The 144,179-nt window shown below is 42.6% G+C and overlaps 5 protein-coding genes across 16 annotated transcripts in view; 1 reads left to right on the plus strand and 4 right to left on the minus strand.

The window, feature by feature from the left end:
* Positions 1–10,804, minus strand: part of LOC118389684 (transcription factor E2-alpha-like) — a 39,754-nt gene extending 28,950 nt beyond the window's left edge. For 3 of the 9 annotated variants that reach the window (XM_035779540.2, XM_035779551.2, XM_035779534.2), the window contains exons 1-5: positions 10,261–10,801; positions 6,912–7,013; positions 5,259–5,331; positions 636–709; positions 82–154 (exon numbers count right to left, since the gene is read on the minus strand). In XM_035779540.2, coding sequence (XP_035635433.1) covers positions 82–154; positions 636–709; positions 5,259–5,331; positions 6,912–6,992 — 301 coding nt within the window. In that variant the 5' untranslated portion in view covers positions 6,993–7,013; positions 10,261–10,801. Of the gene's footprint in view, positions 1–81; positions 155–635; positions 710–5,258; positions 5,332–6,911; positions 7,014–10,260 lie in introns of all 9 variants that reach the window. The other 6 variants (XM_035779560.2, XM_035779545.2, XM_035779538.2 and 3 more) reach the window with 5 other exon arrangements.
* A 19,788-nt stretch (positions 10,805–30,592) lies between these two features.
* LOC118389744 (zinc finger and BTB domain-containing protein 7A) lies at positions 30,593–58,796 on the minus strand. Of its 2 annotated transcripts, none has more exons than XM_035779580.2 (4): positions 58,668–58,791; positions 45,301–45,840; positions 43,695–44,614; positions 30,593–37,752 (listed from the first exon to the last, which is right to left on the minus strand). In XM_035779580.2, exons 1-4 carry the CDS (start codon positions 58,782–58,784, stop codon positions 37,344–37,346), a joined length of 1,986 nt encoding a protein of 661 aa, XP_035635473.1. In that variant the 5' UTR covers positions 58,785–58,791; the 3' UTR covers positions 30,593–37,343. The 2 variants fall into 2 exon arrangements, with proteins under 2 accessions (XP_035635473.1, XP_052385747.1); XM_052529787.1 differs by lacking the exon at positions 30,593–37,752 and adding an exon at positions 37,772–41,831 and having other exon boundaries at positions 58,668–58,796.
* An 822-nt stretch (positions 58,797–59,618) lies between these two features.
* Positions 59,619–69,758, minus strand: LOC118389751 (dual specificity mitogen-activated protein kinase kinase 2). Its single transcript, XM_035779591.2, has 11 exons — positions 69,085–69,758; positions 68,607–68,817; positions 64,983–65,129; positions 64,559–64,636; positions 63,867–63,918; positions 62,558–62,682; positions 62,133–62,352; positions 61,891–61,955; positions 61,713–61,774; positions 61,330–61,375; positions 59,619–60,940 (listed from the first exon to the last, which is right to left on the minus strand). The coding sequence occupies exons 1-11, from the start codon at positions 69,171–69,173 to the stop codon at positions 60,830–60,832; spliced, it is 1,206 nt and encodes a 401-aa protein (XP_035635484.1). The 5' UTR covers positions 69,174–69,758; the 3' UTR covers positions 59,619–60,829.
* A 264-nt stretch (positions 69,759–70,022) lies between these two features.
* Positions 70,023–98,541, minus strand: pias4a (protein inhibitor of activated STAT, 4a). Of its 3 annotated transcripts, none has more exons than XM_035779602.2 (11): positions 98,374–98,541; positions 91,295–91,673; positions 88,079–88,163; positions 87,930–87,971; positions 85,934–86,024; positions 85,692–85,820; positions 85,365–85,470; positions 85,202–85,275; positions 84,844–85,004; positions 75,888–76,033; positions 70,023–73,907 (listed from the first exon to the last, which is right to left on the minus strand). In XM_035779602.2, exons 1-11 carry the CDS (start codon positions 98,398–98,400, stop codon positions 73,654–73,656), a joined length of 1,494 nt encoding a protein of 497 aa, XP_035635495.1. In that variant the 5' UTR covers positions 98,401–98,541; the 3' UTR covers positions 70,023–73,653. The 3 variants fall into 3 exon arrangements, with proteins under 3 accessions (XP_035635495.1, XP_035635500.1, XP_035635502.1); XM_035779607.1 differs by having other exon boundaries at positions 98,316–98,411; XM_035779609.2 differs by lacking the exon at positions 98,374–98,541 and adding an exon at positions 97,480–97,592.
* A 15,615-nt stretch (positions 98,542–114,156) lies between these two features.
* LOC118360103 (forkhead box protein D1) lies at positions 114,157–115,991 on the plus strand. The gene is made up of 2 exons (XM_035739616.2): positions 114,157–114,588; positions 115,557–115,991. The coding sequence occupies exons 1-2, from the start codon at positions 114,157–114,159 to the stop codon at positions 115,929–115,931; spliced, it is 807 nt and encodes a 268-aa protein (XP_035595509.1). The 3' UTR covers positions 115,932–115,991.
* Positions 115,992–144,179: the final 28,188 nt, after the last annotated feature.

Consider the following 144,179-nt stretch of genomic DNA (forward strand, 5'->3'; position numbering starts at 1 on the left):
TCCACTACTTATTTACAACCTATCCCAATTACAACACTGAAAGACACAGAGACAAGTCATCAGAGACTGAGCGTAGCCTACCTCCGATTCCTGAGCTGAGGAAGGGGGATGACAGGCCCTCGTGCTCATTGTAGTGGGAGCCATCTCCGTAGCCCTGTGGGAAAAACACAGAGGGGAAGAGAACATGGTAAAGAGTCAGTCAGCAGAGTTCACCGATCAGTAATGAGTCCTTCCATGCCATGGCCAGTGCACTGGTTCATCCCTGTCTGTAAACTACCATGTGAGCTCAGGAAATGTGTACGGGATCCAGTCTCTCTAGCAATTTCTTAATCATCAAGTTGTGGTAATAACAGTTTTCTGCAGCCAATCTTCACCCCCTGTACACCGTTCCTTTATATTTACAATGAGACGAGCCAAGACAGTTACCGTGGATGTGAAGCCGCAAATTACCATTGGGCTTCCACAGAGGTAAAGACTAGCGCAGAGCCTGCCAATGCCCGACTCTGAGCCAGGCTATTAGGTACAAAGTAACACTACCAGTCTGAATCATATGCATAGTTTGCCAATGCACTGAGCTGTTGTGAAGTGAGTGTGTAGTGTATGTGAGCCTGTGATGAGCCCCTGGTAGTGCTTACCCTTCCCTGGTTGAAGGGGGGGCTGTTTTGTTCTCCTGGGCCCCAGGATCCAGAGCCATTGCGCTCATCCAGAGCTGGAAGAGAGAGACATGAAAGGGTCAGACTCACACTGACTGGAGAAAGTACACAACGTCACCATTTATGAGGCCAGGCCATTTTATACTTAGCACTTTTACCTTTTAGAAAGCAAAGCACTTTCTGCATTTAGTCCCCCTATTTGAAGAAGACATAAGTCATATCATGCTAGGAATATAAGACCAAATACTACAAAGTTGACTACTTTAATATACAAGTGAATTTGTCCAAATACCTATAGACACCTTTAAATGAGGGAACTAGATACATCAAGTGCTTTCATTTCTAAAATGGTAAAACATACATGTATGAAGATACAGTCAAATAAAAAAGGTAACATTCTATACTGTTGCTTAATATGAAACATGTGATCTCAAATCCCAAATGGTGGAGTATAGAGCACAATTCTGTTTTAGTTTCACTGTCCAAATAAATATGTAGGGGTATATGTGTAGGAATGTAGCCATAATGCACCCATCACTCAGGTGAACTTGTCAGCACTGCAGAGTCCCTGAGCCTGTCATTCACAGGTCTTAAAAGGAAACACCATTGGGACAACAGATCCCCTTTAAGAGAATCTGTCATTGTCGCATTAAGGACATTCATTCCATGTCCACGTGAAAACCTCAAATTGAAGAAGCAGTGATGGGAACTGCTGTTTTAAATCACCAGTCTAAAAAGAGGGGGCATTTCACTGATTCTATAGTGGGCAATGATCCTGTCGTAGTTGACTGAGAAACCAAATGATAACAGAATGTGTCATTGTCTAGCTTCTCACTGCCATTTGTTTCACAGCAGTTGTGCAGATGCCATAATATGGTAAGCCATAAAAAACCAAATAAACATACATATTCAATACATAAATCATATATGAATATGTTAAATCATTTCACGAGTGGCGGCTGTGTGGCTGAGGAAAAACAAGCATTCTAAAGATTGGTAGAGCAGAAATTCCAAAATACCCCCATCACCCCTTTCTCCTTGTCTTATCCGTTAATGCTACCAAGCCTCTCTGGAGACACAGGGCTTAATTGCATACTGATTTGCATAATTGTGCATATTAATGCGGTTTCCTTATGAATATTCATATTTCTCCTTTGATTTCTGCCTAATTAAAAAAATGTGTGAGAGAGAGTGAGGGGAGGGAGAGAAGGTCTGGGCGAGATGAGCGGCTGACGACTCAGAATGAGTGATGAGGCTAACAGAGCGGTGCAAGCACCTACACACGCCATGACAGCCATGATCTATGGAGCTGATGCCACTGGCATGGAGAAGCAGGGGAGCAGAGAGAGAGAGGCACCTCCAAATATCAGCCTTACTCAGTCACTGTCAGTGAGCTGAAAGGTCACACTGCTAAGACAGTCACATTTAGTCACAAGGACTGATGGACACAACTAAATATGAGCGACAGGCTTTGCATGGACACCGCTTCAACAGCCCTGCTGGCAGAGTTCGTCCACTTAATACGGAGACCCAATCAAATCCACATAAGTGGCACCCCAGGGCCATAAAATAAGGCTTCTTAAAAATCTTCTCCATTATCCAGTGTCTACAATGGCTTCGTTCCAACAGCCAGTCAATAGTAGTATTTGGTGCCCACATAAACCTACGGCACTTAATAAAAGGCCTCCATTTGGCGAGCGGGTACTACATGAGATAGAGAGAGCATCGCCTTGCAGAGAAACTCTGACAACATTGTTTCACACTTGGTGGAGTAATTAACTTGGAGGCAATTAAACAAGGTGGGGAGCTGCTGAGGTGACACCGACGCACAGCCAGCTATATTGAGAAGTGAGAGCCAAACACTGAGGAGCCTACTGTCACTATGGAAGAGGGGAGGAGAGACGGAGGATGGGAGGACAGGGGTGAAGGAAAGAGGAAAAGGCATGGGAGATAAGAGGGGAGAAGGAAAGGGCTGGGGGGGGACTAAAGACAGACTTCATGCTGCAATAATTGTTTCATGTTCATTCTTAACGCTTTTACAGAATATCTTCAATTTCATTGTTTACGTGTAAATTATGTTATAAGTAATAATAATAATAATAATAATAATATAAGTGTGGTTCCATTCTCTGCTCCCACGTTCTACCTGTTGAAACGTTGAACTCCAACATCTAACCTGATTCAGTAGATGAGAATCTAGTGAAGGCCATGAGGGAAATATTAACATTGTACAGGCCAGCCAGCCGCTGAACAAATAATCTGATTTTGAGGCACAAAATCTTCTCACTGGGCAAAATCGAATATGCCTCTGAAAAGGCAGCCTGGATCGTTTCTTGCATACGTCTTAAAACCACAAGCAAAAGGCTAGGTCTAGACAGTTAATGCCACCAGTATAGGACATATTTGATAGAAGTTGGTAGAAGTTGATAGAAGTTGGCTGTTCAGATCATAAGGTGACAAACATATATACAAGGTCACACTGCTAAGACAGTCACATTTAGTCACAAGGACTGATGGACACTGATGGACACAACAAACATCCTATGACAATCATCTGAAATAATATTTGTGTGGGAGTGTATGCGCACAAGCACGTGTCTCTGCCTGTGAGAGAGGGTTGTTTGTTGTTGTTGGGGGGGGTGGTGGCCTGTCCTGGGTGGGTGGATGACGGGGCCAGCAGCTGCAGAGGTGAGTGAGGGGATGCCTGGTGGAGCCCTGTGAGTGTTACTGCTCCCACAGCCCCAGCCCCAGCTCCCCTCTCCACACGCTCTGGGCTATGGGCCCTGACGAGGAGGGGAGGACGCCTAATGCAATTAGCACCCCTCCGAGTACTTTTGTGTTGGTGAATAGAGGCGGACTGGTAGGCCACAACTCCACCGGTGCCTTTCCCGCGCTGAGTCAGTCACCTACTAGTAGAACAGAAGCGGTGATGTCACAGGCTACAGTTGGGCCAGTTAAACAGGAAGTTGACCTGTTTGCAGGAGAACAATACAAAACAAACAGGCTGCTCTTTGTTATGGCAATGTGATCTTATCATAATGGAGGACTGAAGTCAAGTTGTCATTTCAGGAAAAAGTGGAAGAGGTGCGAAACACACATTTTTCACATACATTGCCTACTTCAAAAGAAGTACATTCTCTTCAAGTGAAAAACTGACGTAAAACTGCTGAAGCGTGTAATTTAGACCTGTACCGATGCTACTCCCTGTTGATTGTATATCTACTTATAACAAGGGATTTGGCGCAGCTTCAGCGTGGAAAACAGGAAGAAACGTATCCAACAAGCCTGACTTGTAGCTTACAGATGCCCTAATCTCTCACTGGATTGATAGGCTTGTGTCATAACCTCGAACAGAATCTCTAGAGGTTGGCAGTGTGGCACTCGTGCTATTACGAGCTACCTGGAGTTCTCTGAAAGTTAAATGTGACATCTTGAAGTATCACATTCGAATGGTGTCAATGACCAAGGGGCACACTTAGGACAGGGGCAGGAATGAACTTCTCACTGCTAAGTAATTGCCTGCTGTAATAGAAACAAACTGAGTCCTGCCACTGATCCCCATTCAGAGGGTTCCCACTCTGGCCAACACTCCATGCTGGGCCAGTTAAGTGTTCCAGAGCTCGGGGTGAGGGGCATTGTCTCTGGCTGAAGCCATTTCCTGTGAACCAAGTGGGGGGAAGAGCCCTGTGTCGAGTTGGGGGAGGAGTGTTTTATACTTCAGGGTGGGGGAGTCGTTTCAAGTCCATAAGCCCTTTTCTGCCTTTGTTCCTCTGCGGCCGAGTTCTTACTCTGGGGGCCGCACAGAGTGTGACTCCATTTCACACTGCAGGTTGGCAGGGTGACAGAGGGAAGGAACATGTCTTACTAATAACATTCAGCAAAAGCTACTCGCACATTTCAGGTGTTCTGAAATACAAGCCATGTTGGTGGTAGAAAAAGATGAATTGGAAGTTAAAAAATATATTTTTAAAAAATATTTGAATTCGCTAAATAGAGACATATTGTAAATCTAAACGGCCACCAAGATGGTTTGCTTCATCACCCGACCAAAAAACAAGTTGGGTCTCATTCAACAACCAAAAATAAATGAGACATTCTTCTGAATTACAGAGATTTTGTCATCCAACACACAGCGTTCAAAGGCACCAACAACGTTCTGAAGCTTTAGCACAGATGAATCATCTTGGTTAGATAAAAAGAGCAGGGGTTGAAAAGGGTAAATGTGCACACGGAGTGACAGAGCAGGCTTGAATATTTCCACAGGAGAACTAGGATCAAACTAACCAGATCTGGACAACTTACTACCAGCAATAGAAGGTGATCAAATACAGTCCCCACACAGCGAAAGTAGGAGGTCAATCAAAAATATATACAGTATCTTTAATTCTATTGCCAAGTGAATGGGTGAAGGCATAATGCAATAGAACAAAACCACTACTGCACCACTGCTCTAGTACTTTAAACGTATTACACAAGGACAAATAGCAATGTTGCAGCTACATATAAACAGCCATTATCCATTACTTACTGACCTTACCAAAACTTGATACAATAAGGCTCAGAAAGACAGTTTTACAGTATTCTGCATTCAGAACAGAATCTTACCTGATCCGCCAAACTGACTGCTAGCGAGTGTCGTCGGTCTGTTCTTCCCATTAGCCACAGGTGGTGCAAACATCTAGAATAGAGAAGAGGTGGGAAATAAATACTGATGTGAATATTCACATTGGCCACACCTTCTTTGAACATACAGTAAAGCTAGATCATCGTCTGTGATGTGAAATGTGGGCTGGACACGGATGTTAAGAGTGATCTAGCCTAATCCCTGGTCACAGGTGCTTGCTTAACATGCCATCTCATGAGCCACTGTATGTGCTTCTGCCTCTTGGCATCTGGGCCAGCAACAGCCATACTGTAACATTATCAGCCAATCCTGCCACAGAACACACACACACACACACACACACACACACACACACACACACACACCTTGGTCCAAAGAGTTTAGATTCCATACATAGCTACTGCTTACAGGACCATGGACACATTTCTGATTTGAGTGGGTGGCGACACAAATGGATGTGTGCATAGCAAACCTAAGTCTTGACACACACACACACACACTAGTGGCCCATTAAGAAAGGGAGGGAATAAAACCAATGGAATTTCCCTTACCGCTAAGGCTTCAATAACACAGAGAGGAAATCAAATACCTGGGCAGATCTTATATTAGTATGCTGTGGTTAGTGGAGGAATATCAATGCGTGGGACATCAAGTCCGATGACAAGAGTTTACTCAATTAGGGTTCCAGGTCTTGAATCCACAGATATTTTTCAGCCTATAGTAATTATCCATAATAATCTATTTACACAGGCTCAGCTATTCAATTTATTCAGAGATAATCAAAAAAAATACATGAATGTCAACTTAAAAGCCCAACAGAAATCATACGGTAAAAATGAATGAATACACAAGCTGATGCCAGCAAGTAGATGAAAATCAAACCCAAAATCTCCTATTAGTCTGACCATTCATAAAGACCTGCTTTCAAGAGATATAAACGACAGGGTTACCCAATTCCAAACAGCATGTATTGAATTGAATACGATGTGGGGTGTTTCAGCGCAAGAACCACTCAAAAGTATGGAGAGTCCCTTCAAACGCTTCCCATAAGTAATTATCAGCCATCAAAATATTGCAAGGTTGTGCACAAAATAAGAACATTACGGCAAAATAGGAATCAAATACATCTCGCTTGAATAAATCTTCAGGATTCAGGTCAGCCCAAACCATAAAATCAACCTTACTGATCTTTTTTCATGTTCAAACACTAGTTTAAAACCAATGAATAAACATCAAGGACCTGTGGTACATTCAGGTGACCTTGCTTTGATTTATTGAGGATGGGGTAAAAGAAAACAACTATATTAAAATCAAATAACTTCTGGGAGGGATGAAGCTACTTTTGCCATGCTGGAGTTCAAGGATGGAAAAGAACATGGGGTAAGCAATGTGGAAAAATTATAACCTGCTAATGAATCGGGAACAAGGAGAACTGTTTAACGGTTTTGCTGTCATTATATTGGATATGTAACGGGCCCGTCCCTCCCCATTCAGCCGCTCTCTCTCTCTCCCACCCTCCCGGTCCAGCAGTCTATGTCCTGGTCCCAGACCCCTAGCCCACTCTCTCTCTCTCCCACCCTCCCGGTCCAGCAGTCTATGTCCTGGTCCCAGACCCCTAGCCCACTCTCTCTTACCGCACTGAAATCCAGGAGGTCGTTGAGTTCCTTGTCTTGTGTTCCCACTGCAGTCATTCTCTGCTGCTGCTGCTCGTTCATGCCCCTCAGTCACTAACAACCCTACGAGAGAGATTCGCAAATAAGATAGACTGACTTTTAGTGGAACCAGACTAAAGAGCACAAACACATTGAATGTGACTGAAAGAATAAATAAAAAATTTTAAAAATCAGGCTAGATATTACTGGCTGATATGCCTGAGGAATTTCTGAGTTCTATCACTTGAGAAAATGAATGAACATACTGCTTTTTTCTGGCCATGTAATTCACTCTTGCCTACCACTCACTCTGGACACGGATGCGTAAATAGTTGGCGAAAGTTGAGTACCCAGACTAATAGTCCAAGATCCTTCCCCTCTTATTGTCGTTTAGATGAATTCCCAGAGGCTCCACAACCTTAACACTGCCACCTGTCCGCCTAGGACTTCTTCATGATAGTTGTCAGACAGACATGGGTATTTTGGCATATGGGACACGGATATTCAAACAATATTCAGAGAAAAAAAAAGGGCAACACTATTTTGTTGTAACCTAGTTAAAATGGGTAGCACCATTTCCCTTGTCACATATAGGCCAGTGCAATAAATCATTGTGAACAATCACATATGAACAAATACAACATAAAGAAAGACCAGAGAGGGTAATTAACTCCTTTGGGCATGACCACATAGGTTACGAATAGTGAGGCATCACTATACAGGCTGCAAGAAAGGGAATCGGACACTCCGTGTGAAGAATATAGGCCTGCCTAGTTAATGTATCCCTTATTCAAACTTTACCAAGACTAACCACTTCTCTCATGCCATGTCTTCCACAACAAATCACATGCACGTTGATCATCCATTTCTACATGAAAGTAAAGTATATTAGGTTTACAATTAGACATAATTGGAGCTATTGTTAGACCTAGGCAATAGGGGTGAAAGGCAGAGCTAATGGATGTATGCAAACATGTCATTACCAAATTACCATATGTCAGCACAGAGGAACCTTGTCAAATGGCACAAGAAGCATGAATACTGGATTTACCCTGTGTTTTGCATTCCAACGGGAGCCTGAGGCAAAGAAGCAGAGCTCAGATGCTCAGCAGCACTACATGCCTCAGAATAAACTGCCAGTGCAACAGAGAAGAAGCACTAGGGCGCCAACAGGTGGTGTACTTTTACAATCTCCTTTGTAATCCATTTCTTGTGCAATTTGTTGTAAACAACCATTTGAAGGTTTGAACCACAAAATAAATGCAACTTGTCAGGTGTAAATGTAAACACCAGATTTGTAACAATACATCAATTGCAAAATGAAAGCTATTCTTACTTTCTTCATATTTGTCACACACACAGGGCTAGTAGTTCCTTTGAGCCCAGAGTGGAATCAAGGATTTAAAAAAAAATACAAATTACGCTTTAGTATCTTCAACGTTGAATAAATTCCTTGGAGAAGACGTGTGTAAAAACAATACTTAAAAAATGCCTATAAACCATTCAAAGGAGCCATCAGGATTTGGCCTTGGTATTGAAAGTGAAGGCAGGTTAGGCCTACATGACCTAACCTTGAAACAAGACCCCCCCCCTAATATAACAATAGGCCCAACTGTAAATATGCCTTAATGTTGTCTTGCCACACTTTTGGATAAGGTGGTAGGCCAAGGATACACAAACCTTGCCAAACATAAACCACAAAAACAATTACTGTTCTAAAATGTTGTGGGTACATCTGGATATTTAAAGGGACGCTGGCACTGTGGATACACACATATTATTGTACAGAATAGTATATTTTGCTACCCAGTTAGAACAATATTCAGAAGCAATAGATTAGGGCTATGGTCGCCTTGTACACGTGAGCCAGACAAGGCAAGACGTCCTCCATGTGCAAAACTATAGTCTCTATTCCTAAAAAAGGAACATATTTTGAACACAATTTTAATGTTATTTTAATTATGCAAAACACATTTTGACAAGTGGGCTACTCTACCCAAACCTTGCATATCCAGGCCTCTGTTTCTGAGAGCTGACATCAATACAAAATCCATTGTGATCATCATGCACTTCCCAAAACCGTCGAACATATTCAAGCACCACCAAAAAAACGAATAGCAGAATGTGAGTTTTGGACAATTGTGTTTTTCCTTTGAATAGACATTAACAGAAAATATAAATATATGTTTCGAGTTGAAAAAAAAAACTCAAATACAACTGTTGCTTCTCAGCAAGGGAATATAATGTGCCTGGAATCCAACTAAAACTTTACATTGTTGTCGGGAACAGCATCATGAGCAAATGTATTCAGAGTTCAACGATATTTTCATTCCGATGAAATGTTTCCATATCGTTTCGCGTAGTTTCCCTAACTGAAACAACGTAAATATTTATTCCTGGTTGCAAAATCATTCTACTCCGCTCGCTAGCCGTTTCCAAAGATAATAGGCCACGTCTAGGTCCTATAGCCTGCTGAAAAGGGATGCTTTCCAGCCGGAGGATAGTCAGTTTCCAAGGGCTCTATGTTGTGGAATTAAGAATGGGATCTATCGCTACACAACGTAAAATAATTCCATTAACCTTGAGGAAAAGAAAAAACACCTAAAAGACACTGAAAAACAAATAATGTGGCCTCCTTGAATAACTGAGTAAGTAATTTTAATAAGGTTATAAATACGTTCTTTCTTTTGAAATACGACAACAAACTCAAGGTTGAAGTTTGCATTTCAGTTAGTCCAAAAAGGAGATGGTGGGGGAAATAAGTAATTTCCTGCCAAATGTGGAATAAAATAAATGTAAATCTAGCCTGTGACCATCCGCTTAACCACTTTCATAAACGGGTCGTTGTTTGTGTATTAGTGGTTATTGAAACGTCTGCGTTAGTTGCTTTACATTTCTGATGAACTCTTGAAATGGCAGAGTGAACCAATGAAAGTACAAGTTTATAATGCCCCTCAACATTACTTAGGCTATATAGCCGATTAGATTTAGTCGTCATTCCCACTGATCGAACACAGGCTTCTTTAAGGGAAAATTGTGACTAGTAAACACAAAGTGAGTCAAATTCAGAATAACCTATATCTATATGGGGAACAAAGGACTAATTTCCCCCACTACACGGTTGGTGCGGAGACCACCACACACTTGAGGGCTGAACTCACCACCTTACTAGAAACCAGACAAAAACTTGCATCCCCCCGCTTCAACCACACATTCCCAAAACTTTTGATAATTGTAGAAGTCAGACGTTCTACAATTGGCCACATCCCACCTAATGAATTCGTGCAATTTTCCCGACTTTATGTCAGTCTGAAACAGAAGCATTTTTTACCTTTAATCTTCAAATGTCTGGCATCCAACAGTAAAAAGAAAGGCTGTCTCTCGCAGGGGGAAAAAACATAAAACTTCAAGAGAATTTCAACCTCAGCGCGTGAAACGCATTGGATCGCTGTAGGTCTTCCTTATTCCTCCTGAACCTTGCTTCGTTACACTGTCCACGTCATTAGTACAATGTAACCAGTTTGCATCCAAACAATATCTAGTTATTAATCTCACGTCTTCCTTTTTGTTGTTACAATTGAGATGATTTCATTCTTCTAGAAGACATCTTAACCACCTCCGTCCACATTGTCAGAAGCAACAACGTATCCTTCCGCATAAAAAGAGGGCCTCAAAGCAGCGGTGTCCAATTTCAAACGCCTATATAGAGACAACCTATTTGCTCATCGGAAAAGAACAACTATAAGTTGTAACGACTTAAATTGATGTAACCGCCGCATATGTTAAATCGTTGGCCAACAGTTAATGTGTACTCTTCAAAATAAAGGAGATCTAAAGGACTACGCCTTTTAGCGGAAGGTTATAGTAGGAAAGTTAGCTGCGATTACACAGCAGCTTCACGAGATGGAATGATAAATCCGTAAAAGCATAGCCAATAGAAAAACATATATGAGTGACAAGCAGACACGGAAGCCAATAGCCGACCGCAAATACATATTTGAACCTCCCTCTTCTTGACGCCTGGTTTGCTGTGTGCTCAGGGAGGCTGTGAGGGGGCTACAGTGTAGCCTCTGACATCATTTTAATGCTGTGGTTAACATTTTGCTCGGTCTACATTTTGTAAACGTAGCCTAGGCTACTCCAAGCAGAAGGGTGAAATTGTCAAATAAATAACATTTATTGCCTAACTATATCACACTACTAGTTGTACAAGGCTTGGCTTCAACTATGTGTACTGTAGTGCCAACAGAGTGGGCATCACTAAATTGTTAATTCAGACTAGCCATAATATCTAGCCTAGGATCTAGCCTGTTTTTGCCAGTTAGACTTTTACAATTTCTTGATAATCAAAATGTTCACCTTAAAACTGGTCACACCATTGAGTATATCCCATTTTGGCAAAAATATTTTCTAAGAAATAGATAATAGATCATCAATAACTATTTTATTATTCAGGGCCCAAGTTTTTTAGACCAGGTGATATGACCAGGGAAACCTCAAGGCTAGGTTGATTGGTTATGTTCATGCTATTTTCACTTGGACATAAAACTAAAGCGTCCTCTGTCTTTCTGCGCCTGATACATAGACCTGGGGTGGAGAGAGAAGGGAAAGGAAAGAGTATAGTATGGGATCATAACAGAGCATGAATGTGGGGGGAGGGGAGAGGTCTGGCTGCAGAGAGAGAGAGAGAACATGTGTTGAGAGAGGGAGAGCGCATAGCGAGGTCTAAGTTTGTTTGATGACTATATCCATAGTGATTAATCAATCAATCAAATGTATTTATAAAGCCCTTTTTACATCAGCAGATGACACAAAGTGCTGTACAGAAACCCAGCCTAAAACCCCAAACAGCAAGAAACGCAGATGTAAAAGCACGGTGGCTAGGAAAAACTCCCTACAATGGCAGGAGCCTAGGAAGAAACCTAGAGAGGAACCAGGCTCTGAGGAGTAGCCAGTTATCTTCTGGCTGTGCCGGGTGGAGATGATAAAAGTACATGGCCATTTAAGGTCAGATTATTCTTCAAGATGATCACAGTGGTTGTAGAGGGTGCAACAGGTCAGTACCTCAGGAGTAAATGTCAGTTGGCTTTTCATAGTCAAGCATTCAGAGGTCAAGACAGCAGGTGCGGTAGAGAGAGTGTCGAAAACAGCTGATCCTGGACAAGGTATCACGTCCGGTGAACAGGTCAGGGTTCCCTACCCACAGGCAGAACAGTTGAAACTGGAGCAGCAGCACAACCAGGTGGACAGGCTACAGGCAGGAGTCATCAGGCCAGGTAGTCCTGAGGCATGACCCTAAGGCTCAGGTCCTCCAGGAGAGGAGGGAGAGATAATTAGAGGAAGCATACTTAAATTCACACAGGACACCAGATAAGACAGGAGAATTACACAAGAAATAACAGTCTGACCCTAGCCTGCCGGCACATACTGTAGACTAATGCAGCATAGATACTGGAGACTGAGTCAGGGGTGGGTCGGGGGACATAGTGGTTCCATGCAATTGACTGATTAAGAGAAAGGAGAAAAACTATATGAGTTAATAGCTTGATAGTTTGATAGCGTGATAGTTTGTATTTTCCATAAATTACCACGAAGATACACATCCTTCGAATGATTCAATGGTTCTAATAATCTTCACCTCCCCTGACAAAGGGCAAAATATTTGCAAACTAAGTGGTTAAGCGGGCATTGTGCACATATACATATGTTATAGACAGCTTATATTCTTCATATAGTCTTCAAGTCTTTCTGACAGCTAGCACTATGATGTTATTCCTTTTTTTCTTTTACCCCTTTTTCATGGTATCCAACTGGTAGTTACAGTCTTGTCTCATTTCTGCAATTCCCGCACAGACTCGGGAGAGGTGCAGGTCGAGAGCCGTGCGTCCTCCGAAACACAAACCAGCTTCTTAACACAACGCCCGCTTAACCCGTAAGCCAGCAATGTGTCGGAGGGTGACCGTGTCAGCGTGCATTGCACCCAGCATAGGAGTCGCTAGAGCGCGATGGGACAAGAACATCCTGGCCGGCCAAACCCTCCCCTAACCCACGTGTAATCACGCCTGCCCAGGACCTCCACATCCGGCTTCTTCACCTGCGGGATCGTTTGAAACCAGCCACCCGAACAGCTGATGAAACTGAGGAATATTTCTGTCTGTAATAAAGCCCTTTTGTGTGGAAAAACTCATTCTGATTGGCTGGGCCTGGGTCCCAAGTGTGTGGGCCTGCGCCCTCCCAGGCCCACCCATGGCTGTGCCCCTGTCCAGTCATGTGAAATCCATAGATTAGGACCTAATTAATTTTTTTCAATTGACTGATTTCCTTATATGAACTGTAACTCAGTAAAATCATTGAAATTGTTGCATTTATATATGTGAGAGCCTCTGCCTTAAACCTTGGCATAGCACTTGCTATGCCAAGGAATGCTATGACCCCCATTAATAAATTCAGGCTGGGTATCATATGGATGGCCATAACTGATGACGACTATCTGTGTTTATGGTATAAGTTGTGACCAAACAGGACAGTTAGAAAGCAAAGATTTTGTATGGAAATTATTTAAGGCGTTAACCAAATATCTAACTCTCCATTCAGAGAAAGAGGGATGGGCTGCCAATAGGAGATATAGGTAAATAATCATGTGTGTCCCCTGGGTAGGAGAGCCTCGGCAGCACAGTCTGCATTAATTAGTCCCAGAGACAGTCTGTGGAATGTAGTAGGGTTATTGCACATATGGGTCATAAATACCTTTACTAACACACTGAACACATTGACAGAAGACAGGATTTTTTTTTTAATCCCGCTGTCAAAGAACATCTGACTCACTTATCTGACAACCACTTGAACAATCCTGTCTTAAGGTATCTATTAATCAAAAAGAAAAATTCTAACAGATGGAAACATCTGTTTGAAAATGAATTGCCAGAAAAACATTTTTTTCCAGTATTGGGCCCTGGGTAAGAATAGTGCTGTTGTCAGTGTTAACAATGAGATTTGTAAGCCCTCCAAGTAGTTTGTAGTAACAGCTGGGCCTGACACGGAGAGCATGTACAAGGGCAGCCAGAGTGAAGACGGAGGGGGTGGAATTTAAAAAATCATATCTGAGAACCGCCAACTAACGGATAATAAACGTGAATTCATGCAATATTGGGAGTGGATAGTGAACTCCAAGAATTATAGGTGGAATGGAAGGGGTATTGCATAAAATTGTAAATGGAGTATACATTTTTGTCAAGAGTACCTATAAATGTTTTATCAATACTGTGTGTTGCAGAGAAATAGAGCAGCATGATGTTAAATCACATAATTTAACCATCACTCATATTGCAGTGAGTTGTTTATTAGTAATAGGTTATATAATGGTATCACGGCAGTCCCAGATGATTATCATCATATCATTGTCAGTGTAAGAAAAAATGGATACCAAAATATCCAGTATATAATATACCATTTTAAAATACATTAATAGTACAATAGATAGACCACATAGAATGTATTTGGAGAGGGAGACTGCCTTATTTGCCCCCATAACTTCCTTCAAGCCATTCCCCGCCTCCTCTCTGTAATTAACGACAGATGCACATGGAACATTTGCATATGTCTTGCACATTGGTGCTAATCGGTCATATATTTGTGCACATGTATCAAATATTAATACGTGTATGAATCTTTGAATATTGATCAATTCATGTAAGTAATAAGTGTGTACTAAGTGTACTAATTATGCAATTTTAGATGTAATACAGCACAGAAACAAATAAAGAAAGGGGAATTATCCACTCCTGGGACAACATGGAATGAAGCACTGTATCAAATCAAATTTTATTGGTCGCATATACATATTTAGCAGATGTTTTTGCGGGTGTAGCGAAATGCTTGTGTTCCTAGCACAAACAGTGCAGTAATATCTAACCATTCACAACAATACACACATATCTAAAAGTAAAATAATGGAATTAAGAAATATATAAATATTAAGATGCCACTGTTCTTTGTTCCATTTGACACTGAACCTATGGTAGCATTTACCTTTCCTTTTTATGTTCTGTGGTTTGGTGCTACCTGTCTCTTACATCTTTTGTCACATCCAGCCCTCTTCCCCAGCATCCTCTCTGTTCAGTCTATAGGAAGCCACTCATGCAAACCACATCACCTGGTTATATCACACAGCAGTGAGACAAGCTGCTCACTACCTTACACACTGAGTGCCTCACAGCCAATGGCTGCATAACGGTAGAGGCTTTGGTTTGGGTGTGGGGGAAGGGCAGAGGTGCATAGGGTTCTGATCACACAAGAATCTAGGCCAAGGGCGACAACCCCTCAAACTCTAGCTCCTCCCATCACTGCAACTTATTACAGTCTCATGACAATCACTTGCAAAAATGTAATTAACCAGACATAAAAAACTATTTGATCCACAACACATGTGTTTAGAGAATAAACCGTACCTATTTTGGGGATGATGCATAATTTGGTACCCCTTGAAAGCCATGCTCCAATGAAAGGGCGGATGGTAGCAGGTTATATGGATTGATAGCGATGGCTGGGTGCCTGTGTTCTGAGTCTATCTCTGCAGAATGAAGGGGAGGAGAGGGGGACCTATCTGTTGTGCTCTCTGTGCTCATGGTAAACAGAACCCCACAGAGCCGAAATTGTCCAAACTCAGGCTCCCACCTGTGTAATACCAGCAAGGTGCACAGAAAAGAGCAAGTGTTTAAAAAGCTACAAGGTCAGCTAGCTATGGGGAAATACACAAGGTTAACATTGAATGTGAAGACACCTCAAAATAAAATAGTTGGTACATAATGTAACCTCATGGTAGACAAAGAACCCTCATGTGAACACAAATGTGTTATATATTATATTTCTTATAAAATACTGGGGCAGAGCTCCATAGAGCAGAACATTTATTTTGTGGATTGACCTTAACATGTATCTCACAGACATCCCAGAGCTAAATTGAACACAATGTTGAATGTCACAGACAAAAACAAATCAACAGTGTATTTACAAAAAACACAAACTCCATTGCCCTCCCGGTTTTCAAATGAGGTGGTTTCCTGACCACTGTGTTTCTCTTGTGATTTCTGTCACCCGTTCTGCCATCTTGGAATCCCATTATTGCGCAGTAGTTCCTAGGGTAGCCCCTGATCTGCCACCCACGCCTTCAGGTACAGTTAACAGAACACTGGCTTCCTGTTTACAAAACCAGGCAGGCACATCAGAACCCCACCACGGAGCAGACTTGCAGTCACATGAGCAAGAGCAAGAAGGAGAGCAAAAATGTGGCAGTGTAATGAAAGAGGGAGAAATATAACTGGGTTGAGAGAGAAAGCGAGGTCCCTGGCAATATCAACACTGCCCAATCTTTGGTCTCTTGACATTTTGTAAATATAATGTAATAAATAGTCAGATACTGAGTAGGAGGTGTAGGAAGGCAAAGTCATATAATTACAATCAAATCAAGGTTTGAATCGACTTAAAAATCAATTGGAGCAGGCATGTCAGGGAGAGGACAGAAGGAGGAAAAGAAGGAGAGAAAGGGAGATGGATGGGAGCGAGTGGGGGAGGGAGACAGAGATTGTTGGTGTCGTGGGAGCACAGGAACAACAATAACAGCAGTGTGTGTGTGTCTGTGTGAGTGCCTGTGTCTGTGTGTGTGTGAGTGCCTGTGTCTGTGTGTGTGTGTGTGTGTGTGTGTGTGTGTGTGTGTGTGTGTGTGTGTGTGTGTGTGTGTGTGTGTGTGTGTGTGTGTGTGTGTGTGTGTGTTAAAGCGAGAGAGTGGAAGTGGGGGTTATTATTGCTCACAAAAGTGATGAAATGACATCTCCTCTACTCCACAACACAGCTGCTGCAGCAGTAGAACACATTCTGACAAGATACCTGACCTTTTTCTGTTTTTTCTCTGACACACGTCAGGCCATAACTCTGTTTGCCAGTGTATTCAGATCCTCTTAACGTCTAATGTTCTCCCATTACAAACACACCATACTTATACTCTATTGTTGAACACAACCTTTTCAGTTCAAAACATGACCTTATATTTTACATCAGCAAAATATAACAAAAATGCTTGGGGCTATATTTAGTCTATCACTGAAGCATTACAGATTGCGCAATATAAATGTAAAGGTAATTTTCGATAGAGCCAACATATTCAGCATTTACTGTGAATCCAGTCTCCGCTAACATAGGAACAATCCCTTTAAATTTCAATCACACTGTAATGCTGAACTTCTGCGATACGGATTGAATAAAGCCCTTAGTCTATCTTTCCTTGATCAAGTACATTTAGCTATCCTAACAAAAATGTTGTAACCTCTATGTACCATTTTGTTATTGGATAAAATATCAGAAATAATACTCAAGTGTATGACCCCAGGTAATAACTGATTTATAAAGTTAAATTAATGTAAGTAATGCAGGTATTGGGCACTCTTTTCGTTTGGTTCTCTATATTAGTTCATACTTTTTGTATCCCCTCCCCCCTTTCTTTGCAGATTAGAATTAATTAGCAATCAAAGAGCCTCCAGAGAGCTCAGGCTCTTAATTACCTCCTCATTTACATTTTTGCATATTAATGACTGCAGAGTTTTGGTGGGGTTTTTGCCGCAGTGGTTTAAAGGCACCTCAGTCCTCTCCTCTAGGGAAGGGAATGGCCAGAGGCGAGGCTCCGAGCCTCTCCCGTCCCCCAGAATGCTTCCTTGTGGGAGTTGGGCAGAGTGGGAGTGGACGTGGAGCTGGGAGGCAGGGTGCAGGGGTTAAGGATCAATGTCCCTGATCAACATAAGAAAGAACATATGTCTTCTGCAGCGCCTAATTATTGTTATATTGAGGACTTAGGCACCTGATCTGAAAAAAGTATACCCTGAGAGGAAAACTGTCTCGGTATGTATATCACAGAAATACATATGTGAAAGGACTGAGAACAGTGCTGAATGTATCATGTTCAACCACATGTAAAGGACAGGGAATTTGTATGCCCACAGAACAAAGTGTCTAAGAGGAAAATGAAGATAGCAGGTTTCCCTGTTTCTCTGTAAATGAACAACATTTCTAAGTGTTCATTGTAAAAACACCAGGGAGCCCAACTACCTCGGGTCATAGCGAAGACGAAACACAAACGCACACCAGCGCACACACACATATGCACGTACACATGCACACACTCAAAGTGGTGTCACCAGAGATGCTAGACAACAGCTCCCAGGCATTTCTTACCCCCCGTGATGCTGTGCCTCTTATCCAATATGTTTAGACTATAACACATGGGCCTGAACATGAAAAATAACACCATATCCTACTGTGTCGGAGATACCTTACTCATTTCTTAGTCGTGTCAAGCCTAAAGACATTCTGCACTTCATTGTAGTCATGAATTTGTTTTAGTATAGTGGACTGTAAGTGTACTCCATTCATGTTTTGTTATTTTAATATAGATTATGTAAAAGCTTCAAGTATTCCTGAAAAATACTAGATTCATTATGGGGCGGCAGGTAGCCTAGTGTTTAGGGCGTTGGACTAGTTACCAGAAGGTTGCAAGATCGAATCCCCGAGCTGACAAGGTAAAAATCTTTAGATCTGCCCCTGGACAGGGCAGTTAACCCACTGTTCCTGGGCCATTGTTGAAAATAAGAATTTGTTCTTAAGTGACTTGCCGAGTTAAATAAAGGTAAAATAAAAAAATGATACCTAAAAAAATCCCACATACTCTCGATGTTAACGAAAAGCTTTTCCAAATCGGAAGAAATTGTCCTTATCCCCTAAGACCATGAACTTCTACAAATGCACCATTGAGTGCATTCTGTCGGGCTGTATCACCGCCTGGTACGGCAATTGCACCGCCCGCAACCGCAAGGCTCTCCACTGATGTGAGGCAGAGCTCAGTTTGTGGTTTTGGAAAGTATTGAAAGTATCTATAGAAAGACTCAATAGAACACTATAAAAGTGTTCCATTGACAAAGTTTAGTTACTAGCTAACTTACTAGCTTTTAAATTTGGATCCCATGACACGGTTAGCATCAGTTGCTGGGATCGCTACGATCTGTCCAGGGATCCTGCAAACCAAAAGTCTGAAGATCTGTTTGGCATAGCAGCTAGCCTAGCTGCTAACTAGCTATCAAGCTAGCAAGGTTTTCTTGAAAGCTTGAACACAGCCCACAACGGGATTAGCCCTTGTGACTGGTACTGCTAATTGTCCCGTGCTTGTGGCTGTTTAAATCCCTGCTGCTTGTTGCTGTTTCCATCTGCACTGCGACCTGCCCTGTCTGGAACTGCATGGAGTAAAATGAAATCAAATTGTATTCGTCACATGCTTCATAAACAACAGGTCTGGACTAACAGTGAAATGCTTACTACCAGTGTTAGCCTACGTTGCTACCATGGAATCCAAAGCCACAGCCGGTGGGAGTAATGTGTTTCTCTATCACAGGTGAAGGATCTTTTAGATGAACAAAAATGGTTCTACAACCAGTTGTTAAAACAACAGCTAAATAGCTTCAAGAGCTTTGTCCAAATACTGATGGACTAAACTAATAAAAGAACGGACAATCTGACCAGATCTAATGTGTTATATTCTCCTACATTCATTTCACATTTACACAAACTTCAGTGTTTCCTTTCAAATGGTACCAAGAATATGTATATCCTTGCTTCAGGTCCTGAGCTACAGGGAGTTCGATTTGGGTATATCATTTTAGGCGGAAATTGAAACGAAGGGGGCAGATCCTTAAGAGGTTGTTAAGAACAGTTTGCAGTTCTCCCAGAGGGAGGTGGATGTCCTGAAAGAGACCTGCAGCAAAATGACAAGAAACTCTAAGTCCACGCGAGATGACAGCACTATCTGTGAATTATTATTACAAATTACTGGGAAAATAGTCTATCTAGAGGGGCAATGCAGGGGGAATAACATCATTGTGGATGGCATACCAGAGTCCTCACATGAGAACTGAGCAAGTCTGAGGATAACATTTTTAAAAGGATCACTGAAACGGTGACAGACTCAGGCTGATAGGGGTCAAGTTCCAAAGGTTTAAGGATAAGAAGTCTGTTCTGGAGAGAGCCAAGAACTTCAGAGGAACCATCTTCCTTATTAAAGAAGACTACTGTGAGCCAGAAGGGGAAATAACTTATCCCAGCCATAAAGGCTGTCGGAGAGAGTGGGGACATTGCTTACATCCACTAAGACAGGCTCATTGTCCACCCTCCCTCACAAAAGACAGGGAGGAGTGAAGGAGCCTAGCTCCCGGGTCAGTAGCTTCAGCCCCACATCACACACACAGACATACACCAACTGACACTCACAAGTGCCTGATTGACTGACTATTACCTGGAAAATGTTCTTGTCATGTTCTTTGCATGTTTTTTTTTACCCAGGAAAGGGCTAAAAATAGCCCATATTAATATATGTAACCTCAGAAATTAGGTTTAAGAAATCAGTAACTTCTTAACATCAGATAACATTAACATATTTGCCATCTCTGAGACTCACTTAGATTGCCAAAGAGAGTGGGGACATGGCCAACATTATGTGGATATTCCTTCAAATAAGTGGATTCGGATATTTCAGCCACACCCGTTGCTGACAAGGTGTATAAAATTGAGAACACAGCCATGCAATCTCCATAAACAAATATTGGCAGTAGAATGACCTGTAATGAAGAGCTCAGTGACTTTCAACATGGTACCGTCATAGGATGCCACCTTTCCAACAAGTCAGTTTGTCTTATTTCTGCCCTGGTAGAGTTGTCTTCTGGCATCCACCAAATCTGGGTTTGGTGGATGCCATAGAAAACGCTACCTGCCCAAATGCATAGTGCCAACTGTAATGTTTGGTGGAGGAGGAATAATGGTCTGGGGCTGTTTTCCATAGTTCGGGCTAGGCCCCTTAGTTCCAGTGAAGGGAAATCTCAAAGCTACAGCATCCAATGACATTCTAAACAATTCTGTGCTTCCAACTTTGTGGCAACAGTTTGGGGAAGGCCCTTTCCTGTTTCAGCATGGCAATGCCCTTGGGCACAAAGCGAGGTCCATACAGAAATGGTTTGTTGAGATTGGTGTGGAAGAACTTGACTGGCCAGCACAGAGCCCTGACCTCAACCTCACCGAACACCTTTGGGATGAATTGGAATGCCTACTGCGAGCCAGGCCTAATCGCCCAACATCAGCGCCCGACCTCACTAATGCTCTTGTGGCTGAATGAAAGCAAGTCCCCGCAGCAATGTTCCAACATCTAGTGGAAAGCCTTCCCAGAGGAGTGGAGGCTGTTATAGCAGCAAAGGGGGTACCAACTCTATATATAACATCTACAGAAGAAACAGGAATGCCCATGGAGTAGGTGTTGCTGTACATGTTCAGAGCCATATTCCTGTACAGCTTAGAGAGAATCTCATGCCTAATGCTGTTGAAGTGTTATGGTTGCAGGTTTACCAACCTCATCTAAAGCCTCTTCTTTGGGGGTGCTGCTATAGGCCACCAAGTGCTAACATTCATTATCTGGATAATATGTATGCAATGCTTGATAATGTGTGTGATGTTAACAGAGAGGTCTATATTCTAGGTGACTGGTTTTCATCAAGCTGTCCGCTCAAGAGGAAGCTGCTCACTGTAACCAGTGCAATTTTACCAATACCAACTCTGCTCTGAAGTTGTATCCATACCCATTGGATGTACTAACCATAATATAGTTCCAAAAGCTGGGCCTAAAATAGAGTTTAAGCGATAATACAAAACTTTTGGTACTAATTGTTATGTTGAAGATACAAAAAATATTTGTTGGTCTAATGTGAATAATATAGAGCAACCAGACCGTGCACTTGATCAAATCAAATGTTATTTGTCACATGCGCCGAATAAAACAGGTGTAGAACTTACTGTGACATGCTTAATTACAAGCCCTTAACCAATAATGTAGTTAAGAGAATAGAGTTAAAGAAAATATTTACTAAATTAACTAAAGTCAAAAAATGTAATAAAAAAAGTATAATATAAAGTAACAATAAAATAACATTAATTAGGCTATATAAAGTGGGTACCGGTACCGAGTCAATGTGCGGGGGTACAGGATAGTCTAGGTCATTTGTACATGTAGGTAGGGGTAAAGTGACTATGCATAGATAATAAACAGTGAGTAGCAGCAGTGTAAATACAAATGAGGAGGGTGTGTCAATGCAAATGGTCCAGGTGGCCATTTGATTAATTGTTAAGCAGTCTTGTGGCTTGGGGGTAGAGGCTGTTATGGAGCCTTTTGGAGCTAGACTTAGCGCTCCAGTAACTCTTGCTGTGCAGTAGCAGAGAGAACAGTCGATGACTTGGATGACTGGAGTCTTTGACCATTTTTTTGGGCCTTCCTCTGACACCACCTAGTATATAGGTCCTGAATGGCAGGAAGCTTGGCTCCAGTAATGTACTGAGCCATACGCACTACCCTCTGTAGCGCCTTACGGTTGGATGCCGAGCAGTTGCCATACCAGTTGCCATTTCCTGGTGTGTTTGGACCATGATAGTTTGTTGGTCATGTGGAACAAAGCCCTCATTTTCCTGTAGTCCATGATCATCACCTTTGTCTTGCTTACGTTGAGGGAGAGATTGTTGTCCTGGCACCACACTGCCAGGTCTCTGACCTCCTCCCTATAGGCTATCTCACTGTTGTCGGTGATCAGGCCTACCACCATTGTGTCATTAGCAAACTTAATGATGGTGTTGGCCATGCAGTCGTGGGTGAACAGGGAGTACAGGAGGGAACTAAGCACACACCCATGAGGGGCCCCCATGTTGAGGATCAGCATGGTAGATGTGTTGTTGTCTACCCTTACCTCCTGGGGGAGGCCCGTCAGGAAGTCCGGGATCCAGTTGCAGAGGGAGGTGTTTAGTCCCAGGGTCTTTAGCTTAGTGATAAGCTTTGTGGGCACCCTGGTGTTGAACACTAAGCTGTAGTCAATGAACAGCATTCTCACATAGGTGTTCCTTTTGTCCAGGTGGGAAAGGGAAGTGTGGAGTGCGATTGAGATGGCGTCATCTGTGGATCTGTTGGGGCGGTATGCGAACTGGAGTGGGTCTAGGGTTTCCGGGATGACGGTGTTGATGTGAGCCATGACCAGCCTTTCAAAGCACTTCATGGCTACTGACGCGAGTGCTACGGATCGGTAGTCATTTAGGCAGGTTACCTTTGCTTTCTTGGGCACAGGGACTATGGCGGTCTGCTTGAAGCATGTAAGTATTACAGACTCTTAGGGAGGGGTTGAAAATGTCAGTGAAGACACTTGCCAGTTGGTCCTCGCATGCTCTGAGTACACGTCATGGTAATCCTTCTGGCCCTGCGGCCTTGTGAATGTTGACCTGTTTAAAGGTCTTGCTTACATCGGCTACGGAGAGCACGGTCACACAGTCGCCCGGAACAGCTAGAGCTCTCATACATGCTTCAGTGTTGCTTCCCTCGAAGTGAGCATAAAAAGCATTTAGCCCGTCTGGTAGGCTTGCCTCACTGGGCAGCTCACGGCTGAGTTTCCCTTTGTACTGCGTAATAGTTTGCAAGCCCTGCTACATCCAACGAGCGTCAGTGCCGGTGTAGTTCTGTATTGACGCTTTGCCTGTTTGATGGTTTGTCTGAGGGCATAGCACGATTTTTTATAAGCGTCCGGATTAGTGTCCCACTAAGCGGCAGCTCTAGCCGTTTGCTCGGTGCGGATGTTGCCTGTATGGCTTCTGTTTGGGATATGTACGTACGGTCACTGAGGGGACGACGTCGTTGATGCACTTATCGACTATTAAACAGCTTCAATCTCCAGGCCATCAGACTGGTAAACAGTCATCATTAGCCGGCCTCCGCCCAGTACCGTGCCCTGAAACTTAGACACTGTCACTAGCCAGCACTTTAGAGACTGCTGCTCTAAGTACATAGTCATTGAACACTGGTCACTTTAATAAATGTTTACATACTGTTTTGACAACTTCATATGTTTATACTGTATTCTAGTCTTGGCTCATCCAATATAACTTCTGCTGCACATACCTTTTCTACTCATATACTGTCCATACACCCCGTATACAGTGCCTTGCGAAAGTATTCGGCCCCCTTGAACTTTGCGACCTTTTGCCACATTTCAGGCTTCAAACATAAAGATATAAAACTGTATTTTTTGTGAAGAATCAACAACAAGTGGGACACAATCATGAAGTGGAACGACATTTATTGGATATTTCAAACTTTTTTAACAAATCAAAAAACTGAAAAATTGGGCGTGCAAAATTATTTTACCCTTTACTTTCAGTGCAGCAAACTCTCTCCAGAAGTTCAGTGAGGATCTCTGAATGATCCAATGTTGACCTAAATGACTAATGATGATAAATACAATCCACCTGTGTGTAATCAAGTCTCTGTATAAATGCACCTGCACTGTGATAGTCTCAGAGGTCCGTTAAAAGCGCAGAGAGCATCATGAAGAACAAGGAACACACCAGGCAGGTCCGAGATACTGTTGTGAAGAAGTTTAAAGCCGGATTTGGATACAAAAAGATTTCCCAAGCTTTAAACATCCCAAGGAGCACTGTGCAAGCGATAATATTGAAATGGAAGGAGTATCAGACCACTGCAAATCTACCAAGACCTGGCCGTCCCTCTAAACTTTCAGCTCATACAAGGAGAAGACTGATCAGAGATGCAGCCAAGAGGCCCATGATCACTCTGGATGAACTGCAGAGATCTACAGCTGAGGTGGGAGACTCTGTCCATAGGACAACAGTATGTTGCACAAATCTGGCCTTTATGGAAGAGTGGCAAGAAGAAAGCCATTTCTTAAAGATATCCATAAAAAGTGTTGTTTAAAGTTTGCCACAAGCCACCTGGGAGACACACCAAACATGTGGAAGAAGGTGCTCTGGTCAGATGAAACCAAAATTGAACTTTTTGGCAACAATGCAAAACGTTATGTTTGGCGTAAAAGCAACACAGCTCATCACCCTGAACACACCATCCCCACTGTCAAACATGGTGGTGGCAGCATCATGGTTTGGGCCTGCTTTTCTTCAGCAGGGACAGGGAAGTTGGTTAAAATTGATGGGAAGATGGATGGAGCCAAATACAGGACCATTCTGGAAGAGAACCTGATGGAGTCTGCAAAAGACCTGAGACTGGGACGGAGATTTGTCTTCCAACAAGACAATGATCCAAAACATAAAGCAAAATCTACAATGGAATGGTTCAAAAATAAACATATCCAGGTGTTAGAATGGCCAAGTCAAAGTCCAGACCTGAATCCAATCGAGAATCTGTGGAAAGAACTGAACTGCTGTTCACAAATGCTCTCCATCCAACCTCACTGAGCTCGAGCTGTTTTGCAAAGAGGAATGGGAAAAAAATTCAGTCTCTCGATGTGCAAAACTGATAGAGACATATCCCAAGTGACTTACAGCTGTAATCGCAGCAAAAGGTGGCGCTACAAAGTATTAACTTAAGGGGGCTGAATAATTATGCACGCCCAATTTTTCAGTTTTTGATTTGTTAAAAAAGTTTGAAATATCCAATAAATGTCGTCCCACTTCATGATTGTGTCCCACTTGTTGTTGATTCTTCACAAAAAAATACAGTTTTATATCTTTATGTTTGAAGCCTGAAATGTGGCAAAAGGTCGCAAAGTTCAAGGGGGCCGAATACTTTCACAAGGCACTGTATACATTTATATAACATACTATGACATTGCTCGTTCTGATATTGCTCTTTCTGATATTTCTTCATTTATTTTTTGTTACTTTTTGGATTATGTGTGTATTGTTTTGTAATGCTAGATATTACTGCATTGTTGGAGCTAGAAAACACAAGCATTTTGCTGCACGTGTGATAGGGAAAAGGGAATCAGAGAGGTGCGGGGACTGCCATAATCAAAATCCACATCTTTGGTGCCCGGTGGGTGGGTTAACTGCCTTGCTCAGGGGCAGAATGACAGATTTCTACCTTGTCAGCTCGGGAATTCGATCCATCAACCTTTCAGTTACTGGCCCAATGCTCTAACCACTAGGCTACCTGCTAACGTCTACAATTCTATGTACATGACCAATACAGTATGTAGGAAATCAAATAAAAATGTATGACATCATGGGCTAAAGCTAGGAAGCATATACTGTATAACCACATGAATAACACAAGAGAATGCAAACACACTCACACACATTCGCACAGTGGGCTCTTAAGCCTTGTTCACATTGGTTTGAATGACTCCAATCCAATTTTGGGGGAGTATGTTCTTTTTCCTGCAGCCTGAACAGCCAAAAAGCACATGGAATCGGATATTTGAAGCCACATTTCAAACCACCTTCGAAGTCTGATTTCTGGCTATGCGACTTGTGTCTGTCTGAACGGTCAAATCTGATTTATTTGCCCTGAAGTGGTTTTTAGACTGTTACTTGGCATATCTTGTTGCTTGCTACTCTGTTGACAGTTTGACAAGAACATGTGGTAGCTAACTAGCTTGATAATTGTTTACAAACAAATGAGTGAATGTGCTAGAAAGCTGAACAGCTACCTACCCAGTTGACTGCTGAGGCTAGCCAAAAATGACTCAATTTGAAATTCACCTTCTCCTTTAAGGCTTTAAAAGGCGTTCTGACACTTTGATTTTGAACATTCAAAGCAACTGGGAAACATCCATGGCAGGTATTGCTGTCACCTTAGCTTGCTGCTTAACTTCTGAGTGATAGGAACCATGAGCATCACCACCAATCAGCCTACACCACCATCCACCCTTCGTAGCTATGACAACTTGTGAAGCCATGCCAGCAAATGACTGCTGTCTGAACACACACAAACCCGATTTGGTCACTTGTAACTTGCCGTTTGGACAGTCAGTATTCCAAAATTGATTTGAGCAGTAAGGCCTGCAGTGTGAACAAGGTTTAAGTCTGCTTAACTGTCATTAATGGAATATTAGATGTGTGTTAGTGTGTGTGTGTGTGGTGGGTGGGGCTGGGTTTAGCTGGGCCTGGGGACTGGATTGGGGCTGTTAGGGTGGGGTTAATGAGCTGTCACGTAACCCGCTCACACCACAGGACAGCCTGAGGGAATCAGACACAGACAGACAGACAGACACACAAAGACAGAGAACAGACAGCAGGCCTGTGTAAGTGGACATGGTGGAGTCCAAGACATTAGCAAACAGGGAGGAATGAATGTTAAACAAGAGTCAAAGTGCACACACTTCAGAATGTAAGAATAAAAAGCATCCAAAAACATAATGGGGGTGTGTTTATGTATTTGCTTAAGTGGGTAAAAATACAGTACAGTACTGTATTTGAATGTTCAGCATGGCTGGACCTCCTTCCGTTGTGGTGGATCCAGCAGAATGAAAAGCAGCACGTTCGTGTATGCAGTAGCAAGTACTGGGATCTAGAGACAGTTTTGGTACTCATGTGTGTCATTATAGAAAGTATACTGCCATCTTGTGGCGGGACTGATTCCCAGAGTACTGCATTTGGAAACTAGTTGAGGTGAGAGCTCTTCACACCAGAATAAAATATAGTAATAATTTCTCTGATACCACATTGATAGATTAGATACATGTGTAATTTATAATAATCTGAATTATTTTAAATTCACAGACATGTTGGATGATTCTGTATTTTTCAGTGGGACGATTTTAAAGTGAAGCAGATTTAGACTAAATTTAGATAATAGAAATATCTTATTTTCTTTAAACCAGGACGCCAGACATTTTGGGATATATATATTAAAAATAGAAAACAGAACAAAAACTGAAACAAATGGAATTATATGGTTTAGACTTTAAATTATATGGATTTGTAGTGGTCTCATGTACAATACAATCTTTTTTTGTTGCCAAAAGTGCAAATCTCCAAAACCACCTATCCCCGTATAGCTTCTTCCAACAGACACTGATGGCCATTGTTAAGGAAAACAAGTTTTCGGAGTAGGACAGAGTTTTTAGCGTCCAAGCTTGACAGACAGATTGAAATACTCTGATGTAAAATGTTGACTGTCCCTCTCCCTCCACCCCCCTACGTCTCCCCACGCCAAGAATCAAAAGTGAGAATTAGAATCGTGTCAAGCCTAGACATTCTGCACTTCATTGTATTCATGCATGGGTTTTAGTGTAATTTACTATGAGTTTTCTCCATTCATCATGTTTTGTTTTAATATAGATTATGTTAGCTTCAAACATTCCTGAATAACACTATCATCATTATACTCAAAAATCCCAAATAGATGTTCTCAATGAAGATGAAGAATAAGTGGACATTTGGACATGTTCCTACAGTATTAAATCACGAGCTGAGGATAGGATGCATATAATGCATTCGCAAAGTATTCAGACCACTTGACCTTTTCCAAATTTTGTTACATTACAGCCTTATTCTAAAATGGATTAAATAAAAACAAGGGAAGGGTCTTGTTCAGGGAGGTGACCAAGAACCCAATGGTCGCTCTGACAGCGCTCTAGAGTTCCTCTTTGGAGATATGAGAATTTTCCAGACAACCATCTCTGCAGCACTCCACCAATCAGGCCTTTATGGTAGTGGCCAGATCCTCAGTAAAAGGCACGACAGCCCGCTTGGAGTTTTCCAAAAGGCACCTAATATATTCTCTGGTCTGATGAAACCAAGATTGAACTCTTTGGCCTGAATGTCAAGCGTCACGTCTGGGGGAATCCTGGGACCATCCCTACAGCATTGGGGCATGTAGCGTTCTCCTGACATCCCCCAATTGTCTGTCGGAATGCCAGATGGTGAAGTGTGATTCATCACTCCAGAGAACGCGTTTCCACTGCTCCAGAGTCCAATGGAGGCGAGCTTTACACCACTTCAGCTGACGCTTGGCATTGAGCATGGTGATCTTAGGCTTGTGTGCAGCTGCTCGGCCGTTGCTTTCAAAGGCATTTTGATACTCAGTAGTGAGTGTTGCAACCAAGGACAGACGTTTTTTACATTCTACACACTTCAGCACTCGGCTGTCCCGTTCTGTGAGCTTGTGTGGCCAACCACTTCTCAGCTGAGCTGTTGTTGCTCCTAGAAGTTTCCACTTCACAATAACAGCACTTACAGTTGACCTGAGCAGCTCTAGCGGGGCAGAAATTTGATTAACTGACTTGCTGGAAAGGTGGCGTCCTATGATGGCGACACATTGAAAGTCACTGAACTCTTCAGTAAGGCCATTCTACTGCAAATGCTTGTCTATGGAGATTGCATGGATGTGTGTTCAATTTTTATACATGTGTCAGCAACGGGTGTGGCTGAAATAGCCAAATCCACTAATTGAAGGGATGTTAACATACTTTTGTATATATGGTGTATATAGCCACATGGGCCTTTTATCAAGTACATTGCTCACCTCCTCCGTCATCTCTCCTCGTCCTCTCAGTCAGCGAGGAGAGTGAACGTGGATGGAAATGGCTTGCTTGAAATGAGAAGGTCCTTCTCCACTCAAGCGTCATTAGGCAAATTACGTTTACATGGGTGGATCCCAAATAGATGTGTAAAGTGCTAAAAAAAAGTTAGTTGTGCAATACATTTTATAGATAAAACAATAAGTTGCATATTGTTTTTAACGTGTGCATGTTTTTCCTCTGGCAAAACAAAAGCTGATTCAAAGGGGGTGTGGCCGATTTCAAAACACTTCCGCGGTAGGATACACAGGAGTATATGCTCGATGAAAGGTGCCTATATCGAGGTGGGGACCCCGCCGTTTTGATACTAACGAATTGACACACTCTTCGACCACTTAGCGGTTTCCGGGTCACAGAGAAGAGAGGACCGTCTTTTTCCTAACGAGAATTTCCCCAAGTGTATCCTCGCAGGGCCGTTTGGGTCGGGATAACGACCTGTCACGTGATCCCGCTCACTCACCACAGGAAAGCCTGAAGGAATCAGGCACCGAAAGACAAGAGGAGTGTTAGTGGACACTGCAGGGTCCAAGACCATAGCAAACAGGGAGGAATTCATATTCCGAGTCAAAGTACACATTTCACTTCAGAATATGTTAGAAAGTATCAAAAAACATAACGGTGTTTCTTTATTTGCTTAAGTAGCTAAATACGGTAAAATATTTGAATGGGTCTGCTTCCGCGGTGGTGGATCCAGCAGAATGAAAAGCAGCAGTTTGTGTGTGTATGTGTGTGTAGTACAGGTGCAGTAGCAAGTTACTAAAGGCATCTAGTTTTAGTACTCGTGTCATTTTAGAAAGTATACTGCCATCTTGTGGGGGGGACTGATGTCCTAAGCACTGCATGTGGAAAAAAGTTGTGGGAGCTCTTCATACCAAAATAAAATATTGTAATAATTTATTTGATACTACATTGATAGATTAAGTACATGTGTAGTTTATAATATTCTTAATTATTTGAAATTCACAAACAAGTTGGATGATTGTGTATTTGTCAGTAGGACCGTTTTAAAGTGAAGCAGATTGACTAAATATTGACATGTAAGACATTGTAAATGTACACATGTATGTAAACTATTAGAGTACTTTGAACTGTTTTTAGATCATATTTGATGAGAAATTAATCATTATGAAGGCTACTTGATGTGGTTTTAGTGTGTGGGGATAACAAAAGAGAAACAATTTCCTGACATTTGATGTGACAATAGCCAGAGACTTGCACCTGAATGCATTCTCTGTCTTTTCTTAGTAATAAATAAACACGAGCATGCACAAAAAGTCGCAACCATTGTTTTTTTTAATAGAAAGATCTTATTTTCTTTAAACCAGGACAACAGACATTTTTGGATATATTAAAAAAGAAAAACAGAACAAAAACCGAAACAAATGAAATTATATGGTTTAGATGGTATGGATTTAGTGGTCTCATATACAACACAATTTATTTTTGTAGCCAAAAGTGCAAATCTCCAAAACCACCTATCCCGCATAACTTCCAACAGACACTAACAGCCGATGTTTAAGGAAAATGACTTTAAAGAAGAGGATAGGGATTTTAGCATCCAAGCCTGACAGGAAATATTCTGCCTCCCCCAAATGTGCAGCAGAGTTCTAAACTAGTATGGATGATTATTGTCATTTTTACAGTCAGAAATCATTCTACAATGATAATAACTCTTCTCCCTCAACTCCAAAGGTGACAAAAAAAATGGCATAATCATTTGGTTGTGTCTATTTTATACCAGATCCAGCAATTTACTTTAGTGTGGCTACTACGTGTAAATGATGTGAGGGATACAAAATAAAACAGCTTTAAATCTGCATGTTTGACATTAAGTAGTACAGCACAGTTCGCCTTCTCAGAAAGCTTATGTTATGGAGGTTTCTGTGCAATGCAACTCTCCCAATGATTTTATATGACTTGTTTTCCAAATATATTCGAGATTGTATGTGGAGATAGGGAGACCTTGCCTTTACCCTTCCACTCGGAGTATCTATCTATCAGCTGAGACGGTGTGTGTGCCAGAAGTGTATGTATGGCCTTGTGGGGCGGCAGCTCGAATGGACCTAAACCCAAATATTCAAGTTTTCATGAAGTTTTTGCATTTAAATAATCATCCATAATGAGAACAAAAATATAAACAAGAATAATAACAATAGTAATAACCAAAAAAACAACAGCACACAATATTCTGGATGGCCTTTTGCAAAGTGCTTTGTTACAATAGCAGAAGCTGAGACAGACAGGCAGTTGGATGGCCAGGTCTGGAGAGGCCCAACTCACTGCCTGTCTGTCAGACTGGGGGTGGTAGAAGGGGGGACGGACAGATTGAAACACTCGGCTGTAAAACGCTGACTGTTCATCTCCTTCCACCCCCTCCGTCTCCCCATGCCAAGACTCAAAAGTGGAAATTACAGTATGAAGTTATGGAATGTATCCTCTATTGGTTGGTGACTTCAAACCACAAGTCTCTCTCTCTCTCCCCCTCTGCCTCCTAGCTTCCCCTGCTGAGGGCCTGTGATCTGTAATCAAAGGCCAGTCAGAAGAGAAGTGGACACCAAGGTCTGGAGAGAGAACCCCCCCCGTGCTTCTTATCCCCAGCTACTTTTATACATTTCAACCTGATTAACACACACTTCTCAGCACTCTCCCTCCCACAGACAAGCTTTTGAATCAACATTAACAATAGTAAGGGGGGTCAGTCACATGGCAATGGGGAACCAACCGTTTCCTCACTCCTTGTTTTGAAAACCATTATCTTTAAACATTGGTACAATTTGCCAATTTTACATGGAAGGCAAAGAAAGAGATGTTAATTCTGAATCAAACCACAAACTGAACAGAAACAGGAACACCATGTATTTCAGTGTTTTTCAACTTAGAAGCACAGAAAAATAGATCAACATTCCCCATCACCAGTTCCGCAATTTTGCTACATCATATCATTCCCAGTGAAACACAACAAGATGGGGCAACCTGAACCATTGCACCGCAACCCTGATCTAGTCTCTCCCATGTCGTCGCTGCTGACCAATTTGGTCCAGTCCCATCCCACCCCAATCCTGACCCTCCCACGTTGTGAAAACCATTGTAGCCCACTGACGTAGAGAAACTCCTAAACTGGCCAACCAACCAGCCAACAGCCTCTCTGGCCCCAGGGATGGCTGTGTAAGTGCCAGTGCCACGCTGTGCATTATGCCATACTACATATGTCATCCTCAACTTGCTGTGCTTCACCAGCCTGGACATTCAGGTGTGCAGCACCACTTACAAAACACTCTCCTCCAACCAGCACCCACTCCTGTCCCATGATTATTACAATCATAATTGTTATCAAATGTTTTGTGTCGTTTTTAATGCTTTCAGACACTTTTTATTTTGTGTCATAGTGAATTAGTAACAAAACATCTGGTGGATTTTGGATTATGCCCAACGATACGTCTTCTCTTTAAGGAGATGTGAGATATCTCTGCGTAACGTGTTGGAGTAACGGTGGTCTAGGGCGGAGGCTGGGAGGTCTCAGCAGGAATGGGAGCATAGGACCACGAAGGAGGAGAGAGCTACACCACTACATCACCCAGTAGTATGTTTCTCTCACAGGGACACTTCTCACAATAACCAATTCATTCAAGTAAGTCATAGTAGTTTGGTCAAACACTACAGTGGGAGTTGGATTGAGAGTGTGGCTCAATAGAGATCAACTTCCAGACAGTATATTGTCTTTTGATTCGGTCCCCCACCTGCCAATCGTCCCAATGTTCAGTATGGAAAGGTTTACAGCCACACTCAACATCCACATTTTAAACTCAAACTATGTGGAAGTCAGTGTAAGGCGCTCTAAAATTAGAATGAGGGAGAGAAAGGTTCTTCCATTCCTTCGGTTTTAAGTCCCGTTCTTGCCCATGACCCATGTCCACCTGGGAGCTAGACGGAGGCCCAGCCTCAGACTTCTACTGGACCCATTAAACAAAGCTTAGTCCTCAGACCAGGCCAGAGAGTCCCAGGGACACTCACTCTAACTGAAGGACACCTGAATACATCTAGACCCTAAACACACTGCTCAGAGGGTTGTCATACTACCTCCCAGAGGCAGCATGCATGCATGCATATATATATGTATATATATAAATATATATATAAATATACATATATAAAAATATAATCGCTGTTACAACAGTTTTGTCTCCTCTGTGTGTACCATCCTAAAACTTTCAGAGCACCTTCAGGTTTTGATGTATTATTCAAATCCCATACATCCACCATGTTGTGACGACTTATCAAAGTCTTTTTCTCTTTTGGTTTGGTTAAGTAATGTTGGTACACTTCTCAGAAGAACCTCTACATGATTAAGTCTGTTGGTTAGGGGAATGGATGGACTGTCTGTGTTGGACCATTGAGTGTATAACACTCTGTGCTCACAGAAACTCAAGGGCCTTGCTGAGGTCTCACGCCCTCCTTCCTTTAGTAGGACAAGGACTTTAGTGCAAACTCTCGCTGTCTCAGCTAAAGCACTATTTCCAGTGCTATCAGGCTTTATATCCCCAACCAAAACACCCCTTTAATCGAACTCAGAAAATACCCTACCCTCCCTAAACCAATTCCTATACCCCGACCCACACACAAAACAGCCATAAAGTTGATTAGAAAAAAGTAAAAAAGCTGTAGGGACACCTTTTTTTAAGAAGAATTCAACATAAAGACATAAAACAGAAGCTATTCCATCTACACCATTGATTTTAGTCCACGGAAATAAAGAGAATGTGAACTGATTCTACACAATTTCCTGCATACATATCAAGGGGGTGGGTTTTGTTGGTGTGTGGCTTGGTCAGAGGTGGTCTCATTCTGGATATGTTTAGAATTACTTTCATACCTTTATATCATATACAAGACATGAATAGCAATTTAGGGAGAACTCTATAAGAGTGTACTATGTACAATCAGGGTAGCTTTGGCTTAACCAAGATTAAAGAAATAAAATAGGAATACAACTTGAAATCCCAATATTAAGGCCCAAGAACATTATACGTTTTGATGGCTACATATACTTGAGTGATAACTTAGAACCCCTAACAGATCACCTGACTACGGCTTCTTTCATCAGACCTATTCATATACATGACTATACCCTGAGCTCCTGGCTGTCAGGCTATGCATATCAACCCCTCTCATCTACCTCCTTGTCTTCTACTTGATCTGTGTATATCAAATACTGACAGACTATTGATTTGCATTCTTCTAAGAGAAGGAGTCAACATCCCAGGGAAATAAGGATTTCAACAGAATACAAAGCAGTGAAAAGTGATGGAAAAGATGGTTGGGGGTGTGTGGAAGTTTCAAGTATACTCACACACACACCGTTAGTTAGCCACTACTTGGAAAAGGGTCTATCTGCCGTGCAGTTGGTCTGAACGTGTCTGACTGCGTTCTCTTCTCTGTGATAATATGTGGAGCTATGAAGGGAGCTGGTGAACAGATGGGTGGAGATAGAGTTTGTTTATCCAGGCTTGCCCTGAGACCCTCCAGCCATGCACACACACTCACACCGCCCACTCTGCATTAAGACATGAACATAGACAACTCACTAGAGCTTGTTTTACCAAACCTAACTTCAAGTGCAATCAGTTACATGGGGTTATTTTGTCTTTAAAAAAAAATGTTTTTAAGGTCACAAAACATTGTTCGTTTTTTGAACCCGCCTGACTTCTCTTAAGAGACCCGAAACACACATACATCTTTCTTTTTTGGCAGCTTGTCGTCAAAAACTGAACAAAACCAGAGAACAAGCTTAACGGAACCACTTGCGATGGGGATATTAAGCTAATTCACCTTAGTTTGTTTCAAAGTACCCGTTTCTTTGACAAAAGTGCCTTTCTCAGTAACAAAGTGCATTCAGAACCTGCTTCTTTCCCATTAAGGTGCAAAAGACTGATACTCAGGACACAGCATTGCAGCAATGGCAGGGGAATTCAATCTACAGTCACCGGCACGGCACACTCTCCTTTGCCCCAAAACCAGTGTACAAGTATGGTTAAAAACAGAGTTGACAAGCCAAGCGACTCAAAACACAAAGACAAACGTGTTCAGATCTATGTGAACCAGTGGCCGTTTCCAGACACACGTCATAAGGCTGTGGAGCAACACCTCACGATCTCTGGTGGCTGCCCTCATGTTTTTTTACCCACTATAATGGCTGCCTGGCTTTTAGTGCACTGGCAGTTTGGGGAGCATGTTTCAACGTGTCCACAACTGGAGGAGCTGCTGACACTCCCAGCCCAAGTCTAGTGAGTGAGTCAGAGAAAAGACCCTGGCTGCCACACACACCAACACCTAGCAGCAGTCCGGTCAGCCACCGACCAGACCTCCTCTACTCAGGGCTCTATAATACCATGTACTCCACAGGCTGGTTTTGGGGCGATGGAGAACTAAAGTGAGAGAGAGAAAACGTCTGATTTGAACCCGTTCTGCCTGGAAAAGTGGCTGTGCCGGGGAGATGATATTTTGGAATGCAACAGACATTGTGAAATCCCCCTCCCCTCAACCTGCCTCACCCTGCAGCTGTGTGCTTATTTGGCCTCCCAACTTGGACAGGTATTTATTGCTCTCTTCATCACACAGGTTGCCTCATGGTTTCGTGGTCCCAAGGGCAAAAAAGATTGGAATAAGCACTAATACACACCTTTTCTCAACAACCTCCTTTAAATATACCTCTCTCTGTGGGATCTCTTTAGTGAAGCTGTGCAAACGTATATATCCCGGTCTATCCCTGCTTTTCCTCTTTCAACCTGCTGTTGGTTAGAGGAGAGATCCTGTCAGAACTGCACAAAGTTAACCACATAGTATCGCTTCTACCTTCAGGCAGGAACTCTATATACATCTCAATCAAGTGTTAAGTTTAGGACCAATGGGTTTCTAAATTCAATATATTCTAACATTCATATAGTTTCCTTTCTCTTTTACCCACAAGCTTCACTCTGTGAGAAATGTGACGTCAAGCCAAAGGAAACCCCGATTGGTAAGCTAATATACCTCAGCATTAAATCATCACCACCTAATGTGTATATCTATATATATACACACACGCATGTATACAAATGTAAAGTGTCAAGTACCCAAAGCAGTCACTCAAAAAGGGACAAACAACAATAACAAAGACAAATCAAAAAGAAAATAGAAATGAAATGTCAGGGTGAGGGCTAAGAGTCAACGACGTGGTCAAGCCGAACGGCACCATGGCCATGGTAGTGCTTCAGAAACACACCCCCTCCTCCCCTCGCGTTCCCTACCCCTGCAATGGAAGAGCCCCCCCAAACGTGGATTCGACTCGACATTTAAAAAAGATGAACCATAGATTTTTAAAATATATTTTATCGAGTAAGTAACACTTAAATCAAACCCTTGTCTGATTCTTTCTGAAGCCTTTAGAAAAAAGGAAGCTGCATCAGAGGTGTGGGTAAGTTAATCTTGCATATATTGCCATATTCTGACAATACTGTTTCTATGGTAACTGTACATTTTAGAACTGCAAAAGAATAGAAAAAGATTGGTTGCTTTCCATCTGAATATGAGAGATTACACTCCGTTCACCCCTGCAGCAGTTAGTAGGTGTGGGACACCTCATCGTTTGGCTCTGAATTCAGAACCTATTTTAACTGCATAGTTTTGCTCAGGGTTTTCTGTTGTTTTGTTATGCATATAAAGCATTTTTGCCAAATGTATAAAAACCTAGATCAGACAGAAATGACCCAGAAAGGAGACATCATGGGTGTGTGATTTTAAGCGTTCCTTGCTATTTAACAGAACACTGACTCATGTGTGTCTGTTGTGTCTACTGTTTCCTAAAGCAAAGAAATAAAAGAAACTGAAAATATTAGATTTGTGACACCCTGATTTGGTTTATAGAGAAATAGTTAGTTGTGTTTTTTGTTTTTTGCCTTAGCGTGTTTTTTTTCTCCTCTTGTTTCGGCAGCGGCCCCTCCACGGGCCAAGTATGACTATGGCGTCCAGCGTCCCTCCCTGTCTCCCTGCCTCAGTGCCCCGGCTCCTCTGGCCTCTCCTGGGGCTGGGGACTGTGTGCATGGACCCTGGAGGCCCCCTCTGCTGAGGCTGCCTCCATGCGCCGTCTCTCCCTGCCACTGCGAGGGCCGGGGCCCACCAGCCCCATGGAGGCCTCCAGGAGCCCGGGGTCCCGTACCCGAGGCTTGCGGCCCCGGCGGGAGGGGATACCGTTGCAGCCGTCCTTCTTGAGGTGGCGGTGCAGGTGGTCTGAACGCACAAAAGTCTTAAAGCAGCTGGAGCACTGGTAGGGCCGCAGGCCTGTGTGCACGCGCATGTGGTTCTTCAGGTCGTAGTTGTGGGCGAACGCAGCACCGCACTGCGTACACAGGTAAGGCTTCTCTCCCGTATGCTTACGCATGTGAACCTTGAGCTTGTCCTGCCTGCGGAGGAAGAACACAGAGGCTCAGTCCAAGACAACAGAGAATTGATTAGTACAGTAGGAACTCTGATAGCAACAAGGGTAGTTAAAGTACTAAGTAAACTACTACTATTAACCAAACAATAAGAATCACAATCTTATACACATTTTCACAGCCATTTCTGTCTATTATATTTCAGAAAATTTGAACCATGTCTTTGTTGACATTGATAAAAAGTATAAAATGTTCCAAAACGTAGCTATTTATCTTTGCAATATGTGACACAGTACACCTGGTTATATTGAGGAACGTGTGATCTTAAAGTAAGGTTTGTTTGGCGTGGGCAGGGTTACGGCCCACAGGTGATTTATTTAGTCCATTTGTTTATTGTTGGACATAAGACTGTAAAAACAACAGCAAATCAGCTCCAAGTGATTTTCATTTTTGGAAATCTTTCCAAAGTATTCCAAAGAGAATCTATGCGATCTCATACAAATGTAAGCAAGGTTTGAAATTATTATGTTTTAGTCAAATTTTATCTCTGTTTGGGCTTCTTGCGGTCAATTTGCAGTCTACAAATGACTTGCCATTATGTTCCGGCCCCCTGACCCTTCACTCAATAACAGCTTTGCCCGCTGATAAATCTAGTTGATGATCTCTGGCCTTGGGAACGTGCCTATGGAGGCAGTTTGTCTCCCTGTGTCTATCTCCTTCACTATAACAGCTGATGGACCACTCCCAGGTATTTATTTTGTACTTTTTACTGCACTAAGGATATTATCGCTTGGATAACCTTGTGGCACAGCGGTCTAAGGCACTCCATTTCAGTGCCAGAGGTGCCACTACAGACCATGTTTCGATCCTGGGCTGTATCACAATCCCATAGGGACTCCCATAGGGGAGGGTTTGGCCGGGGTAGGCCGTTATTGTAAAATAAGAATTTGTTCTTAACGGAATTTCCTAGTTAAATAAAGGTTAAATAAAAATGGTAATTATTGTTTCTTTTTCATTCTTTATGCAGAGTGCACTGCACAGAACACCGGAATAATTATCATTGTGAAATATGACTGGATTAATGTAATGTTTGTCTGTGTCAATTAATCGCCTAAAGGGTGGGTTGCCAAATGGCAAGATTGACACAGATTTTTGTCTTTATTCATTCAGTCATTCCAGGTTGTTTACTCTGCCATGGCAGCCAGGTCATCTGAGGATAGACCATAAACTTCACATCTTTATCTACAACATTTCTCAAAGCACACGTAGAGACCCGGCCCAGAGCTCAACGTTCAGTGTGGCTGGGTTCACGGGAAATCTATTTCTGGGGCAGATACCTTCACACACTAATACCCGGAAGGTGGAAATCCAATAAATAAAAAATGCTGGTGAACGAAGCAGGTATAGGCAGATACACTCACTGACCTTAAACTACACACCACCCACCCCACCTCTATACACACAGTGACACAAAGTAGCACAATGACAGAGGTGAATTATTTAAAGGGCAGGAGGAGTGATTTATTAGTGCGAGAGCAGCACACTCTTAACCCTGATCAAACAGGATTAAGATTACAATACCACCTTCCCTTCTCAGTGCACTGGCGACCGGCTGAATTTAGATGCCACATTTAGATCAGGCACGCCCACCCGCCCGCCTGCGCAAAGGGTCCTGGGTATATCCAGTGTGCATCTATTTTCAATGCAAGTCCCTTGATTAATGAATTAAGGGGATGGTTTCAAGGAAGAGATGGTGCTCTTAAATATGGGAAAACTACCCTCAACCCCTCCCCTCTATCTCTGAAGACTATTTGCCATATATTTTTTAACTGTGCTGTTTCACAAAAGGATGGGAATAAAAACAAAACAAAAAATAACTAATGAAAAAAAAAGATTATACAGTATGTATAAACTGGAAGTAGAAGCCTAAGTGTTGTCAAGTAGTTAACTCAAATTAGGGGAGGGGTGAAAGGGTTAGGGGAAAATAATAGAGGAACATATATTTACAAAAAAAATGATATACAGTTGAGGTCGGAAGTTTACATACACTTAGGTTGGAGTCATTAAAACTCATTTTTCAAACATTCCACAAATGTCTTGTAAACAAACTATAGTTTTGGCAAGTCGGTTAGGACAGCTACTTTGTGCATGACACAAGTAATTTCTCCAACAATTGTTTACAGACAGATTATTTCACTTATAATTCACTGTATCACAATTCCAGTGGGTCAGAAGTTTACATACACCAAGTTGACTGTGCCTCTAAACAGCTTGGAAATTTTCAGAAAATTATGTCATGGCTTTAGAAGCTTCTGATAGGCTAATTGACATAATTTGAGTCAATTAGAGGTGTACCTGTGGATGTATTTCGAGGCCTATCTTCAAACTCAGTGCCTCTTTGCTTGACATCATGGGGAAATAAAAAGAAATCACACCTCTGAAAATAAAATTGAATACCTCCACAAGTGTTGTTCATCCTTGGGAGCAATTTCCAAGCGCCTGAAGGTACCACGTTCATCTGTACAAACAATAGTACGCAAGTATAAACACCATGGGACCACGCAGCCGTCATACCGCTCAGGAAGGAGACACCTTCTGTCTCCTAGAGATGAACGTACTTTGGTGCGAAAAGTGCAAATCAATCCCAGAAAAGCAAAGGACCTTGTGAAGATACTGGAGGAAACAGGTACAAAAGTATCTATATCCACAGTAAAAAGAGTTGTATATCGACATAACCTGAAAGGCCGCTCAGCAAGGAAGAAGCCACTGCTTCAAAACCGCCATAAAAAAAGTCAGACTATGGTTTGCAACTGCACATGAGGACAAAGTCTGTACTTTTTGGAGAAATGTCCTCTGGTCTGATTATTATTTTTTTCGAACTGTTGGACCACGATTACCATTGTTATGTTTGGAGGGAAAAAGGGGGAGGCTTGCAAGCCGAAGAACACCATCCCAACCGTGAAGCATGGGGGTGGCAGCATATTGTGGGGGTGCTTGCTGCAGAAGAGACTGGTGCACTTCACAAAAGATGGCCTCATGAGGAAAGAAGATGATGTGGACATATTGAAGCAACATCTCAAGACATCAGTCAGGAAGTTAAAGCTTGGTCGTAAATGGGTCTTCCAAATGGACAATGACCCCAAGCATACTTCCAAAGTTGTGGCAAAATGGCATAAGGAAAACAAGTCAAGGTATTGGAGCGGCCATCACAAAGCCCTGACCTCAATCCCATAGTAAATGTGTGGGCAGAACTAAAAAAGCGTGTGCAAGCAAGGAGGCCTACAAACCTGACTCAGTTACACCAGCTCTGTCAGGAGGAATGGGTCAAAATTCACCCAACTTATTGTGGGAAGCTTGTGGAAGGCTACCCAAAACGTTTGACCCAAGTTAAGCAATTGAAAGGCAAGGTTACCAAATACTAATTGAGTCTATGTAAACTTCTGACTCACTGGGAATGTGATGAAAGAAATAAAGGCTGAAATAAATCATTCTCTACTATTATTCTGACATTTCACATTCTTAAAATAAAGTGGTAATCCTAACTGACCTAAGACAGGCAATATTTACTAGGGTTGAATGTCAGGAATTGTGAAAAAGTGAGTTAAATGTATTTGGCGAAGGTGTATGTAAACTTTTGACTTCAACTGTACATACAGTACCAGTCAAAAGTTTGGACACACCTACTCATTCCAGGGTTTAATATATTTGTACTATTTTCTATATTGTACAATAATAGAGAAGACATCAAAACTATGAAATAACATATGGAATCATGTAGTAACCAAAAAAGCGTTAAATCAAAATATATTTGAGATTCTTCAATGTAGCCACCCTTTGCCTTGATGACAGCTTTGAACACTCTTGGCATTCTTTCAACCAGCTTCACCTGGAATGCTTTTCCAACAGTCTTGAAGGAGTTCCCACATATGCTGAGCACTTGTTGGCTGCTTTTCCTTCACTCTGCGGTCCAACTCATCCCAAACCATCTCAATTGGGTTGAGGTCGGGTGATTGTTGAGGCAAAGTCATCTGATGCAGCACTCCATCACTCTCCTTCTTGGTCAAATAGCCCTTAGATAGCCTGGAGGTGTGTTTTGGGTCATTGTCCTGTTGAAAAACAAATGATAGTCCCACTAAGCACAAACCAGATGGGATGGTGTATTGCTGCTGAATGATGTAGCCATGCTGGTTAAGTGTGCATTGAATTCTAAATTAATCACAGACGGTGTTAACAGCAAAGCACCCCCACACCATCACACCTCCTCCTCCATGCTTCATGGTGGGAACCACACATGCGATTATTATCCATTCACCTACTCTACGTCTCACAAAGATATGGCGGTTGGAATCAAAAATATCAAATTTGGAAATCTGACCAAAGGATACATTTCCACAGGTCTAAAGTCTATTTCTCATGTTTCTTGGCCCAAGCAAGTCTCTTCTTATTATTGGTGTCCTTTAGTAGTGGTTTCTTTGCAGCAATTCAACCATGAAGGCTTGATTCATGCAGTCTCCTCTGAACAGTTGATGTTGAGATGTGTCTGTTACTTGAACTCTGTGAAGCATTTATTTGGGCTGCAATTTCTGAGGCTGGTAACTCTAATGAACTTATCCTCTGCAGCAGAGGTAACTCTGGGACTTCCTTTCCTGTGGCAGTCCTCATGAGAGGCAGTTTCATTACAGCACTTGAGGGTTTTTGCGACTGCACTAGAAGAAACTTTCCACGTTCTTGAAATGTTCCGTATTGACTGACTGTGTCTTAAAGTAATTATGGACGGTCATCTGTCTGATTATTTGAGCTGTTCTTGCCATAATATTGACTTTGTCTTTTACCAAATAGGGCTATCTTCTGTATACCACCCCTGCCTTGTTACAACACAACTGATTGGCTAAAACGCATTAACAAGGAAAGAAATTCCACAAATTAACAAGGCACACCCTTTAATTGAAATGTATTCCAGGTGACTGCCTCATGAATCTGGTTGAGAGAATGCCAAGCGTGTGCAAAGCTGTCATCAAGGCAAAGGGTGGTTACTTTTAAGAATCTCATAGAAAATCTATTTTGATTTGTTTAACACTTTTTTTGGTTACTACATGATTCCATATGTGTTATTTCATATGTTTGGTGTCTTCACTATTATTCTATAATGCAGAAAACAGTACAAATAAATGAGTAGGTGTGTCAGTTTTTGACTGGTACTGTATATATTTACAAAATAATATAAGGGGGACTGGAAATGATGCAGACAGTTACATTGATGGAAGCTACAATCCATTTGCAATATTAAAGCTGATCTACCCCCTAAAAAAAAAAAATTATCACACAGGGAAACCAGTAATTGTAGTACACACTGGCCTGTAGCGAGCTGGGCTGTCTGAGCAGGGGCAGATTTCATTAACTGGCTAGGGACTGGGAGAGAGAGAAGGCCGGTCGGTTCTGCCGTGGGCAATAATCAACAAACTCAGGGATCAGTAAGTTCAAAACAAATTACGGCATTGGCACAGATAGGGCACCACTCTGCTTTTAACCTCACTGCCTGTATCAGAACAAACATTTTATAGCAGCCTCCTCCTAGCCCCCCCGTTAACATTCCAGGACTTTGCCATGAGCCCCGTCTCTATAAAACACATCTTTATGACACTCTGTCCCTATTCACTAGAAGAAATATGTTCATCTCTGACTAAAGTTTTCCAGAAAGGTCTTGGCAAAATGATCCATATTATTACATGGGGCGGGGGAGGGACATCTAGGAGATCATTTGTTTCCTATGCTATCAACAATGTTTCTCACTTTGTTTTCAGGATAGTGAAGTAATTCATTGACATCTAGCAAACATTTGGCTAAAGTAGCTATTGCTAAGCAGGAGTGTCCTTGGCTGTGGGACAACAGTGGTCTTGTTTTTCCTCCAGCCCTCTTCCTGACCATGAGTAGGTATGACATGGGTGGTCAGTGCATTAATTGGGGTGTACCTGGTGAAGCGCACTTTGCAGATGGCGCACTCGTAGGGCTTCTCTCCCGTGTGCGTGCGGATGTGGCGGGGTAGCTTGCCTGCACCCTGGATGACTTTGGAGCAGATTGGGCACTTCTGGAAGGCCTTGGAGCGCATCTTCCTCTCCCCTCCACCCCCTCCTCTCTCTTCTCCTCCTCCTCCTCCTCTTCCTCCCCTCTCTCCTCCCCCTCTATCTTGGCTGGAGCCTCCCCGTGTCGCCCAGAGGGGCAGCAGTCCCTGTGAGACGGCGGCGTCCTCATGCTGTGTGCTGTTAAAGTAATTCAAGTAAAACTCCACGTCCGGGTCCTCCCCCTCCCCCAGCTCCTCCCCGGCCGCGGCCCGCTCCTTCTGCCTCTCGATGGAGTCCATCATCTGCTGCAGGAGTGCGCTGGCCGAGCCTCTCTCCCCATCCCGCATGCCATCTTCCTCCTCTTCCTCCTCCGGCTCCAGTTTAGGCTTCGTGGGGAGGAAGAAATGGCCGTTCTGGGCAGGGGCGTAGAAAGAGGCCCCTGGCCCCCCTCCATTCCCCCTGGCCCAGGTCAGCATGTCCCTACGGTTCTCAGAGTGCTCCACCTTTACTTCGTCCTCCTCGTCCTCCTCCTCCTCATCTGGGTCCTGGGTGGGGGCCTGGGCAAGGTCCAGGGGAGAGCAGAACTCGCTGGGGCCCCCGGGGACCCCATTGCTGTGGGACCTTTTGCCATGGTTAAAGTGCAGGTGTGTGGGCATGTCCCTGAGCTCTGGCGTGCTGCAGCTGCTGCTCCAGTGGGCCCCTCTCTGGAAGTATTCTAGATACTCCCGGGCCCGCAGTCGATTCCCCTGCTGCCCCCATCCTCCTCCACCCTTCCCACCATCCCCCTCATCATCATCATCATCATCCTCCTCTCCTCGCTCACTGCCCACCTATGAAAAAACAAAACAGGATTTCATAACTTTCACACACTCACAATCATACTCAGACACACACAAAACAGAAAGACACATGACCATGAATATGACCACGCCACTTCTATTCTACATTTTGAAGCGTAGTATGTAACTGCAATATGCTTTGTCTATATAATGCAGCTTGTGAAAGAGCACGCTGTCCTGAGACTCAGACTGGTGTTGGCCCAGCGCGGGTAAGTGTTCAAAGTTTAGTGTTATTGTGACCCCAGGGTGTGGATGTGTGTTTGGCAGTGTGAGAGTGAGAGAGAGAGAGATTAATGAAGAGCATGATGTAAGCGTGCTGACTATGTGATGGCCAAAGACTGATGATGGAGTGTTTGTTTGGTAGAGTGACGCGATGACAGAGGTTGTGTGGTAAGTGGTCTGTGGCGGCGCAGTTGGATGGAAATCAAGCATGGCATTTACAACACAATAGTTATAACTCAAAACAAGAGAGGTTTGACTGATTTCCACATAGGTCGTACTGAATACATGTATTTTAACTGTAAGTCTCTTTAGATAAAATCATTTGTTAAGTGACTATATTTCGATGCAGATCTACCCGCAGGACATACTAGTAAAGACCATGTGATGGGATGTAATGATAGGACAGAGACTGTTGACGGAATGTTAAGATAGTGTTGTCATGATGACCAGCCTACCGGCGGGGAGAGGAGCACTTTGGTGTCCAGCAGGTGAGTGCAGACTTCCTGGACGGGCGGGATCTCCAGCAGGCGGGCGGCAGCCAGGATGTCTCCCACAGAGGTGTGACTGATCGTTAGCGTGGCTGTATAGGCAAAGTCCAGCAGGGCGCCCAGGGCCTCGGCCGCCACAAAGTCTATGGTGTAGACGTTCTGCTGGCTGGCGGTCGGGCCCGAGGTGAACAACTTGTGGAAGTAGGAGCTGCAGGAGGCCAGGACCGAACGGTGGGCAGTGAATTCCCTCTCCTGGGTGATCAGGAGCACGTCGCACAGAAGGCCGCTGAGGCGCTGCTTGTTCAGACTGCCCAGGATGTCTGCGCTGTGCTCGGGGAAGGGGATGCCCACTGGGCCTTCCTCCGCCGCTTCCCCTCCCCCCCCACCCCTGAGCCGCCGCCCACCCCTCCCACCGGCTCCCGACGACATCTTCCACCAGCCTGCCGCCGAGCCGCCAATCACAGCCGCCGCCCGCGTGTCCGTCCTGCCGTCTGTCCGTCTGCCTGTCTGAGGGAGGAAGAGAAGGAGAGGATCAGTTCCCAGTCTTTAAGACACACATATGCCCAGTTCAATTCCTAGGTAATACTCCTTGGGATTGGATAGGCACAGTATTACAGTAGCAATGCACGGTAGGTAAGGGCTGGGGGCTATTTTGAAATTACAGTAATTTCAATGTGCTCCGACAGGCTTCAGCCATCACACCGGAGACAACACATGAACATAACATTGGCAAGAGTTGCATGTGGGCAATTTCACAGTAACGGAATTAGTCTGACTCCAATTTTATACTTTAAAAAGTTAAACAAACCATAAAACTCTATACGCAAGGACTACTTTGAACAATGTACACAGAACATTTCACAAAAACATATTTATTGGCAGAATTTAATTATGGTAAAATCCCCCAAAAACTCTTTAAATATCTGCTCCGAATTAAGATTTTAAAAAATGCCTGCAGAAAGAATGGGGTGTCAGCTATGGCATATTGAGTAAAAAAAAAAAAGTATATTTTGGTTATTGAACTACAGTAAGTGCAGTGGATTTACAACCGTTAATGGAATTACGGTAACAGAATTAGATCATGGTTCCTGATCTGTACTATACAGAAATGCATCATTCTGGATATGAATATAATTCTCTTCATTGTGATGTATCCAGAAGGTAGGGAATATGCAATATCCTTCTTTTGCCTATTTGGTTGTTATTCTAACGAGCTCCTCCCCGAATAAGACCACATTTGGTTGGTCCAGACCACACTAAATCTGAACCAGTCATAGATATCCATGTTTCACAGTAAAAGTACAGTAAATATGTTCAGTACACTACATAATACTGTACTCATGTGTTCTACTCAACTGTATAGTACTGTACAGTGTTGGTTAGTGCCATTCAGGATTAGGTAGGATGATTTTTATTACAGCATATTGGATGACTGTCATTCATATTTCATTCACCAGTTCAATGTAACATTGACAGGTTTAGGCTACTACATGATACTCTAATTTGCCCAATACCCATGAGGTTGCTACAACCTAGGCTATGAATTAAAGTTTACAACGTAAGTGCACAGGTCAAGAGACAGATTAGAGTAATCAAGGTGAAAGACAGTAACCCGTTCAATACTACATTGCACACTCTCACCTGCATCTAGCTGATCTAGGGTGTAATCATTAGCCCAAACCGTTACAAAACGTTCCGTTTCTATTGGATACATTCTTGTAGGTTCCTCCCCGTTTCGTTTGCTTCCATTTAAGAAATATTTTGCAACAGAATGGGTGGAATGACTACACCCACTGATCACCCTCACACACAGTTGACTTTCCTCTGACCATTTCACTTTGCTTGTGTACTCTACTTTTCTGTACTGTTCTCTGTATTGGTTGGTTCAGATTTGGTCCGGCCAGAGCGGACCGACCAAATTTCAACTACTTTTCAACGTCCATGGACGTCCGGGATCAGTCGGTGCTCAGTGGTTGAGGATGCTTGTTACGGTAAATGGAAAGAGGGTAGGTGGTAGCTGTAATGGTACCTGTCAGTAAGAGCTGGGAGAGGTGACATTAACTGGAGAGAGAAGAGGCAGAGGGAGGTTGTCCAGACTGTTTTCAGTCTTGCTTTGACCACCAGACGACAGAAAGAAAACAGTTATGAGCTGAACATAACAGTATGCCAGTGGAAGGGAGGACAGTAACAGGTGAACCAACTGTGGTTTTTGGCAACTATGATTTCCCATTGTAGCCAATTCAATTATAGTAATTCCGTTACTGATTTATTATTAGTGAAAAACAATTGGTAGGTCTACCTTTCCTTGTTACTTCTGTGAACTTTCCTTGTCCTCCCTCATGAGAGAGAGAAATGACAAAATATCTTAAAGATATGTAGGTTTGCGGAAACGGAATTACAAGACTCAAAAGGCAATGATTTTTAAGGTAAATTATTTCTCCAAAACAAAATATACAGTAAGTGTTGCTATTCGTTGGCAGGGGTCTTTTCATCAACATTGTGTTTTAATGTACAGTTGAAGTCGGAAGATTACATACACTTTAGTTTTTCACTCCACAAATTTCTTGTTAACAAAGTATAGTTTTGGAAAGTTGGTTAGGACATCTACTTTGTGCATGACACAAGTAATCTGTTTACAGATTATTTCCCTTATATTTCACTGTATCACAAGTCCAGTGGGTCAGACGTTTAATGTGCCTTTAAACATCTTGGGAAATTCCAGAAAATGATGTCATGGCTTCAGAAGCTTCTGATAGGCTAATTGACATAATTTGAGTCAATTGGAGGTGTACCTGTGGATGTATTTCAAGGCCTACCTCTAAATGCAGTGACTCTTTGCTTGACATCATGGGAAAATCAAAAGAAGTCAGCCAAAAATTGTAGACCTCCACAAGTCTGGTTCATCCTTGGGAGCAATTTCCAAACACCTGAAGGTACCACTTTCATCTGTACAAACAATAGTACGCAAGAATAAACACCATGGGACCACGCAGCTGTCATACCGCTCAGGAAGGAGACGCGTTCTGTCTCCTAGAGATGAACGCACTTTGATGCAAAAAGTGCAAATCAATCCCAGAACAACAGCAAAGGACCATGTCTTCACAAGGAAACAGGTACAAATGTATCTATATCCACAGTAAAATGAGTCCTATATCGACATAACCGGAAAGGCAGCTCAGCAAGGAAGAAGCCACTGCTCCAAAACCACCATAAAGAAGCCCGACTACAGTTTGCAATTGCACATGGGGACAAAGTCTGTACTTTTTGGAGAAATGGCCTCTGGTCTGATGAAACAAAATATAACTGTTTGGCCATATTGACCATTGTTATGTCTGGAGGAAAAGGGGGGAGGCTTGCAAGCCAAAGAACACCATCCCAACTGTGAAGCATGGGGGTGGCAGCCTCATGTTGTGTGGGTGCTTTGCTGCAGGAGGGACTGGTGCACTTCACTAAATAGATGCCATCATGAGGAAAGAAAATGATGTGGATATATTGAAGCAACATCCAAAGACATCAGTCGGGAAGTTAAAGCTTGGTTGCAAATGGCTCTTCCAAATGGACAATGACACCAAGCATACTTCCAAAGTTGTGGCAAAATGGCTTAAGGACAACAAAGTCAAGGTATTGGAGTGGCCATCACAAAGCCCTGAGCCACAAAGCCCTGGGCCAAAATTCACCTAACTTATTGTGGGAAGCTTGTGGAAGGCTACCTGAAACATTTGACCCAAGTTAAACAATTTAAAGGCAATGCTACCAAATACTAATTAAGTGTACTTCTGACCAACTGGGAATGTGATTAAATAAATAATTCTCTCTACTATTATTCTGACATTTCACATTCTTAAAATAAAAGTGGTGATCCTAACTGACCTAAGACAATTTTTACTAGGATTAAATGTCAGGAATTGTGAAAAACTGATTTGAAATGTATTTGGCTAAGGTGTTTGTAAACTTCCAACTTCAACTATGCCTTAATTTCTCAAAAATATAGACTCAGCTTTCATTTGACACCCAATTAGATATGCTCTAATGAACATCCCGTCAGTGCACATTGGACCTTATAGATTGAAACATTGCTCACTAATATCACAATACCGTGGCTTGTCATTGCAAGTAATGGACCGGTTTTGACTCTGCTCACTCTGATACTAAAGATCAAACAACTATTAAATCACGTCAGAGTTATTATGGGCTGGTGACTGTGAAGAACCCAAAGTTCTCCACAGTATGACACACTGTTTTTATGAACTCAGTCCGGCTTTCAACTTACTCTTGTTGTAATAGTAGAATGCCATTTCGAAATTGGGACGTGCATAATCAGTTTACCTCTTGTCATGTCTGCCACTTTATACCCTAAACATCAGGCCCCAAATGATGATGTTGAAACATCATCAACGTACAACACTACAGTTACCATGATTTCACTGACCATCAACTATTGGCAGACATTGTATTTACAGACCAATCTAATAGAAACTATAGCTATGGCATACATCCTTCAGTGTTGAATTAGCTGGAACGCTGGATATATTGGCCCACTGCTGAACCTATTACCATGAGAGAGAGTGAAGGGCAGTTTAAGAGAGAGCAGGGAGGATCAGAGTGCATGCTGGGAGGAGGAGCAGAGGCGAGGCTGTGCAGCAGCGTGTGCATCGCTCTGTCAGTTAGGGTAGGGGGAAGCTGCCGGTTACAGACCCCGTGGAAAAACCCCACTGGAGGATGACACGCACAAGCTGCAAGGGATCGCTATTAAAAAGGGAGGTTGTCAATCCAGTCTGAGCCGGTTACCCCACCCTGTACTGTGTGCCAAGTTTCAGGAAAGGCTGTCCCCTCGCTCACGTGTGCAGGGGGGATTAAAATTATAGACTGCAGCTTGCCTGAGCGGGGGAGGGAGGGGGGGGTGGGCTCAGCAAAGCAAGCCCTCCCTGATTTGTCTATTTACACACACACAAAAAAGCCAGCCCCTCCATTCTCCATCTGCCAGGGAGACCCAGCAGGGGGTGAGGCCAGGGGGTTTATTCTCTAGAAGAGCAATGCATTCAAATGACATTCCTTCAGATCAAGCCTCTTGGTATGTACACTAGACCTGCTCAACCTGGCTGCCTCTCCTCTCCCCTGCTCGGCTCTTTCCCACACCTCCTCACAAAGCTCCACCTCTCTCCACACCTAGAACTCTGGCACTGTGTCAGCACTAACCACAGGTCATACTTAGGTAACGCTCTCTGAGAAGTCAACACTGGGTACTACGAACATAACTGCCCTCACTCTGCTATTAACTCCACTCCAATACTGTTGACAAAGATTCAAATCCTTAAAACAGACCTGTCAGTCAACTCATGTGTGACATACACACATTGGCCAGTTTATTAGGTACACCACCCTGTTTAAGAAAATGGTTCTCTCCTACAGTGAGTCAAGTGGCCATGGTTTGCTATATAAAGCAGGCAGAAATGTATGGAGGAATTCAGTTACTGTTCATTTGAACGTTAGAATGGGCAAAACGTGCGACTGCGCGTGGTATGATCATCAGTGCCAGGCGCGTCGGATCCAGTGTCTCAGAAATGTCCGGCCTCCTGGGACTTTCACACACGACACAGCTAAGGTTTACAGAAAATGATGTGAACATCAGTCAGCAGCAGCCTGTGGGCGAAAACAGCTCCTTTATGAGAGGTCAAAAGAGAACGTCAAGAATAGTGGAAGCTAAAGGGTGGGCCACAAACAGGCAAATAACGGAGCAGTACAACAGTGGTGTGCAGAACAGCATGTTGGAACGCCTTGTTATGGATGGGCTGTTGCAGCAGACGACCACACCGGGTTCCACTCCTTTAAGCTAAAAACAAGAAGAAGCGGCTCTAGTGGGCACACGATCACCAACATTGGACAATTGAGGAGTGGAAAAACATTGCCTGGTCCGACGAATCCCAGTTCCTGTTGCGTCATGCTGATAATAGTCAGGATTTGGCGTAACAGCATAAGTCCATGGCCCCATCCTGCCTGGTGTCAATGGTACAGGCTGGTGCCGGTGGTGTAATGGTGTGGGGAATGTTTTCCTGGCACATGTTCGGTTCCTTGATACCAATTGAGCAAAGGTTCAGTTCCCCGAAGAATTCAGGTTGTTCTGGAGGCAAAGGGGGTCCGACCTGGCACTAGATGGGTGTACCTAATAAACTGTGTATAAACACTTTTCTAAGTATGGAAAACCGGTCCATCTGTCTCGTGGTAATCTTAAAACAACAAGCTTGCAGCCTTGCACATGCAAATAATACTGTCCCACCATTCAGAGTAGTGTGTGTCTTTTATTCATGACACAATGGCCTTTCATTTTGGCTCAAACCCAGTTAGCCTACTCTTTCTCCTTTAACCCTCTACCATTTTGATACGCAACTGACCACACCGCCACTACAACCTCTCCCATTGTCTTCCTGATAAAATTGCCCTGTCTGACATGGGCAAATGTTATTATCCTCCAACTCTCATCTGAATATGCTGTGGGAGGGGAGTGAGGGCAGAGAGAGAGGGATAGGGAGAGTCAGAGAGAGAGGGCAACCACAGGGATAACGGTCACGTCCTTCACAGTGTGGAAATAGATCCTGGGTGAGCCTACAGAGACTCAAGCCGAGTCAACCTGCTCTCACTGATGCTGCTGTTTACTGCACCAGGCTGCTGGGCTGGTCCCTGGTGCAAACCTGCTTACACATTATCCCCAGGACATACATGCCTGACCCTGGGTCACACACAGCTCTGTGGAGGGGAGAAGAGGCTGAAAGGAGTTAAAACAGCCCAGCATACAGTCCACTGAGGCATCCAACTGCTCTGTCATGTCCTTTACACAGGAGCTATAGGGAGAGTAAAGGCCCAGGCCAGGAATAACCCACAAAGATGACCCAAGAAAGAAAGAGGAAAAACTGTACAAACAAACCTGATCCTGACACCTTCTCATGGCTTGAAACATTCCTTATCACTTATTCATGGCTGTGGGTGAGAGGCTGCAGCACCACACCGTCTCAGTTCCCAGGGCCGCCGCCGACCAAGAGCTGCCTGCCTAGTTCACTGGGTCCCACTCCGCACGCAGAGCGCTGCTTTGCAAGTCAAACCACTACTTACTGCTGCAGATCCCACTCCTCCCCCACCATCACTCAACAATAACCCCTGCGCTTGCGCCAAGCAAACGTTGAGAGCCGCTATCAAGATTAGATTTCGGGGATGATCCAACGCAAGACTAGGACAGGGATCATCAACTAGATTCAGCTGCGGGATCATTTCTTCTTGAACGGTTGGTCAGGGGACGGAACATAATTACAAATCATTTGCAGACTGCAAACTGACCGCAAGAAGCCCAAATCGATATATTTGACTAAAACAATCATTTCCAACCTTGCTTACATATGTATATGACCACATCTCTCTATTATGCGTGGGAACACCTCGGAATACCTTTGTTTCAGTTCAATTGGGCTTACAAAAATGTATGTCACTTCAACTAAGTTCTTTACTATGATGCTTTTTAAGAGTAGTCAACACCACAATACTTTGTTGCTCTGCTGTGTGTGGGGGATAAGTAGCATATCTGTGAATAACCAAACCAGAGTGAAACAACGAGAGCAGAAGCCAGGGTCTAACTCCTAGAAGCATAGATTGAGTAATATAGATGGACAACAGAGTTCACGTAGGCTGTCTCTCCCTGGCTGACTGTCACGGGATAAGCAGAGCCCCCTGATGATTAGTGACAGGAGTGCATGCAGCCCAGGGAAAGGGAATCACTGGATCGGGTCACAAGGGTTCAAGGTCAAGTCACAGAGGATATTACAGGATAATCGGAAAAGCTATGTGGAGAGGTGGGGGGGGCTGGACAGTTCCAAGAAGAACTAGATTCTGACTGAGGTTGAGCCTGCCTGGTCTAGTGCTAGTGTGGCTGTGTGAGTCATTACTGCCAGGCTTGCTAGGATAGGAAGCTTGATTGGTCGTATTGGGAGCAAGCAGGAAGAGGGCGAGAAACTGATAAAACTGGAGTTGTGGGGCTGGGCTACTCGACTTGAAACACGTCCGACGTCTGCCAAAAATCAGACAATGCCCCTGACTGAAAGGTACTGGGTGAGGCAGTCTTAAAAACTGACAACCTTGACATCAGCCCACGGGATACTGTAAATTGAATGCGTTTCAAAAGTGTCTCAGACTTGAGAAACCTTAGCCACTGTAAGAAACTAACCCCTCACTGCAGGAAGGGTTTGACATCATTATCTTAAATCTTTATATCATGTTTGTCAATAAAAGTTTAGTGCAAGGGGAAGTGGGAGATTTTTATGATTTAATTTCAAAGGTCTAAGTTCCTTTAAGGGTACCATTACCCCAGAGATCGCGAGATAGCTGGTGGAGAGCCACTGTCGGGAATCACTGGCTACTGTATGGGTTTACTGCACCATCCCCCTCCTCCTTGCAAAGTAAAGTAAACCAAAGTGAAGGCTCTACTTGGCTTTCCTTGCCTCCCTCCTCCAGCCTGACTCCCTGCCTCCCTCCTCTAGCCTGACTCCCTGCCTCCCTCCTCCAGCCTCCTCCTCCAGCCTGACTCCCTGCCTCCCTCCTCCTCCCTGCTCCAGCCTGGCTCCCTGCCTCCAGCCTGACTCCCTGCCTCCAGCCTGACTCCCTGCCTCCAGCCTGACTCCCTGCCTCCCTCCCTGCCTCCCTCCTGACTCCCTGCCTCCCTCCTGACTCCCTGCCTCCCTCCTGACTCCCTGCCTCCCTCCTGACTCCCTGCCTCCCTCCTGCCTCCCTGCCTCCCTCCTGACTCCCTGCCTCCCTCCTGCCTCCCTCCTGACTCCCTGCCTCCCTCCTGACTCCCTGCCTGACTCCCTGCCTCCCTCCTGACTCCCTGCCTCCCTCCCTGCCTCCCTCCTGACTCCCTGCCTCCCTCCTGACTCCCTGCCTCTCTCCTCCAGCCTGACTCCTTGCCTCCCTCCTCCAGCCTGACTCCCTGCCTCCCTCCTCCAGCCTGACTCCCTGCCTCCCTCCTCCAGCCTGACTCCTTGCCTGACTCCTTGCCTCCCTCCTCCAGCCTGACTCCTTGCCTCCCTCCTCCAGCCTGACTTAGCTGGTCCAGAAACAGCCGTGCACATCTGGCAGCAGTGTTACAGAGACACAACTTCTGCTGCTGGAGCTAGACTTTCCTAACGCTGCCATGCTGTCAGTCAGGAAGTAGCGGATCCAAACTCCCACGTGGCACCAGAAACAGAACCCCTAGTAGGCCGTAAGCTACACCCATAGTGCCAAGTCCAGCAACAGCTCCTCCCCTGAGCCCTGTGCCAATCTGTGAGTGCTACCGTGCATTGAGGGCAGAGGACTTCCTGTGTGTCTGTGACAGGCTGGTAACAGAACTTGCTCTGTTATCAGATGACCATCCCTCCTTCTCCCTCTCGCTGGCTCTCTCAGACATCAGCCCACCACATTGCCCACTTCCCCCTTCAGCTTGCTAAGGAAGCTGAAACACTCACCCACCGGCCCACGCCGAGAGATAGGATGGGAACTCACCAACCATGAGATTGTCATATGGTACCCTCCCATGATCACAGGAGTTTGGCTAACTCTTTGATCCCTACGTAGTGCCTTAGGTCAACGTTGAATTACTCACTCAAACATCTGTTTTTTCTGACAACTATTGTCTAAGGTTGTCTAGTGTCTAATGTATGAAAACAACAACATCATCCAGCAGAGCCAGAAAAAGGTGTGACATCTTGGAGACAACCCACCACCATGAAAGTAAACCATGTAAGTGAAGTCAGACTCACAACACAACGGCCTAGTCTAACCCAGGGCTGCATCTCAGCCTCTAATTTGATCAGGTTGTGTGAACTGCTTGCTTCATGAACCAGCAGGCCCAGAACAGCCCCTATGACTCCCCCAAGACAACACAACACACAGAGCCCTGTCTGTCTGTTTGTCAGCTTGGGCCAGGAGCAGTGGGACATTTAACTGCTGACAAGGGGAGTTCACCCTTAATAAGGGGGTAGCTTATAGTTTAGCGCACCACCCAAAAGCAACACAACCCCAAAACTAGTCCTTCCAAGGCATGGCAGTGTAATAGCACGCAACCTGTCTCCTCCTGTCGCTGTGGACCTGCTAGTTTGGGGCATTATGGTGCATAACATACAGGAATATCAAACTGTATTCAACATGCTCACCGCCAAATTGATGGGTGGTGTCTAGGGCCTACCCACAGCCACTGAAGTCCCCTACAATTCCCCTGGAGTCTATTGTGGGTAGCATGGAGTGTCCCAACTTAACCTCTTAGTGGAATTTACTCAGGCTGAAAGTACAGCCTTCTGCAATTGGCACTCAGGAGTGGCACGAGTAACATTATGACATCAACAGTGTGACATTTGACAGAATGAATAATGTTTCAAACTCTGCATCTGAAATCTAACCAAACACTTCCCTGAGTCTGGGCGTCTGACAATAAAATACTCCCCTCCCTCTCTCGCTGTACCCGCACGCTTCAAAACAAGTCCAACAAGTATGTGTTGCCAGGAATAGGCATCTGGAGAATTAGAAAATAAGTTACGCTCCTTTAACGTCTTTTGACATACCACCAACGTACGGACAGCTATCGTAGACTAAATGATGATGTGACGCAAATCACACAGTGCCATAGGGGCTACTTGAGGCAAGAGGGATGTAGAGAACAACAAAAAGGGTGTGGGCAGCCATGGAGAAGAACTGAAAGTTAATAAACGAATAAAGGAGTTCCCGAGGGCAGAGGGTAAAGTTTCCAGTTGCTCAAGATTTCATGTGCTATGATTGTGTTATGGCAGCTCATTTACTACACCTCACTAACTAGATGAAATTGTCCACAAGAGGTGTCACATCTTCTATCCAGTAACAGTCGAACATTGGGGGTAAGGATATATAAAGGATCTGCAGTTGGCTCATTTATTCCTAGTCTCATACATTAACAACAATAACATTACACACAATAACACCAATTCAGATGATTAGATTAACTGTACTAATTTTAATTCAACCAGTAAGTAAAGGGTTAAAACCGTGTGTATAGCCAAAACTTTAAGACAACAGTCTCTCTAAACATGATGTGCTCAACCTGCTCTGAGCAGTGCCCTATTTGCCATCTATTTTTTATATGCAAGTGGGTCAGGAACTCTGAACTCTACCAAGCCCCATCTCCCTCGCTCTCTTACAAACGCAGGTCCTGGTATTTATTTCCAAGCTCTCCCCTCTTTCACTCTCCTCAGTGTCAGGAGAGAGTGCAGTTTGAGCTCTTACCAGCTGGGCAGAAGCAGAAGCGTGTGTCCCTTCTCCAGGCCCTATCCGGCTCTCCTGCCTGCTCTCCTGTCTCCGTGTCTGGGTAGGGCCCTGCCTGGTGCCTCAGTACTGGAGCTTTTGCAGACAGGAAACTTCCGAGTGGCCCTAGTCATACAGGCAAGCCCTTGCCTGATCCCAAACAAGCAGACACCTACCACCCTCCTCTATTTTCAGCCCACTGCTCCGCTCTGGCATCTCTTCCCCTTCTGTGATTGGCTTGACAGCTGCTCACTCACCACACCTCCTTGCTGGGATAGGCTGGTAGGTGTTCCCTTTCCTGTATGGCCAATGGCAAGGCACTCTGGGATGTGGAGTCCTTAAATGTTATTTGACCTGCTTCACAGCCCCTGCTGCGAACTACGAGTCCCAGCTTTCCGTCCCTCACCACCCCCACTTCTCCAAGCCTGTTCCAACGTAAGCACTCAGGGCAGAATTATACACTTCAGTATGTTGCTAGCAGAATGCCAGGTATTAAAAGTACAGACCAGCCATCAAACAGGATTGTGCTGCACATGAAAAAAAGGGTCTCAACCAGAACTGTCTAAGCCACAGCCAAACACTGTGGTAGCATTCTGTGACAACCCCTCCGTCTATGTTTTAAACGCACTTCAAGACTCCTGACCTAAATTAAGACATTCTTATTCTGATAAATTCCAAAACCAGCCGGAAAGAATGAACAATGCAAGTGGGTCAGGAACTTTTCCCTCCAAGCATGATTTCTTAGTGAATGACACCATCCCGAAAAGTAATTCGCTTGTCATCGTACCATGTCCTATAAAATTAGTTTTGGTTCCTCCTTCCTCTTCTTCAGAACCCACCCCCCCGAACGCCACCATCCTCCTCCTCCCCTAAGTTCTCCCACCTGCCCGTAAAGTTAATGCCTCAAACACGGCAAATAAAACTATCATAGAAAGCACAAAAGGTAAAAGCAGGAATGAGAGAAGTAATCAGGAATAAGCAGGAATAAAAACAGAACCATAACTACTGACTGCAACCCATTTCACCCTCCCCCCCAAGTATCTCTCTGTCCCCCTCCCTCATTCTCCTCTCCTCCTGTGCTTGCTCCCTCCTGTCGACAGGCCCTGGGTGGACAGTGGGGGGGTTTGCGGGGGTGCCTTTAGCTCACCTGCGATGGCCGTGATGGTGCTTGTTGTGGGTTAGCTCAGCCCTCCTCCTCTCTGGAGCTCTCTCTAACTGTCGTGCTGCTCAAAGCCCCATATGCGCTAACCAAGCAGCAGCAGATCAACTCAATTCCCTTCCTGGTTTCTGGAGGGCAAAGAGGTCCCTCCCTTTCTCTCCCTCTCTCTCTCTTAAAGAAACAGCATTCCCCTCGATGTTTCTCTTCCTCTCCTCTCTGGGGGAAGCAAAGTAAAAGAGATATTCACCTGTGATCAAGAGTGGACATTCATCATATCGATCACATAAAAAATGACAAATGAGTACTCGACTTCATCCTCTTGCTTTTGAAAGTATATGTTGATAGAGTTGTAAACAGCATCCAGATTAATTGGTTATGATCGGATTATAGTTGTTACTCTCGTCTTTTCTCCTCTCCTACTGTATCTCTCTCTCGCGCCTTGAGATGAGTCGCACCCACCCATCCCATAGCCTGAGGTCCTAGTGTCCCACCCCAAAAACAAGCCTTGGCACATTCCAGGACACAGGGGCTGCCAGCAACCCCCTCGACACCCATACCTTCATCTCTCCCCCTTCTCACGTTGTACAGTAACATCTTAACCACATGCCTCACCTCTTCATTCATACCAAGCCCACTTTTACCAATGTTTCTTCGGTGGCGTGGAAGACACCAGTCAAAATCAAATCACGTTTATATCGCTTAGAAGAACTAATTTTGACTGATTTCTAACGCGCCTATACATTTGACATTTTCTACACTGTACACCTGGACCGTCAGTCACGCTGCAGTGGACTGGGGTGGAGATCTTCCATACTCTAAACTATCTTTAACAGGCCTACACACAGAGTAGGAATGCATTTATCATATATGAAGTGAAACGGCTTACCTTGTGTAATGTGATGAAACAGCTAGCCATGAAAGGTGTCTCTTCGGTCTGACTGGAAGCTGATGCACCCCACTGTGTGGCATGGCTTGGCACTGTGGGGAGAACTAGGCTAGGCATGTTCTGACAGCATGGGGAGAGGCAGTAACACACACCCAGCCTAGAGGGCAGTGTCAGCACTTCAGTAGGTACCAGAGGTAGTTCACAATCAGAGAAAAAAAACATTTGAACTGCACGATCATTTCAGTTGATCAGGATCTATGCTATACATGTTCCACACTTAATAGAAACGATTTTCACGGCTAATTTTGTTTTTGTTTCAATAAACAAATAAATACAATTCTACGTTGCTTAAAAAGACAGCGACAATACATAAGTATTTCAGATTTGTATGAAAACTAACAAACCGTCAAACTGGTTAATTTTCCCTTCTGGTAGCTTTCCAGATGATGTTAGCCATGTTTATTACAATAGTCTCAGTCCAATATAAACTAGTTCTCCCTCCACCACAGACCCACCAAATACTCTGCTTTTGTCATTTGTGGCTGAGCCATGGTTGTGATTTAATTCAGGCCCAAGGCGAGATAAACTTCAAACTATACTGAAGAACAATGCGGAGATAAATATCCTAGAAGAGGTTGGTTTTAGTAGACGTATCCAAAGCAGTTATCCGTGTGATCGCTTTTGTAATAGTACGTAGATCGACTTGGGAAATATGTAGACATGCCACATAGAGCTAGCTGCCTTAGAGGATGTGTAGCATGTTTTAACCTGAGTAAAGAACATCCTCTGGCACTTGTTCGCTCCAGTCTTTCCTCAGTAAGCCTCAGGTAGGGTCCTCGGAGTGCTTGATGCACGTCTCATCTAAAGGAACGGTCCTGCACGAGGGCAACGCCATTCAGTTCTCCCAATAACTAACCACAAAACACTCCCACATAAAAACAAATTGCCATATACATTCAAAGTTTTATTTTTACATTACAACCGTATCCAACACATTTTAAAATAAAATGACATCTCTTCCACTTCCCCCTATACGAGTCAAAAACATGTTTTTTCTTAAGACTGCTAAATAGTACCTGCGTACTGTTTATATAGCTTTATACACATACAGGCGACAATGCATCCACTTTGTTACCAACAAATGCAAGTCTGTTGAGAATGATAAAATCAGACAGAAGCAGAGAATACATACAGTACATGGGCTCTTAACCACCACCCACCCGCCTGCACAAAGCCAGTCACCACGCTGGGGCTTCACAAAGAGAACGCTTGGAGTAGAGGTTACACTTACTCACGCAGAGCAAAACAGTGGAGCAGAACCGAAACACACTCTGGGGAATAAATTGAGTAGACTGGCAAAAATCGGAACCTTTCAGAGCATCTGTAGTCACGGTTTGAGAGATTCTAACTTGACAAATGAGTTTCAGGCAGTTGATACAAATACAAGTAAAAACAAAATAATGACCTCGGGTGTCTGGAAAATATAAGATGGTAAATCATTCAATTTTGTAAAATGAGCACATTTGATGTTCATTTTACAGTGTTTAATGACCATTAAAATCAAATCAAATGTCAACATTGAAAGTACTCCTCTCAAAAATGTACTGGTCATTAATGTACAAAACTAAGTACTTTGATCAGGCATGATATCCAAAACATTAGTAGTAGTCATGATGAGAACCTTTTTTGGTTTGCAGTCCTCCTGTACCATCAAAGCACTTAACTTGATTTCTGTCATGGACACTTTCATTGTCAAAGATAGCTCCTCTACAGCCTACACCAATATGCTGTTGCACAAAACATGAACATAATTTACCAATACAAGTGGTAAGATGATATCAATGGCAATTCATGAAATGATATCAATGGCAATTTATGAAATGATAAACTGGCAGTCCTTCCATGCTTTGTACCTCATCTTTAATATGATAGGAGAAAATAGCATGTGTGTGACTACCACGACACTGGTATGGGAAACCTGTGGTCATACAATGAGTAAATGGGCCCTGTTGATGATAAGTATACTTAAGAGCTGAAACCTCTTAAGAGCAAGACGAAAGGGGTGCCAAAGTGTGTGTGTGTGTGTGTGTGTGTGTGTATGTATGTGTGAGAGAGAGAGGCACTGGGGATCCTCATGTGGGAAGTAGTTGGCGTTGGGTTTCTCATTCAGTGCCACGGGTGGGGGTGCTGGGTTGGTTGAGGCCCATGGTTTTACACATCCAGCCAGCAAAGTCCACCTCCTCCACCTCAGCACGCTTGATAAACGTGTGGTTCTAAACAATAACAAACAGTAAACGCAAGTTAGTTCATTAACGCATCAATATTAGTCCATGGCTGATATTGAAAGGGCATGTACAGTCGGGAACATAGCCAATTTGCAAACTACAAAATGTGTTTACAAACATCAATAATAATAATAAATACAGTATAATACGTCAGTTAGGAGACGCTTTTATTCAAAGCGACTTAGTCATTTATGGATACATAAATGGTCCCGGGAATATAACCGAATAATCCTGACGTTGCAAGCGCTATGCTCTACCAACTGAACTAGAGAAAAATGAGCTACAGAGGACCAATGAACAATCAGAGCTGAATTGTCCAACTACATAGATGCACTTCAAATAACAGTCGACAGCGATAACAGTTAATAGCAACTCACCATCAGCATCTTCAGGTCAGCTCGCTCTGCTGGATTCTTGATCAGACTATTAACACAAACAGAAACATTTTATAATCTCCATGACTCCAGAGAAATCATTAGACCCCCCCCCCCTCAAAGAAGAATAGAAAAGAAAGCCATGATTAAGCTGGACAAGAAATCTCATTCTGCTGACATAACTTTCTCATCCCTTGAGAATGATGGCTATCTTTAAAATGTACATTTGCTCCACATTGCTCTACGCGGTGCCTATTGCCTATAATAATTCACAAGACGTGTGTTGAGTCCACACACAGCCAAAAAACGGAGAAAAGTCATGGTAAAACAACAAAAGGTGCTGAGGTAATGGGCACTATTCTTATATGATGAATGCTTGGGCTCACCATTTTGTTACAAACTCGTTGAAATCGTTGGTGAAGACACCAAGTGGCAGCCTGGGAGGAGGCTGGGAATGAGTAAAAAGGTGTGTAAGACAAATGTTATTTCACAATCCCCAGAGCACACAGACAAGAAGAATTGGTAATACGGAGAATAATATGTGGAGTCAGCAGCTCATCTGACCTCATTGACAATGTAGTCCAGCAGCTCAAATATCGCCATGGCTGGTCGACTGTCCATCCCATGTCCTGAGGAACAGGAGAATATGGAGATATATATAGATATCATAAATAAGATACTTAAATGTTTTATTATTTTTGATTCCAGTTACTTTTTATTGAGAAGCAAAGGGAAATCTGTTTGAAAAGCACTAATATCATCTATATTGTATTATGTGTGAGGAGAGGATTCAGGTCAGTTCTCACCGCTGACTGGTCGCCCTCCTGGTGGTCTGGGGAGGCGGTTGGAGATGGTGTGTGGTTCCCCCTCGGATCCGTCCTGTACGGGCCGGCCAAAGATGGCCTCCAGCTCCTTGGCATCAGGCGGGGGGATGGGGTAGCGGCCGATGGCCAGCTCCACCAGGGACAGGCCCATGCTCCACACGTCGGACTGCACAGAGTAGTGTGTGCCCTGCAGTCTCTCCGGCTGTTGAGGAACACACACGTACGTCACACCCAGGCAGAGCTGGCCAAGTGGGCGGGCGTCGCTGTGCACTGCGCCCTCCAGGTGTCTGAGGGGAGGGGGCAGGGCTGGCAGAGCCTGCCTCCGTGCCACACGGCCCTCTACTGGGCACGGCCTCAGCTCTTGGCAGGGCATCCTGGGCAGGGAGGGAGAAGGAGAGCTGACTCACCGACATGTAGGAGCGCGTTCCCACGAAGGAGTTGGCCATGGAGTCGATGAGTTGGCCACTCACGCCGAAGTCACACAGCTTGATCTCCCCGCGCGAGTTCACCAGGATGTTGGAGGGCTTGACATCTGCGTGGCAGAGCAGGGAGGACAGGTGAGGTCCCAGAGAGAGAGAAGGCAGAGGTCCCAGAGAGAGAGAAGGCAGAGGTCCCAGAGAGAGAGAAGGCAGAGGTCCCAGAGAGAGAGAAGGCAGAGGTCCCAGAGAGAGAGAAGGCAGAGGTCCCAGAGAGAGAGAAGGCAGAGGTCCCAGAGAGAGAGAAGGCAGAGGTCCCAGAGAGAGAGAAGGCAGAGGTCCCAGAGAGAGAGAAGGCAGAGGTCCCAGAGAGAGAGAAGGCAGAGGTCCCAGAGAGAGAGAAGGCAGAGGTCCCAGAGAGAGAGAAGGCAGAGGTCACAGAGAGAGAGAAGGCAGAGGTCCCAGAGAGAGAGAAGGCAGAGGTCCCAGAGAGAGAGAAGACAGAGGTCCCAGACCCAGCAGCACCAGCTGCCCCTTCCCCACGTCCCTGTCCAAGCCCCTCTACCATGCCAGACACCTCAACACTGACACATTTCACAAAGCTACTCTGTGGTAGCTAGAGCTGAACACTACAGTTACAGTTGAGACCATACAAACAAGCCAAACCCTCCTCAATCCCCCTAGTCACAAACAGTCTGGAAAATTGAAACTGAATAATGGGGTTGTAGACCTGACATACATCCTCTGTGGTGACCCCCTCCCACTTCAGAGGAGACACAGGGGCGAGTATGAGAGAGGGAGACAGGGGCGAGAATGAGAAGGAGAGACGGAGGGAGGGGGCTGCAGGGCGCGGCTGCCATGTAATCACATCCGAGAGCCTGTAATTACCGCCTGGGCTCCCGGACAGCTCTGCCTCAGCCCTGCCACAACACACCACAGCCCAAAACACTGTACCATGGACCTCAGCTCCAGAACAACACTATACCACGACACACCAGAGCCCACCCATCAGCTCCACATACACCACCACACACCAGGGCTCTCAATTAGAAACACAGTAAACCACAACCCTCAGCTCAAAACACACCACCATCACCCTCAGCTCCAGATTATTATTATACACCAAACGTTAAAACGTTACAACCCCTCAACTCAAGATACACCCAAAACACACCTCACACTATTTCTCTATGTCCAAATAAAACACTACACCCAGGGTCTCAAATCATATCGTTTATGTGCACAAAAACATAGTACAATCGATATGTAAAACAATAGTCCATATGGAGAGCTGTCTTACCTCTGTGCATGATCTGGTGCTTCTCCCGCAGATAGGCAAGTCCTCGGAGTACCTTTAAGAGTGATATGCAAACATTTTACTTAACACAACATACTCTTGACAGCATACCATCCATACTTCCTGGACCTGAAATCCTACACAAAGACCAGCTCAGAGACGTTTTACCCTGCCTGGGTCCATAGTTACATCCATACAAGATATCACACCAAAACACGCACTGACGCCCACAGTGTTAATGGTGAGAACAGCGAGAAGGCCTTGCATGTTGAGCTTCCTGTGTCTCATTGATTATCACAATGACAGGAGAAAAAGCAGTCCATTGAGAAACAAAAAAAATCTCCTTAACCACAAGGGAAAGGAACAGAGTGCACTTGATCACAGTTGTGACAAACTGCTAAGTTGCCGTTTAGAACAATATCAAATCAAATTTTATTTGTCACATGCACCAAATACAACCTTACAGTGAAATGCTTACTTACAAGCCCTTAACCAACAATACAGCTAAGAAAATGCCTAAACCAATGAGATAAAAGTAACAAATAAATTAGAGCATTTTATATTATATAATATATATATATATACACTTTTTAATAAACTTACCTTGGGTATTTATGAAAAAATACCAAATGAATGCAAACACCACCAATTAAGCACCAACAATTGAAATCTTAATTAAGTTGAATAATACTTACTGCTATGCTGACTTTGCCCAAGATCTCCTCAGGGATTCTCCTGGCTTCCTTCAGCACCTGATCCAGAGAGCCTCCATCCTGTACCCAACAGGCAACGGTTTATTGTCTGTACATTGTCCACATTCTGTAATGCACAATTGCTCCAGGTGCATGACATGATTAATATATCATAACAACCACTGCAACATTTTAACTTGTTAAAACAAAGTTACAACTGGTTTGTCAGTGTTACACCACAGGTCCTGTAATAAGCACCATTGCAGTCTCAAAACCACAAACAAATATTCCTACTCCCAGCCAAAACTCGAATTCACACATCAGCCTTTTGCTACTGACCCCCAATGTCTTCCGACATTCCAGCACAATGCTAGTCCTATAACTGATCCACCCCCTCAACTCAAACCGGTCTCTATCAGAAGCTCACCATGTGCTCCATGCAGATACTGATCTCTCCGTCGCTGTAGAAGGCCCCGTAGAAGCCCACGATGTAGGGAGAGTTGCACTCATGCAGCACCTGCAGCTCTCTGATGATCTGGTTCCTGATGGCAGGCTTAATTTCCAGGTGGATGAGCTGTGGGGGAGGGAATCAGATGAGAACAACATAAGAATAATCAAGTGCTCATCTAGAATAACAGTTTAGAACCAGAATTATAACAGACTTGTTTGTGTGGATCTGGTTTCCTGCAACGGCTGTATGTCTCAGCCTAGAAGCCTGGTACGCAAGGCTAGTAGTGTAGCGTGGATCTACAACTGAGTTTAGGCGACCAGTTTTGATAGCCTTTAGCCGTACCCTCATCCTACTCCTCCTCTGTTCCTCAGGTGATGTGGAGGTAAACCCAGGCCACACGTGTCCCCATGCACCCTCCTTTGTTGACCTCTGTGATCAAAAAAACCTTGGTTTCATGCATGTCAACATCAGAAGCCTCCTCGCTAAGTTTGTTTTACTCACTGCTTTAGCACACACCGCCAACCCTGATGTCCTTGCCGTTTCTGAATCCTGACTTAGGAAGGCCACCAACAATTCTGAGATTTCCATACCCAGCTACAACATTTTCCGTCAAGATAGAACTGCCAAAGGGGGAAGAGTTGCAATCTACTGCAGAGAGAGCCTACAAAGTTCTGTCATACTTTCTAGGTCTATACCCAAACAGGTTGAATTTGTCATTTTAAAAATGAACCTCTCCAGAAATAAGTCTCTCACTGTTGCCGCCTGCTATCAAACCCCTCCGCTCCTAGCTGTGCCCTGGACACCATTTGTGAATTGATCGTCCCTCATCTAGCTTCAGAGTTCGTTCTGTTAGGTGACCTAAACTGGGATATGCTTAACAGCCCGGCAGTCCTACAATCTAAGCTAGATGCCCTCAATCTCACACAAATCATCAAGGAACCCACCAGGTACAATCCTAAATCCGTAAACATGGGCACCCGCATAGACATTATCCTGACCAACTTGCCCTCCAAATACACCTCCGCTGTTTTCAATCAGGATCTCAGCGATCACTGCCTCATTGCCTGTATCCGCTATGGGTCATCACTGTCAAACGCTCCCTAAAACACTTCTGCGAGCAGGCCTTTCTAGTCGACCTGGCCCGGGTATCCTGGAAGGATATTGACCTCGTCCCGTCAGTCGAGGATGCCTGGTCATTCTTTAAAAGTAATTTCCTCACCATCTTAGATAAGCATGCCCCATTCAAAAAATACAGAACTAAGAACAGAAGTAGCCCTTGGTTCACTCCAGACCTGACTGCCCTTGACCAGCAAATAAACATCCTGTGGCGGACTGCCATAGCATCGAATAGTCCCCATGATATGCAACTGTTCAGGGAAGTCAGGAACCAATACACGCACAGTCAGTCAGGAAAGCAAAGGCTAGCTTTTTCAAGCAAAAATTCACATCCTGTAGCTCGAACTCCAAAACGTTTTGGGACACTGTAAAGTCCATGGAGAACAAGAGCACCTCCTCCCAGCTGCCCACTGCACTGAGACTAGGTAACACGGTCACCCCTGATAATCTAAAATTTCAATAAGCATTTCTCAACGGCTGGTCATGCATTCCTCCTGGCTACTCCAACCCCGGCCAACAGCTCCGCCCACCACGCAGCTACTCGCCCAAGCCTCCCCAACTTCTACTTCACCCATATCCAGACAGCAGATGTTCTGAAAGAGCTGCAAAACCTGGACCAGTACAAATCAGCTGGGCTAGACCATCTGGACCCTCTTTTTCTAAAACTATCCACCGCCATTGTTGCAACCCCTATTACCAGCCTGTTCAACCTCTCTTTCATATCGTCCGAGATCCCTAAAGGTTGGAAAGCTGCCGCGGTCATCCCCCTCTTCAAAGGGGGTGACACCCTAGACCCAAATTGTTACAGACCTATATCCATCCTGCCCTGCCCATCTAAAGTCTTCGAAAGCAAAGTTAATAAACAGATCACTGACCATTTCGAATCCCACCGTACCTTCTCCGCTGTGCAATCCGGCTTCCGAAGCCGGTCACGGGTGCACCTCAGCTACGCTCAAGATACTAAACGCTATCATAACCGCCATCGATAAGACAGTACTGTGCAGCCGTATTCATCGACCTGGCCAAGGCTTTAGACTGTGTCAATCACCGTATTCTTATCGACAGACTCAATAGCCTTGGTTTTTCTGACGACTGCCTCGCCTGGTTCACCAACTTCTTGCAGACAGAGTTCAGTGTGTCAAATCGGAGGGCATGTTGACCGGACCTCTGGCAGTCTCTATGGGGGTACCACAGGGTTCAATTCTCGGGCCGACTCTTTTCTCTGTATATATCAATGATGTCGCTCTTGCTGCGGGCGATTCCCTGATCCACCTCCACACAGACGACACCATTCTGTATACTTCTGGCCCTTCCTTGGACACTGTGCTAACTAACCTCCAAACAAGCTTCAATGCCATACAACACTCCTTCCGTGGCATCCAAATGCTAGTTAAACCAAATGCATGCTTTTCAACCATTCGCTGCCCGCACCCACCCACACGACTAGCTCACCACCCTGGACAGTTCTGACCTAGAATATGTGGACAACTATAAATACCTAGGTGTCTGGCTAGACTGTAAACTCTCCTTCCAGACTAATATTAAACATCTCCAATCCAAAATCAAATCTAGAATCGGCTTTCTATATCGCAACAAAGCCTCCTTCACTCACACCGCCAAACCCTAGTAAAACTGACTATCCTACCAATCCTCGACGATGTCATCTACAAAACAGCTTCCAACACTCTACTCAGCAAACTGGATGCAGTCTATCACATCCATTTTGTTACCAAATCACCTTACACCACGGCGACCTGTATGCTATAGTCGGCTGGCCCTCGCTACATATTTGGCTACAGGTCATCTATAAGTCCATGCTAGGTAAAGCTCTGCCTTAGTTCACTGGTCACGATAGCAACACCCACCCGTAGCACACGTTCCAGCAGGAATATCTCACTGATCATCCCCAAAGCCAACACCTCATTTGGCCGCCTTTCCTTCCAGTTCTCTGCTGCTAGTGACTGGAACGATTTGCAAAGATCGCTGAAGTTGGAGAAATGTATTTCCCTCACCAACTTTAATCATCAACTATCTGAACAGCAAACCGATCACTGCAGCTGTACATAGTCCATCTGTAAATAGCCCACCCAATCTACCTACCTCATCCCCATACTGTTTTTATTTTATTTACTTTTCTGCTCTTTTGCACACAAGTATCTCTACTTGCACATCATCATCTGCTCATTTATCACTCCAGTGTTAATCTGCTAAATTGTAATTATTCGCTCCTATGGCCTTTTGCACACACTGTATAAAGACTATTTTTTCTACTGTGTCATTGACTTGTTTGTGTTATTGGCTTGTTTATGGTTTACTCCATGTGTAACTCTGTGTTGTTGTCTGTGTCACACTGCTTTGCTTTATCTTGGCCAGGTCACAGTTGCAAATGAGAACTTGTTCTCAACTAGCCTACCTGGTTAAATAAAGGTGAATTAAAAAAATAAAAGGGAGAAATATAAAAAATTGATACAAGGGTAGACTCACCTTTCGGGCCATGACCAGTCTGGAGGGTTTGTGGCGGACCTTGTTGACCACTCCACCGTTGCCAGCGCCCAGCTCACATATGGGGTGGAAATCATCATCTTTCAGCTCGCCCACTTGGGCTTTCTGGGTGAGGAAAGCCTCCAGACGTTTCCTCTGCTGTTCATCCAAATCTAGCTCTCCTAGCTTCTTTTGTAAGGCCTCCAGATTGGCTCTGAGAAGTGGAGATGCATTGAGGGAGCTTGGCATAGATCAATATTAAACAAACATACTTTCAATCCTGGTCCTGGGAACATATGGGTGCACATGGATACGACTAATCACTGACCCCATGATTGGTTTGAATCAGGTGAGTTAGGCTAGTGTTATATAGGTAAGTGTTCGACTGGAACATCTAGTCATCTAGTCCCCAGAACCATAATTTACCCGATATCAGTACAGTACACAATAGACGTGCTCTCGGCCCTCCCGAGTTACTCACTCAGACGCAGCATCGATGGTTGTGGAGATGGACTGCCCCTCTCCAATGGGCGTGATATTTAGGGGAACGGGTCTTCTCTTCGGAGCCATATCGAAATATTTTAAAGTGCCCTGGACGACTTTCCGAAGCAAATCAGTACAAGGAACTGATAATTCAAAGTTGTTCTAAAACAGCAACAGGGGTAAATGTTGCTGGCTGTTAGTGGCTTAGCCAGCTAGTTACTTTGCGAGCATGACAGATAGATGTTTGTAAGGACAATCACACATGCACGTCACCATCAGGTCAAGTGCATTTGACGATTTTAGATATCTAACGAGTAAGGTATATATATATTTTAAAACAACTAGCTATAATAGTACACTAGATTTGTACACATTACTGTTCCTTTCGCTTCTTGTCCAGCTAGCACCACCTCCACTACGGAAATCGTGTGCTGCGTTCCTCAAATCAGAGCGGCCCTGGCCACAAGGACAACGGCTGTGGTTGACAGGACTGTCTGGTCACTGACCGAGGATTGTTAGCGTTCGAAGGTTAAAGGGGTACACTTGTAGACCTTCCCCTGTATGGAGCCGGGGTGTGAAGCTTGGTTGCAGACTGCGGAGACGGAATTCGGTGTTTCAGTACAGGAAGCAGCAACATGGGGAGTCTTCCAAAAAATCGCGAGTTTGAGCCATCATGCCATGGCAATTGAACTATCGCGGGATTTTATAACAGCCATGTTTAATGGTAGCGACCTCCAATGGCACATTGTAAAAATTACCATCAAGCAGATTTCTACAACTAGGTCTAGCTACTCAACTACTACGTAAATTACTCTCCTACATTTACAAACTTCACTTTTCAAGAGGTTTGACTTGATTAATGTTTAATTTTAGTATTTAAACTTGAGGGAAATCTACCCATGGGGAAAAAAACTGGCGAAAGTAATTTGATCATGATTTCTGTTTTGAATAACTTTATTTTTCCAGAAGGAACTTGTTACTTTTCAAGCTAACATGACTTAGCAAACAATTAGATAAAAAAAAAAGGAAAAACAAGGTTTAATTAGTTCCACAAGTCAATAACAGGTGTTAGAATATGATTTTGAATTGTACAGTTCTTTTTGAAAAGGAGACAAATGTGTCCCTGAGGCCCCAGCAACAGGTAAAGGATGTCACACCAATCTACACCTCAACCATCTGGTTGTCACTAGTTACCACAGCCAAAGTCAAATGGCTGTACCGTAAAAACTCATGAAAACAAACATTTGCTTTTTGGTCTTAAAGTTAGGCATAAGGTTAAAGTCAGATTTTAATAAGTTAAATTGTAGAAATAGGCGATAATTAGCCATAAATGACTTTGTGGATGTGGTAACTAGTGACAACCCAACCACCTCTTACCCCTAAAGTGGCATCAGTTCCAATACTGGTATTTGTGATTTTATTGTGTCTGACTTTTGTAACAACTGAAGGCGATTCGAAGCTTAATAAAATATTTTAATTGTATTGTCTTTTAATACGAAGATATAAAAGACAAACAAAACATTTACATAATGGCTTGCAAGCCCTGCCCATGCTACCTTAAGCATTGTTATAATAAGGAATGCCACCATCAAGACCTGATCCACCATTTGCTTAAAACCCAGTCTGGACCCTAACCCAGGTTTCACCATCTGGCTCAGTTCCTCAGAAACAACCTGTACTTCACCTCTGTCTCGCAATATGAAAAAGCTTGAGGAAAACTATTATCTGCGCAGTGATGTTCTACACTTATAAATTAAAACAACTTGATTCAAATCTGTAGAGTAATTTGTTGGATAGATTGGCTTAGTTGAAGATGAAATTCTGCTAGACATAATAAGATGTTGCTTAAAATGCATGAATCATACAACTATGGTCATATTCAGGGACACCGCTACGGTTTGGGGTTCTCTGACAGAAAGTGCCATCAAACAATGCGGGTTACCTATAATTGTTTCAGAACTCACCTATCGGTATAACATCCGCAAGCTAGAAATTTATGGAAATGAGTACTGCAGTAAAGTGAAAGACAAGATCCCATACGTTTCCTCAGTCAATACCATCTCATTACTAGATTAGGTATACTACTACATCTTCCACAAAATGGCTTACTCATACAGTACTGAGTGTCTATGCAAGTCTGAATTCAGGATGATCACAAAATGTCAATATGCTTATGCTATAGTCAAATGCATGTATTACCAATACCATTTGAGAGATTCTAGGAATTTACAACAGACTCTGTTCTATAAAATCCTGAAAATAGACAAACACCATAAACAGCACAAATTAAAACGGGGACTATCGCTGGGGTGAGGAATCTAATGACCAGGAACGAAAATATTAAAAGTTTGTAAGTCTCAGCAACCGTTGTAACCAAAAAGATTAACAATGTTTACTACAATTTGAACTGTGCCTGTGGAAAAAGCTAATCTGAAGCAGTAATTACTGATGTATCATTTAAACTACCTGTAGAGAGGACATTCATCTAGGGCCTATGCAATAATAAAGGCTAATTTGAGTGTAATATCTTTGAACTGGGAAGAGGCAGAATGTGTTATTGGTTAGAACTCAGTTTACTCAGATGGAAAGGGACATGTCTAACGATGGCAGTGCCTTGAGCCTGGATCATTCAGTTTGCCACGTATTCTTTCACAAAAAAGGTTCCAGCTTCGTAAGTGTTCTGCTACCCCTTACTGGGAACTTGTGTACAGTACAAAGCCATATATAAATGGCTCTGGTACAGCACTCTTGATTGCCCCATATGTACAATTTAATACAAACTGCCTTTCAAATAAAACAAAGTTGTGACGCAATCAACTATCAATAAATACTATACTTTAGACAAATACAATTTAAGTCAAAAGGATGTCGACACTCACAAATTGATACCATTCCACATCTGGAGTTACATCCCTCCTTAAGTCCCCCACACTGTAAAAAACAACAAAAAAACAGTAAATAATGACAAATAGTCTTAAATAATGTATTTTCTTACTGGGACTTCCTGTGTAGACCAGGTCAAATAGCCAAAGAACTGTAGGCTCCAGCCTCCACCAATCTAAACTCAAAACAAAAAAAGGCACCCAAATCTGACCTTGCAACAAGAGATAATTGACACAAATCTGCTTTGGCACAATTGCCTCAACATGGGTTTTACCAGTTTTGTGTGGATACTAAAATGTGACATTCTTTAGTCAAGTGCCTTGTTCAATAAAAAAAAATTATCAACAAATTTAAGAAACTGAAAGAAAAACAAATCTGGTTGAAAACACTGAAGCTCTCATGATTTAGGGGGAAGAAGGTTGAATGCAGTAGTGTTTAGTCTCAGACTATCCAACTGTTAAACTGACAAATGGGCTGGTGAAAATAATCAATGCTGTATTAGTTTCCTTGATCAATATGAACAACACTGGCAACACAGAACATTGGGCAGAATCTGAAAAGATTATGTTCCAAAACCTCAAATGATAACTGCTGGTCTCTGCTTACCCGCCACTATGACAATTGCTTGTCATACTGTGTAGCTATTCAGACACCAACTGAAATCGTATATTTCAATGCAGTGGGGAGTACTTACAAGAACTTCTCAAAGATACAGCATCCCTGGGTCATATTCAGCACAAAACAAAAACACTCAAACGGAGTAAAACAGGGAAGTACTCTTTCCATTACAAACCATTTAAAAAAAAAAAAACATTTTACTATTGTGCCCTAATGAACATGACCCTGCTTCCCATAACCTATTCCCTATTTGGGCCGTACAAGTTGTATAAAATGTTTAATGGGTTTCTTTATTTTTTTAAGTGATGCGAGTGAAGAAAAAAAAAATAGTAGACCCTCTTGTCAAAATACTATAGCAACCATAGTTCAGGTGCTACTCTCTCTGGTCAAGCAAGTTTGCTATGTACGACTGAGGTAGGTTGTCATCATCTAAGGACAAAATTAAATGGGGGAAGTATCAAACAAATCATTTTTAGGGATTTTCTGACTTAAACAATTTGAAATACTGTTAGAGCCCATTTTCTTTGTCTTCATTGTCTGAATGAATTAAACAGAAAGTTGGGGTGTTCAATTTCATCATATTCCAGAAAAATCTAGTCTGTGGCTCGAGTCACAAATTCTTCATATAGGTTATCTTGACCTCTTATTACTGAACAACGATGATGCTCCATATCTCCCATTGCCTGTGATCACAAAAAGTGGAGAAACACCAAATGCTTGTGGCTTTGAGAGCCTTAAATTCAAGTCAAATACAAAGTACAAGGAGATGGAGGGGGAATAGTTTGAGAGGAGGTTACCATCTTAAATTGTCTCTAAGGAGGGAGGATACAGAATGCTGGGAGGGGTGAGCCACAAGTGTTAGGGAGCTGTTGTTTCCAGTGGTGTATAGATGAAGCCTAACCACTCCAGAGGTTGACAGTGCATGTATGAGAGTGTGTCTGTGTGTGGATAAACGCCAGAGAAGTGGGGGCAGGCAGGCGGGCAGGGGATGCAGTAGGGACTAATGATTTCCTGTCCTCCAATCAAGCCCAACCCTCTCTCTCAGTTTGTGGGGTCAGTCCGCCAGTCAGTAGGCAGTGACCAGGTCCTTGTCATAGTCGTATCGGCCCCTCTTGGGGGCGGGGCTGTCCTGGCTGTCCTCAGTGTCATCGCTGTCTCCTCTAGCCCCTCCCCCCTCCTCCTCCTCCTCCTCCTCAGAGTCCAGAGTCAGATCTACCACCACTCCTCCGCCCGTTCCCCCCGCCGTGGACCCTGCTCCTGACTTCCCTGTCTGGCTGGTGCTGCTGTGGGCTGGGGAGTGGCCGTTCGCCTCAGGAACACCTGGGGGGGGAGGCAAGTGAACACTATTATAAACCAATGCTATTAAAAAAAATATAGAAAATAAATGACCTACAAAGCAAAGCGTCTAAATTACAGAGCACTATGAAAGTATTCAGAAACCCTTGACTTTTTCCACTTAAAGGTTACACTCTTATTCTAAAATTGTTCCCCCCCCCCATCAATCTACACACAATATGCCATAATGACGAAGCAAAAACAGGTTCAAAAATTGAAATATCAAAAATAAAAACAGAAATATCCTTTAGGTGCCTTTTGGCAAAGTCCAAGCAGGCCGTCATGTGCCTCTGAGGCGTGACTGCCGTCTGGCCACTACCATAAAGGCCTGATTGGTAGAGTGCTGCAGAGATGGGACTCTAGTAACAGTCTTGGTGGTTGTAAACTTCTTCCATCTAAGAATGTGTTCTTGGACCTTGAATACTGCAGAATTGTTTTGGTAGCCTTCCCCAGATCTGTGCCTCAACACAATCCTGTCTCGGCGCTCTACAGACAATTCCTTCAACCTCATTGCTTGGTTTTTGCTCGGACATGTACTGTCAACTGTGGGACCTTATATAGACAGGTGTGCCTTTCCAAATGTCCAATCAATTGAATTTACTACAGGTGGACAACAATCAAGTTGTAGAAACATCAAGGATGATCAATGGAAACAGGATGGACATGAGCTCAAGTTTGAGTCTCACAGCAAAGGGTCTGAATGCTTATGTAAATAGGGTATTTTTTATTTCTTATACATTTGCACTTTGTCATTATAGGGTATTGTGTTTAGTTTGCTGAAGATTATGTTTATTTAATCAATTTTAGAATAAGGCTGTAACAAAATGTGGAAAAAGGTCAAGGCGTCTGAATACTTTCCGAAAGCACTAAGTATCAAAATCAGTCTGCAAGAGCTAAAATGAAAATATTTGACATTAGGGCTGGACGGAATACCATATTTGACTATATACACCGGTATTGATGCACGGGCCAGTTTGGGTTTTTACTTTACCTCCTATAACGGTATTTCAATGTTTGGTTTGTTAAATGTGATACGCCACCAGTTATAGTTTACTCCATTTGCTACTTGAGTCATTTCTCACCCTACTCCTGCTGCACGTACACACCAAGCCCTTCCCAGCCACTCAAGGAGCCACGTTTTTGCTCGACCACAGTCACGAGCACTTGCTGCATGGTCAGATGTTGGTGACAATGATACGGCGTTACACTTTGCTTCTTAAAATATAAATCCACAAGCGTTCTATAATTACAAACTGATAATGTGTCGTACTGTCTGCAAATAGCTAGTTTGTCTTTCCTTTTTGTCTTTTCAGTGTCAGAGCAAACGTTGCTAACTAAAACAAACGGATAGCTGTGCTGGTGTAGGCCTAGATCAGCATGTTTGTGCAACGGTATCTAGCTACATGAAGTAAGAGAAACCATGTAAAGTAACATCTAAATTAGGATCTCCTGGGAAACACTGAGCCTAACTTGGTTACTTCCCTGTCAAAATAATTCCTCCCTGGCTTTATCATTTTTCATTTCATTCGTTGTCATTTCAAACACTGTATTCAAAGTACTGCCCACTATAACATTAGAATAATTATTCTATGGCCATGATTCCAACAGTTCACTCAAGTGCTTTGATCTAAATTGCAAAATCAAATCGCAATATTAGGGCTTGATTTTTTGCCAATATCATGCAGCCCTACGTGGCAGTGTGGAAATTATAACAAATGAGTGTAGGCAATGTAGAAATTGATGTATATGCAGACATTGTTGGCGGTTGAAGTTAAACTGAACACTATAAAACAAATCAGAATGGAGAAAGACCCTTTGATATGTACGTGTTGCCCCCCTAGGGTCATGGACTACTCAAATAATATTATCATTCAAAAAAAAAAATGCAGACATCACGATATTTGTAGAAAAAAAAAGTTATGATATTTTGCCCATACCACCCAGCCCCATTTGACATGCACTTACATATATCCACTACAGGATAGTCAGGAGTGTTGCTCCGTTCCCTCTCCCTCTCCTTCTCATCTCGAATAGGTCTCCATGAACCGTCAGTCAGATATTCAATCTCCTCAATATCCTCATGGGTCTCCTTTAAGATCTCAGATGCCAGCCTGGACACACGGAGACAAAGAGTCAGTCAAATAAGTATATATATCAGGACACACAAGCAGGGATTGGATGTGTCCCACAACACACAACTCTTAAATATACATTTCAACGAAGTTTGTGGAAATAATCTATATATAGTTTCTATTTGTACTGGACATTGACTCAACAAATCAAAAGCGACAGTATCAAAAGAGACGCTCTATTGATTGTTTCCTCGTGGCAGAGTCTACACGGGGCTGACTGTTCATGCCCCATATATTGAGCACTATTTTTGTGGCGAGAAATGTTTATAATAGTTTAAAATTGAAAAAAAAAAAGATTGATGAGTCAAATATATTTTTTTAATCTGATAAACCCGATGCCATGGTATGGGACATCAAAATCGGTTCCTAACCATCTTGAATTTGATGCAGTACAGTTGTCAAACCTCTCAACTGTAAGTGGTACTGATAAATTTTGCGATTTATACTAGTCATTTTTAGCCATGCAAATTTTTGATTGGCGGCAGACAAACATTCATTCTTTTCTCTTTTGAGTAAATGCCTCTTCTAGGTTTGTGGCAGAGCTATGATGAGTTGCTTATACTTTTGTATTGAGTATACATCTCCATACCTGAGGCGTACAGCAACTCCCCGGCCCACAGCAGCACCAGCCAGAAGGGGAAGTCGGCAGGGTCCACGGCATGGGGGACGGGGAGGATTGTGTGTAAATTATGCATGTCTATGGCGTATGTATTATGTAGGAATGTGAGCTGAGCCATAAGGGAGCCTAGGCATTTACCACCCTACTACCAGAGTAAGGAGGGAGTGGGGTGGCAATGTAGCATATGTTTGTCCTCCCACTTTGGGTTTAGAATTTTGCAGTTTGTGTTTTAGCTACTAATGTATCAATACTTATCATTTCCAAAAATGAGCTATGACCTAGCCAATGAAGACATGGCACAACTTTGGATTTCACCCCCCAATCTCAAATGGTTTTTACAGAAAACTTCTCTTCTCTTGCTTCAGGCATTTGCAGTGCCGCTTGCAAAAGTGATTGCGGTCTTCAATATGAAATCATCAACTTGACTCTGTATATATAAAAATGACCATATAAAACAGATTCTCCTTAAACTATTAAACCTATTGCTGAACCTGAACCAACAAAATAAAATATATTGTAAGCCCTGTTTAGCACCTATAGCCAGATGAGTTGTGTTTCCAGTATCTTACCGGAATAATGGCAAAACACACTTTCAACAGCGGATAGATAACATTAACCTAGCAAATTACAGGTTGTTACTCAACTAATAAAGCTTAACATCACGCAAGACATTTTAGCATTTGAATGCTGAAAGTACCGCGCCGATGTACTCGATCAGGAACAGGCTGCCTACCGCTAGTTGGTCAGTGCGCAAAGATGGGCACAGTGCACAGTTTGACTAGGCCTGGGGTTGTTCGGCATGCAAAATGACTGTCTACACAGTTGAATGGAGTTTGACACTGAATGAGAGAGGACGCATCTGTCACAAAATAAGTATTTTCAGAAAGTAGAAATAATGTGATATGAGCAAATCATTTTTTGTGAACCGGCGATTCATAACATTTGAATAGATTTATCTGATTTAAAAAATATATAAATAAATATAAATATAATATAAATTCCCCCATTTAGGTGACCTGCATGGTTCTGGTACCAGTTTCGTTGTGACACCGTAGATCGAAATGGCTTTCATTGAGCGGTAGCTCTGATTCTCACGGACACAGGAGTATATCTCATCCGCCTATGTGAAGTAGGATGTCAAATCTAACACCACTTGAAGCTAGGATGACCCTCTCACCATTTAATTTGCTCTTCTGACTGTCCAACTCCTTGCTGAACCCTACGTCACATCGTAGCACAGCAGGAGAGTGGTTTCGTACCTCTAGCACATTCGATTTATAGCCAACTTTATCAAATGTAAAATTAGATTGATTTTAAACAAAAACACTGTCATAGACGGACAAGATCAATGAGATGAAAGGAGAGTTCCTAACGAGTTCAGGAACTCAAGCTAGAGCTATGTGTGACGTTCACAGCGATAGGGCCAGACATTTTGATCAAGGGAGACTTCTAGAAAATTAGCACCTTCTAACACTAAACATACATACAGTGGGGCAAAAAAGTATTTAGTCAGACACCAATTGTGCAAGTTCTCCTACTTAAAAATATGAGAGAGGCCTGTAATTTTCATCATAGATACACTTCAACTATGACAGGCAAAATGAGGGGGGAAAAAAAATCCAGAAAAATCACATTGTAGGATTTTTTATTTATTTATTTGCAAATTATGGTGGAAAATAAGTATTTGGTCACCTACAAACAAGCAAGATTTCTGGCTCTCACAGACCTGTAACTTCTTCTTTAAGAGGCTCCTCTGTCCTCCACTCATTACCTGTATTAATGGCACCTGTTTGAACTTGTTATCAGTATAAATGACACCTGTCCACAACCTCAAACAGTCACACTCCAAACTCCACTATGGCCAAGACCAAAGAGCTGTCAAAGGACACCAGAAACAAAATTGTAGACCTGCACCAGACTGGGAAGACTGAATCTGCAATAGGTAAGCAGCTTGGTTTGAAGACTGTGGGAGCAATTATTAGGAAATGCAAGACATTCAAGACCACTGATAATCTCCCTCGATTTGGGGCTCCACGCAGGATCTCACCACGTGGGGTCAAAATGATCACAAGAACGGCGAGCAAAAATCCCAGAACCACACGGGAGGACCTAGTGAATGACCTGCAGAGAGCTGGGACCAAAGTAACAAAGCCTACCATCAGTAACACACTACACCGCCAGGGACTCAAATCCAGCAGTGCCAGACGTGTCCCCCTGCTTAAGCCAGTACATGTCCAGGCCCGTCTGAAGTTTGCTAGAGAGCATTTGGATGATCCAGAAGATTGGGAGAATGTCATATGGTCAGATGAAACCAAAATATAACTTTTTGGTAAAAACTCAACTCGTCGTGTTTGGAGGACAAAGAATGTTGAGTTGCATCCAAAGAACACCATACCTACTGTGAAGCATGGGGGTGGAAACATCATGCTTTGGCGCTGTTTTTCTGCAAAGGGACGACTGATCCGTGTAAAGAAAAGAATGAGGCCATGTATCGTGAGATTTTGAGTGAAAACCTCCTTCCATCAGCAAGGGCATTGAAGATGAAACGTGGCTGGGTCTTTCAGCATGACAATGATCCCAAACACACCGCCCGGGCAACGAAGGAGTGGCTTCATAAGAAGCCTTTCAAGGTCCTGGAGTGGCCTAGCCAGTCTCCAGATCTCAACCCCATAGAAAATCTTTGGAGGGAGTTGAAAGTCTGTTTTGTCCAGCAACAGCCCCAAAACATCACTGCTCTAGAGGAGATCTGCATGGAGGAATGGGCCAAAATACCAGCAACAGTGTGTGAAAACCTTGTGAAGACTTACAGAAAACGTTTGAACTCTGTCATTGCCAACAAAGGGTATATAACAAAGTATTGAGATAGACTTTTGTTATTGACCAAATACTTATTTTCCCACCATAATTTGCAAATAAATTCATCAATGTGATTTTCTGGATTTTTTTCTTCTAATTTTGTCTGTCATAGTTGAAGTGTACCTATGATTAAAATTACAGGCCTCTCATCTTTTTAAGTGGGAGAACTTCATGTCTTACGATGACAGAAACGCAACAGAGAGGAAGAGGCGAAGCGAGAGGTTTTACTCTCGCCAAAATCTTCCCAAAATAAGCCGAATGTGTTTCTATTAGCTTTATTTTGGACCTAAACTTGGTCGCCTGCCTTCCTGCCTCTGGGACAATGACTCCTCCCATTGCTTGAGGGGAGAATTTATTTATTTTAATTTGCATTTCATATTTTCTTTTTACCTTTATTTAACTAGGCAAGCAGGTTAAGAACAAATTCTTATTTTCAATGACGGCCTAGGAACAGTGGGTTAACTGCCTGTTCAGGGACAGAATGACAGATTTGTACCTTATCAGCACGGGGATTTGAACTTGCAACCTTCCGGTTACTAGTCCAACACTCTAAATCACTAGGCTACCCTGCCGCCCCTTAGCAGGGATTCAACTAAAAGTATTAAATTACATTTGCCCAAGTTTATCATAATACATGAACAGAATACATTGCACTCAAAAAGTATTTGACCCCTTGACTTCCACATTTGTTACAGCCTCGTTCTAAAATGGATACCCCATAATGACAAAGCAAAAAACTGTTTTTAGAAATGTTTCAATATCACATTTACATAAGTATTCAGACCCTTTATTCAGTACTTTGTTGAAGCACCTTTGGAAGCGATTACAGCCTTGAGCCTTCTTGGGTATGACACTACAAGCTTGGCACACCTGTATTTGGGGAATTTCTCCCACTTCTTTGCAGATCCTCTCAAGAGCTGTCAGGTTGGATGGTGAGCGTTGCTGCACAGCTATTTTCAGGTCTCTCCATAGATGTTGGATAGGGTTCAAGTCTGGGTTCTGGCTGGGCCACTCAAGGACATTCCGAGACTTGTCCCAAAGCCACTTGTGCACTGTCTCAGCTGTGTGTCTAGGGTCGTTGTCCTGTTGGAAGGTGAACCTTCCCCCCCAGTTTGAGATTCTGAGCACTTTGGAGTAGGTTCATTGAGGATCTTGCTGTACTTTGTGCCGTTCATCTTTCCCTCAATCCTGACTGGTCTCTCAGTCCCTGCCACTGACACATCCCCACAGCATGATGCTGCCACCACCATGCTTCACTGTAGGAATGGTGCCAGGCTTCCTCCAGACGTGACGCTTGGCATTCAGGCCAAAGAGTTCAATCTTGGTTTCATCATGGTCTGATCAAATCATATGTCACATGCTCCAAATACAAAGGGTGTAGACCTTACCGTGAAATGCTTACTTACAAGCCCTTAACCAACAATGCAGTTTTTGTACATGTAGGTTGGGGTTAAGTGATAAACAGTGAGTAGCAGCAGTGTAAAAACAATGTAAATAGTTTGGTGGCCATTTGATTAATTGTGGCTTATGGCTTGGGGGTAGAAGCTGTTAAGGATCGCTTGCCGTGCAGTAGGCAGAGTGAACAGTCTATGACTTAGGTGACTCGAGTCTGACAATTTTTGGGCCTTCCTCTGACACCGCCTAGTATATAGGTCCTGGATTGCAGGAAGCTTGGCCCCAGTGATGTACTGGGCTGTTTGCATTACCCCCTGTAGCGCCTTAGGGTCAGATGCCAAGCAGTTGCCATACCGTGGAGTGATGCAACCGGTCAGTATACTCTCGATGGTGTAGCTGTAGAACTTTGAGGATCTGGGGAGGTGTTGCTATGCCCTCTTCACAACTGTCTTGGTGTGTTTGGACCATGATAGCTTGTTGGTGATGTGGACATCAAGGAACTTGAAGCTCTCAACCCGCTCCACTACAGCCCCCAGTGACTGAGGGGGTATACTACTCTATGCCATTAGATGAATCCCAGAACATATTCCATTTTGTGCTAGCACAACAGTCATGTAGCGTAGAAGCCGCGTCATCTGACGACTTCCGTATTGAGCGAGTCACTGCTACTTATTGCTTGTAAGCAGGAATCAGGACGACAGATGTGTGGTCAGATTTGCCAAATGGAGGGTGAGGGAGAGCTTTGTATGCATCTTGGTGTGTGGAGTAAAGGTGGCCTAGAGTTTTTTTCTCCCCCCTCTGGTTCCACATGACATGCTGGTAGAAATTCGGTTAAACAGATATAAAATGTGCCTACATTACAGTTCCCAGCCACTAGGAGCACCACTTCTGGATTAGCATTTTCTTGTTTGCTTATGGCCTTACACAGCCCATTGAGTGCAGTCTTAGTGCCAGCATTGCTTTGTGGTGGTAAATAGACGGCTAAGAATAATATAAACTCTTGGTAGATGGTCCGGTCTACAGCTTATCATGAGGTACTCTACCTCAGGCAAGCAATACCTCGATAATTCTTTATTAGTTGACATCGCACACCAGTGGTTATTGACAAACAGACATCCCTAACCCTGGTCTTACCAGACTTAGCTGTTCTGTCCTGCCGATGCACGGAAAACCCAGCCAACTGTATAATATCGGTGTCGTCGTTCAGCCACGACTCCGTGAAACATAAGATTCCAGTTGGTAGGATAATCTCAAATGAAGATCATCCAGTTTATTTTCCAGTGATTGCATGTTGGCCAATAGAACAAATGGTAACAAATTCTCTCAAAGCACCCCGATCTCCTCCCCCTGTATTTGTCTTTTCTTGACGCGAATTACAGATTTGGGCCTGGTCTTGAGGAAGCAGTATATTCTTCACATCAGCTGCATCAGACTAATTAAAGAAATAAATAATTTGCCAAGTTCGAGGTGAGTAATTGTTGTTCCGATATCCTGAAGCTCTTTTCGGTCATAAGAGATGGTAGAAGCAACATTACATACAAAATAAGTTACAATGCGAAAAAAACTAAATAGCATAGTCGGTTAGGAGCCCGTAAAACTGCAGCCATCACCTCCGGCGCCATTATCTGAGTGAGCCGGAGCCATTATCTGATAGTCCTTTAGTTGCCTTTTGGCAAACTCTAAGCGGGCTGCCATCTGTATTTTACTGAGGAGTGGCTTCCTTCTGGCCACTCTGCCATAAAGGCCTGATTAGTGGAGTGCTGCAGAGATGGTTGTCCTTCTTGAAGGTTCTATCTCCACAGAGGAACTCTGGAGCTCTGTTTGAGTGACCATCAGGTTCTTGGTCATCACCCTGACCAAGGCCCTTCTCCCACAATTGCTCAGTTGGGCCGGGCGACTCCAATCAAGTCATAGAAACATCAAGGATGATCAATGGAAACAGGATGCACCGGAGTTCAATTTCAAGTCTCATAGCAAAGGGTCTGAATGCTTACAGTACCAGTCAAAAGTTGACACACCTACTCATTCAAGGGTTTTTCTTTATTTTTACTATGGTCTACATTGTAGAATAGTGAAGACAAACTACGAAAACGAATCATGTAGTAACCAAAAAAAGTGTTTAACAAAACAAAATATATTTTTATATTTGAGATTCTTCAAACTAGCCACCCTTTGCCTTGACAGCTTTGTACACCCATGGCCTTCTCTCAACCAGCTTCAACTGGAATGCTTTTCCCACAGTCTTGGAGTTCCCACATATGCAGAGTACTTGATGGCTGCTTTTCCTTCACTCTGCAGTCCAACTCATCCCAAACCATCTCAATTGGGTTGAGGTCAGGTGATTGTGGAGGACAGGGCATCTGATGCAGCACGCCATCACTCTCCTTCCTGGTCAGATAGCCCTTACACAGCCTGTAGGTGTGTTGGGTCATTGTCCTGTTGAAAAACAAATGATAGTCCTACCAGATGGGATGGCGTATTGCTGCAGAATGCTGTGGTAGCCATGCTGGTTAAGTGTTCCTTGAATTCTAAATCGGACAGTGTCACCAGCAACGCACCTCCACAACTCCATGCTTCACGGTGGGAACCACGCATGCGGAGATCATCCGTTCACCTACTCTACGTCTCAAAGACACGGCGGTTGAACTAAAAAGGTCAGAATTCCACCATCTAATGTCCATTGCTCGTGTTTCTTAGCCCAAGCTAGTCTATTGGTGTCCTTTTCGACCATGAAGGTCTGATTCACGCAGTCTCCTCTGAACAGTTGATGTTGAGATGTGTCCGTTACTAGAACTCTGAAGCATTTATTTGGGCTGCAATTTCTGGAGGCCGGTAACTAAGGAACTTTTCCTCTGCAGCAGAGGTAACTCTGGGTCTTCCTTTTCTGTGCCGGTCCTCATCATAGCGCTTGATGATTTTTGCGACTGCACTTGAAGAAACGTTCAAAGTTCTTGAAATGTTCCGGATCAACTGACCTTCATGTCTTAAAGTAATGATGGACTGTAGTTTCTCTTTGCTTATTTGAGCATTTCTTACCATAATATTGACTTGGTATTTTACCAAATTGGGCCATCTTCTGTATACCCCCCTACCCTTGACAAAACACAACTGAATGGCTCTAACGCATTAAGAAGGAAAGAAATTCCACAAATGAACTTTTAAGGCACACCTGTTAATTGACATACATTCTAGGTTATGAAGTTGGTTGAGAGAATGCAAAGCTGTCAAGGCAAAGGGTGGCTACTATCTCAAATATATTTTGATTTGTAGGAACCAAAAAAAGTGTTAAACATGACCCCATGTGTTAATTTATAGTTGATTTTTTCACTATTATTCTACAACGTAGAAAACAGTAAAAATAAAGAAAACCCCTTGAATGTATATGTGTCCAAACTTTTGACTGGTATTGTATGTAAATAATGTATATTTTTAATACATTTGCAAACATTGCTGAAAACCTGTTCACGCTTTGTCATTATGGGGTATTGTGTGTAGATTGACATTTTTTAATTCTTACAGTTTTTATCTTTTAGAGACTCCATCCGTAATGTAGTAGTTGGGTTTCAGTCCAGAGAAATTATCCAGGTCCTCAATAAGGCCTTAAAGGTTGGATAACTTCGCGTACATTGATACGTGTCTCTAAATCATACATTTTTAGCCCCATAATATTCTTAATGAAAATTAATTGAGACAGACTTATTGAAACTGCAATAGCCTTATTGGGACAATAGACCTATTGAAAATTTAGCCCAGTGTAGGTAGGCCATTGCAAGTTAAGAGTTTTTTTTTTTTTTTTAATTGCTCCAAAAATTCTAACCTATGCAAAGACCCTTAAAAGGAAGAGTGGTTCTCAAATTCCTGGAGAGTGAGTAGTAGTGGTGCTGTTGGTAAGTGACAAGCCTCAGCATGCCTTACTTACCCATCGATGGTGAGCAGCTCAAAGGGAGCCTGTTTGTCACACACAGGGCAGGTCCACGTGGGCTTCTTCTCATTCATTTGCAGGAAGTAGATGGCATCGAAACACTGCAAGTGGGCACAGGTGAGCACCCGACACGGCACTCCTATCCGCATCTTCACTAGCTGAGAGGAGGAAGAGGAAAGGGAGGCATGTTATTAGCATTAGGCTGTAGACAAATGGTGGGTGGTAGCCTGTTCCTCGTGTTATGGTTTTCTTTGTTTTGGTCAGTAACAACTGAAAGGTTTAAGACTTGCTCTTTAATAAGAAATTAAAGCATGACTGGGTGGATATGGCTTGTGGTGAGAGTGCAAATCCTCACAGGACAGATGAGGGACACCCGTAGCCCTGTGGTGGCGATCTCGTTCTCTGGATCAAAGCGTAGCTTGTCCTGGACTGGACACAGCAGAAAGAAACTAGTTCAACGTCACACAGCACAGGTGTAAACATTACTAAAATGCAATAAAGCATGAAAGGCCACTTACTGCGTTCACGACAGCGTTCTGCACTCTCCACTGAGCAGTGTTTAAGTTGGCTGAAGAGCTCTGCTGATGTGAAGACCCGCACTAAATACACTGCCACCGAGTAGCGCTGCAGACAGGACGAGAAGACATGAGTGAGCACTGAACAGAATGAACACACTGGAAATAGCAGCAGATATCTGAAAAACAACCACACCATTTCAAATACGTGTCATGGAAATTAATCAAAACAGCTTGAGTACATCACAGAGTTTACTTTAGATGTGCAAAAGGTGTCGCCTCCTGGCAAGGTTCTAAAATAACAGTGTAAAGTTTCAACCAGAGACTGACCTTGCCGAAGTTGCCCCATGTGACAGTGGCCCGGTTGGTGGCAGTGGAGAGGTGTAACCAGGGTGTGATGTTGACTGGGCGACAGGGACGACGCGGTTCCACACCTGGCTTATTAGATGGGTAGTAACCCTGTACAGAACAAATATAGAAATGTTTAGCAACCAAGATATAGGCACTTTCTTCTGAGTTGTTGGTTGGTTTGTTTGCCTGAGAGCATGAGATTCCCCAGCTTGACTACTTACTGGTACATGACAGTAGGACTGGTTGACTTTGACAGCAATATTGGGAGGGTACTGATCTTCCTGGACACCGATTGAGTCTGTATAACAGATTCTGTAAAGGATCATAGCAAAAGCACAGGAGGTTCAGTGGTTATCAGTGTTAGATGGCAACATATGTAATCCTCTTAAACACAGCCATTCTCAGTGAATGGTTGTGGTGGTCCGATTTGTCATTCAATACACACAAAATGTACACTTTTGTTGGGACTTGATAAATTTGATAAAGGACACAGTAGAGGAAACTATAATTGTCTGTAAACGTTCCAAATGTCGACAGAACAAACTACAATAGACGGGTGAATAATTTTCCTTATCTGTGAAATAGACCATGTGACAAATGCAGTAGAAATGCTTTGATGCACATTTTTTATAGAATAGAACCATGTTGCAGTCAAGAAATGCTACCCTACACAAAGGTATGTGGACACCCCTTCAAATGAGTGGATATGGCAATTTCAGCCAAAATTGTTGCTGACAAGTGAATATGGCAGAGCAGCCACACAAGCCTAAGATCTAAAGGTCCTAAGGTCTAAAACTCAACCACCATTGGTTTCCAGAGCAGTGGAAACACGTTCTCTGGAGTGATGAATCACACTTCACTATCTGGTAGTCCAATGGACAAATCTGGGTTTGGCAGATGCCAGGAGAACGCTACCTGCCACAATGCATAGTGCCAACTGTAAAGTTTGGTGGAGGAGGAATAATGGTCTGGGGCTCTTTTTCATGGGTAGGGCTAGACCTCAGTTCCAGTGAAGGGAAATCTTAATGCTGCAGCATACAATTACATTCTAGACGATTCGGTGCTTCCAACTTTGTGGCAATGCCCTCATGCACAAAGCGAGGTCCATACAGAAATGACTTGTCAAGATCAGTGTGGAAGAACTTGACTGGCCTGCACAGAGCCCTGACCTTAACCCCATTGAACACCTTTGGGATGAATTAGAACGCCGATTGCGAGTCAAGCCTAATTGCCCAACCTCACTAATGCTCATGGCTGAATGGAAGTCCCCGCAGCAATTCTCCAACCGGCCATGATTGGGAGTCCCATAGGCAGTGCACAATTGGCCCAGCATCATCCGGGTTTGGCAGTCATTGTAAATAAGAATTTGTTCTCAACTTGCCTAGTTAAATAAAAAGGTACAATTCTATTTTTATTTTTTTAATGCTTCTTTCCAATAGAGGGCCTTAACTGTTATGCTGTTGGCATGATGATAGATGCTTGACTGTCAATTGACAAAAACATTTTTTTTTTAACTGACTGATCCATAATCTCATAATGAAGCCTACCCTCTGTGCTGCATCTGCAAGCTGTTGGCTAGAGCGCATGTGCCAATACCAAAGTGGGCACACTTGCAGTGTATTGCAGACTTTTGTGCCAAAAACAAGTGTTAAAAATGGGATGGAAACACATACTTCTGTTTTTTATTCTGTAAATGAAGTTACAGCGTAATTATGTACAGTTTTTAACAATGTTTTTTTTTTGGGAGGGGGTATATTTGTCCTGCTACACATTTTTGTAAATGTGTAATGAAAATGTGTTCTTGCATATTCCAACTCCCCCCTGAGACACCCGTAGGGAATGGGATCATGCCACAGTCACCATTGTCCACATGCCCCTGGAGCAATTGGGGTTAAGTACGTTGCTCAAGGGCACAGCAAAAGATTTTTCACCTTGTGGGCTCTGGGATTCAAACCAGGGACCTTTCAGTGACTGTTCCAACGCTCTAAAATCAAGGTTACCAAAAAGACAATTTGATGGAAAACCACTACTACAGGTAAAATGTGCATATTGTTTGTTTGAATGTTATAATATTCACTTGAATATCATAGAACAAATTGATGGAAGCCTAGCTACTGATCTAGAATAGGCTTCAACTGTATGTACTGGAAATTACCTATGCAATTGTGGGATTGGTGTGCTGTTATGTGTAGGACAGTTGAACTCTTGTAAACTCACCTAAGAACCACCTGGATTGCCTTCATTCCTGGTCGAAGCTCACTAAAACAACAAGGGAGGGAATGTTATGGTACCCCCCAGTGTCCACTCAAAGTCACAAGCAGTAGAAAAAAACCACAGTTAACTTTGAATAAAAGTGTTATACTCACGTCGAGTTTCTGACTTGGTCCGCTTGGCTCTGTGTTAATTCAAATATGCATTGACTGTCCTGCAGTTTCTCACTGTTCTGGGCAACTACAAGGACAGATGCAGAAGGAAAAAAGATATACACATACCACAAGTTCCCTGTGCTTCGCAATGTCCAAAATGTCCTTAGCGCTTAATTGTAATGTCATGTTTCTGTCATTAATATACAGTGTCATCAGAATGTATTCAGACCCCTTAACTTTTTCAACATTTTGTAGGGTTACAGACATCTGTCTCATCAATCTACACACAATACTGATAAGGACAAAGCAAATACAGTATAAGAAATGTTTGCTAATTTATTAAAAAAATGTAATGGAAATATCACATTTACATAGGTATTCAGACCCTTTACTCAGTATTTTGTTGAAGCACCTTTGGCAGTGATTACAGCCTGGAGTCTTCTGGTTATGACGCTACAATCTTGGCACACCTGTATTTGGAGAGTTCCTCACATTCTCTGCAAATGCTCTCAAACTCTGTCAGGTTGGATGGAGTGTGTTGCTGCACAGCTATTTTCAGGTCTCTCCAAAGATGTTCGATCGATCGGGTTCAAGTCCAGGCTCTGGCTGGGCCACTCAAGGACATTCAGAGACTTGTCACAAAGCCACTCCTGTGTTGACTTGGCTGTGTGCTTAGGGTTATTGTCCTGTTTGCAAGGTGATCCTTTGCCCCAGTCTGAAGTCTTGAGTGCTCTGGAGCTGGTTCATTGAGGATCTCTGTACTTTGCTCTGTTCAGCTTTCCCTCGATCCTGACTAGTCTCCCAGTCCCTGCCGCTGAAAAACATCCCCACAGTATGATGCTGCCACCACCATGCTTCACCGTAGAGATGGTGGCAGGTTTCCTCTAGAAGTAACGCTTCACATTCAGGCCAAAGAGTTCAATCATGGTTTCATCAGACCAGAGAATCTTGTTTCTCATGGTCAGAGTCTTCAGGTGTTTTTGGCAAACTACAAGTGGGCTGTCATATGTATTTTACTGAGGAGTGTCTTCTGTCTGGCCACTACCATAAAGGCCTGATGGTTTGAGTGCTGCAGAGATGGGAGAAACTTCCATAAGGACAACCATCTCCACAAAGGAACTCTAACTTGGTGGTTCCAAACTTCTTCCATTTAAGAATGATGGCCACTGTGTTCAGGGACCTTCAATACCTCAGAATTGTTTTGGTACTAGAGGTCGACCGATTAAACAGAATGGCCGATTAATTAGGGCCGATTTGAAGTTTTCATAATCGAACATTGTATTTTTGGACACCGATTATTTTTTTTTTTTTACACCTTTATTAAACTAGGCAAGTCAGTTAAGAACACATTCTTATTTTAAATGACAGCCTAAGAACGGTGGGTTAACTGCCTTGTTCAGTTAGCCACCCTTACGGCTAACTAGTCCAACGCTCTAACCACCTGCCTCATGAGAAGCCTGCCTGTTACGCGAATGCAGTAAGAAGCCAAGGTAAGTTGCTAGCTAGCATTAAACTTATCATATAAAAAACAATCAATCATAATCACTAGTTATAACTACACATGGTTGATGATATTACTAGTTTATCTAGCGTGTCCTGCGTTGCATATAATCGACGCGGTGCGCATTTGCGAAAAAGGACTGTCGTTGCTCCAACGTGTACCTAACCATAAACATCAATGCCTTTCTTAAAATCAATACACAGAAGTATATATTTTTAAACCTGCATATTTAGCTAAAATAAATCCAGGTTAGCAGGCAATATTAACCAGGTGAAATTGTGTCACTTGTATTCATTGCACGCAGAATCGGGGTACATGCAACAGTTCGGGCAGCCTGGCTCATTGCAAACTAATTTGCCAGAATTTTACGTAATTATGACATAACATTGAAGGTAGTGCAATGTAACAGCAATATTTACTTATGGATGCCACCCGTTAGATAAAATACGGAACGGTTCCATATTTCGCTGAAAGAATAAACGTTTTGTTTTCGAAATGATAGTTTCCGGATTCGACCATATTAATGACCAAAGGCTCGTATTTCTGTGTATTATGTTAGAATTAAGTCTATGATTTGATAGAGCAGTCTGACTGAGCGATGGTAGGCACCAGCAGGCTCGTAAGCATCAGCAGGCTCGTAAGCATTCATTCAAACAACACTTTTGTGCGTTTTGCCAGCAGCTCTTCGTTGTGCTTCAAGCATTGAGCTGTTTATGACTTCAAGCCTATCAACTCCCGAGATTAGGCTGGTGTAACCGATGTGAAATGGCTAGCTAGTTAGCGGGGTGCGCTCTAATAGCGTTTCAAAAGTCACTTGCTCTGAGACTTGGAGTAGTTGTTCCCCTTGCTCTGCATGGGTAACGCTGCTTCGAGGGTGGCTGTTGTCGATGTGTTCCTGGTTCGAGCCCAGGTAGCGGAGAGGAGAAGGATGGAAGCCCCAGACCGAGGGTGATTGACCGTCATCTTGAACTTCTTACATTTTCTAATAATTGCGCCAGTTGTTGCCTTCTCACCAAGCTGCTTGCCTATTGTCCTGTAGCCCATCCCAGCCTTGTGCAGGTCTACAATTTTATCCCTGATGTCCTTACACAGCTCTCTGGTCTTTGCCATTGTGGAGAGGTTGGAGTCTGTCTGTTTGATTGAGTGTGTGGACAGGTGTCTTTTATACAGGTAATGAGTGGAGAACAGGAGGGCTTCTTAAAGAAAAACTAACAGGTCTGTGAGAGCCAGAATTCTTACTGGTTGGTAGGTGATCAAATACTTATGTCATGCAATAAAATGCAAATGAATTACTTAAAAATCATACAATGTGATTTTCTGGATTTTTGTTTTAGATTCCGTCTCTCACGGTTGAAGTGTACCTATGATAAAAAAATACAGACCTCTACATGCTTTGTAAGTAGGAATACCTGCAAAATGTGTATCAAATACTTGTTCTCCCCACTGTATGTAAATCAAAAAAGGTATTTGCAAAAATTTCTAGACCTGATTTCACTTGTCATTATGGGGTATTGTGTGTAGATTGCTGAGGATTTTGTATTTATTTAACACATTTTAGAATAAAGCTGTAATATAAAATGTGGAAAAAGTCATGGGGTCTGAATACTTTCTAAAGGCGGGCCAGGTTTTTTTACTGACCAGGAACTTTTTGGCCTCTCTACAAGGACTTGACTAGACCGAAAGCTCTCCACATCTCACTGACAAAAATCACTCACTTAGCTCTGTTGGCGGCAACAGCGTCTCCAGAGTTTGGTAGAAGGGCAGCGACACCAGCTTGACCTCAGCCGCAGGTGTGGAGGACAGCTTGGGGATGCCGTTGAGGTAGTCTGCGCCCTGAGTGCCTGTGGGGGACGAGCTGAGGGAGGAGTAGGCCACCGGAACCCCCTCCGGGCGCCGAGCAGCCAGCCAACCCGACGCCTTGGGGAAGCGTGACTCGTACAGCTGCCGCACGTTCTTCAGCAGCTCTGGGCTGTACTCTGTCTGCACCAGCCTCAGCGCCCGTCCCACCAGATCATGCTTTAGACCACTCTTACTGCGGCCCATGGAGGCCAGCAGCGTCTGCAGGTCAGACACCCGGAAACTCTTCACCATGTTCTGAAGGGAAGACACAAAGGAGAGAGAGTGATAGGAAGAGGGGAAGTTTTGGATTACCATCTTGATTCCTTGAGCTCGGCAAGTGCCAATAACTTTAAAAAGGTAGCCTACACTAGTTACTCAACCCTGCACGTTAAGAGGCTGCTGCCCTATGTACATGAAATCACTGATCACTTTAATAATGTTTTACTCATTTCATATGTACAGTTGAAGTTGGAAGTTTACATAGACCTTAGCCAAATACAGTGAAACTCAGTTTCACAATTCCTGACATTTAATCATAGTAAAAATGTCCTGATTTAGCCAACTGCAGTAAAAGGTTAAAGAAGGATTTTTAAGCCTTGAGACATGGATTGTGTTTGTGGCCATTCAGAGGGTGAATGGGCAAGATAAATATTTAAGTGCCTTTGAAAGGGGTATGGTAGTAGATGCCAGGCGCAGGACTGGCTTAATGCAGGGATTTACCGGGGCTGAAGCCTCTATGCCCAGGAGGCAACAAAAATATATATAAATAAAGGAACTGTATCCAGTATATATATTACAAACACACAATATAGATTGAGAGTTGAAGTCAGAAGTTTACATAAACTGAGTTGAAATGTATTTGGCTCAGGTGTGTCTCAATTCCTGACATTTAATCCTAGTAAAAATTTCCTGTCTTAGGTCAGTTAGGATCACAACATTATTTTAAGAATGTGAAATGTCACAATAATAGTAGTGAGAATGATTTATTTCAGCTTTTATTTCTTTTATCACATTCCCAGTGGGTCAGAAGTTTAGATACACTCAATTAGTATTTGGTAGCATTGCCTTTAGATTGTTTAAATTGGGTCAAACATTTTGGGTAGCCTTCCACAATAAGTTGGGTCAAACAAGCTTTTTTAGTTCTGCCCACAAATATTCTATAGGTTTCAGGTCAGAGCTTTGTGATGGCCACTCCAATACATTGACTTTGTTGTCCTTAAGCCATTTTGCCACAACTTTGGAAGTATGCTTGGGGTCATTGTCCATTTGGAAGACCCATTGGCAATCAAGCTTTAACTTCCTGATTGATGTCTTGAGATGTTGCTTTAATATATCCACAATTTTCTTTCCTCATGATGCCATCTATTTTGTGAAGTGCACCAGTCCCTCCTTCAGCAAAGCACCCCCACAACATGATGCTGCCACCCCCATGCTTCAAGGTTGGGATGGTGTTCTTCAGCTTGCAAGCATTCCCCTTTCTCCTCCAAACATATTGATGGCCCTTATGGTCAGTTGTATTTTTGTTTCATCAGACCAGAGGACATTTCTCCAAAAAGTATGATCTTTGTCCCCATGTGCAGTTGCAAACCGTAGGCTGGCTTTTTTTAAATGGCGGTTTTGGAACAGCGGCTTCTTTCTTGCTGACTGGCCTTTCAGGTTGTCTATTGGACTCGTTTTACTGTGGATATAGATACTTTTGTACCCGTTTTCTCCAGCATCTTCACAAGGCCCTTTGCTGTTCTGGGATTGATTTGCATTTTTCGCACCAAAGTATGTTTATCTCTAGGAGACAACGCATCTCCTTCCTGAGCAGTATGACAGTTGCGTGGTCCCATGGTGTTGATACTTGTGTACTATTGTTTGTACAGATGAACGTGGTACCTTCAGGCATTTGGAAATTGCTCCCAAGGATGAACCAGATTTGTGGAGGTCTACAATTTTTTTCCCCTGAGGTCTTGGCTGATTTCTTTTGATTTTCCCATGATGTCAAGCAAAGAGGCACTGAGTTTGAAGGTAGGCCTTGAAATACATCCACAGGTACATCTCCAATTGACTCAAATGATGTCAATTCACCTATCAGAATTTTCTAAAGCCATGACATAATTTTCTGGAATTTCGAAGCTGTTTAAAGGCACAGTCAACTTAGTGTATGTAAACTTGTGACCCACTGGAATTGTGATATTATTTTACTCCAATTTGTAAGTCGCTCTGGATAAGAGCGTCTGCTAAATGACTTAAATGTAAATGTAAATGTACTTATAATTCACTCTGTCTGTAAACACGAGCATTTTGCTATACCCGCAATAACATCTGCTAAATATGTGTATTTGACCAATAACATTTGATTTGAAGAGCTGTGCACTGACCTATCTATATAATTACCTGGTATAAAGAAATTAACACTCAGCATGTCAACTCAAATGATTAATGCTAAATTGAAATACACATGACCAGAAGTATGTAGACACCTGCTCGTCAAACATCTCATTCCAAAATCATGAGCATTAATATGGAGATGGTCCCCCCTTTGCTGCTATAAACAGCCTCCACTCTTCTGGGAAGGCTTTCCACTAGATGTTGGAACATTGCTGCTGCAGGGACTTGATTCCATTAAGCCACAAGAGCATTAGTGAGGTTGTGCGATTAGGCCTGGCTCACAGTCGGTATTCCAATTCATACCAAAGGTGTTCGATGGGGTTGAGGTCAGGGTTCTGTGCAGGCCAGTCAAATTCTTCCACACCGATCGACAATCCATTTCTGTATGGACCTCACTTTGTGCATGGGGGCATTGTCATGCTGAAATAGGAAAGGGCCTTCCCCAAAACTGTTGCCACAAGGTTGGAAGCACAGAACCATCTAGAATGTCATTGTATGCCGTAGCGTTAAGATTTCCCTTCACTGGAACTAAGGGGCCTAGCCTGATCACTCCAGAGAACATGTTTTCACTGCTCCAGAGTCCAATGGAGGCGAGCTTTACACCACTCCAGCCGACACTTGGCATTGCACATGTTGATCTTAGGCTTGTGTACAGCTGCTCGGCCATGGAAACCCATTTCATTAAGCTCCCGACGAACAGTTTGTGTGCAGACGTTTCTTCCAGAGGCAAACAAGGACTGACAATTTTTACGCTCTACATCACTTGGTGGTCCCGTTCTGTGAGCTTGTGTGGCCTACCACTTCGCGGCTGAGCCGTTGTCGCTTCTAGAGGTTTCCACTTCACAACGACACCACTCACAGTTGACCAGGCAGAAAGTTAATTATTGACTTGTTGGAAAGTGTGATGGTGTCATTCTAATGCAAATGTTTGTCTATAGAGATTGCATGGATGTGTGCTTGACTTTATACACCAGGCAGCAATGGGTGTGGCTGAAATAATAGCCGAATCCACTAATTTGAAGGTGTCCACATATACTTTTGTGTAAATATAGTGTCTGTGCACTTGCTTCAAGTAATATTTTCCTCCCTCCCATCTAGAATTCAGTAGCATGACCCATGAGCCCCTTCTGTTCCTAACACCATGCATAGAATATTTTTCCTGCAAACAAAACCTAGACTGGTCCCCCCTTTAAATAGTGTAGGACACAACACCATCGGTGCATTTGAAGACCCATCAATGCATGTAGCTAGCTAGTCACTATCTACACTGAACAAAAATAGATGCAACATGTAAAGTGTTGGTCCCAGGTTTCATGAGCTGAAATGAAAGATCCCATAAATGTTACATACGCAGAAAATACTTCTCAAATTTTGTGCACATCTCTGTTAGTGAGCATTTCTCCTTTGCCAAGATAATCCATCCACCTGACAGATGTGCATATCAAGAAGCTGATTAAACAGCATGATTACACAGGTGCACCTTGTGCTGGGGACAATTAAAGGCCACAAAAAATATGCAGTTTTGTCCAACACCACAGATGTCTCATGTTGAGGGAGCATGTAATTGGCATGCTGACTGCAGGAATGTCCACCAGAGCTGTTACCAGAGAATTTAATGTTTATTTCTTTGAGAGAAAAAAAATAAACCCGCACACTAATCTTGATAGCATCAGTGCTCTTTAATAAGCTTTAAGTATCAGCCCCAAGGCCTTCGCCAGAGCTTTTGTGATTTTTTTTTTTGCAGCCTTATGTAGACAGCTTTACTCACATCCATCGAATGTGGTTCGAGTCGACGGAAAATAAGTTAGTGTTACCAAATATAAAAAAGGGTGTACATAAAACATATTAAACACATCTGTAAAACCACAATGAGGACATCAACCCACCAAGCAAGTTTTCATAAATCATTGGGTACAGCGCAATACAGAGTAATCTGAAATGGGAGCATTCATTCATGTTCAAAACGGTTCCCAATAAATTACAATACGTGCTCCACCACCCATGTTATCTACATGATTAAATGTCCATGTGGATTGTGTTATGTAGGTAAAACCTCTCGTTCTCTCCAGAGAATTTGTGAATATAATTTTTTTTTTTTTTTATCAGGAGAAACAACAGGGTTTATACAGTCCCAGTAGATTTTAAATGACCAAAAATATGACATTTCTACCGTCAAATTTTGTGGCATTGAGAAGGTCAAGATATCAGACAGGGGAGGTGACATAAATAATACGTGATATAAATAATACTCTGAGCCAAAGAGAATGTTTTTAATGATGAAATGCCAATGTATGTTACGTCGTAAATTTGATCAATTAATGCCCACATTTCAGATTACTCTGACGTCACACTATTTTAATATTTATCAAATGCACATTGTTATTTTTGGTAACGCTTACTTACTTTCCCTCGACTCTAACCCCATTTGATGCATGGAACAGATGTGGGTGGAGCCATGTCGACATAATTCTTTTTTAACTCAAAAGCTCTGACGAGGGCCTTGAGGCCGATACGTAAAGCCTATTAAAGAGAAGTGATACTATCAAGAGAAGTGTGGGTTTCTTATTTTTTTCCCTCATTTTATCCAACTGTTACCATGCACCTTAAAAAAAAAAGACAGCTCAGATGTGCGAGTGCCCTTTGAAATTTGAATGTTAATTTCTCTATCATAAATCACATCCATTGGTGGTACGTCTAACCTGGGTTGCTCCTCTTTTCAGTTCGCTGCAGCTAGAGGCTTGGACGAGCTGCAAAAAAAAACTCCACTGTTTTTATCTCCATCTCTTCATTCAAAGACTCAATCGTGGACACTTACTGACTGTTGTGGCTGCTTCGCGTGATGCATTGTTGTCTCTACCTTCTTGCCCTTTGTGCTGTTGTCTGTTCCCAATCATGCTTGTACCATGTTTTGTGCTGCTGCCATGTTGTTATGTGTTGCTACCATGCTGTGTTTTCATGTGCTTCTGCCATGCTAAGTTGTTGTCTTAGGTCTCTCTCTTTATGTAGTGTTGGTGTGACTTGCCTAGTTAAATAAAAGCTTAAATAAAAAAATAACCGGCCTCACAACCACATACCACATGTAACGCCAGCCCAGAATCTCCACATCTGGCTTCTTCACCTGCAGGATCATCTGAGACACGCCACCACAGTTGATGAAACTGTGGGTTTGCACAACTGAAGAATTTCGGCACAAATTGTCAGAAACAGTCTCAGGGAAGCTCATCTCCGTGCTTGTCGTCCTCACCTGGGTCTTGACATGACTGCATTTTGGAGTTGTAACAGAGTTGTGGGCAAACGCTCACCTTCGACGGCCACACTGGCAACGCTGGAGAAGTATTCACTTCACGGAATAATCCAAGTTTCAACTGTACCAGACAGATGGCAGACAGTGTATGGCATCTTGTGGGTGAGCGGTTTGCTGATGTCAACATTGTGAACAGAGTGTCCATGGTGGCAGTGGGGTTATGGTATGGCATAAGATAGCCATTGATCGAATACAATTGTTCGTTGTCTATTTGAATGCACAGAGATACCCTGATGAGATCCTGAGGCCCATTTTCGTGTAATTCATCTGCCGCCATCACCTCGTTTCAGCACGAAATGCAAAGCCCCATGTCACAACGATCTGTACACAATTCCTTGAAGCTGAAAAATGTCCCAGTTTTTCAATGGCCTGCATACTCACCAGACATCTCACCCATTGTGCATGTTTGGAATGCTCTGAATCGACAGTGTTCCAGTTCCCACCAATATCCAGCAACTTCGCAGAGCCATTGAAGAGTAGTGGGACAACTTTCCACAGCCTGAACAACTAACTATATGTGAAGATGTGTCGCTCTGTATGAGGCAAACGGTTGTCACACCAGACACGTTCTGATCCACGATCCTACTTTTTTTTTAAAGGTATCTGTGACTGACAGATTAATCTGTATTCCCAGTCATGTGAAATCCATAGATTAGGCTTTATTAATTGATTTCAATTGACTGATTTCCTATATGAACTGTAACTCAGTCTAATATTTGTTGCGTTTATATTTTTGTTCAGTGTAGTTAGAAAAGTCTTGCAAACTAATTACATCAATCTCATTAATTCAGGTTCATTTCTACAACTCGTGTATCAGGCTTGCAGCGTGTAGAGGTGGACAGCGGCATTGACAATTGCCTTGTCTGACAAGAAGCTAGGCTAGTGGGTAAGCTAACGTTAACTCCACTTGCTTTGTTGTTATCCCAACAGTGAAAATACGTCCATTGACAAGTCAAAGTGCCAGTGGATGGACCGAATGTTGAATGCAATCTCTCGCATAAACATTGAATGATACAATTTCGCACTGACTCCCTGCTGGCGAGTGTTTTTATGGCCTCATCATTCATTTTCCATGTCCCTGCTAGCTAACGTTAGCTAGACGCACTTAGCGGCGAAGAGAAACCAGTTTCAATATAACTACCAATTAATCAACCTTCTCTAAGTTAAACCCTTTTATACAGTATTCATGGGAAACCTTTACAGTTTCCCATACTAACCGGCCATCTCCCACGCAGGCCCTTTCCTATCAACCCGGTCGAGCGGATCTCTGCTTACCATCGCTTCCACCAGTTCGCCCGCCATCTTTGTACAGCAGCCCCGCGAGAGGCAGAGCCGAAAGGTAGTCCTTCACCAGTGAGAAGCAGACGGGACGCTCGCTGCTCGACGCTTCTCTGCTTCCAATCACAGCGCAACCACACTACGAGCTTCAAGGAGTATGTTGAAAGTAGGCGTGTCATCATTGTTTTAAAGTGACAGTTCAACTTTTTTTTAAACACTCAGAGACAGGCCTCCCATATATGTAAGGCCTCACTTATAAGAAAACATAACCAGCCACTAAGTAGCTGAACGCTGGAGTTTGCTGAGTTTTATACTATCGAATCAAAGAGGATATGCATTGTGAAAATAATTCAAATTCAAAACAAGAGGAGAGCATGACCTGTTAAATGGGGAGGAGCGCATGGCCCAATCAACTCCTGTCCGAGTGAAACATTCCGCTTCGGGAAATGCAACGAACCATTGGATATCGAATAAACTCTTTATCTATTTTGAACAATAATCTAAATATTCACAGGGAGCCAAGTCAAGATGCAGTACACAGATGTAGTGCACTGAAGTCACATTGGAAGAGAGGTTATACATGCTTCTCGATTTAAAAATGCAGTCCAATGAATAAGAGCAGTCCTGTGTTAATTATTTTCTCTTGATTTCACACCCTCCCCTGGTAATCCATTTCTGGATTTTCAAACTTCTTGATTTGTGCTGAAGAACAGAGATCGTAAACCCAAACCATTTATGTTTCAAATCAAATGAAAGAATAATATAAACTTTAATATATAATCTTTGCATGATTTGACTTTCACCTCAAGTTTGCATATTAACTGTGATAGGTAACAGATAATTGGAACAATATATATTGTCCCAGCTCTGCTCTATGTAGGCCTACTTTAATACCATTCATGTGTGCTTTATCATAAGTTGTTTGCTTGCACACAAACACATTTGAGCAAAAATTACATTCACAGGACAGTCAGTGTCTTACAAAACCCCCAGTTCTGGGAAATATCAGCTTCATATTATAATCAAACAGTGTTGGCTTGAGGTATTGTAAATTAAAATGGAGGTGTATGTCCTCTTGACAATGACATAATTATCCTCAGTATTTTTTTATTATGGAATCATTTCTATTTAATGATACATTTTATCACATGTCTCATTCAGGCTACTTGGATGGTGTAGGCAGGCTGTAGTAGTAGTTCTTCAACTTGGACAGACGAGGGCAATATAGTCCACCGGTGGTTCATTCCTCTCATTCTTGAACAGCCCCAATTCGTCTGGACATGGACTCTACAAGGTGTCGAAAGTGTTCCACAGGGAAGCTGTTCCATGTTGACTCCAATGCTTCCCACTGTTGTGTCAAGTTGGCTGGATGTCCTTTGGCACTCACGAGAAACTGTTGAGTGTGAAAAACTCTGCAGCTTTTTTTTCACCTTTATTTAGCCAGGTAGGCAAGTTGAGAACAAGTTCTCATTTACAACTGCGACCTGGCCGAGAATAAAGCAAAGCAGTTCGACACAAACAACAACACAGAGTTACACATGGAATAAACAAAACATACAGTCAATAATACAGTTGAAGAAACTCTGTATACAGTGTGTGCAAATGAGGTAAGAAAAGGCAATAAATAGGCCATGGTGGCGAAGTAATTACAATATACCAATTAGACATTACAGTGATTGATGTGCAGAAGATGAATGTGCAAGTAGAGATACAGGGGTGCACATGAGCAAGATAAATAAATAAATACAGTATGGGAATGAGGGAGTTGGTTGGGCTATTTACAGATGGGCTGTGTACAGGTGCAGTGATCTGTGAGCTGCTCAGACAGCTGGTGTGAAGCGAGGGCCAGCCAACGAGAGCGTACAGGTTGCAGGGGTGGGTATTATATGGGGCTTTGGTGACAAAACGGATGGCACTGTGATAGACTGCATCCAATTTGTTGAGTAGAGTGTTGGGGGCTATTTTGTAAATGAAATCGCCGAAATCGAGTATCGGTAGGATGGTCAGTTCTTGACACAAACCAGTGAGACAGGCACCTACTACCATATCCAGTTCAAAGGCACTTAAATATTTTGTCTTGCCCATTTCCACTTTGAATGGCACACATACACAATCCATGTCTCAATTGTCTCAAGGCTTAAAAATAATTATTTAAAAACTGATTGAAGTGGATTTGACAAGTGACATCAATAAGGCATCATAGCTTTCACCTGGATTCACCAGGTCAGTCTATTTAATGGAAAGAGCAGGTGTTCTTAATGTTTTGTATACTCAGTGTATACATTATACACATCATTGGTGTAAAACAGTTTGCATGCCCCACCTTGTTCTATTACAGTAACTACAACCAGAGAGACAGAGGCGAGAGGGTCGACTCCGCTCCAAATCTGTCCTAGTTAAAATAAGCACTAAGCAGACCGAGGGAGGGTTTTTGTATGGGGGGCAATGAGAGTGCCAAATTTGGTCAAGATAAAAGGGAATTGCTATTTTGATAGATTAGAAGTATTTGATCAAATAGAAGTTTCATAATGCTTAAGTTGTTACAAGTGTACGGATCTGTGCATGTGACATTCCTGAATCTTTGAGAATTTTATTTTTTATATCGGAATTGTGCCTGTTGTTTGTTCATTGTTATTTCTCAAAGATTTCATAACCACATCTTTAATCAATTCAACAATGACGAGACGGGAGACAGGATACAGGAATTCAGTTCAACCATTTATCTGGAATGTGCTCAACTCAACATACAGTACCAGTCAAAAGGTTGGACTTTTGCCCTACTCATTCAAGGGTTTTTCTATATGTTTTATATTTTCTACATTGTAGAATAATAGTGAAGACATCAAAACTATGAAATAACGCAAATGGAATCACCTAGTAATCAAACATTTATTAAACAAATCAAAATATATTTTATATTTGAGATGCTTCAAAGTAGCCACCCTTTGCCTTGATGACAGCTTTGCACACCCTTGGCATTCTCTCAACCAGCTTCATGACGCAGTCATCTGGAATGCATTTAAATTAACAGGTGTGCCTTGTTAAAAGTTTATTTGTGGAATGTCTTTCTTCTTAATGCGTTTGAGCTAATCAGTTGTGTTGTGACAAGGTATGGGTGGTATACAGAAGATAGCCCTATTTGGAAAAAGACCAAGTCCACATTATGGCAAGAACAACTCAAATAAGCAAAGAGAAACCACAGTCCACCATTATTTTAAAACATGAAGGTCAGTCAATCTGGAACATTTCAAGAACTTTGAAAGTTTATTCAAGTGCAGTTGCAAAAACCATCAAGCACTATGATAAAACTGGCTCTCAGAGGACCGCCACATAAGCATTTCGCTACACTCGCAATAACATCTGCTAACCATGTGTATGTGACCAATAAAATTTGATTTGATTTGAAAGGAAGACACAGAGTTACCTCTGCTGCAGAGGATAACTTCATTAGAGTTACCAGCCTCAGAAATGAGAAATTAACTACACCTCAGATTGCACCTCACAGAGTTCAAGTAACAGACACATCTCAACATTAACTGTTCAGAGGAGACTGCGTGAATTAGGCCTTCATGGTCAAATTGCTGCAAGGAAACCACTACTAAAAGACATCAATAACAAGAAGAGACTTTCCTGGGCCAAGAAACACGAGCAATGGACATTAGACGGTGGAAATCTGTCCTTTGGTCTGATGAGTCCTAATCAGGTTCCCACCATAAAGCATGGAGGAGGAGGTGTGATGGTGTGGGATTGCTTGCTGATGACATTGTCAGTGATTTATTTAGAATTCAAGGCACACTTAACCAGCATGGATACCATAGCATTCTTCAGGTATTATTACCATAGCATACGCCATCCCAACTGGTTTGCATAGCATACGCCATCCCAACTGGTTTGCACTTAGTGGGACTATCATTTGTATTTCAACAGGACAATGACCCAACACCTCCAGGCTGTGTAAGGGCTATTTGACCATGGAGAGTGATGGAGTGCTGCATCAGATGACTTGGCCTCAACTATCACCTGACCTTAATAAATCTTCTTCAGGATCGGTGTCCCGTCCGCGGGACGGTTGAGCTAATGTAGGCTGATGTGATTAGCATGAGGTTGTAAGAAACAAAACAATTCCCATGACATAGACATATCTGATATGGGCAGAAAGCTTAAATTCTTGTTAATCTAACTGCTCTGTCCAATTTACAGTAGCTATTAGAGTGAAAGAATACCATGCTATTTTTGAGGAGAGTGCACAGTTATGAACTTGAAAATGTATGAATAAACCAATTAGACACATTTGGGCAGAATTGCTACAACATTTTGAATAGATACGCAAGATCTCGCTGGATCACTCTAAAACGTTGCACATACAGGGCTGCCATCTAGTAGCCAAAGTCTAAATTGCGACTGGGCTAGAATAATTAATTATGCCCTTTTTCTTACATTTCAAAGATGATTGTGCAAAAAATAATACAAAAAAGGTTGTTTTTTCTTTGTATTATATTTTACCAGATCTAATGTGTTATATTATCCTCCATTCCTTTCACATTTCCACAAACTTCAAAGTGTTTCCTTTCAAATGTTATCAAGAAAATGCATATCCTTGCTTCAGGGCCTGAGCTACAGGCAGTTAGATTTGGGTATGTCAAAATTGAATAAAAGGGTATGTCAAAATTGAATAAAAGGGTATGTCAAAATTGGAAAAAAGGGGTGGATCCTTAACCCAATTGAGATGCTTTGGAAATGCAGAGTGGACTGCAGAGTGAAGAAAAAGCAGCCAACAAGTGCTCAGCATATGATGGGAACTCCTTCAAGACTGTTGGAAAAGCATTCTTCATTAAACTGGTTGAGAGAAAGCCAAGAGTGTGCAAAGCTGTCATCAAGGCAAAGGGTGGCTTTGAATAATCTAAAATAACAAATATATTTAGATTTGTTTAACACTTTTTTGGTTACTATATGATTCCATATGTGTTATTTCATAGTTGTGATGTCTTCACTATTATTCTACAATGTAGAAAATAGTACAAATTAAGAAAAACCCTTGAATGAGTAGATTTTTCCAAACTTTTTACTGGTACTGTAATTTAGCCAACAAAAATGTCTCAACAAAATGAAAGAAAACACTTATTGCATTGGCTATTTCAAGAACTGGTTCAGATGATTACATTTACATTTACATTTAAGTCATTTAGCAGACGCTCTTATCCAGAGCGACTTACAAATTGGTGCATTCACCTTATGACATCCAGTGGAACAGTCACTTTACAATAGTGCATCTAAATCTTAAAAGGGGGGTGAGAAGGATTACTTATCCTATCCTAGGTATTCCTTAAAGAGGTGGGGTTTCAGGTGTCTCCGGAAGGTGGTGATTGACTCCGCTGTCCTGGCGTCGTGAGAGAGTTTGTTCCACCATTGGGGGGCCAGAGCAGCGAACAGTTTTGACTGGGCTGAGCGGGAACTGTACTTCCTCAGTGGTAGGGAGGCGAGCAGGCCAGAGGTGGATGAACGCAGTGCCCTTGTTTGGGTGTAGGGCCTGATCAGAGCCTGGAGGTACTGAGGTGCTGTTCCCCTCACAGCTCCGTAGGCAAGCACCATGGTCTTGTAGCGGATGCAAGCTTCAACTGGAAGCCAGTGGAGAGAGCGGAGGAGCGGGGTGACGTGAGAGAACTTGGGAAGGTTGAACACCAGACGGGCTGCGGCGTTCTGGATGAGTTGTAGGGGTTTAATGGCACAGGCAGGGAGCCCAGCCAACAGTGAGTTGCAGTAATCCAGACGGGGGATGACAAGTGCCTGGATTAGGACCTGCGCCGCTTCCTGTGTGAGGCAGGGTCGTACTCTGCGGATGTTGTAGAGCATGAACCTACAGGAACGGGCCACCGCCTTGATGTTAGTTGAGAACGACAGGGTGTTGTCCAGGATCACGCCATGGTTCTTAGCGCTCTGGGAGGAGGACACAATGGAGTTGTCAACCGTGATGGCGAGATCATGGAACGGGCTGTCCTTCCCCGGGAGGAAGAGCAGCTCCGTCTTGCCGAGGTTCAGCTTGAGGTGGTGATCCGTCATCCACACTGATAGGCCTACAAAAATAATAATAATAATAATAACAATTTACAATAATAATAATAATGACTACACAATTTCTAATAAATACTCAAATAAATAAATGAAAGTTAGAAGATTACATAAAATCTGAATAATGATTTACACACAGTCTATTTGGCCACAACAACGTTCTTTTCATCTTTGTCCACTAAAATATTAAAACTTTTCCCAGAGGACATTTCCCTTGTTGGCTTCTTTTCACTATACTTTTTACTATACTGTTTCTGCTCTAACTTTCATCACTTAAATGAAAGTAGCCGAGGCCAAGGCTCATTTTACTCGCTCTCTCTCTTCTCAGCAGCAGGCACACGTGAGGTAGCAGCCAGAACCAGTTTCAGCTGGACACAAGCTATACGTTTTATTAAGTTGCAATTGGCTGTCACAGATAACAAGCTCACATAGTTCTCATCACATAAACACTAAAATAACAGAGGACAGGTCCAATCGGTTCCAATCGGTAAATCAATTTTAATTGCACATACCTGAGACTGTGGAAATTATATCCGACCAGGTCTGAGACAAAAGTCTGAATTCATGGCCCAGACCTGTTCGGGTCCCGGTTCGGATCTCAGTATTTTGTGTCTGTTGAAACCCGGAAAACTTCTAGTCCTGCCTATCTTTCATAAGGTAATGACAGTCATCCTGACTCTTAACAACAATGTCTTTAGACTGTGGCGTTGACACAGCTGTAGGCATGTGAGTAGCCTGTGTCACAGTCTTGTTTGGGTACGGCTAAGTCAGTGTCCTGAGAAAGTGACTGTGAGCCTCAACTGTAGGTCAGTGTTTCCCAATCCTGGTCCTTGAGTACCCCTAACAGTACACGTTTGTATTGTGACCCTGGACAAGCACACCTGATTCAACTTGTCAACTACTCATCAAATCAAATCAAATCAAATGGTATTCATCAGATGCGCCAAATACAACCTTACATTGAAATGCTTACTTTCAAGCCTTTGACCAACAATGTAGTTTAAAGAAAAATAAGTGTTAAGTAAAATATATATAATTTAAGTATATATATATATATATATATATTTATTTATTTTTAATTTTTAAATTATATCTATTTTACTTAACACTTACATATATATATATATATATAAATAATTAAAGAGCAGCAGAGCAGCAGTAAAATAATAGTAATAGAGGCTATATACAGGGAGTACTGGTACAGAGTCAATGTGCGAGGGCACAGGTTAGTTGAGGTCATAGAGGTAATATGTACATGTAGGTAGAATTAAAGTGACTATGCATAGATGATAAACAGAGAGTAACAGCAGCGTAAAAGGGGGGGGTGGCAATGCAAATAGTCTGGGTCGCCATTTGATCAGCAGTTCAGGAGTCTTATGGCTTGGGGGAAGAAGCTGTCAAAAATCCTTTTGGTCCTTGACTTGACGCTCCAGGACCGCTTGCCGTGCGGTAGCAGAGAGAACAGTATGACTATGGCAACTGGAGTCTTTGACAATTTTTAGGGCTTTCCTCTGACATTGCCTGGTATAGAGGTCCTGGATGGCAGGAAGCTTGGCCCCAGTGATGTACTGGGCCGTACGCACTACCCTCTGTAGTGCCTTGCGGTCGGAGGCCGAGCAATTGCCATACCAGGCAATGATGCAACCAATCAGGATGCTCTCGATGGTACAGAGGTAGAACTTTTTGAGATTCTGAGGACCCGTGCCAAATCCTTTTAGTCTCCTGAGGGGGAATAGGTTTTGTCGTGCCCTCTTCACGACTGTCTTGGTGTGTAGGGACCATGATAGTTTGTTGGTGATGTGGACACTAAGGAACTTGAAGCTCTCAACCTGCTCCATTACAGCCCCGTTGATGAGAATGTGGGTGTGGTGGATGTGTTGTTGCCTGCCATTACCACCTGGGGGCGGCCCATCAGGAATTCCAGGATCCAGTTGCAGAGGGAGGTGTTTAGTCCCAGGGTCCTTACCTTGGTGATAAGCTTTGTGGGCACCCTGGTGTTGAACACTGAGCTGTAGTCAATGAACAGCATTCTCACATAGGTGTTCCTTTTGTACAGGTGAAAGGGCAGTGTGGAGTGCAATAGAGATGGCATCATCTGTGGATCTGTTGGGGAGGTATGCAAATTGGAGTGGGTCTAGGGTTTCTGGGACTATGGTGTTGATGTGAGCCATGACCAGCCTTTCAAAGCACTTCGTGTCTACAGACGTGGGTGCTACGGGTCGGTAAACATTAAGGGCAGGTTACCTTAGTGTTCTTGGGCACAGGGACTATGACGGTCTGCTTGAAAAATGTTGGTATTACAGTCTTAGTTAGGGACAGGTTGTCAGTGAAGACACTTGCCCCTTGGTCAGCGCATGCTCAGAGTTCACATCCTGGTAATCTGTCTTGCGAATGTCGACCTGATTAAAGGTTTTACTCTCATCCGCTACGGGGAGCGTAATCACACTGTCATCCGTACATTTGATGCTCTCATCAGTGTTGCTTGCCTCAAAGTGAGCGTAGAAGTAATTTCTATCATCTGGTAGGCTCGTGTCACTGGGCAGCTCGCGGCTGTGCTTCCCTTTGTAGTCTGTAATAGTTTGCAAGCCCGGCCATATCCGACGAGCGTCGGCGCTGGTGTAGTACGATTCGATCATAGTCCTGTATTGACGCTTTGCCTGTTTGATAGTTTGTCTGAGGGCATAGCGGAATTTATTTTAAGCTTCCGGGTTAGAGTCCCACTCCTTGAAAGCGACAGCTTTAGCTTTTAGCTCAGTGCGGATGTTGCCTGTATTCCTTGGCTTCTGGTTGGGGTACATACAGTCACTGTGGGGACAACATCATCTGTGATGAATCCAGTGACTGATGTGGTGTCCCCCTCAATGCCATCAGAAGAATCCCTGGAGCATATTCCAGTCTGTGCTAGCAAAACAGTCCTGTAGCTTAACATCTGCTTCATCTGACCACTTCTTCATTGACCGAGTCACTGGTGCTTCCTGCTTTAGTTTTAGCTTGTAAGCAGGAATCAGGAGGATAGAATTATGGTCAAATTTGCCAAATGGAGGGCTAGGGAAAGCTTTGTATGTGTCTCTGTGTGTGGAGTAAAGATGGACTATAGTTTTTTCCCTTTGGTTGCACATTTAACATGCTGATAGAAATTAGGTAATATGGATTGAAGTTTCTCTGCATTAAAGTCCCCGGCCACTAGGAGTGCCGCCTCTGGATTAGTGTTTTCCTGTTTGCTTATGGCCGTATACAGCTCATTGAGTGCAGACTTAGTGCCAGCATTAGTTAGTGGTGGTAAATAGACACCTACGAAGAATATAGATGAAACTCTCTTGGTAAATAGTGTGGTCCACAGCTTATCACGAGATACTCTACCTCAGGAGAGCAAAACCTTGAGACTTCCACACTATTAGATTTTGTGCACCAGCTGTTTTTTTTTTACAAATATACTCAGACCGCCACCCCTTGTCTTACCAGAGGGGGCTGTTCTATCTTGCCGGTGCAACTTAAAAGCCTCAAGCTTTATGTTATTCATGTCGTTGTTCAGCCACGACTCAGTGAAACATAAGATAATACAGTTTTTAATGGCCCGTTGGTAGGATATACGTGATCATAGTTTGTCTGTTTTGTTATCCAATGATTGTACGTTGGCTAATAGGACTGATGGTAAAGGCAGATTACCCACTCTCCTTCGGATCCTTACAAGGCACCCTGACCTACGTCCAAATATCTCTATCTCTTTCTCCTGAGAATGACAGGGATGAGGGCCTTGTCGGGTGTCTGAAGTAAATCCTTTGCGTTCGACTCGTTAAAGAAAAAAGAATCTTCCAGTACAAGGTGAGTAATTGCTGTCCTGATATCTAGAAGCTCTTTTCAGTCATAAGAGACGGTGGCAGAAACATTATGTACATTTACATTTACATTTAAGTCATTTAGCAGACGCTCTTATCCAGAGCGACTTACAAATTGGTGCATTCACCTTATGACATCCAGTGGAACAGCCACTTTACAATAGTAAAGTACAAATTAAGTTACAAATAATGTGAAAGAAACACACACAATAGCACAATTGGTTAGGGGACCGTAAAACGGCAGCCATCTCCTCCGGCGCCATTATCATTATCAAGCCCATGATGAGTTTGTCCAGGGTTACAGCGAAAATGTGTACTGTTCGGGGTACTCGAGGACTGGAGTTCGGAAACACTGCCCTAGGTGATGACTGCTGGGTCAGGGTGTCACCCAGTAACATTTCTGGACCACTCTGGTGGTTCTGTCAGTGTGGCTTTACTCAACAGTAACTGATATGTGTGCCTTTTCCAGATGACGTCCTCTGCAGTCTGGATAGTGTACAGTAGGACACAGAACCAGTCTGAGCAATGACTGTAGCAGGAACCCACTTTGGTCCTCTGAGGTAGTTCCTAGCTAAGACAGTTTCTCCAAAATTAAAAGCAATGTCCTTTGCTCTCAGTTCACAACGTTTGACTTGGCTCTCCTGTTAACGTCGTACTGTCTCCTTTGCATTCCCACGGTTTGAATAGGTCAAAGCTTGTGTGTAGCTCTCTCTTCAGGAGAAGTGATGCAAGCGAAGCCTTGGTGGGTGAATGTGGCGTGTTCCTGTAGGATAGCAGGAAGCTGTGCAGACATTGGTGCGCTGTCCCTTGACCCTGAGATGCTTTTAAGGCATGTTTCATGGTCTGTACAAGCCTCTGTGCCAGCTTGTTGGTAGATAGATGACACGGTGCAGACCTGATGTGCTGTCTGCCATTCACCTGTAGAAACGTGGACAATTTTTGGGACACTATCTGTGGTCCGTTGTCGTTATCATATATGCATAGTCACTTTAAATATGCATTCATGTACATACTACCTCAATTGGGCCGACCAACCAGTGCTCCCGCACATTGGCTAACCAGGCCATCTGCATTGTGTCCCACCACCCACCAACACCTCTTTTATGCTACTGCTACTCTCTGTTCATCATATATGCATAGTCACTTTAAACATCTCTACATGTACATACTACCTCAATCAGCCTGACGAACCGGTGTCTGTATGTAGCCTCGCTACTTTAACAGCCTCGCTACTGTATATAGCCTGTCTTTTTACTGTTGTTTTATTTCTTTACCTACCTATTGTTCACCTAATACCTTTTTTGCACTATTGGTTAGAGCCTTTAAGTAAGTATTTCACTGTAAGGTCTACCTGTTGTATTCAGCGCACTTGACAAATAAACTTTGATTTGATTTGATTATCACGGTGCCATCCATTTTGTCACCAAAGCCCCTTATACTGCGACCTGTATGCTCTCGTTGGCTGGGCCTCGCTTCATATTCGTCGCCAAACCCACTGGCTCCAGGTCATATAGTGCACATTTTATTTTTATTTATTTTACCTTTATTTTACTAGGCAAGTCAGTTAAGAACAAATTCTTATTTTCAATGACGGCCTAGGAACAGTGGGTTAACTACCTGTTCAAGGGCAGAACGACAGATTTTGTACCTTGTCAGCTCGGGGATTTGAACTTGCAACCTTTCGGTTACTAGTCCAATGCTCTAACCACTAGGCTACCCTGCCGCGAAAGTATTCGGCCCCCTTGAACTTTGCGACCTTTTGCCACAATTCAGGCTTCAAACATAAAGATATAAAACTGTATTTTTTTGTGAAGAATCAACAACAAGTGGGACACAATCATGAAGTGGAACGACATTTATTGGATATTTCAAACTTTTTTAACAAATCAAAAACTGAAAAATTGGGCGTGCAAAATTATTTTACCCTTTACTTTCAGTGCAGCAAACTCTCTCCAGAAGTTCAGTGAGGATCTCTGAATGATCCAATGTTGACCTAAATGACTAATGATGATAAATACCATCCACCTGTGTGTAATCAAGTCTCCGTATAAATGCACCTACGCTGTGATAGTCTCAGAGGTCCGTTAAAAGCGAAGAGAGCTTTCATGAAGAACAAGGAACACACCAGGCAGGTCCGAGATACTGTTGTGAAGAAGTTTAAAGCCGGATTTGGATACAAAAAGATTTCCCAAGCTTTAAACATCCCAAGGAGCACTGTGCAAGCGATAATATTGAAATGGAAGGAGTATCAGACCACTGCAAATCTACCAAGACCTGGCCGTCCCTCTAAACTTTCAGCTCACTCTGGATGAACTGCAGAGATCTACAGCTGAGGTGGGAGACTCTGTCCATAGGACAACAATCAGTCGTATATTGCACAAATCTGGCCTTTATGGAAGAGTGGCAAGAAGAAAGCCATTTCTTAAAGATATCCATAAAAAGTGTTGTTTAAAGTTTGCCACAAGCCACCTGGGAGACACACCAAACATGTGGAAGAAGGTGCTCTGGTCAGATGAAACCAAAATTGAACTTTTTGGCAACAATGCAAAACGTTATGTTTGGCGTAAAAGCAACACAGCCCATCACCCTGAACACACCATCCCCACTGTCAAACATGGTGGTGGCAGCATCATGGTTTGGGCCTGCTTTTATTCAGCAGGGACAGGGAAGTTGGTTAAAATTGATGGGAAGATGGATGGAGCCAAATACAGGACCATTCTGGAAGAAAACCTGATGGAGTCTGCAAAAGACCTGAGACTGGGATGGAGATTTGTCTTCCAACAAGACAATGATCCAAAACATAAAGCAAAATCTACAATGGAATGGTTCAAAAATAAACATATCCAGGTGTTAGAATGGCCAAGTCAAAGTCCAGACCTGAATCCAATCGAGAATCTGTGGAAAGAACTGAAAACTGCTGTTCACAAATGCTCTCCATCCAACCTCACTGAGCTCGAGCTGTTTTGCAAGGAGGAATGGGAAAAAATTTCAGTCTCTCGATGTGCAAAACTGATAGAGACATACCCCAAGCGACTTACAGCTGTAATCGCAGCAAAAGGTGGCGCTACAAAGTATTAACTTAAGGGGGCTGAATAATTTTGCACGCCCAATTTTTCAGTTTTTGATTTGTTAAAGAAGTTTGAGAAATACAATAAATGTCGTTCCACTTCATGATTGTGTCCCACTTGTTGGTGATTCTTCACAAACAAATACAGTTTTATATCTTTATGTTTGAAGCCTGAAATGTGGCAAAAGGTCGCAAAGTTCAAGGGGGCCGAATACTTTCGCAAGGCACTGTAAGTATTTTCTAGGTAAAGCCCCGCCTTATCTCAGCTCACTGGTCACCATAGCAACACCCACCCGTAGCACGTACTCCAGCAGGTATATTTCACTGGTCACCCCCAAAGCCAATTCCTCATTTGGCAGTCTTTCCTTCCAGTTCTCTGCTGCCAATGACTGGAACGAATTGCAAAAATCACTGAAGCTGGAGACTTATATCTCCCTCACTAACTTTAAGCATCACCTGTCAGAGCAGCTTACCGATCACTGCACCTCAACCGGCCTACGTGGTTAAATAAAGGTGAAATAAAAATGTTTTTTTTTTAAATTGACACGGAGTGAAAAGAAGGAGTCCTGTATAGAATAAAATTAATACAAAACATGCAGGCATCCTGTTTGCAACAAGGCACTAAAGTAATATTACAAAAAATGTGGTAAAGCAAAATCCTGAATACAAAGTGTTATGTTTAGGAAAAATCCAATACAACATATTACTGAGTACCACTCTCTGTACTTTCAAGTATAATGATAGCTGCAACATCTTATGGGTATGCTAAAACACAAAGCCAAAATCTACACTGGAGTTGCTTACCAATAATACAGTGAATGTTCCTGAGTGGCCGAGTTACTGTTTTGACTTACATCTGCTTGAAAATCGATTCAAAGATCTGAAAATGGTTTTCTATTAATGGCCAACAACCAATTTGAAAGATCTTGAAGAATTTTGAAAAGAATAACGGGCAAATGTTGCACAATCCACGCCTGGAAAGCTATTAGAGACTTACCCAGAAAGACTCTGTAACTGCTACCAAAGAAGTTTCTACAAAGTATTAACTCAGGGGTGTGAATATGTAAATAACATATTTATTTATTTCATTTTTCTAAAAACATGTTTTCACTTTGTCATAATGGGTAATTGTGTGTAGATGGGTGAGAATACATTTTCATCCATTTTGAATTCAGGCTGTAAGACAACAAAATGTGGAATAAGTCAAGGGATATGAATACTTTCTGAAGAAACTGTATTTGTAGAATATTCTAACTCTGGAAAGGGTATGTGTCAACATGCTGACATATCTAAGCCTTTATACTTAGGCATGAACGAATCCACATCTTTTCACATAGCCGTGGGAATTAGGGGTGCTGATGGTGCTGCAGCACCCCTGAAAAAAATATTAATAATATAGGCCAGCACCCAACCCTAACCCGTTAACAGGCTATAGAAAATGCCAAATAATTTTTTGACAGGGGGTGCAGGGTCTTTTTTTGTCTGATTTAGAGACGTTTCTGCTTATAATTTCAAACATTTTGGTTGGCTGTTCGTCACTCAACTTGTCTATAGTTACATACATGCAGCTTCTCCTCGTCATTAGCCTGTACAGTGCATTTGGAAAGTATTCCACATTTTGTTACGTTACAGCTTTATTCTAAAATGTATTAAATTATTTTTCCCTCATCAATCCCATTAATGACAAAGTGAAAACAGGTTTTTAGAAAGGTTTGCTAATTTATAACAAATAAAATACAGAAATACATGATTTACATAAGTATTCAGAGCAATCAGGGGAGAAGGGCCTTGGTCAGGGAGGTGACCAAGAACCTGATGTCTCTCTGACAGAGCTCCAGATTTCCTCTGTGGAGATGGGAGAACCTTCCAGAAGGACAACAATCTCAGAAGCACTCCACCAATCAGGCCTATATGGTAGAGTGGCTGGTCGGAAGCCACTCCTCGGGTAAAAGGCACATGACAGCCCATTTCTTTGGTCTGATGAAAACAAGGCCTGAATGCCAAGCTTCACTTCTGGAGGAAACCTTGCCCCATGTTTTTTTGATTGTAGTACCTAATTTATGATAAATGTATTACGGTTTTATAACAGAATCTCTTACAGTAACTCTGATAATGTGCACTATACGGAGCATCCTCCGTCCAAACCCATTTAAGTAGGGATAATGCTGTTTAAATGCCTTTTGGTGCTGCTGAAGCACCCTCTGAACACCATGTCCTACTAAATCAGTGTTTAATCTCCCATAATTACAGAGATTTGCTGTGGTTTAATAAAATTAATCGGCCTTGATTAGACCCCCTACCTCTGCTTCTCCTGTGTCTATTGCCCCTCACTGTGAGGGATACATTTACAGACATTTAAATAGTGGTACCTTCACAACTCTGATCCATTCGGATCTAGTTTTCACAAGATACATTTGAGGAAGGAAATAACACTGCATGAATTATTTTTTTCCTTCATTTTCTTCTTCTTCTATCAGATCAATGTGGTATAAAACATTTGATTGTCCTTAACCTATACAGGCTTTGGCATCACATTGAGTTGAGGTACCAAACAATCAGGGTAAATTGGGACTATCCCATTTAATTGTCCTAACTTGATCTTGTGACCAAAGAGACTGCAGTCATTAATTTACTTAGCCCAAAGTACATTTGAAGAGAGGCACCTTACTTGATGCACAGCAGTGTCATAGACCAGCACTGGGAAACTGAGCAACAAAAACATATGTGAAGAATCTGAGGATTGTATTGTGGTGGAAATAGGTCATCTACATTTAAAGTGTTAGCAACTGCCTTAAAAGTCCAAGAAGGCCCATGGAGGACAGAAGCAGCTGCAACACTGGCCGGGAGCGCTTGGGACTACGCTTCACCATAGACTACCTGCTGTACAACAAGGACAGTAAGAGCATGAGAGAGGAAGCAAAGAGTCCCCCAGCAGAACAGACCTCTCATAGTCCAGTGGAGGAGCGGAGTCCTGACATCCTCTCAGAGAGGGACAGTATCGAACTTGGGAGCCCTGAGAAGGGGCCCGAAGGAGAAGAGGGGTCAGAGGAGGAGGATGAAGAGGAGGAGGTCAAAGTGAAAGAAGATCAAGAGGCGACCACTACAGACAGTCCACGGGACAAGCCCACCCAGTCCTACATCGCCCTTATCTCTATGGCCATACTTGCTTCAGAGGAGAAGAAGCTGTTGTTGTGTGACATCTATCACTGGATCATGGATAGCTACCCCTACTTCAAGAGCAAGGTATGTCCAAGTGATTCAATTCAGGGTTCATTCCAAGTGGAATATTTGTCTGAACTAGGGTTGGGATCAGTTTAATTTAAATTCAGGAGATACATTCCAATTCGGAATTGAAAAGAGTGCCATTTATTTTCAAAGCAGATTGTTTTTGATTCTTGAAATTCTATTTCAATTCACTTCAAACACGGACTGAATTGAATTGGAATTTACATTGCCAGCTCCCTGTATTGGCAATAGTCTGTAATTCTAATCAATTTAACTGCATAACATTAGATACTCGTGAGAAAAACCTTTGCAAAGCTGTTTGATCAAGAAATGACTAGTGTGTGGAAAGTTTCCAAAAACCTAAAGTACTATTCATTACGCACATCCTCCACTGTAGTCAAAAGACAGCATCTTAAAATGAAGAGCGTGAAAAAAGCATATCTGGCGTTTTCTCTTTTCACTATATTCCCATTGTGAAGTGTTGAAAAAGGGTGATCTGGCACGGTAATGGGTAGAATTAGTGCATGCATGAACCTGGCTCAGCTGATTATGTTGTTGCATGGAAGGTCTAACTGAGTATCCTAAAGGCTGCAGGTAATTCTGTTGGTAGGGTCAACGGGTTAAGAACTAAAACTAGCTCTTTAACAGGTGTAACAACAGGTTTACCTCATGGGATTAGGGGAATTAAACAAGGTGAACGTGGTGGTTTCGTCTGTCAGTCAACTCAAACAACCATAACCAAACGTCACTATGGCCCTTTTACATGGCCTGGCACCAATGAAATAAATGCAAGGGGAAATTGTTGATATTCTCTGTACAATGTATATGGGGGATTCAGCCATGAGGGAATGCCATTTTTGGTTTCTAATAATTGAGCACAAGGATGATGTTGGATCATTTCTGTTCCAGGGCCACATACAACACTTAGTTCATGAATCACCTTTATTCTTCATGTCTCATATGTGAACATTATTGTTGTCCTACAGGATAAGAACTGGAGGAACAGCGTCAGACACAACCTGTCTCTGAACGAATGCTTTGTGAAGGCTGGTCGGAGTGACAATGGTAAAGGCCATTTCTGGGCCATCCACCCCGCTAACTTCCAAGACTTCTCCAATGGGGACTACCATCGCCGCCGAGCTCGCCGCAGGATCCGCAGGGTGACAGGACAGCTCCCGTATGCCCTGCACGCACCCTATTACCCCCTCAACAGGCCCAGGGGGGTGCCATGCTGGTGCTGCCCCCCAGCCCACCCTCTCTCCATGGCCCACCCTCTGTCCTGCCTCTCAGCCAGGATGTATTGGAGCTGGGCTAGCCAGTATGCCAGACGACACCCATCCCTCCACGCTCCGGTTCAATAGCACCACATAGAATTGGATGCATGTTTGATGTTGAACTACTCTTTGTATGACAGGTGGCTGAGAGAGATGTATTGAGTATGATTGTGAAATCTGTGGCTAACTGGCATAAATAAGAGTACCAAAGCACCAAAGTACTATATTGCACTATTTATTGTTTGAAATGTGATACACCAGATTTGTACTGTAATGTTATTTATATTGTATTTGATGAGTACTGTATATAAAGAAATATAATTGTAAATATATTGATGAACATATTGCATTATTTTATATATCTTCAACAATTTCAAGTAAATAAATAAAAAAAACTAACCAACAATGTGTCAATGATTTCTGTCAAACATGAGAAATGCTTACACAGAATGAGAATATTTTAAATCTATAAATAAAGCACTTTACAGCAAGGGTTGGAACTGGTTGACCAAAAACCGGAAACTAACTAAATGATTTGAAGAACAGAACGCTAACTGAAAAAAAGTGATCTATACTGTTCTGGAACAGAACCGTTATTTTAAAAGCATGGGAACCGTTTACTAACATTCTGGGCATGTTGTCCAGTCCCACACAACAAACAAAGTGCCAACAAAGGCCCTATGTAAAGCCTTCACTCTGAAACGTATTCCAGCGTCTGTCTGACAACTAGAAATCTTTGCTAGTAGTTGTACGTGTGTGTAGGATACCTGCCCCTCCCCTCTGAAACATAGGTTACTGAAGCCTACTGACAATGGTACAAGCGTAATTCAGAAATTAGGGAGAGATGTTAAATTAGAGGAGAATAGGTTGACTTTTTCAATGCTAGTTAAGGATGCTATAGTTATCACACTTCACATTGGATTTATTAACTACAAAAAGGTAAGATGTGTTTTATTTCTAGTGCCGCTCTGCACACACAAGCTAGCTAGCTAACGCTTGCTCTGGTCCAACTTTAAACCAACTCGGAAGTTCAAAGACATTTGAAGTTCCTCTATAGAAGTTGCTCCTCCGTAGGTATAATTCTGTGGGCCTAATTTTAGATAACAAAATGTCCAGCGCTTCAAGGGAAGCTTCCTCCATCCTCACCCTCAACATTTCAGTTGCATCTCGTGCCCTACACTGTGACTGGTCGCACAGTGTGTGTGTTTGTCTTTCATTATGATTTTAAACTATGCTGTTACGGCAAAATACAGTTTGCTCTAAACAACTTTTGTGTACAGATTCAATCGCTTACCCACTCTACAGCAAGCTACTATATCCTCGCTGATTGGTGAAGAAATGTAATTTAGAGCTAAATATAAAGAAAACGAGCAGAACGGAACGATAAACACTGGTTCAGAACTTTATTTCGCTGGTCGGAACAGTGGAATGAAACAACAAAAAAGAATGGTTCTGTTCAGAATGAAACGATTGAAAAATATTTTTGGTTCCAACCCCTGCTTTACAGTAACTTATACAGTATGTACAGAATAATGTACTGTACAGATGACTGTACTGACATAGTACTGTACAGATGACTGTTCTGAGAAGACATTTGGTACTCCAGGTGGTACAGTTCATTAACTGTGCATGTGTATGCTTGAATACGTGCATGCGTGCTTCTACCTTTGTATGTCTGTGTGTATTTTTGTGGTTGTGTGTTCCTGTGTGTTCCAATGTGTGGTTGTGTGTGGATTCAGGGTGTTAAAAGTGAGCCCACTCCTGAAGCCCGGCCTAGTTTAGATGCTAATTAGTCAGAGATGCTGGGATGCCAAATCTTGTGCCCTAAGAGACTAAAGCAGGCTTCCCAAAGTCGACTCAGGGGATAAGCACCCGGATAATCCCAGAGATCCCAAGGAGTTTCAAAAAATAGGAAGCTTATCACACAGTGTAATCTGTTACCGTTCCTGTGGTGAGGAGACACTGCAGGAGGTGAGGTGAGGGGGAAGGGAGGGTAGGGAACGGAAGGGGGAGGGAGGTAAAGGGAAGGAGGTGGCAGAAGGTTCGGGGGAGTGGGTGGCGCGGAGAAGTGAAGGTGCAGGTATGAGTGTGTAAAGGGGACCATTGTCAAAGTCTTCACTGACAACCACAAGTAAAAGATATAAGGGGACGAGTCCAATCAGAAACAACAGTTCAACTGGAAATGTGAAAGGTATATTATACAGTATACAATAATACTGATCTTTATACCGGTCTGAGAATGTATAGAGAACTGGCTCCATATTTCTTTATCAAAGGACAAAAAGTGTTAAAATATGCAGTAGCATGGTCAGATAATTATATCTGGAGAATACAACAAGATTATCATTAAAAAAGAAAAGTCTATCATCAGCTGTCAGTTATTCCATCGATAGGAAACTGAGATGTAATTTCCAAAGGTTGGTATTTAAATTCACAATTCTTGAGCATGTTTTTTGTTGTTGAGTGGATTAGGTCAGAGATCGACTTTTTATACTGCTTGTTTATGTCAATTCATGTGCGGTTTTTGCCTACCAATTATTGGAAATTTGGATAAGGCACTACATCTGAAAGGTAGATTAGAGTACATTCTAAAAAGAAAAGAGAATGTCTTTATTTATGGGAAAAGACAAAAATACAGTAGACAAACATGTCAAAACTCTATTTTCTTCTCTGTTTATTAGAGCGATGACAAATCCATCTAATTAATTTTTGTTCACCAAATCTCTCTGTTCATTGTGGACAAGCTAATTGGACCACTAATTTGTTTAATTCCCATGAATTGCACTCTGTATTAAATCCTCTTCAATTCGCAAGCTTTAGGGCTTTAATTCTGTTGCATATGTTTTCTGCATGCTGGCAGGAAACAAGGCTTTGAACAGGTTGCATCCATCACACAAACACACACACACTGTAAAGGGGTAACCATTAATTTGACAGTAATATACTGGCAGCTTGGTGGCAAGTACAATGCTGTATTTAATATTAAAGTACACCTACTGTAATATAAATATGGTATCAAAGCAAGTACTGTGACTGTATTGTATTGACTGTATTGTATTGTATTGACTGTATTATACTGTAAAAGTAAATGCAACCGTAATCAGAATGAATGAATGAATGAATGTATGAATGGATGAATGACATTTATTGAGGGGAGAGGCTTGTGTTTCACAGTATTTTTTTTGCAATAATATGGGATTGGTGCAAGCAGGTTGGCTGTTACACTCAAAAAATGAGGGGTTCAACAAGCGTTCTTCTAAGATCCTCAAAGTTCTTAGAAGAACCTTAGGGTCCTTGGCACTGAAAATTCCCCCCAAAAAGGTTATTCAAAAGGTTATTTGAGGATCCATGAAAAAGGGTTCTTTGAAGAAACATTTTAAAAGGTTCTTCGAAGAACTCATAGGGGTTCCCCCACAGTTTCAATTTGAAGAACCCCTAAAGGATACTCCAGGAACCTTTTCTTTACAGCATATTAATGAATATTTGGTGTTTTATATCACTTGCACTTCTACAGGCCTTAACAAATGGTTTCCAAACAGGCAGCGACTAAAGGAGAAACAGACCAAAAAGATATGGCAAAATGCTTAACCATTTAAGGTTTAAGACATGCTGCCACTCCAATCTGTCCCCTATACAATTTAAATTGATGGGGCACTGTACCACATAGGAGTTAAATTGCTAGAGCATTCTCACTGCAACAAATATATTCTCTTACAAGGCACACCTCAAAATATGTCAATACGCCAGAAACAACAATCCCATGCACCCACTAGTGGTCAAAATAGTTTGGGCAGTCTGGTACGGTACTGTATTCTGTGGGGTGGAATTACAGTATCATTCAAAATACAGCAGTTTTCCCACAATGTATTATAATTTACAGTATGATGCAGTAAATGTTTCAGTGTTTTTTTTTACTGTTAATAATACTTAAAATTACTGTATAAATTACAGTTTGCGATTACAGCGCGCACACACACACACACACACACACACACACACACACACACACACACACACACACACACACACACACACACACACACACACACACACACACACACACACACACACACACAGGGCTACAGTATGCTGAACCACATTTTCTTTTAACATTTAAAAAAAAATCTCAACACAAACACATGTTGACAAGTTGTTACAGTGTTAGTAATGATGTACACCCAAATTGAGGGTGAATGCAATGTTCCATTCAAGCATTTCTCTCATTGTCATTCTTTCAGCTGTTTCGTAACTCATTGCGGCACACAACTAGATGCCACACATGTTAGGAATATGTGAACGTCCATCAACATCAGATTTGTCCGTTTACCAAAGAATGTCTCCATTCAACGCATTATGGCCACAAGTTATGTGTTTAAGTTAACCAAGGCTGTCAGTGTAGCCGCAGCTTGTAGGGCCACGGCAGAGGGAGGCGTGTTAGGTTGTGTGCTGTATCTTCTTAATCTAATAGGATAGGCGGAAGGGTGCAGGGGGCCTGGGATTACTGCCCACGATTTGCCCCTGATTAACAAATCTGAGAGTGAGGTAAGAAGATGAGTCCTGCTGTGATGATGATGATGAAAACGTATGGCCATGTTATGGCCACATTATAGCATTCCAAAGCTGCTTTTATTGCTTGTCGTGGTGTCTCCTGGATTGATTGTGGATTGACAAGAGACATTATTGATGAATGTTGACAAAACATTGGTTGATGTCTGACTCCACAGAGCTTCAAAAAGGACATTCAAACTGTGGATGTGACTGATAAGACAGGAAGCACAACTTCACCGCCAAAAATATAAACTATTGCTTTCAATAAACATGTCAAAACTGTTAGATTATTTTAATTAGTCAACATTTACAATACCCACATTTAGTCAAGGTTTAAACTTACCTGAATTATGCACGAACTATAGAACGAATTCTACACAGAATTACACAATTTTGAGGACTCTTGAATAGTTATAGACCAACAATTACTTTGGAAAAGGTCGAAACAACGTTTTGTAAAGCTGTTGAATAGATAGAAACAGGTAGATTAGACATCAGCATTATGCTGGCACCATAACCCCTATCTCTATGGCGTAGGAATAATAGCCCAGGCTGCCTGAGCATCAAAGGCCCCATAATAGTCAATCGATCATCATGAATGCAAGGCGCTATTCTACACATTATTGTTAACAATAATTTGCTTCCCAGTGCACCGTTGCCATCTTTGAAGCAATGTTTTATTGCCTTTCTTTTCATCTGCATCTGTCATCCCTGAGGTACACTGTTTGATCTCTCCCAACAACCCTCCCTCTCTCCCCGAGGTCGCGTTGACCTGTTGATTGGCAGCTGGGCTCAGACATATGGTAGGACGAGGCATCGACCGGTGCTCCCGGGAGACTGAGGCAGACCGAATTATTTTTTTTCTGCGGGAGGAGCAGTGAGGAGAGCGGAGACAGTGAAGGACCAATTGTGCCGCGCTGCGTAAAGAGCAATGTGATATTTCGCCTCTAGATGACGCAAGATGCCAGTAAACCTCAACGTTGTTTCGATCATTTGGAACAAATGTTTCAGTGGGCCTCATATTCATCGCACTATATTGAAATCCTACATGCGCAGTATTTAGACTTGCATGTCATTTTCTGGGTATACAATATAAGTGACATAACACGACATCTTAGTAAGACAAGGAAAACAATACTTCACAGAACAAGATACAAATGTCAATTTTTTGTCAGATGAGAATCTCAAGAGATCAGCCCTTTCTCTCTGGGAGAGTATAAGATTGCTTGAGAGTGTCACTCCCAATCCTCATTTGATTGGAAATAGATCATGATAATGGTCACTTACTAGATGCCTTGTGTCTACTTTTCCTACTGTAAGCCTAATGATACAACTCTCTGCTAGTCCAATGTGTGCCATAGGGGCAGCAGAAATCTCTAAAAGCAGCACAGATGTGATGGAGCCCCTGGTTGGGGGAGATGGTAGATGTTAGAGCAGTCCAGTGCCCTTTCCCTTTCTTCCTCCCCAGGGACAGGGTTGCTATGGTGATGGTTCTCCAGCCAGGCCAGCAGTGATCCTCTTGTTGGTGACCCTTAACCTTTAGGCCATGGCCAGGGTCAAGAGGTTAGTGGTGGCCAGAGGGCAATGAGAGCGCTTCCATGATTGGCACTCTGACATGCTCACTGCCCCCTCATCTGCAGTCGTCACCTTTCTCCTAGATATCAACTCCAATTTGGCATTTATAATGGGAACATCTGCTGAATAACATTCCATGTTTCAACATGTTTGTTTCTGTAGGTATTCTGCCCTTAAGGCAGAATACGGGCTCAATAGTGTACAATTTGCATTTTGGTTCTATACATCTTCATACATATATTGCACATACTGTATGAACAACGATGCACATACTGTATGTATTCTGTGAGTGTATTGATAGGCCAATATCAATAGTAATGCACAATATTCAGCTCTAAACCATGTAAGATTACATGATGAATATGACAGAAATAATGATCATCAGTATTCCCCACAGCCCCCTGTAATCCACTGTACGTGTGGATGTTTATAGACCAATGTGTGAATGTATGGATGGGGGGATGGGTTATGCACTAGCATACTCGCAGGGAATAATTACAGAATCCTGGGTACTAAAAGTCATATGACCCAGGCCTTCTGCTCCCAAATAATTTATCCCCCGGCTGATAGCTCGTCAATATCAATTTATTAATTTAACAGCTCTAGACTGATAAAAGGTACAGCACACGGTTAGCCTGCTGAAGCAGGGAATAAGGACAAATTTTACAGTGAGGCTGGAGGATGGAGGGAGGTTAGAGGTGTGAAGAGAAAGATAGCCGAGGGAGAGAGAGACTGGGGATGTGGAGTGATCAATGATGATATGGAGAGAGTGATGGAGATTTGTGATGTAAAAGGGGGATATCATCGCTCATGATACAAGGCTATTGAGCAAAGCATATGAAAATGAATATGGTTATTATCACGAGATTAAAGATAAAGATGAAAGAAGACCATCATTTCATGACATTCAATGACATTAAAATGTTCAAGAAGGTTCAAGTATGATACTTAAAGACACATCCTCTTTAGGTAAAACGGAATGATAATGATAACTTCCCCAAAAATATATAAACATTGTCCCTGACCCTCTTGACCTCTGTGCACTCACTTTGATTCCAAATAAAAAAGAGTAATAAATATGCATCAAGCAAAGTGCATGTACATTCTCCTAGCTAGCACCCCCTCACCCTGCAAGCCAAACTAGTCCCCGAGCCATTACATAACATCCCTGAAGGAGGCTAAAAGGTATTTTAACAAGACCCACTGCTCGGTGACCTTTCACCTTCCTCCACTGACCGTCACCCCCTGACCCCACTTACACTGGCCAGTGACAGTACTGACACCCCTCTCTCTTCCATTGGGCAGCTGTACAGGAGAAGGACACATTTGAATAAACACATTTGCATTGTTTCTGGGGTAATACAGATGGATGCTGTTTTTCACTTCATCACTGGCCCTTCAATCCATCTTTTTATCCATCTATCTGTCCATCCATCCATCCATCCATCCATCCATCCATCCATCCATCCATCCATCCATCTGCACAATAAATGAATAATAAGCGTGAAGGTGACAGGCATGCAGAGAATGGTCATGGGAGCTGAAAGTCATTATACTTCATTTTCATCTTTTAGAATCCATATTTTTACAGAACGAATCAGCGTCTCCTAATTTTCTTTGATCTTTTGGAATTCATTACAATGTAATATCCCGGGGGGTTCTGATACAATACAGGGCATTCGGAAAGTATTTAGACCCCTTGACTTTTTCCACATTTTGTTACGTTACAGCCTTATTCTAAAATGCATTAAAATGTATTCCTCATCAGTCTACACATAATACCCCATAATGACAAAGCAAAAACAGGTTTCTAGAAATGTTAGCAAAAAAAATAATAATAATAACTGAAATATCCCATTTACATAAGTATTCAGACCCTTTACTCAGTACTTTGTTGAAGTACCTTTGGCAGCGATTACAGCCTTGAGTCTTCTTTGGTATGATGCTACAAGCTTGGCACACCTGTAATTGGGGAGTTTATCCCATTCTTCTCTGCACATCCTCTCAAGCTCTGTCAGGTTTGATGGGGAGCATTGCTGCACAGTTATTTTCAGGTCTCTCCAGAGATTTTTGGGTTCGAGTTCGGTCTCTGGCTGGGCCACTCAAGGACATTCAGATAGTTGTCCCAAAGGCACTCCTGCATTGTCTTGGCTGTGTGCTTAGGGTCATTGACCTGTTGGAAGGTGAACCTTCGCCACAATCTGAGGTCCTGAGCACTCTGGAGAAGGTTTTCATCTCTCTGTACTTTACTCTGTTCATCTTTGCCTTGATCCTGACTAGTCTCCCAGTCCCTGCTGCTGAAAAACATCCCCACAGCATGATGCTGCATCCCTAAGGTGAAGCATGGTGGCAGGTTTCCTCCAGATGTGACACTTGGCATTCAGGCCAAATAATTCAATATTGGATTCATCAGACCAGAGAATATTGTTTATCATGGTCTGAGAGTCTTTAGGTGACTTTTGGCAAACTCCAATTGGGCTGTCATGTGCCTTTTACTGAGGAGTGGCTTCCGTCTGGCCAGTCTACCATAAAGGCCTGATTGGTGGAGTGCTGCAGAGATGGTTGTCCTTCTGGAAGGTTCTCCCATCTCCACAGAGGAACTCTAGAGCTCCTTCATAGTGACCATTGGGTTCTTGGTCACCTCCCTGACCAAGGCCCTTCTCCCCCGATTGCTCAGTTTGACCAGGCAGTCAGGTCTAGGAAGAGTCTTGGTGGTTCCTTACTTCTTCCATTTAAGAATGATGGAGGCCACTGTGTTCACTGTGCGGAGTCAATCACCACCTTCCGGAGACACCTGAAACCCCACCTCTTTAAGGAATACCTAGGATAGGATAAAGTAATCCCCCCCCCCTTAAAATATTTAGATGCACTATTGTAAAGTGGCTGTTCCACTGGATGTCATAAGGTGAATGCACCAATTTGTAAGTCGCTCTGGATAAGAGCGTCTGCTAAATGACTTAAATGTAAATGTAAATGTAAATGTTCTTGGGGACCATCAATGCTGCAGACATTTGTTGGTACCCTTCCCCAGATATGTGCCTCGACACAATCCTGTCTCGGAGTGCTAAGGACAATTCCTTGGACCTCATGGCTTAGTTTTTGCTCTGAAATGCACTGTCAACTATGGGACCTTATATAGACAGATGTGTGCCTTTCCAAATCATGTCCAATCAATTAAATACACCACAGGTGGACTCCAATCAAGTTGTAGAAACATCTCAAGGATAATCTATGGTAACAGGATGCACCTGAGCTCAATTTCGAGTCTCATAGCAAAGGGTCTTAAGGTATTTCTATTTTTTTTAAATATAAATTTGCAAACATTTCTAAAAACCTGTTTTCACTTTGTCATTATGGGGTATTGTGTGTAGATTGATTAGATTGTTTATATTTAATCCATTTTAGAATACATCTGTAACGTAACAAAATGTGGAAAAAGGCAAGGGGTCTGAATACTTTCTGAAGGCCCTGTACAGTCCATGCACATGCTTTACTGTTCTGAACACTGTCTTACCCTAACAACCCCTGTAGTGGACTCTCAGCCTTTGGAGAGGGCTGTACGTTGTACGGTGGTGGCAAGTGTCAGTGGAGAGGCCGTGTCAGTGTGATAGATGATAGACTGGGGTTAAGAGGTGTCAACGCACAGTGAGAGGGCTTGAGGACACTTCAACTGAGCTGCCTGACACTCTCCAGGCCTCTCCTCTGATTAACTCACTAAAGACAGCCATTCAGACACGCACTCCACACACACACGCACACTGATCCTATGACTTATACTCAGAGCCTCTCTCTCTCTCTCAGTTCACACACTCACACACACCCTCTTGTGAGAGTCAAACACATCACACTGCAGTGGGTTGCCTGTGTGTGTGGCTGACATATAGGAGGTGAGGGTGTGTTCACAGAGGCCCTCTGAAAGGTTCTTACAGACCACAATGGATTTCTCTCACATCCAATGTGAGGTATATGTCCAGTGGAGTGCGAAATACAATACGCTCAATTCTACAGGGCTTTGCTCCTGTCAGACTGTGTCGAGCAACATAAAACATCTCGAACGCGCACATACACACACTGTTTTCCTCTGTTGCTCACGCACATACATACAAAAGAAAATAATGCACTTTAAAAGTGCTTCAAACTCATTTAACTTATTTTAGTTTTTGTTGGTCACTAGAATATTTGAAAGTAAGTAAGGCTCTTTACCAATAAGTTCTACCATTCCAATCATTTGGCCAATAAATGTAGCTAAGTTGTGTGAAACTGGGCCCTCTTATATGTCCCTTTGCATTTCCCAAACGCTCCCGTTGAATATCTCTTGCGTCGTTTGGGGTCTATTGCTTTCTTTTCAGGTTGCTGAGGAAACCACTCCTTATTTGTTCCTGCCATGACCTCTGACCTCAGACACGTGTGGTTGGACTCTGCTCTGAAAAGATGATGGTAGGCCTCTCTCCATGCTTCTACATCTGCATTGCTTTCTGTTTGGTGGTTTTAGGCTGGGTTTCTGTATAAGCTCTTTGTGACATCTGCTAATGTAAAAAAGGCTTCATAAATACATTGATTTGATTCACCTTCTAGGTCGCCCTAAACAGCTGGTGAGGAGTGGGATGGAGGGAGATAAAGAGTGGTAGAGATGGAGTGGTAGATGGAGTAGGTAAGCGTCATAGAGAATGGTCCCTCTATGCTTTTCTTGACCTCCTCTCTCAAATGTTATTTTATTAGCCCTGTCAGATTGTAATTTTCCCAACTGTAAACACACAGAACGGGCTTAATTAAGAATTTTTGAAAGGGGATACAGTAAAGTCCGGAAACATTAGGTAGATGCAACCGGGTGTCGTAAAGATTGATTAAGACAAAGAGGATGGAAGGACAGGGAGAAACAGTTTGTGGAAGGAGGGGGGGTCAGGAGTGGTATATGATACAATGGAGGCATATTCTTGTGTTGCTCCGGGCAGGGCTCAGAAATAGGCTTGGAAAGATAGGGAGAAACGATTTTTAATGCATCAACAGCCTGCTTGTGTAGGGCAATAACAAGGACAAGATCCGCGCTAAAATGTTTGACATCCTGCACAGCACAGAGATCAATGGATCATGGCTCTGCGCATTAACAGGGCACACACACCTAGGCCCATGTATCCGCCTCGGATACCGGTCTAGATAACACACACACACATGAACCCCAACCAGAGCAAGAAACATGTGGGCGCACAGGTTTATTGTATGCAAACCTGAGGGCAAAATGGAAAAATAAGACTACATATATTTATAGGCCCTACCTCTGGATATGGATTTGGATAGACTGCTGAAATTATAATGGAGAATGAAGCTGGAAACCGATCAGTCTGAACCTTCACTGCATAAATAGGCAACCAGAAATAATAATAATAAGCACATCCATTGTTCCCTCTGGACCTTAAGGTTCCATTCAATACATTATTTACAGCTGCATTTTTACTGAGGTATGGGGCCTCTCTCTCAGGGAGACTTACTTATAGACCAGGGCTCTAACCACTTACCAATGGCTCCTGTGGACCTGGGTTACCAGCTGGTCCTGTCCACCACAGCCAGTATGTATACCCACTGAAACTGAGGAGGTAGCCTACATGCCCCCTCAATGTAATCCATTTGTATAGTGAAGATATACTCTTTCTTTCCACACAAAATTAATTGATCATCAGTGCCCTCTTTATAAAATGTTGGTGTGCCTCTGCTATCCACTCCTCCAGTGTCAGGTGTACGGTTATAGGACCTGGTCAATGTGTTCTGTGTGTCTGTTTCCCCTGGGGTTCCAGGCACTCTTGCACCCTGGACAGCAGTACAAATCTCTAGACTATATGTGCTTGCAGTGCTTTAAAACACTGCTGGATGGATCTGAAAGCCTTTAAACAGAGATCCCCACACACAAGCTGCTGTGGCCTTAAAAGCCTGCATCGCTTTGTAGTAGATTCAGCTCAGATCCAAGAGACAACTTCTGGGATACCCAGTCTGTCTGATCTCTGTTCAGACAGAGTGCATACTGGAAGGAGAGGCTTCAGCTCTGCCATTCTCCCCTCGTTTCAAACAGACTATTTGTCATCTCTGAAATAGAGCATTTGAAAAAATTCAACCTGCAGCCAGCCCCCACCCCGACTCCCTCCTATTTTCACTCTCAATTCCCCTGACTATGGCCAGCTACGATCAATAGCCTATTGATCAGCTCTCTCCATTTCCATTACACACAAGTGCCAAAAGAGCCAGCCATTCACAGCACTAAAACATATTTGGTGAGCATATGCCATTGTAAGTCCTGTCAAATGTTCTTTCATATCACAAAATGTATGTAGACAGTAGGCTATAATGGCACATATTTATACATGCATACGTATTGCACATGTTCACTCCCTGTGCTGTTGGACGGTACAATGGTGAAAAACTTAACCAACTTAGAGGGATTACTGTTGTGTTGTAATGTACAGTGCCATGATGTTTCAACAGGCTAAAGTCGAGCCGTACAAAAGGTGGGAGCATCACCAGACACGGACTAATCCTTTCCCCTTTTTTCCTGCTAGTTCATTTATCTCCCCCTCCCACTCTCCTTCTCTCTTTCTCCTCTCCCTCTCTATAGACAATGCTACGGGCAAAATCAATACTCTCCAGAAAAAAAGGCATATTTTTAGCCCCTTATTATATGAGCTGTAAGACGAAAACATGTTTCTGGGAAAGGCAGAAACAGCATGTCGGCTTATAAGGGAGAGGAGGAGAGCGAGGAGAGAGACAAAAGAAGGTGAAGAAGAGTGAGAGTGATGGTGAGGATGGAAGCGATAGTCTAATGGAGATGAATCAAACGAAGGTGGAGATAACAGGATGCGACTGTGAGAAAATGGCCGATGCCCCGAGCAGAGACTTGGCTGCATGGGAGGAGGAGAGGGTGGGCTATCTGGGCGGGGCCAGCAGAAACGGTGACCATATGATACTTGATGATGTTGTCAAATGTTTCCAGTAACTCGTGTGCTTTGTGATATCAATGGACTCAACAAACACATTAATTCCTATTAGATGTATCTGAATATTTTGTCAACTAGATATTGTTCTCTGACCATAGATGGTTTCGTATGCAGTCGTTTCCCACTCCAACTTTGCCAGTACTACACAGGGCACTCTGTAGCTCTGTGTATTTAGCGCTCACTCTATTCCATCCAGCTCAGTAACAACTCTCCTGCCAATGGCTTTCTGATTGACTCTCCCCTGGCCGTAGTAGGGTTAACCTCTATGCTGCTGTCTGTCAGTCTCCCTCCCACCTGCCTCCTTATTGGCCAGGGAGCCTCTGTTGATCAAACGATAAGTCCTCCAATTGGACAGATGAGCTCCAGGGGAAGGCAGGAATTGATTTATCGGTGGTATTAGGAGATCAATTAATCCCCATTGTGTGTGCCAGCACAGATAGTTGGCCATGTCTTATTTGGTATGGCTTGTTTTCTGCTCAGCCAAGATAAGAGTCCGCAATCACTTCCTTCTATGAACAACAAATCAAACCGAATGGAATGGTGGGGTGACGGCATGCAGCAGGTCCTCCCCAAGGCACCCAATTCTTAGCTAGTCATCAATAACAAAGACTTCCACAGAGAACAAATGCTTTCCATTCCCAGGCTGAAATGTCAGTGACACTAGGATGGAAATTACATGTACACATATATCAACATTGAATATTTATTTGGTATTATGCGCAAATCAGAAATCAGCAAATCACATACGGCAAATGATGATTCTCAGGAGATGTTTGATGAGTTAGGTGCTAATATCAGATACTATATGACTGAAACTCATATGATCTTTCTGTTGCTATTACTCTCTCTTTCTCTGTCACACAGACACACAAACGACACCACAATCATTACCAGCACACTGAAAGACAAACAGGGTTGGTGGGGGGAGTAAGTTAAATGTGGATGGGCAGAAAGAGAAGGACAGAAAAGGAGGAATGGGGTTCAGTGATGTGTTGACTACCTGGAGAGGAGGGTGAAAAGGATGGGGAAGGGGGAGTGGGATGGGAGTGAGCGCTAATTCCTACTTTTCAGTTTAAATAAAGATTGGAGCTGGATAAAAGCCATTAAGGGAGAAATCAGACAGGGCATGCTATGTAGGACAAGAGCTGACTGCAGGGAGGTGAGTGGAGAGATCAATACTCAGTCGATGCGCTCAACACCAAGCTCTGCACAGACACACATGCACTGGGGGAGATGTGCTACTGCTGGCCATGAGTAATTGCGCGCTCGCGTGTGTGTGTGTGTGTGTGTGTGTGTGTGTGTGTGTGTGTGTGTGTGTGTGTGATAGAAAGTCTGAGAGAGTATAACATTTAAAATGATAAGCTCTCTCATGAATTGGTGAATATTCAACATAGGGAGGGTGAACAGATTATCATTTGTAGTGATAAACGTATGAAAGTGGATTATTTGATAAGAGATTGAGAGGCGGACAGTTTTAGAGATGGATTTATTTGCCAAGGCAAGATACTGTTAAGAAAGCTATCTTTTTCAAAGGATCATCTCGAACCCCTCTCTGCAACTCAAAGCAGGAATATGACTGCAATCACTCTGCATTTTGCCTTTCTCTCCTCTCCCCCTCTCCTCTTTCTCTGGGTCACACTCTCTCTCTCTCTCTCTCTCTCTCTCTCTCTCTCTCTCTCTCTCTCTCTCTCTCTCTCTCTCTCTCTCTCTCTCTCTCTCTCTCTCTCTCTCGCTCTCGCTCTCTCTCTCTCTCTCTCTCTCTCTCTCACTCTCTGTAGAATTGATCGACTATGCCTTCTCAATCCATCTCTCCCTCTGTCGCTTAGCAACCAGTGCTCTATCGGGTGTGGAGGTTGGTAGTTTTAGAATGGGGGGTGGGGGGGTTAACAGCTTATTGTACATGGGTGAGCTTGTTGATATTGATGAATATTAGGATAACCTTTCCAATTTCTTTATTTCATGGAATAGCCTTACTTCTATAGTATTTTGCTTGACTGTTATGAGAGGTTTAACTTTACACAACTGCCATAGCAGTACCAAATGTAGCCTATACTGTACATTACAGGGGAACAGTAAACACATAATGAGTGACAACTTTGACAATGTGATTTTCTGTCCATTTTATGAGACTGTGAATCAACAACAAAAATCCTATCCAGTCTGTGATGTCACTGCTCTTATTAAACATTGATATTGTTTATTTCATAAAGTGTTTAGGTGAAAGAAAGAAAACCTATGGATAATATTTAGAAATAAAGTGCAAGTTTGGAATCCCTTCATTTAATAAAATCCAGCAAGTATTTAGGATCTGGTAAATAAGAGAGTAATTAGGGCTCTATTCAATCCGCATTGCAGAAGTTCAACTTTACAACTTTAAAGGCAATGTTCCCACTTTTAGCAGTGACTGCATTCACGGTAAACACTGCATATGTCGGCTCAATCTGAAATGACCTTTACATTTCTATCATTTCTATGGCGGTACAGATTGAATAGAGCCCTTTAAGAGTGTGAAAAGGCTGTGTGGTATGAGGGGGACTTAAGGATGGAGAGAATACTCTAGGGACATTCATATCAGGAGGGAGGTGCACCTTATCCGCTGACTATGACTGAGATAGACATGGCAACTGTAATTACATTTCAAGTCTAATTGGTAACAAACAAAGGTCTCAGTCGTCACTATCCCCCTGTGAGATAATAACCATCATTATACACAACAAAAGTGTGCATTGGGAAATTGTTAGAAACTGGATGCAGTCTTCAGTTCATTTCCTTATCAGTTTAATAATGGCATCATTTTCATACAAAACCACCTAAGTTTGGTGATGATTTATAAAAAAGCAAGATGTTACAAAATAGTTTAATTTGTGAGTTATGCAGTAATTTTGAGTTTTAGTTTCAACCTAGAATATAAGGTTACAGATGATGGGTTCCTCCGTGGGGTCATAAAACCCATTGCCTTCCTTAGTAAAGAATATGCTACATTAATTGCACAATCCAGACAAATCCGATATCATATAAATGTTGCCTATCATGTGCAGGGAAATGGGATGTGTTGTTTTGGAACATAGCATCAACTTTATTTACTTGTTTACTCATCAGAAAAAGGGGCGAAATTAAGTTAGACCTGGGATGATTCAATCAATCCACCCAATAAGATCGATGCTCTATAAGGATGTCGATGATGACATGCTATAGGCCTATCCAAACAGGGCTGTGGTTACGTAATACAAATACACACACACAACAACAAAAAAAAACATTTTAAAAGAGTTTTCATTTAGGTGAAACACAAAACCACATTTAGATACAATGTCTGATTTTTTTAAAGTATAGACACAAATCAATGTGTATATCCTGCATATCCCTTATAGCCACAGTCCCGACTGGTGGGAGTGCAATCAAAAAATGCATGTTCGATGTTCAGTGGCTCAAGCAGACTCACACTCACATGCACAGTAAAAGTACCAAAAAATATTTAAAAATGCTATATTTTTTAAATTCGGCTGGCATAGCTCACATAGCAGAAGAAGAACATATCTGAAGTGTCGACAGGCGGCTAAATATTGGTTACATCATCAGTCATTACAAGTAGTGAGTAGACTCGTTAACAGTAAAACACGTTCTGGATATCACAACTGTATTTGGAAAATAACATCCGTGTTCATCTTATTATAAGCTTAGCCTTCTCGTACATGCCCTTCACAAACTCGAAATAGTCAACAATCAGATTAACACACTTTGATGATTTAAAAAGTATTCCGTTCAGGCCAATGAAATCATTATATGTAGGCTATTTCTATATGCGTATTACTATTTACGCTTATGTCGTATCTACATGATGTAATAAGCGACCCCCTTATACATTTCAGTGTTAGGCAAAAGGAAATGAGTACACATGTTTTATTATGCTGTTATAACGCCTTATTTTTGTTATTATAAAATTAACTATATTATTATTATTATTAAAAAATGTGCCATTATATAATTTACCATTAAATACGAATCAAGGTATTAATACAAAAAACAATGTTTTCAAAATAAAATATTTTATTTCAGGTTGTGTTTTATTTGTTAAGTGTAGCCCACAGTGGATGTCTATGTTTTCCCTCTAAGCAATTCATCTTAAAAATGAAACTCCTCTCTGATCAGGCTGATTAATAGGATGCCAATAAACATCCCTGGCATGGCTAAATATATAGATTATCGATAGATTCAGAGCTGTAAAGAATCATTACTTTTCTTATTGTTTTTGGGGCAACCGAAAACTTTTACTGTCTCACCTTACATTACTTAGTGTATATCTTAGGCTACGTCATATAAGTCAATTATGCATACATGTAAAAATCCAAATGACATCATTCGAGTAAAACCAACCATAGTGTCCCTAAGCATTCTAGGCCCTATCCTGCCTGCCAATTGATCAGAATTCGGGATAGAGCTATATGGCGCCAGTGCTATTGTTCACCGCAAATCCTCTATTGCAGGACGCTTTCAAACGCAAACGTACCTAAATAATCATTTATGACAACACACTAATATTTCTTAACAAACTGAACGCAAACGCTTTACAAAAACTGAAATTCAATGACAGCAAGTGGAGCTTTCACACATGTACAAATTCAACTATTATACAATGGTAGAAATGTAGAAAAACGAAATATTTTCAAGATATGATCCTTTAAGCCACATTATTTTACAAGCAAAAAACAACATTACTTAAAAAAATAAAACTTGAGCATGGACAATATAGATTATAAAACATAAGCCTATAATATTGATTACTTGAGTGTCCCTGCAGAGAGACATGCCCGTTGTTTTGAAGGTAAAACATTAGCGTCGGTACAGGCCTATGTGCGGATGTGTGAAAAGAATATATTGACAAAAAAATAGAAAGAGAGAGTGAGAGAGACGGAAAGAGAATGGTTATCCGGGGAAGCAGTTGTCAATGTGTTTCATTTGTCGCACGTTGAGATATATGAGGACATTCCAGCACAATACAGAAATGCAAAACAGATAGCCAGTTTGAAATAATACAAAATAGCCAACTACAATAAACTATACCTATTATAAATGATTATGACATTTCAGAATCAGGACACATGCCATAATGCTACACAAACACTGAGTATAAAAAACATTAAGAACACCTTCTCTTTCCATGACATAGACTAACATAATGAATCCAGGAGAAAACTATGATCCCTTGTCACTTGTCACTTGTTAAAACCACTTCAATCAGTGTAGATGAAGGAGAGGAGACAGGGAATCTATTTCCTGCAGTCAAATGACCTAGTGGCCTCATGGGTGGAATGTTATTCATATTTTTCATAATTTCATCATTAATAAAATAATATATATGTTAAATCGCTGAAAATCCTGTGTTTCTATGTCAAACAGTTGTGTTATATTTCAGTCTTCTGTGATGTATATAATATTTCAACTATATATCTGACATGGTACAGGTGTCTTCCTTTTTAATGCCCATAAATAACCATGAGTGTGAGGTGTACACTTTATTTTCAAAGAAGATTTGTTTACATCTACCAAGAACGCTGATTTAGCCAACTGCAGTAAAAGGTTAAAGGATTTTTAAGCCTTGAGACATGGATTGTGTTTGTGGCCATTCAGAGGGTGAATGGGCAAGATAATATTTAAGTGCCTTTGAAAGGGGTATGGTAGTAGATGCCAGGCGCAGGACTGGCTTAATGCAGGGATTTACCGGGGCTGAAGCCCCTATGTCCAGGAGGCAACAAAAATATATATAAATAAAGGAACTGTATCCAGTATATAATTATATGTACAGTATATATATATATATATATGAGAGAGAGAGAGATGAAGTCGGAAGTTTACATACATGTACGCCTGAGCCAAATACATTTAAACTCAGTTTTTCACAATTCCTGACACTTAATCCTCGTAAAAATTCCCTATCTTAGGTCAGTTAGGATCACCACTTTATTTTAAGAATGTGAAATGTCAGAATAATAGTAGAGAGAATATGTTATTTCAGCTTTTACTTCTTTCATTGCATTCCCAGTGGGTCAGAAGTTTACATACACTAAATTAGTATTTGGTAGCATTGCCTTTAGATTGTTTAACTTGGGTCAAACATTTCAGGTAGTCTTCCACAAGCTTCCCACAATAAGTTGGATGAATTCTGGCCCATTCTTCCTAACAGAGCTGGTGTAACTGAGTCAGGTTTGTGGGCCTCCTTGCTCACACATGCTTTTTCAGTTCTGCCCACACATTTTCTATAGGATTGAGGTCAGGGCTTTGTGATGGCCACTCCAATACCTTGACTTTGTTGTCCTTAAGCCATTTTGACACAACTTTGGAAGTATGCTTGAGGTCATTGTCCATTTAGAAGACCCATTTGTAACCAAGCTTTAACTTCCTGACTAATGTTTTGAGATGTTGCTTCAATATATCCACATCATTTTCTTTCCTCATGATGCCATCTATTTTGTGAAGTGCACCAGTCCCTCCTACAGCAAGCACCAACACAACATGATGCTGCCACCCCCGTGCTTCACGGTTGGGATGGTGTTCTTCGGCTTGCACAAGCATCCCCCTTTTTCCTCCATACATAACGACGGTCATTATGGCCAAACAGTTCTGTTTTTAGTTTCATCAGACCAGAGGACATTTCTCCAAAACTTGTGATCTTTGTCCCCATGTGCAGGTGCAAACCGTAGTCAGGCTTTTTTTATGGCGGTTTTGGAGCAGTGGCTTCTGCCTTGCTGAGAGGCCAGGTCAGGTTATGTCGATATAGTACTCGTTTGACTGTGGATATAGATACTTTTGTACCTGTTTCCTCCAGCATCTTCACAAGGTCCTTTGCTGTTGTTCTGGTATTGAGTTGCACTTTTCGCATCAAAGTACGTACATCTCTACGAAACAGAATGCGTCTCCTTCCTGAGAGGTATGCTGGCTGCGTGGTCCCATGGTGTTTATACTTGCATACTATTGTTTGTACAGATGAACGTGGTACAATCAGGCATTTGGAAATTGCTCCCAAGGATGAACCAGACTTGTGGAGGTCTCCAAATTTTTTTCTGAGGTCTTGGCTTATTTCTCTTGATTTTCCCATGATGTCAAGCAAAGAGGCAATGAGTTTGAAGGTAGGCCTTGACATACATCCACAGGTACACATCCAATTGACTCAAATTATGTAAATTAGCCTATCAGAAGCTTCTGAAGCCATGACATAATTTTCTGGAATTTTCAAAGCTGTTTAAAGGCACAGTCAACTTAGTGTATGTAAACCTCTGACCTACTGGAATTGTGATGCGGTGAATTATAAATGAAATAATCTGTCTGTTTACAATTGTTGGGGAAAAAAATGAAATTGTATTTAATAGTTGACTGTAGTATATATATATATATATATATATATACAGTTCCCGTCAAAGTTTGGACACACCTACTCATTCAAGGGTTTTTCTTTATTTTACTATTTTCTACATTGTAGAATAATAGTGAAGGCAATAAACTATGAAGCAACACATGGAATCATGTAGTGGAGGCCAGGTCATCTGATGCAGCTCTCCATCACTCTCCTTCTTGGTCACATAGCCCTTACACAGCCTGGAGGTGCGTTTTGTCATTGTCCTGTTGAAAAACAAATGATAGTCCCACTAAGAGCAAACCAGAAGGGATGCGTATTGCTGCAGAATGCTGTGGTAGCCATGCTGGTTAAGTGTGCCTTGAATTCTAAATAAATCACAGACAGTGTCACCAGCAAAGCACCCCCACACCATCACACCTCCTCCTCCATGCTTCACGATGGGAACCACACTTTCGAAGATCATCCGTTCATCTACTCTGTGTCTCACAAAGACAAGGCAGTTGGAACCAAAAATCTCAAATTTGGACTCATCAGACCAAAGGACAGATTTCCACAAGGTGGCAGGTAGCCTAATGTGTAGAGCATTGGGCCAGTATCCGAAAGGTTGCAGGATTGAATCCCCAAGCCGACAATGTAAAAATCAGTTGTTCTGCCCCTGAACAAGGCAGTTAATCCACTGTTCCCTGATAGGCAGTCATTGTAAATAAGAATTTGTTCTTAACTGACTTACCTAGTTAAATAAAGGTTAAATAATATTGCTCATATTTCTTGGCCCAAGCAAGTCTATTCTTGTTATTGGTGTCCTTTAGTACTGGTTTCCTTGCAGCAGTTTGACCATGAAGGCCTGATTCACGTAGTCTCTTCTGAACAGTTGATGTTGAGATATGTCTGTTACTTGAACTCTGTGAAGCATTTATTTGGGCTGCAATTTCAGAGGCTGGTAACTCTAATGAATTTATCCTCTGCAGCAGAGGTAACTCTGGTTCTTCCTTTCCTGTGGTGGTCCTAATGAGAGACAGTTTCATCATATCACTGGATAGTTTTTACGACTGCACTTGAAGAAACGTTCAAAATTCTTGAAATGTTCTGGATTGACTGACCTTCATGTCTTAAAGTAATGATGGACTGTTGTTTCTCTTTGCTTATTTGAGTTGTTCTTGCCATAATATGGACTTGGTATTTTACCCAGTAAGGCCATCTTCTGTATACCACCACTACGTTGTCACAACACAACTGATTAACTCAAACCCATTAAGAAGGAAAGAAATTCCACAAATGAACTTTTAACAAGGCACGCCTGTTAATTGAAATGCATTCCAGGCAACTACCTCATGAAGCTGGTTGAGAGAATGCCAAGAGTGTGCAAAGCTGTCAACAAGGCAAAGGGTGGCTACTTTGAAGAATCTCAAATAAAACATATATTTGTATTTGTTTAACATGATTCCATATGTGTTATTTCATAGTTTTGATGTCTTCACTATTGTTCTTCAATGGAGAAAATAGTTTAAAAAACAACAACCCTGTAATGAGTAGGTGTGTCCAAAGTTGACTGGTAATGTATACGTTTCCTACTAATATTGTACAATCTGTGTGTCGCTTCATTGACCTGGCTATTGTTTGTTTGAATTCAAGACCAGATTGATCTCAGTTTGTCAGTGTCAGAGTAGCCACTCATTTCTGTAATTTGTGTGGTATTAAAAAAAATATTCAGCTAATGTCATATAGCATGTAATTGACGTTGAAACGCATGAAATCCATTTTTTAAAAGGCAATTGTTTTCCTGATCCTGCTAACAAATGTTCCCTGGGGCCTATGATTTCTTAATCCGGCCCTGTCCAGGCGCACTGGTTTGTGTCAAGAACTGCAAAGCTGCAGTGTTTGTATCGATAATGGTTCACCACCCAAAGAATATCCAGCCAACTTGACACAACTGTGGGAAGGATTGGAGTCAACATTGGCCAGAATCCCCGTGGAACACTTTCGACACCTTGTAGAGTCCATGTACCAACTGATTGAGACTGTTCTGAAGGGGGGGGGACTAAACGGTGTTCCTAATGTTCAGTGTATACGAGATCATTGACACGTATTGATGGTAGTGATACACACACACACACACACACACACACACACACACACACACACACACACACACACACACACACACACACAAGATTCATAGACACACACAGACTTACTTAAAGTAGAGCTAGTCAAACAACCGAGTTTCTGAGTTTCTCACACCCAAGGCCACCTAGCATGCATCTGAGGCTCTGTGGCATTGCAGTGCTCCATCCCGCTGACTTGCTCAGAGGCCTGATCAATGCAACATTACTAAACACCGGTACTTAACTATTGCCAATAGCCAGATCCAAGTAAATATACTTTAGAATACATTAGCGTGATCCATCAGCGATGGAGTCTTTCAAGAAGCCATGAAAAGATTAGTCTGTCTCTATATCGAGACTCGAAAAAATAGAGTTTGTGTGAGGACTTGTACGAATTCTCTTTCATTGGTTTCAAACAGCTAATGTGGTCAATCATTTTATGTCGGCCTAATACAGTACAAGCAAGAAAACAAACCTTCAAATCTCTTTGAGGAAACAAAAACAAAAACCTATTTCAATGTTAATTTTCGTACTATTTATTTGTGCATAAAAACACTATATGCCAATATTTTTCCAAACAACATGCAGACTTTGTTAACTAATTATTTTAACATGGTATTACAAAAACAGGTGCGCTAAATGTTGTCGTTTGTGAATACAGAAATCAATCATCCTTAGTCCTTAATATAATAATACTAATAAGACGATCAAATCCGTTAAAAAGTGTTCATATTAGCATTAGTGTATTAGTATATTCCAAAAATAAAACTGGCGGAGATGTTAACAACAAAACCCTCGACACATTATAGTAAATTCAAAGGTCACATAAAACGTTTTTGAAATAATATAGACTAATATTTCTCATATTTGTGAAGGTCTAACAGAGAGCCAGAGAATAAATCCTTACATTTTTTGATGAAGAAACTCGTTTGGTAAGGCTGTTCTACTAAACAACAGGTGCTACAAAAAATAATAGTGTAAGGCACTATATCTCACAGAGGGGGATAAAAGTTGTTTATTTCCTACCAGTCTGCGTCTGTAAGTATGTTATTAACCGGAGTATGTAGGCGGTAGCAGCACCAGCGTGGCTGAGTAAAGTCGATGCCAGTGTGGTGCTGAAGCCCTACCGACCTACCGCTGTTAATAATGTGAAATAAATGTCTGGGCCCCGCGCATCGCCCCTCTCACACCGCATATATCGACAACGTTAATATTTCATATTGTATTTGCCATAGGATATGCTTGTTTGGACATTCGAAAACCGTAGATTAAAATACAAATTAAAACCAAGCTCTAGGCCAATACATATAGATTTTGAAGAATGAGGGGGGTGAGGCATCGTTTGCATGCAAATATGAACTGTGCACACAAGCTGCAGGTGCATGAAATAACTTGGCCAACATTATTTAACATTATTTAACCAAAGCAAAATATATGGACAGGTACTTATTAAAACCAAGTGTGCGCGTGTGTCCAAAAGATCATTCGATTATATTATGTTAAATAAGCTACAATTGATGGCCCAGAACACAGTCGTTTCAACAGCTTTTGAAAATAAAACTACAGTAACAACTAAGTTTAACATCGATTTGAAACGAGAGGGTATAACGAACAAGAAACTGGACAGGGTTATTTCGACCACTAGCCTAACATCACATTTTGGTGATATAAAAATTATAAAACTATACGATGTAAAAACGTTTAATTTTGAGTTTCGATGTGTATTACACCCGTGTGAATTACCAGCGAAGGAGGACGAAAGTTAACATATATAACAGGGCCGACCAATAAGGTTCACTGCGCGGAGCTGACGGATTCGCTGCAGGGTCGAGTAATTCATTTTCGATGAAAGTGGTTGCAGGGATCAATAGAGGGACATTAACCCACGCGAACACTGTTGTTTCCCTGATGCCACCGGTGGCATCATCGACTGGCGAGCAGCAAGGCACTATTTTACAATCAGGGGACTCATAAAGTGGTGTTAGCTAGGGCTAGCACCTAATCGTAATTTACTTTAATTAAAGTACATGCCTAACTTGGGTAGAACTATCATTTTTCATAACATTTTGTCCGTCCTGAAGTGTATGCAAAATAAATACATAGTATCCTCAATACAGCAGGCGTAATATCTGCAAAACAAGTCAAAATAGTTTAGACGGGCCAATATACCAACTTATTATAACACACACACACACACACACACACACACACACACACACTTCGGGTCAAATAAACAAATTTCTTAAATTTGGTGGGGATTTTCTGTGTGCTGTAGACCATAGGTTTTCATTTTATGAAGCCTATTACACACGCCTTCACATTTCCATGTGTTGTGTATATGTGGAGATGCCATCTCATGATGCTGTCCTCGACAGCCCAAACTACTATTATAAATATAGGCCTACACATGCTGTGTTTACACAGGCAGCCCAATTCTGATATATGTTCCACTAATTGGTATTTTCACTAGTCACATCCGATCTTTTTACATCAGATATTTTCAGAGCTGATCTAATTGGTCAAAAGACCACTTACTGAAAAAAATATCAGAATTGGTCTGCCTGTGTGAACGCAGCCATGTGTACAGGAAAGGCATATAGGGCCTACAAACTAGAATGGACTCGCACACATTTTACGCATGTGTAACCCTGTGTTACTTTTTTAATATCATAGTGGAGTTGATAATAACAGTATTGCGCTATCGTAAAATTGTGCACTGTCTCTTTGAGGTCTCTCTGTTTTCAACCCGAATTTGCGTGAGTCGTTAATTATTCTATGGCTACTGCTTTATCCAGACGTGTCCTGTATTACTCGCAGAAGTATTCATGTGGAATGTTTTGTGAACGTGTTTGGAGCTACTGTTTTAGTTATATGGAACTCTGTTACTAGGTGAATTGTGGATACCTGCACATCATACACCATTGCTGTTATATAGCACTATATTGGATTACTCCAATATGGTATCCTTCCGCGCAGCAGAATACATTCCGAGTAATGATTTCAGATTAGTCCCGTACTTGGTAGTGCTGCGGCTGCGATTGACCCCCTTAAATATACGCAACGCACTACTTCCACATCTTTCAATTCTCAGCTCATTCCAGAGAGTTTTCGGTTTGTAAGAGCTCTATGTTAAGAGTGTACCCATAAGTATACCCGCAACTATTTAATAGCTTGCCAGTTAGCTAGCCTTCGCATCTGAGTGCACTGCTGTCCCCCATTCGGGTTGTCCTGATCTATCTGGTGTCACCAGAACCGTTATTTTGCCTTCGGGCTCCGCGCCTACCCCACAAGATCGGGAGACTGTGTAGTTCTGTGTATGTTTCGCTCTGGCGGACTTTCCTGAGAGCAAGCAAGGTGACGCAAGGCGCAACACGCTTTCCTCTCTCACAGGGTACAGCAATCTTGCCTAGACTCTTGTGTTCCACAGTGAACGAACTATGCAAAGTGAGAGGTGACCATTGCAGGACTAAGCGCAAAGTTATGAACACGCTTTCCCATTAAGTCCTACCTACCTGAACCCCCGCGTATGAAGCAAAAAATAGCTATGAACGTGGCGTGAGTTACAGGCGACCTACATGTACAAAGCAAGACAAATGATTTGAACACATATCTTATATTTAACAGAGTTAGAGTGCAATTCCCCTTCGCGGCCAGGCAGTACACATCCCATTTACATCTCCTTCAGACAGTGTATGAGACAAAGGCTGATACTGTAGGTCAGTAGTAACTACTATACAGTATTCTGTTACACTATTTTACAGTACAGACAGTAAGTATATTAGTTTCCTTTGGAAACACATCTCAGCTCTGTTACACTGAGAGTTTCAGTGTGTCGCTGGGTTTACTATAGTTCTGTTGGACTACTTTACAGTAAGGACAGTAACTATTCTGGTTTCCAGCGGATCCTAGTTTTCCTTGGAAACATACTTTCAGCTATATTACTCTGCGGTATTGCACAGTGTGCATCTGGGTTCACTATAGATTTTCTGTTGCACTACTTTACAGTACAGATAGTAGATATTATACTGACCAACAACATAAACGCAACATGCAGCAACATGCAGCAATTTCAAATATCTTATGACTTATAGATCATATAAGGAAATCAGTCAATTGAAATAAATATATTAGGCCCTAATCTATGGATTTCACATGACTGGGAATACAGATATGCATCTGTTGATCACAGATACCTTTAAAAATATGAGCCTCAGGATCTCATCACGTTATCTCTGTACATTCAAATTGCCATAGATTAAATGCAGTTGTGTTCGTTGTCTGTAGCTTACCCATACTATAACCCCACCTCCACCATGGGGCACTCTGTTCACAACGGTGACATCAGCAAACTGCCAAGAAATGAACAATTCAGCTTTGGTGGACATTCCTAGAGTCAGCATGGTAATTGCACGCTCCCTCAAAACTTGAGACGGCTCTGGCATTGTGTTGTGTGACAAAACTGCTCATTTTAGAGTGGCCGTTCCCAAGCACAAGGTGCACCTGTGTAATGATCATGCTGTTTATTCAGCTTCTTGATGTACCACACCTCTCAGGTGGATGGATTGTCTTGACAAAGAAGAAATTCTCACTAACAGGGATTTAAACAAATTTGTGCACAACATTTTAAAGAAGTAAGCTTTTTGTGCGTATGGAGCATTTCTGGGATCTTTTAATGGCAACTCATAAAACACTGTACATGTTGCATTTCTATTTTTGATCAGTTTCCATTGGAAACTCAAATTACAAATCTATTACACTGCTGTTTTTCACACAGTGAGTAGCTGGATTGGTGCTCAATACTGTTACTGTTTACTTTACCATGCATACAGTCAGTGGCGACCCGTCATTCAGGCCAGGTGGGGCAGAGCCCCACATTTTTAGCAAAAAATATATACAAATTAAAAATAGCTTTTTGGAAGGGGGCTTGCCTATTTTGCATGTTATTTTGGCAATAATACGTGTCACATATCAGTTTGCAAACAATGTTGTCACGCCCTTGACCTTAGCTATCCTTTTTATTCTCTATGTTTGGTTAGGTCAGGGTGTGACTCAGGTGGGAAATCAGAGGCAGCTGTCTATCGTTGTCTCTGATTGGGGATCATGTATAAGTTGTCATTTTCCTTTTGGGTTTTATGGGATCTTGTTTTCTTTTTTGTGTCTGTACCTGACAGAACTGTTCGCTTTCGTTTTTTGTCTTTGTTATTTTTTGGTGTCATCAATTAAAACACGATGTACGCCTACAATGCTGCGCCTTGGTCTCCTTCTACAAACGAGAGTCGTTACAAATGTACCGAATTATATATATCATTGAGTTAATAAAGCCGCATACAAACATGGTCTCTTTTTTGTTTTCTTGAGTAAGGCAGCTCCAAACTGTAGGTGTTTCAACCTAGTTCAGCACTTTCTGTGGTGGTGGGGCAAGCCAGCAGAAAATATGGAGCATTGCGTTATTATTGGCTCAGTGTTCTGTCACTCATGGGGACACTACGTCACCGCCAAGTCTAAGGGTAGACTTCAAAAATTCTAGCGCCTTGGGTGCTGCCATAGAGTTACATTAGAGGTGCCCATCCAAGAAGGCTCAAGGTCATTGGCCACAGATAAAATTATGTCAAATCACGTTACATCTACAGTAGCTTTGATTGGACTGATCATGTCAACATCATACTTTCAAAATGATCAAACTAGCAGTCATCATCATGAGTCAAGTCCGACAATTTACTGGCAAATCCTTTTTAATCCTTGTCATATGAAGAGAAATTATAGATAAAACGTATCG

The sequence above is a fragment of the Oncorhynchus keta genome, chromosome 1 (assembly GCF_023373465.1).
Source record: "Oncorhynchus keta strain PuntledgeMale-10-30-2019 chromosome 1, Oket_V2, whole genome shotgun sequence".
NCBI lineage: Eukaryota > Metazoa > Chordata > Actinopteri > Salmoniformes > Salmonidae > Oncorhynchus > Oncorhynchus keta.

Coding starts and splice junctions, on each gene's coding strand:
- LOC118389744 (XM_035779580.2), bottom strand. CDS start 58,784: ATGCCTAGCCTAGTTCTCCCCACAGTGCCAAGCCATGCCACACAGTGG. Junction 45,841..58,667: donor GTTTCATCACATTACACAAG/GTAAGCCGTTTC, acceptor TTCCTCCCTCAG/ACAGGCAGACGGACAGACGG. Junction 37,753..43,694: donor TGCAAAGTGCGCTTCACCAG/GTACACCCCAAT, acceptor CTTCCTCCGCAG/GCAGGACAAGCTCAAGGTTC.
- LOC118389751 (XM_035779591.2), bottom strand. CDS start 69,173: ATGGCTCCGAAGAGAAGACCCGTTCCCCTAAATATCACGCCCATTGGA. Junction 68,818..69,084: donor ACCATCGATGCTGCGTCTGA/GTGAGTAACTCG, acceptor TCCACTTCTCAG/AGCCAATCTGGAGGCCTTAC. Junction 61,775..61,890: donor TGGACTACATTGTCAATGAG/GTCAGATGAGCT, acceptor ACTCATTCCCAG/CCTCCTCCCAGGCTGCCACT.
- pias4a (XM_035779602.2), bottom strand. CDS start 98,400: ATGGCGGGCGAACTGGTGGAAGCGATG. Junction 85,005..85,201: donor GGGTGTCCCTCATCTGTCCT/GTGAGGATTTGC, acceptor TCCTCCTCTCAG/CTAGTGAAGATGCGGATAGG. Junction 76,034..84,843: donor GAGCTGCTCACCATCGATGG/GTAAGTAAGGCA, acceptor CCGTGTGTCCAG/GCTGGCATCTGAGATCTTAA.
- LOC118360103 (XM_035739616.2), top strand. CDS start 114,157: ATGGAGGACAGAAGCAGCTGCAACACTGGCCGGGAGCGCTTGGGACTA. Junction 114,589..115,556: donor ACCCCTACTTCAAGAGCAAG/GTATGTCCAAGT, acceptor GTTGTCCTACAG/GATAAGAACTGGAGGAACAG.